The sequence below is a fragment of the Drosophila gunungcola genome (genome assembly GCF_025200985.1).
Source record: "Drosophila gunungcola strain Sukarami chromosome 3L unlocalized genomic scaffold, Dgunungcola_SK_2 000003F, whole genome shotgun sequence".
Taxonomy (NCBI): Eukaryota; Metazoa; Arthropoda; class Insecta; order Diptera; family Drosophilidae; genus Drosophila; species Drosophila gunungcola.
In genome coordinates this window covers 363,356-475,015 of record NW_026453179.1, presented here as the reverse complement: position 1 = coordinate 475,015, position 111,660 = coordinate 363,356, and the positions used below count along the sequence as shown (strand labels likewise).

At 40.8% G+C, this 111,660-nt stretch overlaps 26 protein-coding genes across 35 annotated transcripts; 12 read left to right on the top strand and 14 right to left on the bottom strand.

Annotated features, from left to right (window-relative positions):
* Nucleotides 1-12,906: 12,906 nt before the first annotated feature.
* On the top strand, nt 12,907-14,853 carry LOC128258430 (proton-coupled amino acid transporter-like protein CG1139). The gene is given in 9 exon segments (XM_052990031.1): nt 12,907-13,054; nt 13,111-13,164; nt 13,229-13,379; nt 13,437-13,558; nt 13,686-13,912; nt 13,970-14,100; nt 14,167-14,326; nt 14,329-14,344; nt 14,429-14,853. Coding segments are annotated over 9 exon segments (1,383 nt in total). The 5' UTR covers nt 12,907-12,956; the 3' UTR covers nt 14,853.
* Nucleotides 14,854-15,128: 275 nt separating this feature from the next.
* On the top strand, nt 15,129-17,412 carry LOC128258258 (glutamate transporter polyphemus). Its single transcript, XM_052989782.1, is given in 7 exon segments — nt 15,129-15,255; nt 15,311-15,355; nt 15,411-15,561; nt 15,614-16,096; nt 16,161-16,339; nt 16,669-17,009; nt 17,012-17,412. Coding segments are annotated over 7 exon segments (1,413 nt in total). The 5' UTR covers nt 15,129-15,241; the 3' UTR covers nt 17,212-17,412.
* An 8,490-nt stretch (nt 17,413-25,902) lies between these two features.
* On the bottom strand, nt 25,903-43,621 carry LOC128258335 (proton-coupled amino acid transporter-like protein CG1139). Of its 5 annotated transcripts, none has more exons than XM_052989917.1 (6): nt 43,492-43,621; nt 30,840-30,910; nt 30,463-30,609; nt 27,756-28,568; nt 27,531-27,690; nt 25,903-26,787 (listed from the first exon to the last, which is right to left on the bottom strand). In XM_052989917.1, exons 1-6 carry the CDS (start codon nt 43,507-43,509, stop codon nt 26,524-26,526), a joined length of 1,473 nt encoding a protein of 490 aa, XP_052845877.1. In that variant the 5' UTR covers nt 43,510-43,621; the 3' UTR covers nt 25,903-26,523. The 5 variants fall into 5 exon arrangements, with proteins under 5 accessions (XP_052845877.1, XP_052845876.1, XP_052845878.1 ...); XM_052989916.1 differs by lacking the exon at nt 43,492-43,621 and adding an exon at nt 42,201-42,334; XM_052989918.1 differs by lacking the exon at nt 43,492-43,621 and adding an exon at nt 40,708-40,829.
* Nucleotides 43,622-46,608: 2,987 nt separating this feature from the next.
* LOC128258497 (proton-coupled amino acid transporter-like protein CG1139) lies at nt 46,609-52,972 on the top strand. The gene is given in 9 exon segments (XM_052990129.1): nt 46,609-46,968; nt 50,859-51,012; nt 51,076-51,262; nt 51,327-51,416; nt 51,418-51,846; nt 51,848-51,954; nt 52,014-52,189; nt 52,260-52,415; nt 52,475-52,972. Coding segments are annotated over 8 exon segments (1,389 nt in total). The 5' UTR covers nt 46,609-46,968; nt 50,859-50,860; the 3' UTR covers nt 52,567-52,972.
* LOC128258498 (2-aminoadipate transaminase) lies at nt 52,844-54,562 on the bottom strand. The gene is given in 7 exon segments (XM_052990130.1): nt 52,844-53,240; nt 53,243-53,659; nt 53,727-53,801; nt 53,804-53,896; nt 53,899-54,026; nt 54,091-54,212; nt 54,283-54,562. Coding segments are annotated over 7 exon segments (1,269 nt in total). The 5' UTR covers nt 54,445-54,562; the 3' UTR covers nt 52,844-52,968.
* A 554-nt stretch (nt 54,563-55,116) lies between these two features.
* On the top strand, nt 55,117-55,801 carry LOC128258605 (biogenesis of lysosome-related organelles complex 1 subunit 2). Its single transcript, XM_052990310.1, has one exon. It carries the CDS (start codon nt 55,225-55,227, stop codon nt 55,702-55,704), a length of 480 nt encoding a protein of 159 aa, XP_052846270.1. The 5' UTR covers nt 55,117-55,224; the 3' UTR covers nt 55,705-55,801.
* Nucleotides 55,716-56,232, bottom strand: LOC128258606 (immediate early response 3-interacting protein 1). Its single transcript, XM_052990312.1, has 3 exons — nt 56,040-56,232; nt 55,876-55,974; nt 55,716-55,812 (listed from the first exon to the last, which is right to left on the bottom strand). Exons 1-3 carry the CDS (start codon nt 56,125-56,127, stop codon nt 55,757-55,759), a joined length of 243 nt encoding a protein of 80 aa, XP_052846272.1. The 5' UTR covers nt 56,128-56,232; the 3' UTR covers nt 55,716-55,756.
* Nucleotides 56,233-56,301: 69 nt separating this feature from the next.
* Nucleotides 56,302-58,338, bottom strand: LOC128258604 (uncharacterized). Its single transcript, XM_052990309.1, has 5 exons — nt 58,118-58,338; nt 57,062-58,061; nt 56,787-57,001; nt 56,490-56,729; nt 56,302-56,421 (listed from the first exon to the last, which is right to left on the bottom strand). The coding sequence occupies exons 1-5, from the start codon at nt 58,255-58,257 to the stop codon at nt 56,418-56,420; spliced, it is 1,599 nt and encodes a 532-aa protein (XP_052846269.1). The 5' UTR covers nt 58,258-58,338; the 3' UTR covers nt 56,302-56,417.
* A 242-nt stretch (nt 58,339-58,580) lies between these two features.
* LOC128258255 (uncharacterized) lies at nt 58,581-58,961 on the top strand. The gene has a single exon (XM_052989778.1). It carries the CDS (start codon nt 58,758-58,760, stop codon nt 58,959-58,961), a length of 204 nt encoding a protein of 67 aa, XP_052845738.1. The 5' UTR covers nt 58,581-58,757.
* A 20-nt stretch (nt 58,962-58,981) lies between these two features.
* LOC128258238 (protein suppressor of underreplication) lies at nt 58,982-62,914 on the top strand. Its single transcript, XM_052989750.1, has 4 exons — nt 58,982-59,309; nt 59,737-59,936; nt 60,002-60,180; nt 60,309-62,914. Exons 1-4 carry the CDS (start codon nt 58,982-58,984, stop codon nt 62,494-62,496), a joined length of 2,895 nt encoding a protein of 964 aa, XP_052845710.1. The 3' UTR covers nt 62,497-62,914.
* Nucleotides 62,915-63,066: 152 nt separating this feature from the next.
* On the bottom strand, nt 63,067-64,345 carry LOC128258250 (uncharacterized). Its single transcript, XM_052989772.1, has 3 exons — nt 64,099-64,345; nt 63,507-63,715; nt 63,067-63,446 (listed from the first exon to the last, which is right to left on the bottom strand). Exons 1-3 carry the CDS (start codon nt 64,287-64,289, stop codon nt 63,271-63,273), a joined length of 576 nt encoding a protein of 191 aa, XP_052845732.1. The 5' UTR covers nt 64,290-64,345; the 3' UTR covers nt 63,067-63,270.
* Nucleotides 64,346-65,291: 946 nt separating this feature from the next.
* Nucleotides 65,292-68,425, top strand: LOC128258241 (molybdenum cofactor biosynthesis protein 1). 4 transcript variants are annotated; one of them, XM_052989758.1, is made up of 5 exons: nt 65,292-65,485; nt 65,536-65,760; nt 65,823-65,901; nt 66,511-67,362; nt 67,518-68,425. In XM_052989758.1, exons 2-5 carry the CDS (start codon nt 65,569-65,571, stop codon nt 68,108-68,110), a joined length of 1,716 nt encoding a protein of 571 aa, XP_052845718.1. In that variant the 5' UTR covers nt 65,292-65,485; nt 65,536-65,568; the 3' UTR covers nt 68,111-68,425. The 4 variants fall into 4 exon arrangements, with proteins under 4 accessions (XP_052845718.1, XP_052845717.1, XP_052845716.1 ...); XM_052989757.1 differs by having other exon boundaries at nt 65,533-65,760; XM_052989756.1 differs by having other exon boundaries at nt 65,292-65,760.
* A 124-nt stretch (nt 68,426-68,549) lies between these two features.
* On the bottom strand, nt 68,550-69,478 carry LOC128258253 (probable prefoldin subunit 2). The gene is made up of 2 exons (XM_052989776.1): nt 69,200-69,478; nt 68,550-69,091 (listed from the first exon to the last, which is right to left on the bottom strand). Exons 1-2 carry the CDS (start codon nt 69,328-69,330, stop codon nt 68,791-68,793), a joined length of 432 nt encoding a protein of 143 aa, XP_052845736.1. The 5' UTR covers nt 69,331-69,478; the 3' UTR covers nt 68,550-68,790.
* An 81-nt stretch (nt 69,479-69,559) lies between these two features.
* On the top strand, nt 69,560-73,509 carry LOC128258236 (uncharacterized protein F23B12.7). The gene is made up of 5 exons (XM_052989748.1): nt 69,560-70,375; nt 70,440-70,554; nt 70,627-72,198; nt 72,258-73,109; nt 73,178-73,509. Exons 1-5 carry the CDS (start codon nt 69,668-69,670, stop codon nt 73,417-73,419), a joined length of 3,489 nt encoding a protein of 1,162 aa, XP_052845708.1. The 5' UTR covers nt 69,560-69,667; the 3' UTR covers nt 73,420-73,509.
* Nucleotides 73,510-74,153: 644 nt separating this feature from the next.
* On the bottom strand, nt 74,154-87,271 carry LOC128258235 (chromosomal serine/threonine-protein kinase JIL-1). Of its 2 annotated transcripts, none has more exons than XM_052989745.1 (8): nt 86,466-87,271; nt 84,791-85,676; nt 80,739-80,807; nt 80,535-80,668; nt 78,202-78,286; nt 77,335-78,146; nt 76,824-77,272; nt 74,154-76,758 (listed from the first exon to the last, which is right to left on the bottom strand). In XM_052989745.1, the coding sequence occupies exons 2-8, from the start codon at nt 85,524-85,526 to the stop codon at nt 75,417-75,419; spliced, it is 3,627 nt and encodes a 1,208-aa protein (XP_052845705.1). In that variant the 5' UTR covers nt 85,527-85,676; nt 86,466-87,271; the 3' UTR covers nt 74,154-75,416. The 2 variants fall into 2 exon arrangements, with proteins under 2 accessions (XP_052845705.1, XP_052845706.1); XM_052989746.1 differs by lacking the exon at nt 86,466-87,271 and adding an exon at nt 86,312-86,437.
* Nucleotides 87,272-88,111: 840 nt separating this feature from the next.
* Nucleotides 88,112-89,717, bottom strand: LOC128258246 (iodotyrosine deiodinase). The gene is made up of 3 exons (XM_052989765.1): nt 89,420-89,717; nt 89,174-89,251; nt 88,112-88,851 (listed from the first exon to the last, which is right to left on the bottom strand). Exons 1-3 carry the CDS (start codon nt 89,574-89,576, stop codon nt 88,148-88,150), a joined length of 939 nt encoding a protein of 312 aa, XP_052845725.1. The 5' UTR covers nt 89,577-89,717; the 3' UTR covers nt 88,112-88,147.
* LOC128258344 (uncharacterized) lies at nt 89,702-91,604 on the bottom strand. The gene is given in 4 exon segments (XM_052989929.1): nt 89,702-90,130; nt 90,175-90,771; nt 90,773-91,206; nt 91,209-91,604. Coding segments are annotated over 4 exon segments (1,617 nt in total). The 5' UTR covers nt 91,366-91,604.
* A 327-nt stretch (nt 91,605-91,931) lies between these two features.
* Nucleotides 91,932-93,986, top strand: LOC128258256 (uncharacterized). The gene is made up of 2 exons (XM_052989779.1): nt 91,932-92,505; nt 93,582-93,986. The coding sequence occupies exons 1-2, from the start codon at nt 92,457-92,459 to the stop codon at nt 93,629-93,631; spliced, it is 99 nt and encodes a 32-aa protein (XP_052845739.1). The 5' UTR covers nt 91,932-92,456; the 3' UTR covers nt 93,632-93,986.
* On the bottom strand, nt 92,861-93,667 carry LOC128258254 (CCAAT/enhancer-binding protein homolog 2). Its single transcript, XM_052989777.1, is given in 3 exon segments — nt 92,861-93,306; nt 93,308-93,355; nt 93,484-93,667. Coding segments are annotated over 3 exon segments (342 nt in total). The 5' UTR covers nt 93,601-93,667; the 3' UTR covers nt 92,861-93,129.
* A 110-nt stretch (nt 93,987-94,096) lies between the features above and the next one.
* LOC128258242 (nedd8-activating enzyme E1 regulatory subunit) lies at nt 94,097-96,049 on the top strand. Its single transcript, XM_052989760.1, is given in 7 exon segments — nt 94,097-94,230; nt 94,287-94,451; nt 94,507-95,152; nt 95,215-95,424; nt 95,426-95,549; nt 95,607-95,855; nt 95,917-96,049. Coding segments are annotated over 7 exon segments (1,575 nt in total). The 5' UTR covers nt 94,097-94,162; the 3' UTR covers nt 96,030-96,049.
* A 96-nt stretch (nt 96,050-96,145) lies between these two features.
* Nucleotides 96,146-97,374, bottom strand: LOC128258248 (elongation of very long chain fatty acids protein 4). Its single transcript, XM_052989767.1, has 4 exons — nt 97,042-97,374; nt 96,819-96,981; nt 96,581-96,752; nt 96,146-96,520 (listed from the first exon to the last, which is right to left on the bottom strand). Exons 1-4 carry the CDS (start codon nt 97,212-97,214, stop codon nt 96,219-96,221), a joined length of 810 nt encoding a protein of 269 aa, XP_052845727.1. The 5' UTR covers nt 97,215-97,374; the 3' UTR covers nt 96,146-96,218.
* A 525-nt stretch (nt 97,375-97,899) lies between these two features.
* LOC128258251 (uncharacterized) lies at nt 97,900-98,930 on the bottom strand. Its single transcript, XM_052989774.1, is given in 4 exon segments — nt 97,900-98,097; nt 98,099-98,236; nt 98,523-98,645; nt 98,704-98,930. Coding segments are annotated over 4 exon segments (477 nt in total). The 5' UTR covers nt 98,851-98,930; the 3' UTR covers nt 97,900-98,028.
* A 261-nt stretch (nt 98,931-99,191) lies between these two features.
* Nucleotides 99,192-101,778, top strand: LOC128258243 (transmembrane protein 161B). The gene is given in 9 exon segments (XM_052989761.1): nt 99,192-99,348; nt 99,538-99,765; nt 99,768-99,926; nt 100,166-100,315; nt 100,317-100,462; nt 100,525-100,782; nt 100,858-101,032; nt 101,097-101,366; nt 101,420-101,778. Coding segments are annotated over 9 exon segments (1,509 nt in total). The 5' UTR covers nt 99,192-99,345; the 3' UTR covers nt 101,540-101,778.
* Nucleotides 101,779-101,996: 218 nt separating this feature from the next.
* Nucleotides 101,997-103,642, bottom strand: LOC128258252 (superoxide dismutase [Cu-Zn]). Its single transcript, XM_052989775.1, has 2 exons — nt 103,482-103,642; nt 101,997-102,575 (listed from the first exon to the last, which is right to left on the bottom strand). Exons 1-2 carry the CDS (start codon nt 103,545-103,547, stop codon nt 102,180-102,182), a joined length of 462 nt encoding a protein of 153 aa, XP_052845735.1. The 5' UTR covers nt 103,548-103,642; the 3' UTR covers nt 101,997-102,179.
* Nucleotides 103,643-104,444: 802 nt separating this feature from the next.
* LOC128258244 (kelch-like protein 41b) lies at nt 104,445-105,997 on the top strand. The gene is made up of 3 exons (XM_052989762.1): nt 104,445-104,711; nt 104,772-104,862; nt 104,932-105,997. The coding sequence occupies exons 1-3, from the start codon at nt 104,701-104,703 to the stop codon at nt 105,805-105,807; spliced, it is 978 nt and encodes a 325-aa protein (XP_052845722.1). The 5' UTR covers nt 104,445-104,700; the 3' UTR covers nt 105,808-105,997.
* Nucleotides 105,998-106,069: 72 nt separating this feature from the next.
* On the bottom strand, nt 106,070-111,292 carry LOC128258239 (probable serine/threonine-protein kinase tsuA). 2 transcript variants are annotated; one of them, XM_052989752.1, is made up of 9 exons: nt 111,141-111,292; nt 109,871-110,656; nt 108,857-109,341; nt 108,507-108,604; nt 108,223-108,443; nt 107,931-108,115; nt 107,774-107,869; nt 107,381-107,474; nt 106,070-107,314 (listed from the first exon to the last, which is right to left on the bottom strand). In XM_052989752.1, the coding sequence occupies exons 1-9, from the start codon at nt 111,155-111,157 to the stop codon at nt 106,975-106,977; spliced, it is 2,322 nt and encodes a 773-aa protein (XP_052845712.1). In that variant the 5' UTR covers nt 111,158-111,292; the 3' UTR covers nt 106,070-106,974. The 2 variants fall into 2 exon arrangements, with proteins under 2 accessions (XP_052845712.1, XP_052845711.1); XM_052989751.1 differs by having other exon boundaries at nt 106,070-107,317; nt 111,141-111,291.
* Between the last annotated feature and the right edge of the window lie 368 nt (nt 111,293-111,660).

Genomic DNA, 111,660 nt, shown 5'->3' with positions numbered 1-111,660 from the left:
CCGGCGCAATAACCATAAAAGCGAATGACATCTCAGCACCTTGAGGTGACGCCAACGGCAGGAGATCAGAGGAGATCCCAAATCCAAAAGGAAAAAGCCCAGATCGGGCCAGATATTCTCGCTGGGCGTTATTCTGGGGGTCAGGCGGAGATGTCGCCGCTTATGCGCCAATTAAAAAATCTAATTTGCATGCGAATCCGCGGTTTCTCGCCTCTGAGATTCCCACGGATAAGCGCTTTCAGGAAAATCATGTTTTGGTGCACAACATGATTTAGACCGAACAGCTGTTTTGATTTTAATCAGGAAAATGTATAATAACTTACGGAAAAACGGAACAAAACGGTTAAGAGAAACGGAAAATGTAAGCTCGTCTTAAAAATAATTAATAAAATGTAACAAATATCCCAACACTATATATACAAATAATTATATGTTCGAACAAAAATTGAGGTAATTTTAATTCCATTTGCATACTACCTTTTGTATGATTTTTTATGGAATCTTATTAGTTCCAGTCCTCATAAAATTCACAGAACTTTGTAAACTAAAGAAATTTATTAACGACTCTTTACCCACTTTAAAGTGGAACAAATCTGCTTAAGACAAATATATGCATTTAATGTTATTGTTTTACTCGAAGGGAATCCCCTTCTATTTGTCCCAGAAATAATAAGCTTTCTGGGAAAGTTGGCTTTGCACCACATGGTTTGATTGATTATGCCACTGATGATGGCAAATTAAACACAATCAAACGATTATGGATTCAATGGATGATTTACTATTTACTGAGGCATCATTAACCCTCGAAAAAATCAATAAAAAAGCTTCTTTGCTTTTTATATATATTAAATATAAATATATGCTCCAAAGCATATAAATTTTACTCGAACTTCCTCAGAAGCTGCCCCTCTGTATAAGCATGTTTTGAGATCTATCATAACCTGTCCCGTCTGTTCGGCTTTTTTAAGCAATTAAGCCTTTCTGGCTGCTCATTTTTCTAAAGATTTTTTTTTGGCACAACTTGGAGATTTTATCACGACACTTTGCACTTCCTCCAACACACGAGTTGTTTTGGATGTTTTTCTGAAGTTTTTTTTTTGGTTTTTAGCTACCAACATGAGCTTAAATCACGCGCACGCCCCGAAATCTTGGCCAAGATCTCGCTGGAAGACAAATTTCGAATGATTTACCTACAGCTCTGAGATGAGCTAACCTTTACTTTTCTGATGAGGTGAGGGAAGTTGGCGGCTTGCGGGTGCGACTCCATTTCATTCACAAAAGTTTTGTCTTAATGAAAATCTCTTGAGTTGCTGTGGAAGTGGGAAGGTCGCCTGGGATTCCTCCTAAAACAAAAAAAGTTTAAACAAAGTTTAACGACTTGGCTGGAAGGCGTAGACAGAAGCCAATTTGGTGTTCTTTAAACATACGCAGCCCTCGAGCTCCGTTGTATGCGTTTGTTTAATTGATTTTGTTGTTAGTTAGGCTGGCACCGATAAATGTTAAGCGTAGTCATTAAATCAAAGTGTTTCTACCAGTGTTGCTTCATTTCTCTTCTAGAAGCCCACAGTTACACACAGGAAAAACTAATGTGTGATAAGAAAATTCCTTTTTTTTTCTTTGTTAGTTTTGCCAAGAACTCAGTTTTCTCACTAAAAATATAGGTATTTAATATTCAGCGCATTTACATATATTTAAAATCAATTTTGTTAAGGGTTAATATCTAGCAGGCCATCAACAATTTTTCAAATTTTTTTCTTGAAAATTAAAATGGGTTTGTAACCCCTTTTTTGAAAGAGCATGTTTTCATTTCATTATACATTTTTTAGAGTAGCCTGAGAACTTATTGTTCTACGGCAACAACAATACAAATGTTTTTTTAAGAAAATTAAATAAGTAGGGAATTTTTTATAATTCGTTTACCTACAATTTAGCAAATCATTTTAATTTAAAAATTGTGTTGTGCTTTTCCTTTATATATATATTTAGTTTATAATTTCCAAAGTATTTCTTAGTAATTTAAAAAATTTCTTCACTACCTATAAATGTACAAATTGAGATGTAACTGCGGTGAAAATTACAAATCCAAGTGTACATCGAATACGATTTTTCAATCGTTGTCAGCATTTTCTCACGTCGCTTAAATGGCTTAATAACCCAATCCGAATGCAACATTTTGTGGCCGAGCTTTAAGTTGTTGGTAATCGCTGGCCCCCTCCCCCTCAGCCCCCCCAGCCCCTTCTGGCCATCACCCCCTCCCCCTTGGGGTAGTAACTCGCTTCCGGTCTGCGGTCCTCTGGTCATCAATGGATGAGTGAGTGAGCGAGTGAATGAATGAGTGAATGGGGCTATCGTGTGGTTTTTGTGTTAGAAATGCCATAAAAAATGCAACAGCGGCATAAAATTGATTTGATTGCCAAGAAGATGATCAGACAGAAGAGCAGGAGCAGAAGAATCTTGTAGGGGGGAAGGGGGGTATCCTACACCCGCCTCGAAGTCTAACCGATTTTTGCCCATGGCCAGGCAGGTTGCAGATCGTTAAACCTCGGACCCCAAGAGTCCCAGATGTAGGCCGAACCACTTTGATGAGCTCGGATGGAGTGGCTTCCTCAGATCGAAACTGCCCATGAGATAGAGTCGAGAAAAGAGACAGAGCTCGGCACATTTAGAGATTAACTGGTTTTATTGCCCGATTGGCTATAATATCTTTTATTTACGAGGCTCGGGCTAATTTGAATTTTCAACGTTTTCTTTTTTTTTTTTTTCTTTGGCTTTTGGCGCGCTCTCTTATTTTCTATGGTTTCCCACACTTTTACAGGTGAATGGGGGTTCGGTCCCGAGTATTTTGTGAAAGATTTTTGATCGCATGATTGTTATATTTTATTGATCAGCTTTATACATGTATTGAAACGCTTCGGTTTTTTTTTTTCTGTTGGGGCCGTCGTGTGTGTTTTTTGTTGTTGTTGTGTGTGCCCCTTGTGTATGTTAATCGTTTATGCCCTCCAAAGCTCATTTCTCCGCTCTCCAATCGCATTTAATAGTTTAATTTTTTATTTGAATGAACAGTTAATTTTATGCCAAGTGGCAAATGGTAGCCAACAGTATTCTCCTGCTTGTGGGAGTCTTTAAAAGCGTGTGTAATCCTCCGTTTTTATTTTTTCGTTTTGGGTTCCCAAAATAAACATAATTTATGCTGAGAGCTGCCAATCGAAAGACTTAGGCAGCGAACTCGAATCGAAGTTTATGCCTTGATGATGATGTATCAGTGTTTATGCTGAGATTAAGATAGTTTTTTCAGATAGGCCAAATGGAAGGGAGTGCTGTGAGATATTTAGAAAAGAAGGGAATGGTGCGATCTATTTCCCTCGTCTTTCGATACAATGGAAATTAGTTCCGCTTACTCACAAAGCTCATCAAATGCGAAGGCCCAAGCCAGCTGCAAGCTTTTTATTTTGCTTTTTTTTTCAGATTCCCAAACTGCGCAGCAACAAAGACTGGAAAGTAACCAAAAGATTGTTAAATTGTTCATCAACAGGCGCAGCTGCGTTGTCTGTCTTCCCTCCTTCGAGTTTTTTTTCCTGTGTCCTTTGCGCAGCGAATATCAAAAGGGACTCTAACGTCTAAAGAGGGAGGAAGATGGCAGGGAGTTGGGTTTTCAGTTGGGTGGCATGGGTTGGCACGGGGTGGCAGGAAGGAGGAGGAGGACCTCTTTATTCGCTGGCAGTGAAAGAAGCAGCCGCTCCGTGGTCTTTTGGCTCTTGTCCCGCCTCACGGGGTGGCGTTGGCGATGGTCTTGTCCTGAGGATAGGTCCTTGAAACGGGATCTCTGGCAGCCCCTTAAGTGCGCAATAGGCAATTTCCCCGAAGGGTGGTGGTGGGTCGCCCTCGGCACACCTTTTCCCACTCGCAACTCGTTTTCCCTAAATGGACAGCTGCTTGCTTCGCAGATCCTCCGTTGCTGGGCTTTCAAGCCGTGACAGATTGATAAATATAGCCAAGATTTTCTCCAGATGAGCAGCATTTTCATCACGAGGAGAGGGAGGCAGAGGTATAGCCACCCGCCATACCTGATGAGCTCTGTACACAGAGAAAACTATGGAAGATTTTAAAATCAGATAATATAAAGTAGAAAAGTTCTAAGATTTCTTGACTTCTCGGTTTAAAATTTGTTTAATTTCGTATATATTTTGTAGTTGATGTTAAGAGAGTAATTAACAATTATTCTTTAAAAAAATATTAATATTATTAAATATTTTTGCAGTTTACATTTATGAACATTATCACAGATATTGTAAAACGTTAAGACCCATTTAATTAAATGTTTAGACCAGGCAAAGAACAGACATTAAAAAAAATCACAAAATGGACTTGTATTTCGATAGTAATTGAATTAAATCGAGGTTATCATAAGCCACTATTCTAAGCAAGTACAATAACGACTTTTTTCACTGTGCCAATCCGCTCGGCGTATATATATTTATGTCATTAAATTTAAGCATTTTCGTTTAGGCCATTCAGCTGGCCAACCTGTGATTAAGTTGGGCCCTGACTTGGCTCACTGTCTGAATTCTCCTACCCTTCCCTGAGCGCTCTTTTCGGCCAATTGCATGTCCCGGCTAATAGTTGCAAGCTCCGCCACAAGAAATTCATATGAAATTATAAACGTTTTAGTTTTATTGTGCGTTTTCAACTCGGACTGGCCATTTGAGTTGAGTTGAGTCGAGTCGAGTCGAGTTTTGTTTGTGGCGGTGGCGGTGGCGAAGGTGGAGATGGAGGCCCCATAGCAGTGATAAATGTTTCCTACGCCGAGGTATTTCACCCGCGGCATTCACAACGGCAGGAAAAAATCATACAAATGCAAATTTAATTGTAGTTCGCCGCATCCCAGTGGCACATAAACGCACAAATATCTCTCGGGGAGTCTGGCTGCAAATGAATGCTTTCAACGTGGCACGCAATTTAAGTGGGCGGGGTGCCCGAGGGCATGGTCCCTCGGACTCTGGAATATATAAATATGCCAAAACAGCAAACGAATTCATTTGAATTTCATTTCTCCAAATGCCTTTTATTTGCACCGGTGTCTCTGTTTCTGTTTCTGATTCTGTTTCTGATTCCGATTTGACTAACGGTTCTCCAAATCAACTCGCTCCACCTACTAATCTTTCTACCTTTCTCCCAACACTTTTTCAGCGTCTGGCCGGACTTCGATTATGCAGTTTAGTTTTTTCTATTAATATTGGCAGGACCAGCCTGCCATCTAAGTATTTAATTGCTACTCAATTTTTTTATGGGCTAGTTAACCAAGTTATTTTACCCATCAAAAAGCAATAAATATGTATTCATTTATAAGTTAGAAAGCCGCCTTTGATTTGATTGCACTCAGAAAAGTTGGTGTTAAATATATTTACAAATCGTTTTATCCTTTTTATAAATATCTTAAAATAATTTAAGTGTATTCCTTGCTGCATTTTGAAAGATTAAACTGTGCAACAACTTATTTTAAAAGAGTAAAGAAAAGACGTCGGAATAGCTAAACAAGAACACAAAACAATTCAAATTTTTTAGAAAGTTTAAGTACTTTTATAAACAATTTTTATAAAATATATAGAAAGGTGTAACGATGTGGTATATCTATTTAACAAGATATATACATTTTCTGCTCAATAATAGTGGGAAATGAATGTCTTTAAATACAAATTTTTGGTAATTTAAATTTAAGTATTTCATTATATTTTGGTTTTAATGCATAGAAGGGCGTAACAATGTGGAATTGCTGTTTTTGGAAAATAAATACATTTTCTGCTAATAATAATTTTAAATGAATGTCTTTAAATACAAATTTTAGGTGATAAAAGTTTAAGTACCTTTACAACATTATTTATAAAATGCATTAAAATGCGGAATGATGTGGTAATGCAATTTTAAGGAAACGTATACATAATAAAAGTTGAAAATAAATGTCGTTAAATACAAAGTTGAGGTGATTAGTAAAGGCCAACGCGATTCCTCATTTTTCTTCTGGCGTCTCCCACATGTTACTCTTTAGGGGAACACTTGTTCCTTTCATAACTCCCTGTAATTGCATTTGCAATTAAAACCAAAATTACCTTCACAGCTGTTTGCTACAATTCCGACACCTTTTCCGCTCTAACCGCAATAGGATCAGATGCTATTCATTCGTCAATTCAGCTTCCTTGTGGCTCGTGTGTTTTCCCTGTCAGCTGTTCTTTCTCAGATTTTCCTCGGCTCGACTTCTGTTCCGGCGGCTTCTTCAGCTTCTTCTGCATTATTCGCCCTCTGCGCGCCAACGACTTCTTAAGTCGGATCCTGATCCCACCAACAGCTGTCCTGGAATTCTGCTGCCGCTCCTGCTGCCCAAACAAAGGATACCCTGCGGGGTCGTCGTTAGTTTTGCTTCTCTGACGAAAGGTCAATAATCTCAGATGGGGTGGCTGCAGATTTCGGGGAGGAAGGCAGGAATTCGTGCAGAAATCTTAACTGAATTACATCTTGAGTGGAGAGACGGAGGCACTCAGGAAACAAAAGTAGGGATAATTGCAAGTCATAGAAGTTGTGGCCCAATGTTATGCTTTCATAACCAAAAAACTTGTAGTTTAACATGTTTCTATTAAAATTATGAAAGCAAAACTTATTTAAAAAGAAGAAATTTATGTTTAAAAAGTATTACCTTAATGGTCAATTTAAGAAATTCTTTCTAAAATGTTTGTTCCTAAATGTAAGATTTCTTTAAATGTATACATAAGGTATGTCAACCCAATCAAATTTCAAAATATTTTTAGATATGTACATTTTTTTTATTTTATTTATTCATTTATTATTTGTTATTATTATTTTTCTCTTGTCTTTATAAAAGGAGAAACTGTCATACAACTTTTATTGAATACGTTTCATGCTAGTGCGAAGATTTAATTTTAGGTCCTTTGTCGTCACGCGATTAAATCTAAAAATTCTTTACATTCGTAAAAGCCATGAATTCTTTGTTCCATATCCGAAAGTGTATCTTGCATTTCGCCGATTAAATCGCTCCCTTTTGTGGGTCTCGCCCCGATGTCATTAGCGCTGAATACAAATATGCAACATTCACCGATCAAGGATGTGATGCGGGTGATACCCCGCCTTCGTCCTTTCTCCCCTCTACTACTGAACCGCTGGCAAAGGATGTGTCCTGAAGAAAACTGAAAACTGAAATCACAGACAAAGTAGAATAGGTAGAGTTTTAGGTAGCCCTAAGAAAGGTAGGAAATTAGATGTTATTGTATAAGGACACACCGGGCCGTGGATAATAACAATAATGAGCAGAGGAGGAGTAGCGCGCGCCACGGAGAGAACTGAAAGAACAGCTGATGTTTCAGAGGGAAACCTTGGATGGATCGACTGACAGGAATCTCAGGTGCGGGGGTGTTCTGATTTCGTCTCAGTTCCTTTTACCTTCCTGTTGTTTTTTTTTTATGTTTTAGTTTTTTTTTTTTGCTTAACAGCACGTGACTGGCTTTGGCGCCCTTTTTTTTTGTGATATGCCTCTTGACAAATTGCTCATTTGAAAGAGTTGAGCTGAAAGCGGAGATTGATATTGGATCGGGTTTCGTAATCGGGGATATTTTGTTGCGCCCACACCGGAAGCACAGTGGAACCTCCTTTGCGGGGCTTCGAAGGAAAGGAAACCCGTTGATATCAGCATGCAAAGCCTTGCAACATCGGCAACATGATCGGTATAAATCGGCAGATTGGCAATATCAGCAAATCGGCAAATCGACGGAAGGGGGCTGTAAGATTGGCGGCTATCGGCTATCGGCTATATTCAGCCAGGCCCAAAGACGGTTATAATTGGCCCAAGGCAGCAACAATTTATCAACGCCGATTGCCATTTGTGTTGACAACTAACATACTGGACATTGGACAGTGGATCAGGAAAGGAATGAGTACGAGTACGAGTACGAGTACTCCCTGGTTTCAGCGATCTGTAGTTGGCATGAAGCGTGTTGATTTCGCACTTTACAGCTTGTAAAACCAGCAAAGGCAGTATCTACTAGCTACTAGCCACTGGCCACTATGCTCGTACTAGCGCTATGAAATTATTTATTTAATAATCGGACAGCGAGTCATGGAAAATGGTCAGCAATTGTCGTTAGTTGCCACCATGTTGAAGCCGCTAATTGTGCACGAAAAGCAGCAGCAGCAGCAGCAACATCACAGAATTTATTACGTTTCAATTATGTATATGGGCAAATGTTGGCACAGCCAATTGGCAGCGCATAAATCTCGACGGAGCCACAGTCACAGTCACTCTCTCCCTCGCTGCAACTTGGCCCGGCTGTCAAATTAGCACGCCAGCAACTAGCAACCTGGCCATTAGCAATCGCAACTGTTTGGTTTGGCAGCTCCGATCTGGCTAATCAGCTTCCTACTCCTAAAGCGGTTACACTCTCAAGTGCCTCTTCTTTTTCCGTTTTCTGGTTGCCGTTGGCATGCCAGCAACACGTCGCATTGCTGCTGCTGCAACTGCAACTGCAACATCGTGGGATATGACAGCACTGATATATTCGAAGGGGTCTAATCAGTTCTTATCAGTATCTTACATGGATTGGCTATTTTTCTGGTATTTTATCAGTGCCCCAACTATTGATTTATTAGAATATAAACATATTTGCACAGAAAGTCTTTAATCTTCTTATATTTAAATTGTTTTGTGAATTTAACTTAGATTGGTGTTTATTCAAAAATATTTCACAAGATAATATATGTAATTTCAAACAAATAGTATTTACCTATTGAAAATTGGTCTTAATTATTATATTTATATGAAATTTATTTTTAATATGTTTGAATTAAATATAGTAATGGAGTACATATTAACAGTATAAGTTTATTATGTACATATTCAGTTTTTTATTAGTGAGTTAATGTATTCATAATTCTTTTTAAATCTTTCTCTGGAAATGGAGAAGAATATTTAATTTGATTGAATCTAAATGGATAAAAACATTTTCTTTTATATTTTAAGTATTATCCAAACTGTTATTACCTTTTCTCTTATGAATTAACCGTTAAAGTGTCTCTACAAGACAACTATCAACATCGCATTGCCGTTGTGCAATATTGACACAACAGCAGCAACAATTGCTGTCAGCAACTCTCTAAACGATCTATATGAAGTTCTGGTGCTTGAGAATCACTCACTTTCCAATCGGTTTTCCTGGGAGTCCAAATTAAGTTGAACAAATGGAGGGTTGCTTTCGGACGCAGTTGCTGCGTATTTCATATTCCACCAGCAGCAGCAGCAGCAGCAGCAACTTAAGCTGCCCCACCGGCAACATGCAATGTGTGTGGTCTGCTGTTGCTCCTGCGGCTTTCGCTGTTGTTGTTGGTGCTGCTGTTGCTGCTGCTGTTGCTGCTGCTGTCCCTTGCAGTTGCAACATTTGTCGTTGTCCGTGCATAAATCGTGTGAAATATCGCATTTCGCGCATTTTCGCTTCGTGTTAACGAGTGTCACATACGCACACATGAAAAACAATCGCCTGCAACAAGCATTTATTTGTCTTTTTGCTGGCGAATGTAGTTGTTGTTGCTGTTAGTGTTGCTGTTGCTACTTGGCCTGGCAAGTACTTGTTGCTGTTGTCGCTGGGTTTGCTCTAGGCATTTGCATATTGACAGCGCAGTGTGATAATGCTGTTGACATTGATATAGCTTCAAAAGTCTGGCTGCAGACTGTGGGACATTTTGTGTGTTGCTGCTGTTGCTGTTGTTGCCCCGACTATTGTTGCTAGTTGCTGGTTGCTGGCTTGCTGCTGCTGCTGCTGCTGCTGCTGCAACGCCCACAAAACAATTGACAGTCAACAAGATGCCGGCGAGGCAGGCGAAAAAAATTACAGAAATAATGCTAAAAAGAGCGCTGAATCTGATAAAGTTGCGGCTGTTGCGCATGCGCATGTTGCACGCCTACAAAATCATGTTGCACGTCAGTTGAGCGGGCTTTTTGCCCTCAAAATATTTGTGTGTGTGAGTGTGCTTGGCTCATTTAAATTCAGCAATGATTTTTGCCAAGTACTTTACTTGTGCCTTGGCCGTTCAAGGCCGCCTTTTCGAACCGCTTGTGTGGCATCCGGCGGTTCTATCTACTATATATATGTGTAAATGCAATATGGTATATCCTATATGCTGACAGACGGCAGCCGAGAAGGCGGTACATACGATATCGGATTTCCAGCACTACTACTGCTGGGCGGCAATTGATTCTTAAAAAACCGTTGACAACTTACATGTTGCAGCAACATGCTGCCGCCGCGTTGACAAATTGGCCGCATGTAGATGCAACATCGAGCGGAAATTGGAAATTACTGAAAAATTCTCGAAAAGCAGAGCACAACGCCCACCAAAAATAGGGGCTTGCGGGTAATCCCCGCCAAAAGGGAATGAAGATGAAGTAAGAGCCGAACACCCAACTAATAATCGCATAATACACGTACCAGGCTAATGATTAACCTGCATCATTATCGCTCGAAGATCTCAGATGCTCCTCTCCCGCTTGTTGTTTCTTTTTTTTTTTTGTTTTTTGTTTTTTGCCCATCGAAAATTAGCTGCCGTATCTGCAGAAGCTCTTCCGAGTGGCGGAGTTTGGGCTCTGGATGGGCTGGGTCCAGGGGCAGGACAACAAAGCATCCTGCACTTTTACTCGCCCCATTCAAGCAGCAAACAGGAGGATGATGGCCCCGAGGCAAGACCTGCAATCTGGCTTTATTTTATGCGCGGAGCGCGCTTAAAAATGCAGTCAACGTCGCTTTGGATGGGGCAGACAGGAACCTGCCGCTTAGGCGAATGCCTCACGGGCCCCAAAAAGGCAAACGGCCCGACAACAACAGCAGCAGGAGAAGCAGCAGCAGCAGCAACAGCAACAGCAACAGCAACAGCAACATCTACAGCGGCAGCAACAAATGGCATTAAAAAAAACCATCACTGCGGGGCGAGGGAAAATTCACTGCATCCTCCCACTTTTTGCTGGTACGCGAATGTTGCCTCTAGATGGGCCTATTATGTTGCTGTTGCTCTCGATGTTGCTGCTTGTCGAGCACTGTTGCTGTTGCCGTTGCTGCTGCCGTTGCCGTTGCTGCTGTTCGCCAATCATTAAATGCGTTTTTCATACTGTTGATTTGGGTTTTATTTTTTTATATTTTTTTTGTTTGTGCGGGAGTTGCTGCTGCGATTTTTGATTTATGAACCAGCAAATGAGTTCGCAAAAGGAGAACAGAGAACAGAGAATAGCGATCGGACGGCGAATGTATATCAAATAAGTATACACCCACACTTCCGGCTGTAAATTGAATTGGGGGCGTGGCCGGAGGAATGTTGCACCCCATGTTGCCGGCGGGCAGGCAGATAATTATGCGCATGTTGCTGCTGCTGGTTGTCTGCTCGATAGTTTTGTTTTGGCCAACATCAAAGTGGCAGTGGAAGAACGACAGCGAAAACGGCAACGACCACGACAACGACGACAAATCGCTGAAAGTTACAGTTTAAGTTTGCTGCCGCAGCAGCAACAGTGGCTGCCAATCACCGCAACAGCAGCAACAACAGCAGCAACAACAGCAGCAACAACAGCAACTGCAGCAGCAGTGGATAATCAGAATTCCAGCATTTTCACCTGTTGCTAAAGCTTGTGCAGACTGACATGTGCGGCACATGCCGCGCTGCCATTTGTCTGCACTTTAATGATGCGCCACATCTAACTGCAACTGCAACATCAACAGCAGCAGTAGCAGCAACATCAACCATTCACTCCCTGCACGCAGAAAAATATCAGGTTTCTACTATCTGCTTAGCTTCATGTTAATCAAGCGGAAAAGTGTACAATAAATAATAATATACTGTAATATATTTAGAATTTAAAAAAAAATTGCGAAAAACCTGCAAGTTAATTTTCTTGTATACAAAAAACTATAATATATAAAACAATAAAACCTAAAACCATTTTCAAAAGCGCATCATCATTGTACAAATCGTTTGTGTATCTTAAAATCATTTACATAATATAAATAATTCAATACTTTCAAGTGTTGCAAGAATTTATTTGAGGAAAGTCGTAGATTACGCCAGAAATTATCATAATGTTGTGTCTGAAGGAATTGTGTCACTTGATTTCACAGCAAATCTTTTTAATTACAGGATATAATCACAAGTTTACCACACCACGATTAGAGGTATAAAGCATCTTTAAATTCGTAGCTACAAGATACAAGTACAAGGTCAAGGCCTGGCTATCAGCAAAACCTTAAAAAATACGAAAATTATCAAGAAGAAAGAGTAAAATAAACAAATCAGCTTAGTTGACTTCTGGCCCCTTTTGAGTACTTACTTTTCGCGGGCGACTGGACATTTGCATTTTCGATTCGGCACTGCAAAATAAAAGGATGAGGAGGAGGAGGTGGCTCACAGCGGGCAGTCGGCAGTCGGCAGTCGGCCCCACACAATGACAAAGGGAGTGGGAAGTGGGTAATCCTTAACTAGAAACTGTAGTTTGTCCGTCCCAAGGCCGGTGAATTTATGGCCAGGTGCCGATTGAGGGTGGGGGGGGTTTTAGAGTTCGGCATTTGAAAAACTGCCCATACCAGCCACACTAATTAGTTTGCCCAAGAGCCCGAGGGCCATTGCATAATTTAGGTAGCGAATTCCTTGGCCAGGCCAACAACGCCCACACATCTGGGGATAAGAGTTGGATCTTTCCGGGAAAAAGTCGCCGCTTAGGGCCATGCTAATGCCTCCATCTCCACCCTTCCTGGAAGATGGCCCTGCCCCAGCCACTTCAGCTCCAGATCTTAGCCAGAGATCATAGCCCGAGGGATCTACATGTGATCCAAATTTGCATAATTGCAGACCAAAGTCGGCGCTGACTTGCCCTCTGAAAAATAATAATAATTCCCTTTCGAGTGATTCAATTTTCCTGAAAAATGGAGCGTAGGAAGAGGAGTCTGGCTAGTCAGCGACGCCTAAACCAGGAGCTGCCCTTCCACCAGAGGCTCCTAGGCGGTGTCCAAAAGAGTTTCGGGTGAGTCAAGTTCAGATGGAGTAACTGAGGCCTTTTTACTAATGAATCTTCCACAGATCCCCGCTGGCCCATCAAACTCGATTGCATTTGGCAGGTGATAATACAATGTCGTAAGCATGTAACTCAGCTTCTTGGTACTTTATAATAAATATAGCCAACTTGTTTTAATCTTAGAGATCTCGAGACCTTTATCAATGTACTGAAGTGTGGATTCGGCACCGGCTGTTTGGCCATGCCAAAGGCTTTCCTGTACTCTGGATGGCTGATGGGACTTATAAGCACTGTTGTTCTCAGCTCCTTTGTTCTCTATGCAATGCACATTCTGGTAGCTATATTTTATCAATTCCCGATAACTTTTCATTGGACACTTTCCCTTTTGCAGCTGGGACATATCAATTTCTTGGGAGCTCGCTTTGAAATCCCATTACTCAGTTATCGGAAATCCGTGGAGTTGGCTGTCAGCAATGGACCACCAAAGTTTCAGTTTTTAAGCAAACCCTTTGGGTATGGAAACATATATAGCCAAGTGCCAACCAAATCTTGTGAGGACTTTGGTTGGAATTCGGACTTAAAATATAATTTTCTTCCCATAGTTATAACTATATGATAATAATTAAACTTTCATATTTAGGTACCTAGTGGATGTCCTGCTCTGTGGATATCACTTTGGCGTGGACTGTGTCTATGTGGTCTTTGTGGCCAAAAGTCTCAAGCATTTAGGGGATATCTATTTGTGGCCCTTAGATGAGAGACTCTATATGGCCTTGCTCGTCTTACCATTGATCTTAACGTTTATAATACGGGATCTCAAGAGTCTTGTGCCATTCGCCTTGATAGCCAACATTTTGATATTTGTTGGTGTGTTTTTGATACCTCTTATATCTTACATTCCTAACTTACTACCTTAAACCATAGGATCTTTTATAATTTTAGGCTACTTGTTTCGGGATCTTTCTCGATTTGACGAACTTAAAGCATTTCAGCCATTGCGGAACTTTCCCTTGTTTTTTGGCACTGTGCTGTTCGCCATCGAATCAGTTGGAGTGGTGGGTTAATGTTAGTTCTTTTAAGAACTCTATAGACTACTATAATATTTGTCATATCTTTTAAAGATTTTAGCCCTTGGACGCAGTATGCGAACACCGGAGAATTTTCTTGGCCCTTGTGGAGTTTTAAATCGAGGTATGTTCGTGGTAATTTGTTTTTATGCGGTCTTTGGTTTTTTTGGCTACTGGCGGTATGGACAAGATACCGAAAACTCGATTCTGCAAAACCTCCTCAAAACAAAATGTGAGTTTATTTAATCCACGGGAATATCGGTGTCAATGCACCGTTTTAACATGCACCAAATAACTTCCTTATTTTATTTCATAGACTTCCCCAGTTGGTGACTGCAATGTTTGCCCTGGCAATTTTCTTTAGCTATGCCCTACAGGGCTATGTAACGGTGGACATAATCTTCAGGAGTTATCTGGAGCCGGAACTGGAGGACGGAGCTTCCAAGGCAGTGGAGTTCTTGGTGCGAATCGCCTTGGTCATCGCATCGGTGCTGATGGCAATCCAGTACCCGGACTTTGGGCTGCTGCTCTCCTTCGTGGGATCCTTTTGTCTGGCCCAACTGGGTCTGATCCTGCCGGGAATCGTGGACATCTGCGTCCAATATGATTTGGGATACGGTCCTGGGAGGATCCTTCTTCTCCGATCGATGCTCTTCATTTTTGTGGGCTTGGCTGGCGGAGTTGCTGGTACAGTAGTGACCCTACGAACTCTCCAAGCGCGCTTTCCCATCATAGTTTAAAATTTTTTACATTTTAAGACGGATTTTTGATATAGATAATATAATAAACAAAGCAAAAATAACAAAAAATTATTGTTTATTTATTAAAAGTATGGTACAATAAATAACTTAATAGGAAAAAATCTTCAATTATATTTTTTAAAAACCTTTATTCCAATGTTTCTTGTTATTAAAATTTATATATTTAAGGTGGAGGTCATAGATAAAACAAAAGACATCAGAAAAGTTTTGTATTTTATTGACTTGCCCCGAAAACTATGCTAGTCATGAACTATTATTAGTATTTACCCTAAAATAAAACTCCCCGCTGTGAATAACGTCACGTCTAAATAATTTGTATAATTCAAACAATTTACTCATGTTTTAAAATAGAAACATCATTTTTCAACATGGCCGATAAAGGGTAAAGAGAATTGCAGAGATTTCTCACCTTTTACTACTGAGCTTCTAATCCACAGCGGCTATAATCCATATGAAAATCGAAATGTGGCTAAGCCGATATCGTAAGTTTTTGGGTTTCATAACAGTTTTTTTCTTAGTCAGTATGGTTTTCTGCAGTGATTTTGGAGCATTTATATTGCTACTGAAGTGCGTGGTGGGAACTGGAATTTTGGCCTTGCCCTTGGCTTTTTACTACGCTGGCATAGTCAATGGCGTGGTGTTGCTCAGCCTGGTTTGCTTCATGCTGATCCATGGTATTCAGTTGCTGGTGGGTTAACCTGGAAGTGTGTTTCCCATTTTACACATTTTGTTTTGTGAAGGTTTATAGCATGGTGGAGTGCTCCAGGCGAATGGAGGTTGGCTATGCCACCTTCCCGGAAGCGATGGTCTACTCTTTTGGCCAGGGACCCAAGTGCTTCCGGTATTGCGCAAGAGCAGGAGGCTGTATAGTCGACATTGTGCTGTGTTGTTCGCACTACGGCGTCTGTGTGGTCTACATGGTCTTTGTGGCAGTCAACTACAAGCAGCTTTTCGACTACTATGTGGGAGTGTTGGATCTGCGAGCGTTTGTTGCCGTCATCGGACTTCTCCTGATGGCCCCCTTTATGATACGCCAGCTGAAGTATCTGATACCCTTTAACGTAGTGGCCAATATCCTTATCTATGTCGGATTTCTAATGATGATGTACTATCTGTTCGTGGATCTTCCGCCCATATCGGAACGAGCAATCTTCTTTGGCGCAGTGGAGAAATTGCCTTTATTTTTTGGCATCGCACTGTTCTCCATCACTTCGGTTGGAGTGGTTAGTCCTTGGAATAATACCCAAATCTTTGCAATGCCTGTAACAAGTTTAAATAATTCCTCAGATGTTGGCCATCGAAGCCCAAATGGCCAAGCCACAACATTACATCGGTTGGTTCGGCGTTCTCAATTCGGCCATACTTCTGGTTTTAGTCTCGTATATTTTCTTCGGAATCATGGGCTATTGGCGATACGGGGACCAAACTGCTGGCAGTGTGTCACTCAACATTCCCACAAATGAAGTGTAAGTTAAACAATACAGAAAAAATTAATACGATTATGGGGATTAGATGGGTTGTCAGAAAACTTAATTTTAAATTTAAATTTTTTAGAAAGTTTTATATTATATTTATAATCAGGGACCTTAATAATTGATTTAAAATATTATAGTAGGACTTTTAAAATAAAAGGTTTAAAGACCACTTTATTACGGTTCCTGGCATTAATATAAGAAGTTCGAATTTGTATTTTTAATGTGTATCTAAGATCGTATTAAAATATGTATAATAGCAAAAGTAAACAAAATGTTTAGATAATTTTAAAATGATGACTAACAACAAACCAAATACCCAGCGTTGCGCAAGTGTCAAAGGCCTTTATAGCCACCTCCATATTCCTGACTTATCCGCTGTCGGGTTATGTGGTCATCAACATTATAATGACCCATTATTGGAACAAGAAGGGCGAGCTGAAGCATGCGGTGCTGAAGGAGCTGATCCTGCGGGTTATTTTCGTCTTGGTTACCACAGCCAATGGGATAGTTGTCCCCAATTTGGGTCCTCTGTTGTCGTTGGTCGGTGCCTTTACCATATCACTACTGAATCTGGTCTTTCCCGCCTTGATCGAGATTTGTTTGTACTATCCGCCGGACTATAGCTATGGCAAGCTGAAGTGGAAGCTGGTGAAGGACATACTATCGTAGTCATTGGCCTACTGATCCTAATCCAGGGCACAGTCTTCTCCATAATGGACATGATTAAGGAGTATGGCGGTGGCAGCGAGGATACAACTACCGAGGAATTCGTCTCCACCGAAGGCAACCCCACCGTGCTTACTACCGCCATTATTGTAGCTACAGCTGCACCTGCAGAGGAACCTGCTTTTAGATATTTCTAAGTCACATCGATTGGAATACTTATTTTTAATATATTTGCTAAGGTAACAAATGTGGTTACAGGAATTTTAGTTTACCAAATTTTTAAAACTACTTTGGCCATTTATGTATTAAAATTTAAAGTTTTATTTTGGTAACTATTTTCACAAAAATTCATTTGTAACAACTTTGTTTCGAAGAAATATATCTATAACTATACAATATTTCTTAAGCTATTCTGTCTCCAGTTTGATGAGCGAGTAAGTAAAATTCAAAACGCTTTTTAAATATAGTTCTTCAAACCGCTAGATCCTTATATCAACAAGCAAATTTACACGCTTATCTCAGTTTTATTACTATTTATATTTTTTATTTTCAGAATTGAAATAACTAACATGGGCAAATCGTAGTATTTTAATAAATTAAATTTAAATAAATTATATTAACTACGGAGGAACATACGTTTACGTAATGACTAAGAATAGAAATAACAGATGTCGTATATCAATATATTTTTTTACAAAGGGTCTTGCACTTTTGAATATATTTGCTTTGTGGGCTGATTGTTCAACACTCTTATTTTGTTAATATATTCCACATACAAATTGTTCATGTTCTAACACTTTAAGGGGGTTTTTTCGTTATGGAAGCTTGATTACTGGGCTTTAACAAATATTTTTACTCAATCCGAGTACAGGACTTGGGACTTTGAACTGCAGATGACCGAGTCATTAAGGCAATGAGTTGATTTCATGTTTGAGTTCCTTTTAAAGTCCATCATCCGGGCGCCATCCCCAAAGGTCAGGTTCGCCACCCACTGATTTAACCCCCACCCGATGCCGGGCACAAGCCATTATCGATGGCGATGGCGATGACGATGTGGCATTGGCATTGCGGGTAATTCCCTCATTAGCTGTGGGAGTTTGGTGGAGGCAGACGCCTGGCAGCTTGGCAGCTTGGCATGTGGCAAGTGTGCAACCAGTAACCAGCAACCAGCTATGAGCAACCTGCAACCTGCAACATGCAACATGAGGCAGACAGCAAGAAGCAAGGCAGAGAGCAACCTGTAAGCCTGTTCTTCTCCAATGCCGGCCACTCGTCAGCCCACTTAACGATGTGCTCCGGAATTTATGCCGATATGGTAATGCATCTACGCTGCGACTGCGACGGCGACTGGGACTGGGACTGGGACTGGGACTCTGAATCTCGGGACTGCCTCATTATGCCATTGATGGACTGCAGTTGAGCATTTGGATTGCGTAATTTATTGTTTTGGGTCGTTTCGGCCCGATAAACTGGTGTTTGTCTGGCCGTCTATCCCGTTTCCCACCTGGACTTCGTTGGCCAAAAACGGCGGGCAACGGGTCCGCTGTCATTTGTGTGGCATTTTTTGCCAACGCCTGGCGGCAATCTCACTTTCCGCCGGGGGATTGCCTCGGTTTTGCCATTTAAGGCTCTAATTAGCTACGCAGCCGGCATGCAAAGCGATCATATCACTAATGTTTTCCAGCGAAAAGCGAGCCACACGTGTTTGGTTCTTCAACTTATATTGTATACTGTATACTGTATATCGTATCGTATATTTTTCAGCCCATTCGATCCCTCCCAGCGAGAAGGTCAAAAGGTTAAGCAGCGGGCCCAAAGAGTTCTGCGTATACGCAACTGCGGCTGTGATTGCAGCCAAAGTGCAACAAATCATTTCCCATAGCCGTTCGGTTTCGTGAAATAAAAAATATAAAAAAAAAAATACAAAATAGAGGAAAAGAAAAGAAACGAAAAAAGAAAAGAAAGATCTTCGAGGCAGCCAATTTGTGTTCCGTTGCTTTGCCGTTTGTATAAATCAATTGGCAATGAGGCAAGTACTGGGATGCAGCTCCTCGGGACTTTGGCGACTACCCGCTGTGCGTTGTCTATCCTATAAATTGCACCCCCATCCACAAGAGTCCATGCAGTCCACGCAGTCCACAGAGTCCAAGTTGCTCCACCGGCCAAGATCGCCTCTAATGCGTTATGTGTGTTTGGACTATGATTTTTTCACTTGTTCGCGGTGCGTGCACTGGGCCCGTGATTGGTCTATAAATTACTGGGCTTATTGCGCAGCGAGGTCCACGCCCCCACCACCGCATGACACTGATCGATTACCCCGAAAAAATAAGGAGACCCTTAAGAACCCTTATCGGTATGGCGCAAATATTTGCCCATCGAAACGCCCGTTTCCTTTTCGGATATCTCCTCGGGGCCAGCGAGTGATGTGCCTATATTTGCCTGACGACTTTACTTTCGATTTCAATTTCATTTTCGGATCCCAGATCGACGGCCACTTCGAATTGTGGTAAAATATTTGCACAACTCGAGGGTCACTGCTGGGGATCATCGCAGGCCAGCGGCGATAAAGTTCTGGTTCAGAGTATCCAAGTGGTATGACGCATGTCTAAGCAATTTATCAAAAATATTTCCTGAAACTAAAAGTTACCAAATTCTGCAGAATAAATCCCAAAATCTCATCCTGTCCTGAAAAATCTGTGATTCTCCGCGTTAGCTTTTTACAAATACTTTTTTTTCAACCCAAAACAAAAATGGTTCGTTAAAATAGTGTCATATTTTGGTTCAACTTATACATTAAATAATTAATTAACCCTTGCTGTGGATTTTCTTACTCATTATTTGTTGAAACAGTATTAATTTAAACAAAGAAAATAAAAAAATTATATCACAATGAAACAATCCTGTATGTTTTAAATTTTATTAATAATTAAAACATACAAAAAGCAGATATAGCTTCCTTTCTAAAATCAAAAACATGACTAGATTACAAAGTTAACTAACCGTTTATTGGCAATCTTTAACAGGACAGCTCCGGCGAAGTCTGACCCAAAAATCTATGCCAAAATGCAAGCAGCAACTGCTGCAGAACGACAGCGACATCTACTGCAGCAGCAGCAGCAGCAGCAAACCGCAAGAACAGCGGCCGCATTAATATTAATTAAATAAACGTTAATTCAGCGCATTAATGCGTAATAAATAATGCTCTTTTGAGCAGAAATTAATGCATAAAACGCTACTTATCGCCGCCGCCACGCACTTATCTGTGTCAACACAGAGCGCCAGCAAGATGGCAAGGGGCAGGGGGCCATAAGCGGGTGGGGGAGATGGGAGGAGCGGGGGAGTGGAGCAGGGTGTGGAGAAGGGGAGGGCAGGGAGGGGAGGGGAGGTAGCAGCGGCCATCGCGCCTGACAAAAGTATGGTCAATACCTATAGATCCGTCTGCACAAGAAAAAAAACTGTATCAACATTCGGTCTACTTAAAATGTAATTTTACCTTTGTCTGGTTTTAAAAATGTAGTTAAATTTGATGTAATATAAATTTGATTTTATACGGACTTGATTTATTGGCTTTTCAGAAGTATCTTCATAATTTTTCTCAGTGCTCCCGAGTTGCCCACAGCGATGGAGTCGAATCGAAGTTGGACTTGGAATCGACGATGTGGTTGGCGCGTTGCAATTACATGTCTGTGACAAGAATTTTAAATGAAAATCGCTGCGTAGTGCGCTGGACAAATGATTCAAACTTTCGCGTTACGTGTGGAAAATGTTTAAAACTGAGCCTCAGCCGGAGCCGGAGTAGAAGCAGGGGCCATGGATATGGATGTGGATGGAAACACGGACCGACTGCCGATCTCAATGGAGGCGCCATGCCAGGATTGGAGCTTTTTTTGTGCGCTTTGCATGCCCGATGGCCAGGAGCCAACTCGATGCCAACTCGATGGCAACTCGATGGCGACGCATGAAATTAGAAAGGCATTATTGCAAATCTCTCGCTTTATTTATCAGCAATTTGTCAGCAAGTGTGCCGCGGCTCAGATTAAAGTGCCAGCCGCCGGTCCGTCCGACGATCCCGTCCCGACTTTCTAATGCAATTCATCTGACGCACGCACAAATCGCCGTAGGATTGGGCAGGTGGAGAAGTAGAAGGTCTGATCCGATCCCAATGGGGTCAAGTGCGTCCGCAAATGAATTCCATTATTGGTCAAATCGATGTCAATCTACGACTGTTGCCTTTTACAGGCTAAAAAATGTATTATTTTTAAGTTCGAATATTTGTAATTACATTACTTTTAAAAATGAATCCAGGCAATAAGTTTTTTATTCATAAATTACATTTTTTGGGAGGGCTTTAGAAAGGTTTTTTTAATAATGGACAGCATAAAAATGTTGAGTTTTGACAGTCTCTTTGCATAAAAGGTTACACAAAAATTATTGTAATTATTTGCAATTTTATTACAAGGTAAAACTTTCCATATACTGGCAATACTAGAAGAATAATAAATCTTTAAAAATTTAATACCAACTTTACTATTTTTCTAGATATTTATACTTAACTGTTAAGCCTTGTAGCTACACAATCTTGATTTCAGTTCGATTTTGGCTTTGCTCCTCTCTAAAATACCATTTGTATTAATTTATGAAGGTTGAACAAGAGCAGGGCTATAAAAAATTGGCTTATGATCGCCGTTCTACCTTTCACAGGTCCTGTTTTTCTGGGTGTACACCGGCCAGCGTTAGACGAAGCCCCTGTCCCTGTCCACATCCCCTGTTCCAGCCACATAACTCAGTTGAGCTCCTTGAAGCGCCCTTCGCGCAGCGCAGTTAACAAATAACATCAACTTATTAAATAAAGTTTCAATTCGGTTTCGGCGAGAGGAGCCGCAGCTACCGTGCTGGGTTCGCCAAAGGAACATAGGACTCGAGCAACTAGGGGATCCAGGGATCCACAATAAATCATCACATCGGAGGGGGACGAGGTACTCCTCCGTGGGCCATGGATAACAGACGGTAACTGCGGCCAAGTTATGTGGCTTCATTGTGGACAGAATGAGCGCTTTTAAGCAGACAATTGCAGCCTGGGGCGCAGCCACAACAGGTAGGAGAACCTGCAGAGTGGGATGTTCGAGGGGGCGGGGAAAGGGGCTGTGTAGGATGAGGGGCAAAACACTCTCGCTGAGGCGCACTGAGCCTCCCACTACCCCTTGCTATTGTGGCAACTCCTGGCCTCCTCTCCGCCTTCCCCACTACACCTCTTCGTAGGCCGCACTGCGGGCATAAATCATTCGGGCCTCTCGAGCTGAGTCTGCTCCTGCTGCCCTACACTCAGAAAAAGTTGGGGTACAAATAAAAATATTTATATCTTTATAAATCTAAAATAAATAAATAAATTCATATTTAATAGACAAATAACTTAAGGATATAGATCATTGGCATTCAGGATAAAGATACTAATAGTTCAATAGTGTTAAAGTCGTCGTTAAAGTTATTGTTATTTATGCTACTAAACAATATGGTAAAAACGGTAGATAGGTAATTATTATTTACTGCCAACACGCTTTTATTGAAACAATATTTTAGCTCTTTATAAATTTTAGTTAGGAAAAAACCCAAATTTAAATATTTGTTTAATTTAGTGCATCTATATTATTTTTCTAATTTAAACATTAATTGTCTGTTAACATTAATAGCTCTGAAATATAAAGAAAAAATTGTCATTTTAAATTAAGGAATTGTATATAAAGAAATATACAAAGAAACATTTCGAATTTTCAAGAAGGAGTAAGAAGATTGTAAAAATTTAAAAAAGAGCTCCTTCCACAATATTATTTATTTGTTTATTTTACAATTGTTTAACATTTTAAGGCATAAACTCGTTTTTGAGTGTGCAAGTACCCGTTTACCGCCTCTACCTCAATCTCTACAGAGCCACCAACCTGCAATATGAGTTAATTTTTGCTGCCCGTACTCGGTAAGGATTTTTGCGTATTTGTCAACTGCAAATTACAGAGTTTTTATGCCTATTTCCCACTCAAAAGGCTCCTTGGCTGCCATGTAGATATATAGTTGCATGTGGGTGGATGTTTTGCAAATTTATGGCGCGTTGGCATTATAAATTTTCTATTAAACCCAAACTGATACCGAACCCGATTCCAGATTTGCATTGAATGCCTGCGGGCAGCGTCGGAAAGTGCGTTGATGGGGCATTATCTGTTTAAGGCTTTAATTTTATTTCTGTTGCCAAAATTGTACGCAAAATAAGTGCTCGAGGAGCGCCTTCTATGGATATGGATGATTATGGATCCTCCAGCACTTCCACATCCAGTGGCTGGGTCCCTCTTTTGCATCCAATTGACTTGAAAGGCAGCGGAGGAGCTGCATCCCATTGAACCCGACAAATTGGTCATAATTTCAGGCAACTAATCCCAATAAACATGGCCCAAACATTGTGCCACTGACATTAAGCTGCCAGTGCCAGCCGGCCATTGGCGACTTACGTTCCGAGTAAGCCGGGTAAGTAGCCAACTAATAAAATGCCATTTATCTGGCCATCGATCGGGCAGGTGGATTGGATTGGCTAGGAAGCCTCCATACAGATAGAGTTGAGTACCGAGTACCGAGTACCGCCTGTAAACTTGTCCAGTGTCCAGGGAAATGGAAGTGCGGCGAAACGATTTGGCCAGCGGCCGGGCATAAATTCCAAATCAACAGAAGTTCAAATCGAAAACGGGCCTGCGATTTATGCGACGAGTAAATGACGAGACAAAAGGTTAATCAGTTGCTCATCAAGCCGTCTTACTCCCCTATAGAACAACGCTGGCTAATGGAAAAAAACCATATACCATCATTTAAATTCAAAAATTGGCAGGGGTGTTATGAAAGTAAAAAAGCGAATTCTGTTAATCTTAAAGCGATATGAACCACAGCCTATTTTATGAGTAATTTTGTTTGAAATGTTAAGGAAGCAGGTGTGTTAATTTATTAAAGTTTTACTTATTTTTGTTGATTGTGATAAAATGAAGAAAGAAAAAACAGTCATATTTGAGCAACTAGTTAAGAGTATTTATAACAAGCCTGTGAGTAAAGGCCATAATTACATAAATGTTTTTGTGTTTTTAGGTGTCTTAAAAATGTAATTAAAGGTAATATGTAAATAAACATATTTTCACATAGAACCAAATTGTAAGTATAGGCCTGGGGCAAAAGTGTTCACTCCTATTAAATTGAACACATTTGTAAAATGCACTTTGCTGGCCTGCTCCTGATTTGCATAGTGGGAAAGTGAGTGGGAAATCCAAGAGCCGAGAGTGTAGAGTCTCGAGAAATGAGATGAGTCGATGGCCATGTCGGCACACACGCAGAGTCGTGGGTCATTCTTGGCCCAATCAACGGGTTTCTGATTGGTTTCACACGCTGCCCCTTATCGAGGAGTCCGCTGGTGCGTATTTATCCGCCAGATACGAGATACTCCGGCCTGGGCACGAACTTTAAACTCTCGCTGGGTAAATAGTCATTTTTCAATTGTGCACACATTTGTGTGCTGCCATGCCCTCAAACTCCTCATACTCCTTCGCACTTCCCAGCCGATTGCGTCACAATGCAAAACGCTTATCGCTGCAGTAAAGTATACGAGTACGAGTATCTTGTGGATACCCATACCGTCCGGTTATCTGTGGGTGTAATTTTCTCACGGTTCAGTTTCTGTTTCAGTTGCTCGGACCTCGACTTGAATTGAATTGCGTTTGCACATTTGCCTTTTCGTGTTTTTATGGCTGAGCTGTGCTGCTCTGCCTTTTCGCCAACACTTTTTGTGGGTGATTACGATGACGATTTCGATTTCGAGAGGAGGAAGAGTTCTCGGAGGCCCAGCACCTGGATAAATATCTTATCTGCTCGCGCTTTAAGTTTCCCTCACCGCGTCGCGGATCGTTTCAGCTTTCAGCGCCTCATATCATATATTAATTTGATTTCAACTCTCGCCGCTCAAGTAGCGTGGGAAAGCTCATCGCTCGGGGCGTTTCAAAGGCGATTTGTTGTTCAGGCCCGATCGCCAAAACATCGCTATCAAGTGCTAAATTGTTTGTCCCCCGCAAAAATATAAAAAAAACCAACCAACCACCAACGCCGCAAATCTATTCGCTGGGAAAAGTCAACAGGGACCAAGGTTACGACGAGTATGAGTCTTAATTTAGGTCGAAGTATTCGGAAGTTCTTAAAAATATCAACAGGGCTTTTCAATGCAAACACAAGCGCTTAAGGGTTGAAATTTTGGTGCTGGCTTGACCTTTTTTTGCCATGGTTTTAAAAGCTCTCTTTAGAGTTACTAAAACTGATTACTTTAACCAGTAGACTTTTTTGTGGGTCAATAATTATTTAAAATTAATCAATCGGTAGGTACACAATTTTGTTTATAAGTTCAACACATTGACTACTGCATACATTTTAATAACTTACAAAAAAAAACAAAAAAAATTATAGATAATTGTAATATTGCAGGCTTATGGATTAAGCGGGGCACCTTTAAGCACCTTAATCAAAAGAACAAAAAGTATCCTACCCAAAAAGACTGCTACTTATATAAATAAACTGGAGTGTAAATTAAGAATTTCCAATATCCAATAAAGACTTTATCTTACTGAAAGGTATATTATTTTAGAGACTATCTTGGTAATATTTAATGTCAAGAATTTATGGTAAAAAAGAAACATTACTGCTGTTTGAGCTCTATATCAGCACTTCCGCAAAAAGTAAGTTTACAAAACTGCCTAAAAGTATACCCAATTTTTCAATCAACTCTTGTCATGAACAAAAATAACATTAGCTTGGCATAATATTATGCTTAACCACCACCCATATTTTAATTATTTGCATTCCAAAAGAGAACTCAGTAATTTAGTAGTATTCAAAACAAATCCACTTTGGTTGTTTCAATAGGTTTTATTATTTTTTTAATGCGATTTTTTTTGCTGCCCCTTTTAGTTGGGGGCAGCGGGTCTTTGTGTATTGGTAATTGGTAGTTGGTAATATGTCATGATTATTTGAATTAGGGCGTCGATAATTTACAGAGTAAGTCAATGATAAAACAAAATAATTGAAGAACGAAAACATACTTCGGCTGCGTCCGTCTGTCTTGGCTTAGTTCGAGTAGGAACTAATTATGACTAAGTTGTTGTCAAAATCACTACGATACAAAATCACTTCTACAAGAATTCTCTAAGTAACCTTAATGCCACGCCCCCAGCCGAGGGCATGGCACCGACTAAATCGAAATACTTTTGTTGTTTGGTTTCTGTTATCCCGCTAAAGGGTTGATGGATATATATATCTGGGATCGGATCGGTGGAAGGGGCGGGACGGGTAGGAAAAAAGGATAACCAGGGGGACGAGGCGGGAGGTTTCGGAGTCCTAGAAAACTTTGGTTAGCCCTAAAATTAGTTAAAAACTTAACTTAGACATCCCTGTGCTTAGAAGAGTTTCATTAAAGACTACTTTAAATTAATGTTAGCAGTAGCTCAGTGGCCGCCGCTGAACTCGGCGTGGAATTCGATGATGCTGACATAAGTTCCGGCCACGAAGCCCACCACGCCGAACAGTATCAGTCCGGAGTTCTTCCACAGCCGCCAGTTGAAGCGTCCGTACCCGGGATCCTCGTGATACACGGCCAACTCAATTATCGCCGGCACGATCATGCCCAGCGTACTGAGGCACACTGCTCCGATCAGCGAGATGAAGGGCCCCAGATTCGGCAGGGCCACGGCAATGCCTCCACAAAGAAGCTGGAACGGAAGGGAAGTAGGGTTAGTCAAGCAAATTATACAGGATTTTAAGAGTGAGTTAAATTTCTAAGGTCATAGAATTGAAAGTGGTCAGCTTAGTTTAAGATTTTTCAAGGAATTTGTTACGTTAATCGATTCAAAAAGGTATTTATTGATCTTAAGTGATTTAAAAACTTTTTTAGTTAAACCTTAATAATTTAGGAAGCAGGAGCTCTGAAAATGTATAATTAAATAAGTTTTAGGGCCATTTTCCAATATCGAAAATTATATTAAATGACATACTTTCTTAAGTTTTATGTTACATCATAAATATATTTAATAGTTGTTTTGTTATTTGCTATATAAACTACATATTCCGAAAGTCTAACCATTAAATTGATACAATGCATTTCAAATATGTAAAGATTAAAGGATTATTCCTTCGTTAAATATAAATAATTTTTTTTTTAATATTTTACAAAAAAAAAATAAAAACATACTTGATTCCGGATTTAATAAAATATGGAAATATAAATACATTCTATAGAAATAAAAAAATGGCTTTTTTTTAACTGTATTTCGGAAACGGTTTAATCAATTAAATAATATTAACTTATCTGTTGATTTGGAATCTAAACAGAATTATATTAAACATAGAGTTTTAAAGTTTAATTTCCAAAAATTAGATTAAAAGTATAAGTTCCTTTAACTTATCATTAGAAATCGATCGTTCTTGCTAACAAGAAACGGACTTTTGAACTTACCACTAAAAATACACGCAGTCCGTACTCGCTGATATTCTGTTTCTCCGGCCGGATCTTGTGCTCCAGTCCCTTCCACAAGATCGTGACTGGCACGTAGAATTGCAGGGTGAAGGTGAAGAAGATGGCGATGGCAATCATCAGCTTGACGGATTGGGCCAACCTGGATAAAATAAAATATAAGTGTTAAGTAAAGAGAGCTTTGGATTAAGAGAGAGGCAAACCCACTTGTCCTCCAGTGGCAAGTTCAGCGTTATGCTGGCCTGGGTGTCCGGGCCGTACTTCAAGAAGCCGAAGAAGCCAACCAGAGTGTACAGCGCGATCACCAGACCCATGCCCAGATTCAGAACCGAGGGGCAGCCAATGAAGTGGGTGGGGTTCTTCATGTCGTTCTCCAGGGACATGACTACACCGATGCCCTCCAAGGCGAAGATCACGGTGCCGAAGAAGAGCGGCCACTCGGGCACGGCCACGATGCCAGGACGTTCGACGGGAGCAGGAAGATCGGTGAACATATAGATGAAGGTTATCACGATGCCCACGAACATCAGTATGTTGGCGATCATCGAGAAGGGCGTGAGGAACTTGAGGTTTCGCACCAGACACATGAGGATCAGCGGCGCCGTCACGATCATGATCCAAACCCTAATGCTCAGCTCCGTTTCCATGTACACCCGCACCACCTGCTCCACATTGGTGGCCACGAACACCAGATAGATACAGCAGCAGCCCAGCAGATCGATCACCAGAAACGTGTTCACCATGAACCGGATGAAGCGCGACCAGCGGTTCAGGGCAGGCGGTCCGTCAAGGAAGGCCTGCTCGGCCACATCGGCGAATCCCATCATCGGGATCTTGCGTCGTCGGCACAGGATGTGGGCGCACTTGACCAGGATGTGGACGCAGTAGGTGCACAGGGTGCCCACCGCGAACGTGGCCACCAATCCGAACCACAAGCCAGCGTGGGAGAAGGCCATCGGCATGGCCAAAATGCCAGAGCCCAGCGATCCCTTCAGCAGGTGCACAAATGTCTCGAGGTCCCTGCGAAAAGTCAAGGCAAATTGTTAAAGAACTATTAAGTTTTCATTACTGCAATAGTAATATATAAATAAAATATATAAAAAAAACCTACTGTGGTGTTAAAAAGACGTGGTAATTCCAAATATTTTTTAATAAATTTAAATGATTTTTTTTAATTTTTCATTAGACTATTTTTGGAATTGATTTATTGTAATACCTGAAAATTGATTTAAACCTTATTTTATCTAGGAACTATTTATTAATATTTTAAATTATAATTAAACCATTCAGTTAAAAATGCATTTAATTCAATATTATGATATAATATTTAATTAAAATATCAAATATAAAATATAAAATTTTGACTACAGTATTCCATTTTTTGAACAGTCAATCATTTTTAATCTTGCAGCTATTTTATTTTAGCTATTTTAAAATAAAACTTCATTATAGAAAAATCAAACCTAGTTTTTAAATTTTGCAACGCAAAATAGGCATGAGTTAAAAATAGTTTAAAATTCTATTTTTATAAAGGTTTTCATTTTTTTCCATTTTAAAAGTCCTAAGATGCTTAACGAATTTTTAGAAAGGTAATAATAATTTTTAAAATGCATACATTAAGTGAAATTAAAAACAATATATACCAAATTTGTTGTAAACATAATTTTTAAATAATTAAATATAACATTAAATATAATCAATTAAATTTATAGTAAGCGGTATCGTATGTACCCAAATAATAAAATATAAACTTTTATTATCTAAAGGCATCTATCTGACCGATATATAGGTAAATGAATACATGCAAATTTAGCGCTGCCAAAAAAGTGTTGAAGAACTAGAGTGAGTGGCGATATGCAATGAAATAGTTCGTGAACTTTGTGGATGTAAGGGATTTTCCCGTCAGTTTTTTCCAAATAATGAGGGATTAATCACCAAATAATCACAATTAAGTATTTTAAAATGATTTTGGGGGCTGGTTAATAATTATTTTGGTGAGCTGTTGAATCGCAATTCTCAGCATTTTTCTCTCACGCAATTGCATTGCAAATTGCAAGGTCTGGCGGATGCGTTTTTCTCTCTCAGATGTAAATTTAGGGGGTGGAAGGGAAGGCGGGTGGGTTCCTCATTCCCATTCCACTTGCTAAACGAATCGAGCAAAACATTTGTCGGTGCTTTCATTTTATTAGCTCGTTCGCAAGATTTTCCTTTACGGTTTTACTTATTTTTAGTTTGGAAAAAGTAGTTGCCAAAACGTCCAAGGCCAATGTCAATACAATTGCATTTCCGTTCTTTTCGTTTTAGCCCGATGCAAAGTCAAAGTCTTTTGGTCGGTTAAAGGTCAATGACGCGGGTGGGGGAATACAATTAAGGGGATTAGTCATTGAGCGTTTAATGACTTGGATCAGCTGCTTATCCGGGTTGAATAAAACACTTTGGGGAAAGGGGTAGGGTTAGGGGTTGTAAAACTTTGTAATGCAACGCATTTTGCTTATTAATTATAAACAAAGGTCTTAGGAAACTAAAAAAAAAAAAAACTTTCAAAAAGTTTCATTATGTTTCTTTAATTTCACTGGTCTCTATAATTTAGAGTTTCAAAATTTTTGTAAACTTATTTATTTATATTATATTATACCAAACTACAATTCTATAACAACGGTTGTAAAAAGTTCTAGCAACAAAAACCCTTGAAAATGTAACTTATTTTCTCGTATTTGTATACTTTTAAGTAATTTATGTGGCAACTGACAGTTGTTAAACAATTTATTTATATTTCGGCTCGACATACCAACAATTAAAGAGATTTTCCTGTGGATCAATATTTTTGAGCGACAGCTAGTCATTTTAGAGTCTTTAAATCTCTATATAAAATAGTTGCTAATCACTAATGGGAGACTTTATACTAAGTACTTACGATGTGGGATGCTCCACCTTGCGGTGCTCAAACGGATTATAGTTGCCATCCTCGGAGTCGTCTCCTTTTTTCCGAGTGATTACCAGGGGAAGCGTGGACCCTGCCGCCTGTTGGACGGGTACGTCGGCCATGTCCGAGCGGATGAACCTGTCCGAGGAGGAGTACATTTCAAACATTGTCGTGGAGGACTCGTTGTCGATGTTCTTGTACATCGCGATCGAGTTTCTATGGCCGTAGTGCAATCGAGAATCGGAATCGGAATCGAAGCAAACGTGGCCGCTGCCTGAGGCATCGACCAAGACGAATGAATCGATTCCGGGCCGTAGAACATCGAGGCATGGGTGTTACGCTCATCCATCCTCTAGAGAAATACTCACTTGGGTTGACCGCCTTTGCCGCCTTTGGGTTTCTCGTTTTCTCCGTAGCCCGCAGCGACCGTCGGGATTTTCTGTAAAGAGAGAAAAAGCGGCCAGAAGGAAAAGCCAAAATGAGTGCGGATCGGAAAATCGGAAAAACTTATAGAGACAGAGGGAGAGCTGAAAATTTCGAGCAGCAGCAATAGCTATGGTTATGTAAAAGCTCTTCGCAGATGCTGCAGTGCGCAAAAAGGAGCAACCAATAAATTGTGGCCAAAAAGCGGAATGCAAAAAAAATACGCAAAAACAAGATCAATGAACAAGTTCAATGCAGTTTTATGACACAAACTAAATAGACAATTCGTTTTGACTATTGTTACTAAAGCGGTCCAGGTAACAAGCGGCGTATGCGTGATATTTTAGGTTTTGGCTGTTTTCGAGCGTGGCGCCGGGGCCCTGCTTGGCACCTGCTGGTCCAAAGAGGTGGTCATCACGCCGGATCCGCTGGTGGCCACCGGCGGCGGTCCGCCCCTCTTCAAGGACATCTTCAGCTTGTGCCTGGCCAAGGCGGCGCCCGAAAGATGCTGTTTCCGGCCGGAACCCGAACCGGAACCGGAAATGGAACCCTTGGAGCCACCGAAGCTGGAAAGGCTCAACGCCTGGCCCGTTTCCGACTGCTGCTCGCGGCGCGGCGGCAGCGGCGGCTTTCCAGTGGGGGCGTTCAGCTTGAGGTCTTCCAAGGTCACGCTGGGCGGTTGGCGACGGGCGATGAGCGATGGGCGGTTTCCAGTTGGGCAATGGGCGTGTGCGAGAAGCGGGACGAATCTCAGCGCGTGACTCTTGCAAACGGCGACAAGCAACTGAATCAAGGCGGCCAGCCGCCAGCCAGCGCTGTAATGACGGCGACAAACAAAACACCGCCCCATCGCCACCGCCACCGCCAAAAAAACATGCCAACCCACCAACTATCCACTAACCATTCCACCCACCTCTCAGTTGATTCTCTCTACGATGCTCTTGAGTGGGATCAGATCATACTCGTGTACTCGACACCCAGCAAGTTCACAATTTGCATTATTTTCTATCATTATTCTAATTTCTTTTTTTTTTGGGTGCAGCTCCGCATGACGTCACAGCGAAAAAAAAACCCTCTCTTCCACACGTGATCGTCGTGGGAAAAATCAGGGAAAATCAGGGAGGCGGGGGTTGAGTTGAGATTTTTATATAAATTGTTTTTCAACAAGGCAAGCGGCAAAACTAATGAGGAAACTGCGAATTTGTGCAACAAATACGTGCGAAAAGGCACAAAAAATAGAAAACGCTTGTGGGCAAATTGTCCGTTTAATAGAACAGTAAGTTGATAGCTTATTCTTAACGCTGATTAGTTTACTTGTTCAGGTTTTTTTATTTTTTAACTCACTAATTGTAAGTGTAAACAGATGACTTTTTATACGCTAAGTGACTGCTCTTTGGATAGGATTGCTTTTGTAGACGATCTTAACGTCCTTCTCGACCCAAAACTAAAGTTTTCCGATTCTAACTGATAGCCACGATTTGGTGGATGGTCTTAACTTTACTGTGGCAAGTAGATAAACTAGAAATTATACTCCAATAATAATAATAATGAGGAGCCTTTCAGATTCAAATTCTGAATATAAAAATTAAAAGTGGCGCCATCTAAAGGAAGCTAAGAAAATCACTACTAATGTTAACTAACATAGGTACTGTAGAATGTCATGTCAAATGTAAGAACACCATGTAAAATGTAAAGTGATCGCTAACATTACATTTTGGGCGGGAAAAAGGCGGTTTAAATTTCAAGGCGACGTTATTTATGTTTTGAATTGTTTTTATTCTTGTTCTGAGCACAAGGAATTGTTGAAACTTTGAAAACTTTAAAAGAAATCTGTGAGGAAGGTGGCATGTATCCAAAATGTTTATAAGCCTAACCTGACTTCGTGCAAAAGAAAATCGCATACACAGCTATGCCGATCTTAGTTGCTCATAAGGGCAAAAAAAATTATAAATAAAATATTGGAATATTCCCTTTTACAATTGAATATTTTGTGAAAATTCCATTCAAAGCTAAACAACAAAACAGCAAAAAAGCCAGACAAATAAAACCCAAACCACAAGTTCAAACATTCAAAGCATTTTAAGTTTAGGTACGCTCTTTCACGCTTCATTGCCCCCCGCCGAGATTTAAATATGCCCAAACCAAATTTTGAGAACGATTTGCCCACATTTGCGAAGAGTTTTGCATCCAGCCTCTTTCCGCTTCGGATAACATCAACCCATTTTGCGCGCAAAAACATTTCTTCCGAGTGCGCAAATGCAAAGATAAACAAAAGCGCGGTGTTTAAACGTAAAACTGAATGTTGGAACTAAAATATAGATAGCAAAATAATTAGACAGCTGCAGTGCTCACTAATTGCGACAAAGCGCCATTCAGTCAATCAGTCAGATAGTCAGTCGCACAATCGCTCTCGAACTCTGCTAGTTACTCAATTCAGTTATGCCATTTGTTTAACGTTACTGTTCGATTTAATTGAGTACTTTCAAAGAAAATCCCAGTTTTGTCATTAAATGTATTAATAAACTGCAAAGGCAACCCTATTATTTTTTAGAAAACTAAACCACCTCAAACTACTTTTAACAATTTAAGTTACAATTTCCTCTTTCATAATTCTGTTTTCAAACTCACGTAAGCTCTATGAGCTTGTAACAATTTAAATTATTCAATCTTCGAATGACATGCCATAAATTTCGTGATTTTGTGCAATTTATAAGGTACACAATTAAAAAAAAAAAAACATTTTTAAAACGATAAGTGTAGGTTACATTTAAAAGTCAATAAACCAAAATCGGGAGTTAAAAATGCCCTAAATAATTTATTTTTGACCAAGTTTTTTGTTCATTGTTTCATATTTCACTTAAAATTATTTCTCCTTGACAAAATTTTTGTTTATTTGTTAAATATTTCTTTGACTGTATGGCTAGCTATCCCAAAATCACTTATTGCGTTGCACTTTTTTATTGCATTTTAATGTCGTGAGTTTTTGAACTGATGAAAAAATAAACAGAAACGTGTCGATGGCAAAGAACGTAAACAGAGTTCAGAGGGGTGGCTAAAAAGGGGGCGGTTGAAGCAAGCCCTTTGCGTCGACACGTGTCGATGCATTGGCTCAAGTTCAACAAAATGGAGTCAAGTGCAGTTAACATTGCAAAGTGTGACGAATGTGGACAGAAAGAAAAGAGGGAGCTGCATTGATAATGAGCGATTGATAAGAGCACAGGGAAAAACATACCCTAATTAGTGACACTTCTAAAATAATATTCTCGTATTGTAGCATTTTATTAAAATAATATTTGGCGCTTGAAAACAAGATAAATGTGTCAAACATTAAAAAAAAAGCAAAAACCAAAAATCTAATTATAAAATTCGATCTAATAGGATGTTATAAAACCAAGCAAATAGATAATAATGCAAAATAAATATACACATATCCTCAATTAGATAATAATGCAAAATAAATATACACATATCCTCAATTAGCTGCTTTGCATTGCCGCCCAATGCGAAATACCTATCTCTCTTAGTTAGCCAAAGATAAATAATGCAATCGTGAATGTTTTGCGAATTCTTCGGTTATTTAATAATAGATAATAGTGTTTTCTGTAACTGCGCAAAACACTTGGAGTTGAAATGCTGAAAAAAATCTCAATAGCCAAAATACATCAGTCACTGTCATTCAGCAAAAACCATATAATTTACGGCAGGTATTTCCCGATTTCCACACTTCTCCCAGGCGATAACAATAGGGAAACCTATTAATTAGGGGGTCTCTTATCTAGACAAAAAACTCAGAAGCTTACAGCAGTTGTAAGTGCAAGACCGCCTAGATTGTGTGACTAATCTGGACGCGGGTGACGCCTTCTTCCGGACATGATGTATTTAGGTTTTCAACTGCCAACCCCTTTTTCCCCGGCAAAATGAGTAAGCTGAGCCAAGAAAAATGCGGCATTCTAAAGTGCACGGCTATTTCGTGTGCTTTTCTAATTAAAACTGTCAATAGTGGGGTATAGAAGCGAATATAGCCTAAACGAACTCCAAAGCTGCCCCCACCTGGCGTGCCATTGAACTTATGTAAGCGAAAAGTGGAAATGGAAATGGAAACAACACAGAACAGAAACTGAAACAGAAATAGCAAAAAAACGAAAATGAAAACGGCAAACGACAACAAATTGCAGTGGAAAATTTTTATATTTGTTTGCAAAATGCGAGCCACAAAAAAAAATGCAGTATGCAAACCGAGAACTAAGCTCTGAATTTGACATCAGGGGGAAATCACGTGGCCTAGGGTTCAGTTCCCCTGAAAATCGTCGGCAATCTGTCAATTGTTTAAATATTTATTCCCCCACATTTTTTTTCTGGGCTAACACTGGGTAACACCCCCTGATTTTGCACCCATGGCGCCTGCAATTTCCGACAATTGTAGATTAGATATGGGGCATGTTGCACTGATCACTGCGAATCACGAGTATCATAGTAAGTAGATCAGTCTCGTGATCGTGATAGGGACTCAATTTTAACTGCTAAATTAAAAGACTTTCGTTTCATGACATTTCTAATTTGCAATACATTCAGAAGATTGATTGGAAGTTTTTTATTGTCCGATAAATGTGAACAAATATTTAAGACACTTTAAAAAATGTCTATGGAGTCCATAAATTAAACCATAATATATGAAATGAAATATTTTAAGTTTTTGTTAAAATTTTAGCATTGCTTTTCTTGTAATGTCTACAAAAGTATAAAGTATAAAGTTTCAAAGGCTTAGAGTTAGTTTAACTGGTTCTTAAATGCAAAACGCGTTACAAAACAAAATTAAATAACGAAATATTGTTTTTTGACATTCATACATAAATTTTAGTATTGCTCGTAAATAATGATTCGTAAAAATATACAACGCATTTTTTAGTAACTCTTAATTTAGAATTACAAATCATTTGAAAAGTCATTAAAGTTCGGAACCTACAACGTTTACTATTATTTTTAAATGAAACAAGTTTTTTTAAATTATTGTTTAAAGATGCCATTAGTCTGTTTGTTAAATAGGCGTATTGTAGTATACTTCTAGACTTTTATAGACGTAATGTCAACCTCCCTTTTGGTGTTTGCGTAAGATATTGCCATATAGAATTGCATTAAACGTAATTAATGGTCATTAATTTGTAGTTAAAAACAATTTTCTTTTCCTTCTCGAAGGTTACACTTCTAAAGCATAAATATTTACAAGTCTGCTGCGCCGCTGTGCATGATCTTTTGTATTCATACCAACAACATAAATCCGTGAGTATCGAAACCGATCCAGTTGGATCGGACATAGTACCGACTGATCCAAATAGCTTTGCTAGCCGTCATGGTGAAATCGGATCAGATCGGTTCAATCGATTCCCGATTTCCAGAACAATGCTCGTCTATTGTTATTACCTGTAATGTAATAACTAAAAAAAAAAAGGGGGCTAATGTATGGGGAGAGTACTGTGCAGGTTGGGGTTTCAAGTGCAGGCTGACGCAATATGCAAGAGGAGCTTCTCCCATTGGACACACTCAGTGGAAAGTTACCGAGTGCAAAACCAAAAACCGAGAGCTCGAATTGGTGCCAGAACTTTACTCAAATGCCAATTCAGCGAATTCCGCACCGCACTGTTTTTTCCACTTTGGCGCTTGCGCAGCAGCCAAAAACTGAAAAAAATAAAAAAAACATTCCGTGAACTCGAAACCCCGAAAAACGCTGACACATTAGGTAGACCAAAATGAGTACCAGCTATAACCGGTCGACCGAATGCCCTACACTCCATAGACATATCCATTATGCCCAGGTCCCGGCAGACCTAAAAGTGCAGCTCGGCGAGTGGAAAATTCCACTGGGTGCCCTGAAAATAGGCAGCAACAAAGGGAGCATCGCAACAATGGGAAAGCGGGTGGAAAACTGTTTGGCCTGTTACTCATAACAACAAAAACAACAATAAAGCGATAAATGAAATGAGCAGGCGGCCAAAAAGGAAAAGAAGAAAGAAAGAAAGAACCACCGAAATCATCCCCGAAATTAGGCTTTAGTTTGTTATCAATCCAAACAAACATTAGCCCACAGATTTGCATAAACAGTCATTCTAAGGAAAGTAAATATAAACCATGGCAAGCGGCCATCGATCAATAAATAAACAAGGCATTAAATGGTTAAGTCTGGGACTTTTGAGCCAAGTACTGCAGAGGTGTCACATCACATGTCCGCGGCAGAAGCCTTTATGCCAAATTAATCAACGCAAAATGTTGATATGCATAAATCTAAATTTGCAGGAAATCAAGGTGATATCATATAGGGTATTTTACCATTAGGCTTATAGGTTCAAAGGGTGGAAATGGAAAATTTTCAGAAAGGATGTCTACATCGCTACAATAAGCATTATGTCAAATTTCTATAGAGGTCATTAAAATTTTCTTATGTTAAATGGTTAATTAAGAAATGGAATTTTTGAAGAAACATAAGTATGCGGGCAAAAACCTCTTGTGAAGTCGGAATAAAAAATAAAAGATAACAAAGTACCTTTTCTATAATTTATGTTCAGGAACAAGGAAGTTTCCAGAACTTTCTGGTGGGTTACGTTCAAAAGTTGACTGTGAAAAATGTTTGGAAAAGATAACTTGTTACAACTTTCTTGGGGTTTTTATCAAGATTTCCAAACAAGCTAACTAAAAAGCCTTTTGTAGAAATGAAATAAGAGACTTTTTTATTTCTGAATGTTTGGAAAGTGGTAACAATAAAGGAAGGATAAAGGAACACTCAGGACTTGAAAGAACTAATTATTATCTCTTAGCTAGAGGGAAACATATAGAAAATAACCACCAGCAACTAAGGATCGACCTATTTCCGAAGTTTTGACAGGTAACCCAGGAAATGATGATATTACTTACAGTGTACTCTGTGGGCGCCAGCGGCGTCCGCGAGTCGCTCTTATGGAAACTCATGGCGACGGTAACGGTAATGGTAATCCTTGGTCAGCCGATATCTTTGCGGATGCAGGATCGGGCCGTTTGGGGTACGGATCCTGGTGCGCGAAACGACACTCGAAAATCGAGACTGGCCTCCAAGCACTTGTTACAGATACAAAACAGAATTGAATGGCAGATTTAATAGCAATGGTCGGGACAGAGAGACGCTCGTCTTAAAGTGGGATTGGAGTTGAGTTGGATTTGGATTTGTATTTGAGAATAAGAAATGCAATATTACTAATGCAAGCTTGCGAGAGAGACCGTGACCGGGAACTGGGAATCGAATCGGAGATTTCAGTGATTTCGAATTCGAATTCGGGTAGTTTTCGTTTTCGGAGTTGCGATGGCCAACAACCGCACGGTTTGACAAACAGAACAAGAATGCCAAACCCTAGCACTAAAACGGCGAGTAAAACCCCCGATTTCCAGACCGATTTCCCTGGAGAGAATAGTTATACCAAGTGCGAAAGAGAGAGAGCGACAGGGAGAGAGAGAGAGCAAGCGAGAAAGACCCAAAGAGAGTGAGAGCACTCGCTCGCTAACAATTTCCGTTATTTCGCTAGCAGTTTCAACCGAATTTTTCCCCGATTTCCCTGCTTTATCTCCGAACTCCGGTTTTCCTTGATTTCCGTCTCCGCCGGGACCAAAACAAAAATAAAAGGAACCTGGCTGCAACTTTTATGGCATACAGGTCGGCTGCTGAATCAGTTCCGCTTCAAATAGTTGGGTGCCTACTTATAAGGCACATGCGTCACATGTTACAAAATATATCACTTATAACATAAGCTCTAGAGAGAACCGCATACGTAAATAGAGTTTACTGACTCATTTTACAATTTTATCAAGCCTACATATATAGATATTTTATTTATAAAAATATAAGTTATATTGCTCATGTTAAAGCAGATACGATATATTATATTGCGTATAAATCTGCAGATAGAACAAACAAATGTAAATAGTATTTACTGACCCACTTCATAAAGAATTTTATATAGCAACTCGTTTAATACAAATTATTATTATTTTTTGCACTACTGCAATTTTTTAAGAAAATTATTTATAATAATGTAAATATAAAACCTAAATGACATTCCGTTTTGCTTCGTAATGTTTTTTTTAATTCTGTTAAATTAGTCTTAAAAATAAATATAACAACCATTTAAATTTTAAGCTTTGGAAATGCGACTTAAGTTTGTGACTTAAAAAAATCTTTTTCGATAGACAATTTTTTTTTAAAGACAAGTTAGATTTTGTAAATATTAGCAAAAATGTAAATATGCAACTTTGACTTTGTTTTCATTTCCGTGCCTATCTATGTATCTAATGAATCAGTTTTCCAAAAGCTGAAAGTAGGCAGATAAGACCAGATAACGGATGGGGCTGGGAAAACTGGTATAGTCTGCTAACTAATAACCGATATCGGGCCGATAAAAGCACATATGACGATGCATGACGTCGTCCATTTGGACTGCCTCAATTGGCCGCCAATTGAAACGTGCGACCCCCACGAGAGTCGCAAAATTAATTGAGTTCGAAATTGGTGGCCAAAAAAATGACGCGCCAAGGGCTCAAGTGCTCAGAAAAAGAACAGACCAAGAAGTGTGGATCAGTCATTTGCTGAAATTAAAATCAATTTGATTTTTGCGTCGCATTTATTTATGGGTAACTCGAAACGTGCGCCAACTGCACAACTGATACTTTGTATACGGTTGCTCCAGCTTGAGGGAAACCAGTTCAAAGCGGTTGAATTCCTTGCGAAAAATGGTTGTGGAAAATTTCACGTTTTTTCTGCAATTGCCAGCTTGTCAAATTCACTCAAAATTGACCGAGTTCTGGGCTAAATTGCATCTGGCGAGGGATTAGATTGAAGGCACATTGAATTTGAGATCAAGGTGAGATCTGAATCAAAATTTAATTGAAAATTAATTTATTCATGCGGCAGTTAAGAAATTTCAATAGCTAAGTCATTGAAAAAATTTACAGGGGGTTCGTTGAATTTTCAAATTGTAACTGCCAGGAAATTTGGTTTCAAAAAAGTACTGCATACTTTTGGGGCTTCTGAAATCAGCGCCACCTCTGGGCTAGCTACACAAAGTAAGTTTCTCAAACTACCAGCAGATGGCGCCTTTGTGTTCTCCTGTTGGTGACATTGCTCATACGACCCCTTAAACAAGCAAAAAAAAAAAAACTGCGAGAAAACTGCTCCTTAATTTATGTGACCTCTGCTGCCGATCAGCACGGATTTAGCTACTTAACTTATAGATAAACATAAAAATAACAAGTGCCGGTTTCTCAGCGAAATCCGAATCAAGTCGTACTTGAGCGCTAATTTAAGGCAATCTTAATTCCAGCCGTTGACGGGCGTGTTATTTAAGCAATTTGCATATGCAAAAGCCAGAACGCACCCTGAAATTTGATTGCCAAACAGGTTTCAGGCAAGACAAAGAGATATTGACCGTAATTGTTTGCAATGAAAACACTCAAAAAACACTCGCAAACTGCAAGCTCATCCGAAAGCGGAACGCAGAGAAAAGTTTGGGTATTACCTTAGTCACACGCTCCTTCAATCGCCATGCAAAGCACACATATAACTCATTAATATACTATAAGAAACACACTGTTTATCACTCACAAAGCGTAAATCCTTGGGCCATTCATAAAAAACACTTGACGCAAAAAATCCCCAAACAAGTCAGTTTATAATGCGATCACGCTCAGGTTGTTGACTTTGAAATTCACGTTGATTCATTAATTTCAGCCATAGTTAATGAAGATGCATTGCTGGCACAATTCACACATCACTTTAGATTTCACACATTAAATGCTCACCTTTTAAGGATATTTATTTCTTTGCTTTACGGAAAGACTTTAATTAGGACAACCAACGCACTAAGTTCCAGAACTCAAACTAATTGTCTTGACAAACCTTAGCTGCCAAGTAACCACTTGGCCGCATGGAACGGATAAGACTGTCCTATCTGGATAGGTGTATTCGCAAAAAAGATTGAAAAACCTTAGGGCCAGGGTACAAATTTTCCAACCACCTGTCCGCTCAATGACGCTATTATTTATTAATTTTAGTCTTCAGATAGGTGACGAAGAACAAAGATCTGAGGACCCGCTTCCGACTAAAAATGCTAGCATGTTAATTTAATTACTGACTGATTGGGCCATGCAAAAATAGCCACTGGACTGATAAATCCGATAAGCAGAGCTCGAACAATTTTAGATATTTCTATAAATACAGGGCGGGGTAGAATCACCCTCTTTAGTGATTCACATATACCGCCTTTACCGCCGTTTTATCACGAAACCAGGAAGGTTTTTTTTTAAAGCGAATCAAGCTGGGATCTATAACAATCTAACCACCAATTCAGCTATCTCCACGCGCTTAACTAATGAGCACTTATGGCTAATTATACTTGCTGGCAATGTCGATTCTATCATTCTCCGCTGATCCGCTCCATAGAACAGTCACTCTTAGGTAACAGGCACTTAACGACTGCCCATCCTAAACTACCACCAGAGGCTTACCAAAATCCGAAAGCAAACAGGGGACAGCCCGATAAGGCTTGTTTACACCTGCCTAATTGCAGTCTCAAGTGATATACAGTGGCAGCACATAAAAACCAATTACCTTGTTGTTTCCCACCGACAACCCACTGAATGGTGTGAACTTTGACGTGTTATTCTGATTTCCTATGATTTATTTGTGATTTATCTTCGATTTATCTGTGATTTACAATCACATTTCGAAGGCCACGACCGAATTCCGCCTTAATCGATTATTGACACTAATCGGAAAACTATATCAGTGAAAATATATACATTTCCTTGGCTTATTTCAACAGTTTTGACAAGTGCCATACACCTCTTGTGATTTTTTAAGACTCATTAAATTTGGAGTGTTGATAGGAGTATAAACACTTATATAAATAGAACAACATTAGAAACGCTTTATATAACACAGTTAACTATGGATTATACTACAAATGAATTTTAAGATACTTTAGTTCACTTTTTAAAAGTTCTGCTTTCAGACTTTGTTTTACCAAAGTGGTCGTTATTTTGGATTAAATCATTTTTAAACCAAGGGTATTTACAAATTGACTAACTGAAATTAATTTGTATTTTTTAGATTACTTATCCACTTAATTTGCCATAGCTTATGTATGATTATCCGCGTATTACACTTTATTTTGCGCTAATTTTTTGATGACCATAACCGAATTCCGCGTTAGTCTCGATAGATTGCTGCAATCGGGTAATCAGTCGGGCAAACACTCTCGGATATACAAATATTACGTTTACGAGGCACTTACAGTATCGCAGGTTGTGCCCGATCCGCTAATCACGGCTAGCGTCATTATTCCAATAAAAATTAAACCGAAAACAATTAAATCAAGTATACGCCGCGTTCGGCGACGGAGTTGTTTGTAGAGCGATTGGCGGACACAGAATAAAAGCGCGAATCTGGCCAGACGCTCAATTTAAAACAAAAGTTGGCAGTTGGAAGTTGGCAGTAAGTGAGCCTCTATCTCGATCCCAAAGCTCTCGGAACCCGCTCGAGTACCGCATAAGCCCCCGTGATCTTCGATCTCGCCGTGAAACATTCGCACTTGGCAATGGCACTGGTTAAGCATGAGCATTAACATTGAGTGAGATATTTGCCTGGGCCCGGGGTGAATCCGGTGCTCATGGGTTGAAGAATTGGTTGGCTTAATACCCAGTGTTTAGACTATTTTATTGCAATTCCACAGTCGCGGCCCAGACAGCAGAACGTGAGAAATAACTCAAAACCGAAGACAGACGACATTTGTCGGCCGATAAAGATGTCAGCGATCTGGTAGGCCAGTACACACAGTACTTAGAGCGCTTATCGCCAAGATAAACCCAACATAAGGGGAGACTTCTCTGTCGGTTCCACAAACGCTTCTACGAGAGATTACCAAAAACAAGAAATAAAGCTAACTTTAGCGGGCCGAAGATCACATACTCTTGCAGTTATAACTAAAATATATTAATGTTATAAATTGACTATCGAACAATTTAGCTGTTTAAGAAAATGCTGGTGTTCTTGATCAGGAATGTATATTTTACTTAACAGCCGGAAATGACTCCTTCAATTTTCTGACCAAAATTATAGCACTCGTACTTATCCCTTGAAAGCTTTTAGCTGTCTATTAATGCAGCGAAACCGAAACTATAAATGTATTTAAACCGCCTTTAAAAAGTATTGCAAACTTACATTAATTTTTATATTTTTAATAATAAAAACAAAGCCTAAATGACAGCAGTTATGACTTTGAACCACTTTGAGAATTTTATTATATCCTAAAAAGAATTTATTGTATATGCTGTATACAATATAATTATGGTAATTTGCTATTTGATTTTTGCTATAAACTATGGAAATTTTAAGCAACAACAAGCAACCTTTAAAATTTTGTATATTGTTTTGTGCAACAATTTGAGAACGGAAACTAATGTCTTGAAGAAGAAAAACTTTGAGTTTTGGTAACCAAAACGAAATAAATAATTTTCGAAATATTTTTTAAATGCAATCGAAGACATTTAATGGCCTAAAGCTATATGGATCTTATAGCCACTTACGTTCTCTGGCGTCGACATGGCTGAAACCGAGAAGTCGAGCAGAACCGCAGACCTTGCAGCACGAACCTTTCACCCTGACCAAGCCGGGACCAACTGAACCGATCGGACCCACGGGTTATCCGATGGTAAGCTCTTTTCGCGCAGCACTTGAAACTGGAAACTGTGTCACCCTCAATTCGAACTTCCTTCAACGGGGCAAACGAGCCGAGCCAACCCCAATATAATAATAATAAATCAGCGCTCATCAGCGGCGCAGAGGTGTCCCAAATGGGATTCGCTCTTTGGTGCGCAGTTCTTCGTGATTAAACCAACGCATAGTGCCTAAAACAGTTTAGAGCCTCAAATTGAGAATAACAAAGCAATTTTTCAATTGAGCTGCCACAAATTTACACGCTGCCATGATATATGGGTGGGCAGAACCCGCTCGACAACTATATGCCATATGCCATATGCCATATGCCGAATGCCGTATTTCAATCTGAAAGTAAAAGTTGGGGAAATTGGCGAGGCCAAAGGGCAGTCGACCACCTGACCCATTCGAGGGTGACATCGGATCAACTGGGAAATGGCATTGTGAGTGCGAGCGGAGAGCGAGTGTAAACGGAGAAGAGATTTCTGGTCCAGCGGCACGTGTTCTTTGTTGGGTGACAGCAAACAGGGCATCGCAAGTTCAGGGCGAAACCAATTTTCCCTTGCCCATATTATTATGCTCGCTCAACAGCTATTAACGATCGGAGATACACTGGGAAAAATATTCAAGAATAGCTGAAACAATAATTGAATTTAAACATAGTTTTTCCTGAATTTAAATAAAGATTAATATAAATAAATTAACAAATATTAACAAGCTTGTCCAAAATGTATATTTTTCAATCCGTTCTTTATTTCTGGAATTGAAAATTTATATTAAGAATATTTCAGATTTCTTTGAAAAATGCAAACATAAACAAGAACTATTTTACTAAGTAAATTTATAATTTATTCTCCTGTGATAATTTTGTTCAAATAATAACAACAAATTAATTTGTTAAAAATAATTATTTTTTATATTTCCAATAAAGTGTGTGCATACGTCGTATCTCACTGTACTCGTCAATACACATATTCAAAATACAATTTAAGTCAAACAGAGTGCTTTTGTTTATTTTTACACCTAATCAGATGAATTTGCATGCAATTATCACACGGCAATCACTAAATTTAGCACAAATGCGTTTGCCTTGTTGATCAGATTGGAAATGTGTCATTTCCATAATGATATCTAAATACAAATGCTACAAGCTGAAAGCTTTTTTAGGGTACTTAGTTAAATTATTGGTTTTAGCTCTAACTAAAGCATAACGTTATGAGAGTTTTTCTTGATCGACTAGTCATATATGACTAGCACTAAAGTGCTAATTCTTATATAACTTTCGCCACTCATAGCCAATGAGCTGTTCACCAGTTAGAGTGAATTCTACAAATGTCACCAAACTGAAGATATGCGCAAATAAAGCTGACAATTTGGAACCAGATTATATCCAGCTTGCCCAGCATCATAGCCAAAGTCAAGAGTGGCCAGGCAAAAGACTACGTCAGAGTCTGGCCAAATGCAACCGGTTTTGTTGATACCCCATATGTCGGGTAACCAATCTACGCTTTACTGAGGGATAACTGGGTAATTCCCCAGGCACATGCGGCGTATGCGCAATGCAGGCGAATTAATAAAACGCAGGAAGGCACGCGGCCACCGATCGAAATTTCATTTGGCCAAGTAATCAGCCTGTCGCAGAACGATCCCCTCTTCGCTTCGCCCTCCCCCTGCAATCTGGAAACCAGTTAACTGTCGGTGAGAAAGTGCATTAAGCCATCGATTCGCACAAGAAAAAAAAACATGTTAATTGCAAGTCGATCGAAGTGTCTTGCACTGCCTGCAATGGACACAGTAGTCGTTACTGGTTACTGGTTCTTTGGCCGTCTTGCCATAAGCCAGACAATGCCCCGGCCAAATATTTGGCAACGTCTCTGTGCCAAGACAGAAAAAGTGGCCCACTGATTGTGGAGTTGGGCGGAAACAAAAGGAGGGAGGCTGCAGCAGAAGCGCAGGCCTTGATGATGGTTACATGAAAACACGTTGAGTGACAGTCATTAAACGATCAGTTACGGTTAACCGATGATGATGTTTGGGAAGCAGGGAAAGCTGGTTAAGGAACAAATTCCGATTTCCATCAAAGGAATCTGGTTTGTTTTTAGGGCTTAAAGTTGTTAAACAAGCAGAAAGATATATACAAATTATTAAAACTTAAACTACTATATTTATAAGCATTATAAAATTAATAAAATAAAATCACTAAATTCCTTTTAAAGTCTAGAAACTACTGGATCCTAGAATTAACGACACAGGAAATAAACAAGGCAACTCGCCACTGAGTCAAATTATTAGCACAAATATTATTGAACCATGTTGGCCAACTAATTAGTGGGGACTTTGAGAAAGACAAACAGTCTAGAATTCCAGGAAAAATTGACTATAGAATATTTATTAAATATTTACTTCTAATGATTATACAAAATAGGTATGTCAAGGATAAACCATTTAATATATTTGTCAAGTAACTTTAGAAAGTAAAAAGCATTTGGAATTTGAAAAATCTTTTCTGTGTTCTGTACTTCTATTTTTTGGATGACAGAAAAAAATGTTTTAACGATTTTACAAAACAGGTATGTCTATAGTTAGAGAATCGAGGATAACAAAGATGCCAGATTAAGGATCTAAGCCTCATAAAAACACTATTAAATGATCAGAAAACTTGTAAAAGTAATGGTAATAATAACAATAATGATTAAGTACCCCAACAAGTTATTACTGACAGAAAACTTGGCCCAAGGATCTAAAGAGCTAAGGATTGCTTACGATGAGTCCCAAGTGAGTTACACAATTAGTTCAAAACGCTGAGATTGGCATACAAAGGTAAGGTCCACGTCCACTGCCCCCCAGCCACTTCAAGCCCCCCTTTCCACGGATCACGGTGGGATTCTGCGACACTCGACAAATGTGCGAGATGTTTCCCTGTGTGCCGGTAGTGTCTGTGTGAAATCCGCTGTGTGGGTATCGCGCAACCATTGGCGCGATGCTTAAAACTGGTGACCCACGGTGGGTCTGATTTAGTCGTTAACGCGCGGCCAACACGATCACATCGCAGATCCGACCAACTATACAACATCGCACAGTATTGTATAGGTATAGTATAGTATAGTACGGTCTATCAAGTGCGCGGCGGTACGGATTCTGTTTAGCGTTGATCTGCGTTGATTTAGATTTATGTTTTGATTTTTCGTCGTTTCTGTCAACGAGTGTTTCGGTTAATTGCCAGTTGTTTAAAGATTTTATTGCACCACATAATTACGATTATTTACCGACGTTTCTGGGAGTTTGGATATTACATAAAAATAGTTAATTCCAGTTAAAAAAAGTGTATCATAAACCTAAAACAATAGGTAAGTGAATGATCCATATTTCTGTTTTGTGTTTTTATTTTTGGGCTAGTGAGCCAGCGGAAGTCGCGACGCGCAAATTTTGCGAATTAGTAAGTCGGGCATGAGTGCACAGATCGTTGAGTTCATTTTAGCTAAGTTAAGTGGACTAACCCCCAATTAATTGCAGTTAAATTTAGCCAGCGACGCGCATCAAACCTCTGACGCAAATTATCGATCAAAAAACCAAACCAAAAATAGCTCGTGAATAGTTCAAAGAGCACTGGGTATTGCAAGATATGAACCTCAGCTAACTTTAAGTATTTGCAAAGGAGTCAAAGACATGATTTACTAACATATCTCTATATGATCACCAGTAAATAAAGATATAAGCCGATTTTTTTTAGAATTTCAAGCCTTTACACAATATTTATTTAGCTGTAAACCGATTGAGCTCTGAGCGTTGAAGAAGTTATTTTTTATCTCAAGATATGAAACACAGTGACGAAGAAACCACTGATAACAACTGTTTAATCTAAAAGATATAAATCACCAGTGAAATAATCACAATGTTATAAACAATGCAGTATTATAAATTCATTGACTATTATTTGAATTGCAAAAGTCTTGGATGATAAGCAGCATAGAAAAGTGATAAAGAACATGGCTTAACCCACATCACTCATACGTCAAGTTGGTCATGCTGATGTGTTGCCAAACAAAGATCACTGACTTCTCTGACATTTGCACACCACAGAGTGATGGTTGAACAAAAAAAGTTATTCAGCGGAGTATTCTTAAAGATGATTACACTCCTGAGATTGCCAATTTAATAGCATTAAAGGTGTGATTAGTTGGTGTGTTAAAGTTTGTGAATTATTTAATGGGTCTATAAATGCCGAAGGTTACTGATATTGCTTTATAAGAACATGTGAATTTATTTTTTGATATTTATCTAGTAATTTTTAGTGGAATATTAAGAATTATTTTAAAATATATCTAAAAATTCACATGAAATCATTAAGATATTTGTCTAATATGTCTCTTTATCGTTGTCTAAATGAACAATTATTTTCTTAAAATATCTTGAAATACTTGGGTTTGGCAAAATCACTTTCAACCGTTTAAGCTTAGAGCAATTTCTGATTCTGTTGTTACCTCAAAATATTTAAGTACATTTCAGATTAAAAATTCGTATTTAGCCAACAATCTATAAGACTAATTGTTCATTTTATTTTCCTAACGCACTTTAAAAAGAAAAATTTGCCTTGCTAATACAACCACATAAGATGCTGTTGTTTATTTTTCTTTATTTTCTCTGTAAAAATCACATTATTTCAACCTCACTTGTTTTCCCCTCGCCCAAAACATATAATTGATTATCGCTTTGCGTGGAAAATGTCATTAAAAACTGGCAGCTGAAGTGGCCGTTGCACTATCACATTGTGAGTCTGAAAACAGTTGGACAACTTAGCTTTTCCACCAGCTCGGAATGTGGCGAGTGCCAAGAACTTTTCCACTCCAAAATTCACTGCCAGAGCGTCTAAGCCAGACGGTGTCGAAAGCTCCAGTTTCGAAAACGAAATGATTAAGCGGAGCAAGGCCGACGGCTTTTTTGTTTAAGCCAGCCAGTTAGAAGTCGTTTGGGCCAGGCCAAGATTCCACTGCCAACCGCTGCTGACAATTGAAATTCGTATTCCACGGCGGCGAGTCAAGTGCTGCAAACAGCTAAGGCCAAGCGGTTTTGGCCTGGCTCATTGAACTTGGCTAACTCTCGAGAGTCTAGACGTCCGAAACCCACAACACCGAGTGAGTAAATAGTAACATGTGTTAAAAAGCGAAGAAACCAAAACAAAAAACCGGGAGAGTCGCGTGCTGCTTTCAATTGATATTCCGCTGGCGTTCACGTGAACAAAATACAAGCGATTCTTGGCTCAGCTTAATTTTCAAAAATATTTATAGACAGCTGCATGAGAAAACAAGCAAAAAAAAAGCAAAAAAAATGATGAAGGCAAATAGAAAGGAAAAGGCCCTCTAAATCATCAGCATCCGAGTCAAAACAAATTGGCAAATTGCAAATCGGCAGAGTCAAATAAAATTAATTTATTTGTGTGATGCGAACGGGGTATGCCAATCCAGTTAAAACCGCCTGCACTTCATTAGTAAAACAAACCAAAGGGGTTTGTTTTGTTTGGGCATAGTTGAAATAAATTATGGAAATTATTTCTGCGAATTCTGTTTTGCGTAGAATTCGGCCTTTGTCTATTTAAGGTGATGATCCGATGAGTAAGCCGGAATTAGACTATTAGAAAGTTAGCATTATGGTAGGTTAATTATCAAAGAAAATTCTCCACCAGAATCATATAACTCATACGCCCTGTTTAAATGACTATCTGTCTTATTGAACCCAAAGGTTTCCATAAAGTCTCATAATATTTCTTTAAGTCTCAGATTTTCCCATAAAATGAGAAATGAAAGCAAGAGAGCAATTATTCCACTCATAAATAAATTATTTTGCATAGGTTTTCCCATGTAAAGACATTACTCACTTGTTCCCAAAAGTCAATTTAGTATAATCACTGTCAAGAGCTCCCCGGAGATCGGCTAATGACTTCCGCATATCTCAGACTTTGTAAGTGGTACAGAAAAGCCGCCGTACTTGAGATTATGCAGAGAGTTATTCAGGTTGTAGATCAGGTCTGGGAGATTTGTGAGAAAGAATAACCAAAGCCCGACTTGCATATCATATCGTAAAATATCTGATCTGCAGATATCATCACGAAGACAATTGCCAAAAGGCACGCTCGTAACACGTAAGCCGAGAACCGGAAAAATTGCCGTAATTTGCCAAAATTTCCATATCTCTCCGGCAGATGAGATTATCTTAACTGGAAGCCGTAAAGTCTCGAATTGCCCCCTGTCACACACAGATACATATTTTCTAATTAAGCATCATGGGCTGAGAGATATATCGCGACAAAAAAAGGAGGCGGAGCGATTAGGGCGGATAACAAAGTCCGATTGTACAGACAAGTGAGACTAAAATTGGCCTTTGTTGTTCGGGTTTTTCTATTCTAGCACGTCTCAAAACACTGCACGAATTGTCAGGTACTGCTCGTAATACCCTTAAATTTGGGAGGGGGAATAGAGAGGTGAGACGGGACGGAACGCAACCGCATTTGAATCGGGGCAACGCTTCGCTGGCACTGAACTTGACATTGCCGAGGTTTGCTTTCAATTTAGAAATATGTCAGCGGCACAGACTATTTCTATTTTCAGAGTAGCGCACACTATGCACATCACGCACTTGTTGCGCCACAAACGCAGATGCGGATGCAGATGCAGATGCAGCTGCGGCAATTGGCGAGTATCTGATAAAGATAAATCTTTAAAGGGAATGACTTTAAAGTTATCTACTCAGTGGCTATTTTATTTTGGTTCAAATTAATGTTTTTGAGTGCCAGTAGTTTAAGAACAAATAGATCCATTTTTTCAAACGATTAAGCACTTTTAAAATACACATTCATAAAATACAAATACAAAAGTATTTATTCTTAATTTATTTTGTTATCATCGTTTGCTTTTTTGTTATAAACGATTAACATTATATCTACTACAAATTCATTTTTTTAATTTAATTTATTTTTCAATCTAGAAAGAATTAATAATTTGTAGCAAAAGTTGCAAACGATCCAAAGACAAATATAGATAGAACTTTTGAACGTAACATACATTATTTTAAAATCTTTTGTTTTTAAATATTCTGGAATAGTATTTTTAAATATTTACATTTTCAACTATTTTGTGAAACTTAGGTTTCCACACTTCAAAAAGAAAATTTCATATTTAATAGTTCTAGTTTCTGCGTTCTTATAGCCCATCAATTAAATTCATATACCAATCTTCTCTTATAGCCATGACTAAGAATGGCCACAGCAATGCGGCTTACGTCGGCGATCATGCAGACAAATTGGAGCTGGCCGAGAAGGGTCAGAAGAACAAGGCCATAGTGGCCAAGGATCCGGACTACAATCCCTATCATCATCGCGATGTGGAGCATCCCACCACGTAAGTGGAGCTATGATTTCCCTCGAGAATATTATATATCAATTAAAATCTATTTATTTTTAGAAACTCTGAGACTCTGTTTCATTTGTTAAAGGGTTCGCTGGGAACTGGTATTCTGGCCATGCCGAATGCCTTTCGTAATTCCGGCTACGTTACAGGTGCCATTGGAACCATTGTCATTGGCTTTATTTGCACTTTCTGCATCCATCAGTTGATCAAAGCGCAGTACGAACTGTGTCGCAGGAAAAAGGTTAGTCAAGAGATGACCCTTGGCATATATATATTTCAGATTCATAGAGCTTTCTTTTGCGCAGATGCCCAGCATGAACTATCCAATGGTGGCGGAGACAGCCATGGGCGAAGGTCCAAAATTCTTCCGCTTCTTCGCTCCATATATTGGCACAGGTGGTTAACACTTTCCTGCTGATCTACCAACTGGGCACATGCTGCGTATACGTGGTGTTTGTGGCCTCCAACATCAAGGCCATTGTGGACGCAGTGGCTGACACCAATATCGATGTGCGACTCTGCATGATCATCATCCTGCTGCCGCTGATCCTGATCAACTGGGTGCGCAATCTCAAATACCTGGCTCCGTTCTCCACTTTGGCCAATGCCATCACCATGGTCTCGTTCGGCATCATCTGCTACTATATCTTCAGGGAGCCCGTCACCACAGAGGGCAAAGATGCCTTCGGAAAGCCCTCGAATTTCCCGCTCTTCTTCGGCACAGTTTTGTTTGCCCTAGAGGCAATTGGCGTGATCCTGCCACTGGAGAACGAGATGAAGACCCCGCAGAAATTCGGCGGCAGCTGTGGAGTCCTCAACGTATCCTATGGTGCTCATTGTGTTCCTCTATGTGGGCATGGGTCTGTTTGGTTACCTCAACTACGGATCTGCAGTTTTGGGTTCCATTACTCTAAATATGCCGGAGCACGAAGTGTAGGTTTAACTTATAGTTATTTGCGTTTTATTTAATAATGAAAAGAATTATATTTTAGCCTTTCCATGTGCGTCAAGGGAATGCTGGCCTTCGCCATCTACATTACCCATGGTTTGGCTTGTTATGTGGCTATAGATATCACTTGGAACGATTATGTGGCCAAGCGTTTGGGAGCCCAACGTAATGTCCTGTTTTGGGAGTACGCCGTGCGAACTATTCTGGTTCTAATGACCTGTAAGTGGCCCTTTGGTTTTATAAATAAGCCTTTCATTTGACACCCCATAATTATTATTTCTATTCACAGTCCTCCTGGCCGTGGCCATTCCCAACCTGGAGCTGTTCATCTCCCTGTTTGGAGCCCTTTGCCTTTCTGCTTTGGGTCTGGCTTTCCCGGCACTCATCCAGATCTGCACGCATTGGTACCAGACGAAGGGCATCGGAAAGGCATGGCTAGTGTTGAGTGAGTAATCATATTAAATGCTCATCAAAATCCAAAAGACTAACCCCTTATTCTTACAGGCAACTTTGTGCTCATCATTGTGGGCATCCTGGGTCTGGTAATCGGCACGTACACCTCCCTCAAAGAGATCGTGCTGACCTTTTCCGAGTAGTCATCATAGTCGTGAACCTAAATACGCCAGCGGGCATTCCAATTCAAGCGAAAGTATTATGAGCAATCGAAAGATGTTGAAATCTGTAGACATTCGCAGCGCAGCACAAATGACAAGATACAGGATACAACTCAAGATAGAGACACAGTTGAGCTGAGAACTGCTGTACGTGTGTGTAAACTTCTTACTCAGACCTATTTGTTGTGTATTTGTATAGAATTTATCAGATTTGTGATATTTTTAAGCATCGTGCCCAAGAATCTGTACAACAAGTGTGTGTATATCATATATCTCTTTATGTAGTAGATAACGTCTTGATAAGTAGTTTAGTGCCAAGTCACATTTTTATAAGTCATATTTAAAGAACGATAGCAACCATTTTAATAAAAATATTTTGCCATATTAAGATACGCTCTGGGGGATCTTCTGGGTGGCTATATAATCCCTTAGAGCTTCGCAGAGCCTCTTGGCTCCGTCCACCAGCTTTTCCTTGGGATAGAAGGCGATGGACAATCGGAAAAACTGCTTACCAGACTGTCCGTCCACAGAGAAACGCGGTCCAGCTATAAAGTAAATCTTCTGATGCTCCAGGCAGTACTTGAGGAACTCTCGGGAATCCAGGCAATCGGGGATTCGCACCCAGATGAAGTATCCTCCAGTGGGACTTACTAGTTACAGCACTCTGGCAGTTCATTCCGCAGAACTTGCGTGGTAGCCAGCATTCGCTCCTTGTAGGCCTCATAGAATACAGCTATCTGGCTTTGGGCTAGCTTCAGTTCGAAGAGACTTCCCACAATCTCAGACGTATAATTGTTGAAACATCCACCGCTGTTTGCAAATCCACTGCCATCCAGGATGGGTTTAAGACGTGGCGGCATGTCCAGCCAACCCACGCGAACTCCAGGACCCAGAATCTTCGAAAAACTGCCATTGGAAATGACATGACCTGCAAAGTCGGCGTCCTTTCGATCATCATAGGAAATCAGGCGGGAGTGGGTCGGTTTTTCGCCATAGTGAAGGATGTTATAGACATCATCGCAGACCACCAGAAAGTCAAACTTGCGGGCCAGTTGCACAATTCCACGACAAACCTCTGAAATAAATATAAATAAATACATAATTGTACTAATCAGATAGCTTATAATAAAAAAACAACCCACCTGGCGAAAACACAATCCCCGTTGGGTTATGATAAGTAGGGATGGTATAGTACATTCCCCAAAACTCTTCTTTTCAGAATGGAAACGTCTGTTGGAAACCTGTTCCTCAAGATCTTTTAGATCCACTCCATCATCGTTTAGCTTTACAGGCACTATGGTCAAGCTAGTAAGTGCTTTATACTGTCCAAAGCAATCATGTAGGAGTACTCGTCGACGAATACAAAACCCTGCAAGTCTATCATCGTGGAGAGAAGTAGGTGGAGGCCCTGTGTAGCACCCGTCGTAATCATTAGATCCTCACTAAAACCAAAACCACAAAGTAAATTTGATAAATGTAAAAACCACAAGAACCACATACGATTACCAGTTCATGGGGCTTTCAAACATTTCGGTGAAGTAGGTGGCTATTTCACGGCGCACCTCAAAAGTACCACTTGTAGGACCATATTGAAAAATTAGTGACTGATTTTCCCGCTTTTCACGTTCCTAAAAGAGCGTCCCAAGAAAGGTCATTGATAACGTGAGAAATCGCGGATTGCGTAAGAGATTTACTAACCAGACAATGATCTGTGGCCTTTCTGAAGTTGTCACAGTTGGAACTCAGGAGATCAGTTCCCGGAGCACCCACGCCGAGATTGAGGATGTCGGGTTGGTAAACATTCCAGTCGCCTCCATCGAAGAGGTGCTTAAGTTTTCGATCTTGATTGGTCTTCGACATGTTTAGCGTTGAGTTCCAGGCAAACTAATGCCTTATCTGTGCGCAGGGTACTTGCATTTATAAAAAACAATGGGAAAACTTCTAACATTTTCGTGTTATACCTATTACTAGTAAAAAGCTAGGGGTATGAGCTTTTCAAGACAAAAGAAACGCCGTTCAGACTAGTAACGAAAGCTCAATGTATTATATTTAAAATATGTCTATTCGTAAACAATAAATTATTACACAACTTAAACTTCTAAACTAAACTAAACTATTGAAATTTTATAAAGATATCCCAAAAAAAGAAAAAGTGATTACCACTGGAGGGTCCCGGCTCAAATCATTTTGTTAGCTCTTAGTTCTAACTAAATTGTATAAATAAATAATTTCATACATAAACAAGATTAATTAATTATTTTTTTACAAGTAAACTGACATAAATGATTTAATTTATTTAAAACTAACTTGTTGATTAAATAACTGGCAGGAATAGAATTAGTTATAGTTACTTTAAACTATAAAAACGCCTTCGTCTTATTCAAACCAAAAAAAAATGGTATATAATAACGGAGTATATTAAAATTTGGCCTTAAACCATAAAAATCTGTCAATTCGAAGCTAAATAGAGGGTATATGAGAATCGAGTGTTTTCTATTTAATTTATTTAAACGCGTTTCGCTGCGAATGCCAAAAAGCCCAGTTGGAATTGTCGTTCCCAGGGAAACGCCAACAACAGCTGATTACAGCAATTACTTTGTTTTGGAAAACTCGGAAAATTGCAACTCTCTTTGAGTTAACATGGAAAAACCGACCACCAGCGCTGCTGCTGCCGCGGCACAGGATCACAATCTCCTCCTGGACTCCCCACAACATGGACCAACTTTGTCGAGCGCATCCAGTTTCGAGGCTCTGACCGGACACGACCCCAATCTCAGTCGCCTGGCCACCAAAATGTTCAACAAAACGGAGGAGTACATCACCCACGAGCTAAACGCTCCACTAGAGGATTACAAGCTGCTGGAGGAGATGAACAAGGCCACGATTGCCAAATACAAGGATATGCGGCAGATTGCAGAGAATCTGAACACTTCAACAAGTGAACTGAGCCTTAAGTTCCAGCAGTTGGCTCCAATGATGCAGCAGATCGATGAGATCTCCGATACGGTGGACAAACTGGAGGCGGCGGCCTATAAACTAGATGCCTACAGCATAGCCCTGGAAAATCGGGTCAAGGTGGTGCTCCAAAGGAAATCCGGTGGCAGCCAAGTGGCACAATAAGACTACTCATCTACAAAGGCTTTATGGTACATTTATTACAATAGATTTTATGTCAACCAAGTAATAGTTTAAATATAATCGCAATTACGTTAAGAAATATCAAGGGAACTGCGAATGGGAAGAGGGTAAAGATGTAAAAGGTTTATGGGGACTACAATACACAATACTCACTTTTTGCCACTGTGCGTATAGAACGGATGAGATTCAGTACCTGATCCTTGGCCGTGGGTGCTCCAAAATCCTGCTGACCCGCCTGTCGTCCCCAGCCAACTGAAAAGTGTGCCAAAATTGTAACATCGTGGCATTGGGAGCCAAATATCTAAGTAAAAACTCACACTTGGCCAGGAAACGCTCCTCGTGCAGAATGCACACTGCATTCAGGCAGAGGAGCGTGGATTCGATCAGGGTCCAAAGAGTAAACATTTCTGTGCTGAATAAAGCTTATTTACATTTAATAAACCAAAATCGGCGAATAATTGTTGACGTCAGTGATGCCGACTTGCCGTTCACTGCAAACGCGGACACAGCTGATTGGATGTCTCTATTGTGAATGGTTAAATGGCGATGAGTTGCGCGCCAAAAGCAAATTTGAACTCGGTTTTGTACTGTCTTTATTAACTAAAAAAAACGAACGAATATCATGACTAATTTACATATATCTTCATATTTATTGAGCCCAAGGTAATACACCCAATGCACATTTGGACCAATCGTTATCTGTTAATACGAAAAAAAATAATTCATTTATTAATTAGTTATATGAATGTCAGGCAAATGAAACCCACCTTTTTCTAGTTTCCAAATTACCCAAGTCTGAGGATTCAGCATTGCTGAATTTATTGCCTTTACTTTGAGCTGCTTTCGCCACAAGCTTTTCCAGGTAATCCAGATTATAGTTCTCTTCCGAGGAACTATTATCCTCCATAGGTTCATCATCTTTGCACTCGTGCAATCTAATGTCGCAGAGTTTGGTCAAATCCGTTATTTGCGACTTGCTGAAAGGAGGCTCAGCTAGGGGTAACAACCTAAGAAAACTCCGTATATATTATTACTGCATTAAGGCTACAAACAATCAAGCATACCCTTTGAGTATAGGTGCTGAGTATTTGTCGAAAGGACCAACACGCTGCATAATAAATTCTCGCTCGAAAACCCACGTTCTAGTCTTTTTGGGACTATCTCCAAAAATAAGGGTAAGGGAGGGATCCACATTTGAATGTACTAGTAAACTGCGCATGGTTTTCGATATCTTATCCGTGTTGAGAGAGGAGAAATCCACTGGTTTTAGTTTATTGTTCTAAAAAAGAAAGTGAAACATTAAGCATTCTTATTTTGTTAATCTCTCAATTGTACAAACCAAATCTAGCTCCTCTTTGTACATCCGTTTCATGCGAGACAGCATTCCAAAGGTTGCAATCATCTTTGAGGCCCAGTAATTGGCTCCCAGTCGTCTATCCTCCGTCTCGTTTTTGTTTTCAGTTAACTGCACCAGAGCCACAAATAGGTTTTCAATGTATCCTTGCACAGCCAATAGCCTAAAGAGTCCTTGCGTGGCTGCAACGAGAGCATCCTCATCGTCTTCGATTTGCAAACCTACTCCAAGGAAGTATTCCATTTTAAGCAGGCAGCTGGTATAAATATCCAAAAGAGCCTTCATGGAAGTGGACTCCTTTTTGACGAGTGCACTCAGATCATTGACTACCGCATCGAGTATCTCCTTGGATGACTTTGCCTTCTTGCTAGAGGAGTAAACCCGAATCTTGTTGAAATCGCCGCTGGATTTAAGTTTGCTGATGGCCTTCAGTTTTTCAGCACCCTTGAGATGACACTCCAGAGTCAGGTCGTAGATTTCCAGAAGACTACTAACAGTTTTTTCGAACTTGATCTTGTCCTTGCGCTGCAGCTTCCCGGAATCCAAGTTGGACATGTTCTCCTTGTGGGGCAGCCAGTAGTAGGTGCGCAGCCATTCCAGGCAATGCTCCGAGGTGTTCCTTAAAACTTCCAAAGGCGGCAGCTCCTGTCCGTGGGCGCACAAGTGCCGCAGATCAACGATGAACGACTGGAGCCCCAGTTCCCTGGCCGTTTCGTACATGCTGCTCATATTGTGTCCCTGGATAATGGAGGACATGAAGTTGTAGAAGCGAGTGAAGGCACTGGCATAGGTGGTCTGTGTCTTGGAGTTGCCTTGCTTGTCCTCCAGTTGAGCCTGGACGAGCACTGAAGTGGCCAGAACAGCCGCCGGGCAGAGGTTTCCCCTTCGCAGGTTCCAAATGCGGATTTTACTGAGTGCCTGGCGCCGTTTGGCGGGTGTTGATGCTTTGCCAAATAACCAGTCATAAGTCTCTTTGAATTCCAGCCTAAAAATTTATTTTAATTAATAAATGCAAGTTTTTATTGGTTTGTGTCTGCGCACGTGTCTCGCCAAGGGGTGACCACAGTTCGTTGTTTTGCTGTTGCAGGCGGTATGGCAGGGGCAGTTTTTGCTTTCTGTGGTTTGCCCTTTTCTGGACTTTTCTTTTTAGCCGCTTGCTTTTCTTTTTTTGCAACAGCCATATCAGTCTATATTTTTTAAAACAAATTCCAAGCAAAACAAACCGCAACAATTGTGATAGTGTTGGATAACGCCACAAACTAGTTGCTCTTAGTGCTGCTGGTGTTGTCTTCACCCCTAAGAAATCTGGCTACCAAAGCTTTAATTTATTAAACAGAGCCTTAAATATATTTCAAATTATTTTAAAACATAAGATTTGATTGGCCCAAGTCAAAAAACAATTTAGTTTAAATTCTCATAATTTTTTCTTTCAATAATGCTTATAAGATTTTAGCTTTTTTAAAAATTTGGTTACTTAAAATAATTTGGCAACACTGCCGACGTCCAACAGCTGATCGCGCCAACAAGACGCAGCCGGTTCTGTGTGAATGGTGAAATAAAAATTGGAGCCAAAAATAATTATTTCTTCTTACTCAATTGTTTAATCATTTCCCGCTCCCCGCCAATAGCATAATTTCCACCAGAAACCCAGATCTTTTCCCCATCACAAAGGAAACAACACATGCATTTCGTCCAACATCCTGTCATAAACAACAACAACAACGTGGTGGACATACTGCATCCGGAAAATATCGAATTCGATGGGCCGCCAGCGGCGCGGAAGATGATAATTGGGTCGTTTTCGATGTTTGTGATCTTCTCGTACCTGCAGTTGCTCTACATTCTGGTGGCCATCTACTTGGCATTGCATCACGCGCACCATTAGTTCGAAATCTCTAAAGGATCATGTATCACTTTGTTTCCGAACAAACTCCGGAGCTGAGGCTCTCGGCGGATGCACTGGTCACTAGCCACGTGACGCAGTACCTCAAGGGTTTCCAGTTGGAGGCAGTGCGTTTCCTTTACGATCGCCTGGCCAAGGGAGAATTCTGCATCCTCAACGATGAGAGTGGTCTTGGAAAACTGGCCACGGTGGCGGCACTTCTCAGTGCCCTCGATCCCGCCAAGAAAACACTCATAGTGCTGCAGAACGATGAGCAACTGCTCGCCGGTTGGCGGTTCCATCTAGACACACTTACTGACCTGCAGGTTTGCACTATTCAGGGATTGCAAGGTAAGGATTTCTGTTCAAAATATTTTATTAATGATTCATGTTCTATTTTTAATGATATGTTTCCACGGAAAGTTAAGATTGGCTTGCTTATAAATTAATCATATGTTCTAAAAAAGTTATGTCTTGAAAAAAATTATAGTATTAATAGTTTGCTCGTTAATTTTGTATCTTTTTATTAAAAACGTATTTTAAAAGAATGTTAAGATTCGTCAACCTATAAAAAAATCACAAAACATTCATATTTATGAATATTGATTATATCTTGAAAAAAAACTTTTTTTGTTATGTATATCAATTCCTTTTTTTTATATTTCGTAGTGAAATGAAATGTGTTTTCTTTGCTAATATAATGTTATAGAATTGAAGAAGTAAAGTAATCGTGTTTTTCTTAAAGTACCCTTTACTAAATGAAGTTAATTTGTTACAGACACCACTGACTCCCCACACAATGTTTACCTGGCGAAATGGAGCCAACTACGCAGCATTGGAGATCTAAGCCGCCTCAAGTTCGACTACGTTTTGGTGGACAATCGGGGGCACTCGTTGAACAACAGCTTCTGCACCTCTATGCTGCTCAAGCATTTCGAGGGACGGGTAAACATGGTTATCTCCAGTGTTGACATTACGGTGAGGCAATGCATTCATAACTGGCTCTCATGGAGCTTTAAATCTTTTGGTTCTCCCATCCACAGTCCGATGTGAAGTTGCTATACAATGTGTTGCGGTTAGGTGGTCGTCTGGAGCACCAGTACCGAAGCTTCCAGAGCTTTGACCGCAAGTTCCACCTGCCAGACCCCAAGGAGGTGTTCAGCAAGCGCATAGATCTCGAGGAGTACTACAAACAGCGGGGATTCCTCAGCGAGTATATTAAGTAGGTGGCCCAGTTGCCCGCTACAATCTTATCTGTAGATTATTCTGTAGAATTCTTTATTAGAATTCTCCAAAGAACTAATTTTCAGTGCAGTTCAGTGATTAACACATTTATATAATATATTTTAGGGACTTTCGTCTGCGTCGTTTCCGTCATCAGTTCGACAAGAGCCTGCCGCTCGTTGCACCGGAGCAATACAAGCACAATCTGAGCCTCTGGTTGGCCTCAAAAAATAGCCAGAGCACGCTTAGCGGCTCCTCGGAAGTTTGCTCGACAATCGCTTCCATAGAAAACAATCCGGCTCAGCAAAATGAAACGTTGCCGTCTGAAGACGATCACAGTTTAGACGATGTGGTGGCCATGTCACCGCTGGTCTTTGAATCCTCCGATTCTGACGTTGAACCTATTACTGTGGATCCGGCAGACGATCAAAATCAAGTCCTGATAGTTTCCAGCGATGATTGCGAGATTGTAACGCCTCCAAACACACCACCAAATCGATTGCCCACGTCAAACGAATCACCAAGGATGAAATCCAAGAGGAAATTCAGCAAGCGGCAGACGCCACAGAAAAAAGCAGACTTCACCGATTCGGAGGATGATGATGAAGAGGTCGAGGTGGCTCCCAAAAAGATAACTCGCGCCGCAACACTTACCTTTACCCCAAAGACGAGAAAGCTCAATGTGCGACTGCTAAGGGTTTCCATGGATACCTTGAGTACACCACCCCCGGCACAAACTGCTCCTGCGTTTGCCACGCCCAAGACAGAGCCCTCAGTTAGAAGGAAAAAAAAGAAACTGCAACAGGTCAGTCCAATTGATACAGGTCGTCCGGTCACTCGCGGAATGCAACGCTTAACACGATCCGCTGAGTCCAAAATAAACAGCAAATACTTAAAGCACCACACACTGGACGATGTCAAGCGGAGCACTCCAAAAAGAAACAAGGCTGAGGGAAATCAAACGCCCAAGACAAGCAAACCCAGGGTGAAGCAGGAGGCCAAGGAAAAGATTGTAGAGCAGCAAGAGAAGGAGAAGGTAACCGCGGCCAAGCCTCCTGCGCAAGAAACTCCCAAAAGAGGGGTAGGTCGTCCAAGGAAATGCAAATCGGAACCTGAAGCTTTAAAGAAATCCAAGCCAAAGCCAAAGCCCTTGCCCAAACCCTTGCCTCCCACTCCGCAAGTGCTCAGCGGTAGTTCCTTGTCGTCAGAGTACATGCAATGTGCTCAGCGAATCCCAGACAATTTGGATGCCATAGAGTCTCCTGCCTTTCGGGTGCCCTTCACCCCCCAGCAAACACCTTTGCTGCTAACCTTGCCGTCTGCTTTTAATTTGCTCAACGACTCGGAGATAGTGGCCATTCCGATGTCCAGGGAACAAGCGGAAACTGTGGTGATCAATAGCTCCCACGATGAGAGTTCGCCGCAGGATCCATCGCAGAGTCGTCGCACCAAGGCTTTGAAAAGGAAGCGCAAACCGGAGGCGCCTGTAAGTTCTAGTTTTGGCGGCGGCTTGGGCTTGCCACCGCCCAAGAGAAGTGCCAACAAATCACCGGATCTGTTCAGCATATCCTCGGATCTCTCGCAGATTCCTCTGGCACAGCCGCAACCCTCCTCTCCGTTCGAAGGTTTCAAAATCTTTGGCTCCGAAGTAAAGCAGTTCCAGCAGCAGCATGCCAAGACAAATGTTTCGGTGCCAAAAAAGAAGCGCGATCGCTCTTGTTTGGATATTCTGGAGCAAATGTTTGAGCCGCGAGAGAAGCGGTCGGAGAAAAGCAGTCCTAAAGTGTTGCCCACGTTGCCGCTGCCGCAGAGAGATGATATGGCACAAGCCATAACCCAGAGGAGAAGAACCCTGCTGGAAGATGACTTCTTTGAAATCACGAACAATGGCCAGTTTGGCAGTCGAATGAGGTTGAATTCCGCTGGAGATGTGTCACCCGTGCAACAAGATCAACAGTCCGCCAGGCCCACGCAGGCCAATAAAATCACCAACTACTTGATAGGTTCCGGAATCACCCAGGAAAAGACGCAGCAGCCCACAAGTGGAAGTCGCAGCGCCATCGTTGCAGCGCTGAGGAAGTCCCCCAAGTCACCGAAACAGGCGGGCAAACCCACTCAGGCCACCAAGCTCACCCGCTGGTTTGGTTCCGTTTTCGGGGGAGGAACTTCACAGACCAGCTCCGTGGAATCGGTTAGTGCACCAAGTACACCGGTGAATCCCTCCACGAGTGCAGCAGCCTGTCAAACGCGATCAGCGAGGAGTGGTGGAGCTGCAGGACCCACAAAAAGAAAGCGATTGGAACTGTTCAAGTGAAGAGCAGGATAAATACAACATTGAAAGGAAACGTTTAAAATAAGTTAACTAAATCCAGGTAAAGTCCTGGATTATGTATCAAAGCCATGTTTTCACAAAACGATTTCCTAGCTGAGTTTTAAATTTATTCTTTTTGGTAATGATGTACCTTATACAAAATTAAAATAAGAAGAAAGCTAACTAACCGAATCGTGAAAATATAGCTAAAATTATTTAATCAAAAGCCAAGAAACAGTTAACAGCACCCAAACTTGGGCAAAAGACTTTTTTGTAGGTTGTAATAGCAAGGTGGTACAATGTTAACAGTAGAACATTACGCCCATCTAAGCAATTAACTAGCCAATTTAGTTACATTTCTATTATATGTACACATTTCGAAGGTCACTTTACCATTAAATTAAAAAGACATTGAACATTACTAACTATTGTTTTTTTTTTAAAGCTTTTTTATCAATATGAAAGTGTAAAAGTAGATTTTTAAATGAAAATAGACAAAAAAGCGCCTGAATAAATTGCTAAATTCAAGTTGAACTGGGCAAATTTTAAAAATGGATATTATTTTAGTTACTCGTTTATTATTGTTTAGTATGTGCCCGCCATTATTTTTTTATATTTTTTTTGGATAAATACATTATTTTGTTATCTTCAAGACATTTTTATAAGAAATAAACTATTGTATATTTAAGGGTTTAAATTCAATCAAATATTTGTGTTTCATTAAGAAATTATTTTGGTATAAAATGAATTTAGTTTGGCAGATAATTGGCCAACATTTTATACTCGTTGCTTGCCAAATATGATAGTTAAGTTATGCATCACCGCCTGGCGCTGGAACTCTATTTCACGCCTGCACATGCTGCCCAAAAGTGGTGGACACTGGTACTGAATATTCTCTTGGGCGAGGGTTTCACCATTTGAGTTTCTGAAAATAAACTCGCTAAGGGATTGTACTGAAAAAAAGAGTGGCCTAAGATTAGAGAGGCTTTAATGAAATATGTTATGTGTCTTACAGCAGTAGAATCCCTTAAAGAAGCAGGTCTCATGGGTGGATCTAATGGCATAGGCCACCGGAGTCACTCCGGGCATTGTCTTGGTAACCACGTACTTGGCCGTAGCCGTATTTTGCCAATACGGCCAGTGGGAGAGTTTTTCAGTGTACTGCACCGTATAGCGCCAGTCGTGGGCATGTCCGTGATCGGCTAGGATCTTGAAATTTAAGCTATAAAAAGAGCAACAAATTATTTAGTTGTAATTACTTTGCTCTTCGTTAACTAAAATAAAAAAAGAAAATCAAACAAAACTCTTTAGGTACAATATATTTTCTACAAAGCTGACAAGCAAAAAACGTCATCACTTTTTATTTTGGGTTCCAAAATAATCTCATTTATGGTTCCATAAACATGTATGTTTCTTAAACATCCATATGGTTAGACATAGTTCAAAATCTTGAAACGATGTTTTCTCAATTAAAATTACATATTTGTTATACCTATTTTGACTTTTAGCTATGCAAGAATGATTTTAACTTCATATAAGAAGATAAATTCTTCAGAAAATATATTTGACCCATTAATAATCGGGTCATATCAGATTGTTACTCACATCGTGGGGTTTAGCAGCCGCATCTTGTTGAAATCCGCCACATATTCCCAGACCTTTTCCGGTTGGCTCCGGATAATGCCCTCGATCTGGTATTTCTGATAGCCGCTGGAGAAAACGAACACATAGAGCAGTAGGGCGACGCTGAGGAGGACGGAAGCCCGCTTTATATTCCATAGACGGGGACTTTGCATTCTGTGTTCTGTTCTTCACGGACTTACAACTTCGACTGACTGTGTGTATATGTATGTCGGATCTTTCGAATTTTAAACAAACATGTGCCGGAGAATTCACCACAAAGATTCGGGATACAGCATCAAAGGGGAAAGAGCATGAGTTCCATAGAGAAAAGAGAAAGATAAACAAAAGGGATCTTTAAGAAACTAATGCGTACGGAAAGCAGTAGTTTCTTATGGAGAGTCATAAAAAAGAGAGTTTGCCTAGTACATGGTCTCTGATGCATGTATTTGTTGATAAAGGAGGTTTTACTGACCGAAAGAGCGGTTCCTAATAGCTCACTAAATTACTCTTTTTATTTAATTACCTATACATCTTTTTTTCCTGAAATGTTTAGGTTTAGAATTAAGATTTTAGGAAGAAATCAATTCATTGGCAGAATCAATAAATGAATTGGCAGCACTCAAAATATATAAAATAAAATATTATATAACATTAAATATTAAAAAATGTTTAAATATTTTGAACAGTTTAAAGAACATTTGTCTCACCTTAAGGCATTTTATACAGAAGTTTTTAAAAGGAGGAACTATTTTCCAATCTGATCAAGAAAATTGGTAAAGTTATCTTTACATGGGGTGAAAATTAAATAATAAACTTTCTTAAAAAGGAAACTATTTTTGTAACAAAATATTTACAAGGTATTCCTAAAAGAGGTTATATGTATTTTAAATAAAACCAATAAAAAAATCCAAAAATTAAAAGAAAACAGCATTATTTAAATACATTCAATAAGGTACAACAAGGCATGAAGTAAAATGCTGTTAAAGCACTGCTTCATTTTTGCCAAGCGAAGCAGTTTGAAAAGCTTTCGGAGGTCAAAGCTCCGGAGCGTGAGCCCCCCCACCCCCTATCAGCTCCCCATTCAACCCCCAAAGTGAGTATTAATGCTGCCTAACACTGGCATTAGAAAGCTTTGGCGAATGGCGAAAAGCTGCATTAGAAGCTTGCTCCATATGATCGCCACTTAGTTTATAAACAACGCTCGCCGGGTGCAGTCGGAACCCTCGGAATCGGCGATATATATGTAGAGAGCCACAAGAGCATGAAGCAGCGTGCCCGTAAGCATATGTAATTGCTTATCAAACCGGACCGTGTTCCAGCGACAACGGATCCCTTACTATCTCGTACCCCCCGCAAATTGCCGGCTTACGTAAGCGCCAATTCAATTGTGTTTCTAATAAAACACAAGCGTTTTAGCAGAGAACAGCACAGTCACATCAATCAAAACTTAAAATGCGGCTACTGGCCAGACACGCGATTCGACTGTTGAGTCAGGAGAATCGAGGAGGAGGCGGAGGTGGTGGTGAGGTGGCTTCACTTTGGAAAGGAGGAATCCGGCTGAAGGCCACAACCGGTTACCTGAAGCTGGCCACGGCAAGTGTTCAGGTTCAGCCATTGGAGCCGGCGAAACAGGTGCAGAGAAAGGTGAGTACTCACACCCATTGTAACTCCAAATGATTCAATTTCGCTTATCTGATCTTACCCAGAATTCTCCACTGACGGATTCATTTGGCCGACACCACACCTATTTGAGGATTTCTCTTACCGAACGGTGCAATCTGCGATGTAAGTCTACCCCCAATCACCCATGCTTTCATCCTTATCAGTTGTTGTTCCCACCCATTTGATAATACTCGCCATGAAGTGGATCCCAACCTTGATTGAATAATGTGGCGAAATTCGGGTCTTACACATGCCCAGCTAGCGGTCGACATAGTACTTATGTAGCCCCATATTTGACCTTTTTTTATACCAAATTAGTACCGATGATCTAATTTGATTTTGGGGTTCTATTGAACTTGATTATTTGGGCAACAGCTTTTGATTTCAATCACTGACACTTCAAAAATGATATCTTAATGATCATCAATCGGTTTCCAGAAAGTTCCACACTTTCATTTATTAAAACTACATTATAGAGAAACCTTAACCTAAACTTAAAATCACAAAAACCCATTTCATGAGTATTCGTTAATAGTAATTAAAAAATCTTAATTACCTCTTTTGAAAACTGTATCCAACATACAAGTTTTATATGGAAATTTACAATAGATAGAATGGTTTGTAACAATGGTTTTATTTCTATGTTTTATTTTTTTTTATTTCAACAAGTTCCACTGTGTACGTGTATTATGATTATATGTTAATTTTAACTAACGAAATCAATTTGTTCAGGTGACTACTGCATGCCCGCTGAGGGAGTTCCTCTGCAACCCAAGACGAATCTGCTGACCACCGAGGAAATCCTTCGTCTAGCGCGTATTTTCGTGGACCAGGGAGTGCGAAAGATCCGATTGACAGGAGGAGAACCCACCGTCCGAAGGGATATAGTTGAAATAGTGGCACAAATGAAGGCCCTGCCGGAACTGGAGCAAGTGGGAATAACAACCAATGGCCTGGTGCTCACCCGCCTGCTTCTGCCGCTCCAGAGAGCAGGATTAGATTCACTAAACATCAGTTTGGATACGCTGCAAAAGGATCGCTTTGAGAAGATCACCCGGAGAAAAGGCTGGGAGCGGGTGATAGCTGGCATCGATCTAGCCATTCAGTTGGGCTATCGTCCCAAGGTTAACTGTGTCCTTATGCGCGATTTCAACGAAGATGAGATCTGTGATTTTGTAGAATTCACCAAGGATCGCCCAGTGGATGTGCGTTTTATAGAGTACATGCCATTTTCCGGTAACAAGTGGCATACAGAGAGGCTTATTTCGTACAAGGACACCCTGCAAATCATCCGTCAAAGGTGGCCGGATTTCGAGGCTCTACCCAATGGTCCCAATGACACATCCAAAGCTTATGCTGTGCCCGGATTCAAGGGCCAAGTGGGCTTCATCACCTCCATGACGGAACATTTTTGTGGGACCTGCAATAGATTGCGGCTCACTGCGGATGGAAACATCAAGGTGTGTTTGTTTGGCAACAAGGAGTTCTCCCTGAGAGATGCCATGCGAAACGAGGATGTATCGGAAGAGCAGCTGGTGGATCTCATTGGAGCGGCGGTGCAGCGCAAAAAGAAACAGCATGCAGGTGAGCTACGATACCAAATCAAAACGTAGATAGTCTTCAGACCTTGGTCCTCCTTTTGCAGGCATGCTCAACCTGTCGCAGATGGAGAACCGGCCCATGATACTCATTGGCGGCTAGTAGACACTCCACACACTCTCCCCTCTCTCCCGTTGCAGATGCTGCGCCACGAGTCCATCATCATTATCATTTCTTGCATCACCAGGCATATCACCCCTCGAAGCTGCAGCTCCAGGTGCGCAATTGCAGCCACCTCACCCATGTCAATGCCCAGGGCAAGGCCCAAATGGTGGATGTGGGCGCCAAGCCGTCGACCACAAGATTAGCTCGTGCCGAGGCCACTGTCCAGGTGGGTGAGCAGCTCACCCAACTTATAGCGGCCAATGAGCTGGCCAAGGGAGATGTCTTAACGGTGGCCCAACTGGCTGGCATCATGGGAGCCAAGCGCACATCCGAATTGATACCCCTGTGTCACAATATCAGCTTGTCCTCCGTGAAAGTGCAGGCCACTCTTCTCAAAACTGAGCACTCAGTGCGGCTGGAGGCATCGGTTCGCTGCTCCGGGCAAACTGGCGTCGAAATGGAAGCCCTAACCGCTGTTTCGGTGGCCGCCTTAACTGTCTACGACATGTGCAAGGCCGTGTCCCACGACATCTGCATCACCAACGTCCGCCTGTTAAGCAAATCCGGCGGAAAAAGGGACTTCCAGCGGGAGGAGCCGAAAGGAGGTGCAGTGGCAGAGGTCGAGTGAGGGGATGTACTGACTGACTGGATTAGATTTAATGTTATGGCTAAGCCATATATAGGGGAATGGAAAATCAAATACTGCTTGTTAATTTCACATAATAATTTCAAAGTCTGAAGGACAAATATTAACTACAACCATTAACCATTGTTTAATGCATTTCTGATATCCTAGACTTCTTTTCTAACTTGTATGATGTATAAATTTGTATAAAAATAGAAAGATTATGCAAGTCAATTATGATTTTAAGTTTTAGTTAATGTTTGAAATGAGTTGACTAATGTAATAATAAAAAGACAAAAATCTTTAAAATAGCTGGATCTACCATTACTTTACTATTGTGTTTTAAAAGTTCAGAAGTTTTCTGATAAATTCCTCCATTCAGTCAGTAAGTTGAGCTGATCTCCAATGAATCACAAGTCGAAGGATTAAATTCTTACTGAAGTTTTAGGTTTCGGTTCTCTTTAATTCGTGGCCAGAGTGGGTTAAGTTTAAATGAGGGAATTGATGGATAGTGTTGGTGTGAAGGTGCGATTAAGGGCGTGTCGCGAACTGCGCCTTACAGCTAAAAGTACATACAACATTAGAACTGTTCAGTAAACGCGGATTATTGCTCGCAAATCCTGGCAGAGTTCCCTCTCAACATAGACACAATAAATACGGTGTGGTGAGGTAATCAATCGCTCCTAGTTGGACACCAGGACGTTGCGGTTTTCCACCGTGTTCTCGGCGTCCGCGCCCTTGGCACCATTGGCACCTAGGTGCTCGCCCCGGATCTTGATGTTGTGCTCCTCCTTGAACTTGTTCAGCTCGCTGCCCTTTTTGCTCAGGTCGTCGGTGACCATGATGATGGTTTTGGCGATGAAGTCCTTGTTCTCCACCAGCTGCGGCAGCACCTCCTTCACGGTTCGTTCGCACAAGACACCGCCAATTTGGCGGAAGCACTTGCGCTCCGGATCCGCCGCCTGCAGAGTTTCTATCACAGTCCTGGGGGTGGGGGAGATTATGGCGTTATAGTTGGGTTTGTACAGACGTAAACTCTTATCTCCAAAGTCTGAGCAGATGGCCAACCATCTTCGGGCCCCGGTGACTCACTTGTGTTCCCTCAAATCCATCTCCAAAGTATTTAAACTGTTGGCCAGGTTGCGCTGATCATTGCGCAGCTGTTGGAACTGGGCCACAATGGCCTCCTGGCTGGGCGCCGCCTTCGCCGATTCGGTACTCATCGCGTCGCTCGCTTCCCAAAAGGACTCCTTCGAAAACTAGATCTGGATACTCGCTCCAAAATTGCGAAAATCTGCGATTTTCTTTCAAAATAAGTCGGCGAACACGAGGGCGATAGAGCTGGAACAAAAAGTCTAATTCTATTCGATACAATCGATTTTCCTGAACCGTTGCCGATGACGTTTCGCGGTGATTGTCAAATTTTAATCGATAGGCGATAGGAAACCATATGTTGCCGACGCTTAACGGTGAATGACAAATTTGAATACACGTGCAGTTGTTTCTAGCCGATTTTAATTTACTTAATGCTCTTAATTTGATAAATTGATAAATAAAACCATGCCGGCAGCAGTGGCCACGGGTGTGCAATTCGGAGGACCGCCCAGGAACAAGAAAATCGTGTTCGATGATTCTGGCGAGGTTGTAGTTAAACAAAACAAAAAGGAGCACCCCCAGAGGACAAAAAATGATGGCAGGGAACAGGTGAAAAAGCCGCAGGGTGGTAAGCCCTTTAATAAAAATCAGCAAAAACATAATGGTCACAAGCAAAATTATGCCAATAAACCTCAAAAGGCAGAGTTTGCTGAAGATGGGCAACAGGTTGCTTCCAAACACTTTAACAAACATCATCAAAACGGTCAAAAACCACAGAAAATCAAGTTTGGCGAAGATGGAGAAGCTGTATCCCAAAAACCATTTAACAAAAACTACCAGAAACATAATGGTCAAAAGTCGGATTTTGCCAATAAACCACAAAGAGTTAAGTTTGCTGATGACGACGAAGAAGTATCTCAGAAGTCCTTTAACAAAAAACCTGATGAGGTAAAGAAACCACAGAAAATTAAGTTTGGTGATGATGGAGAGTCATCGGAAAACTCTAAAAAACCCCAACGCATCAAGTTTGATGAGGATGGAGCTGGAAAGAATGTTTCCGATAGCGATGGAGATAGTGATGAGGAACTGGGACAATCTTTTTCCAAAAAACACAACAAATATCAGTCAAAACTCGATGAAGATGAGGAGTCCCAAAAGAAATGGTACAATGTGGTATGTTTCTACTAAAACATTAGTAAAGGAATGGTTACTTATGGCTTTAACTCTTGCATTTCAGCATACCGATTATCCATCTACCGATGAGGTGCTGGACATGAAGGAAAACGATCAGCTGGAGCTCTACAATCTCTGCAAGAATTCCTTCGAGACGGAGAAAACAACATTCAACAAACGTAGGTTACGCTGAATTTAGGGATCTCCCTAAATGGTTTGAACTTATATTAATGCCTTTATCTGATCGTTAGGCAACCCCACGGATGCCCGCTGGTTGCAAACCGCTCTGCACAAGGGTACGGCCAAGGATCGGGCCAATGCTGGCGCCCTGCTGGTCACCAGTAATCCTTTGGGCAACCTAGAAGCCCTAACCACACTGATTGGGTTCTGCAAGATCTCCAACAAGGCCAGCAACGATGTGGTTGCAGTGCTCACGGATCTGTGGCAGGAAGTGCTCCTGCCGCCCAACAGAAAACTCCTTGCGGTGCACACTCGTGGAGCCGATTGGAAGAAGCTGAAGAAGGATGAGAAACTTCGCAACGAGCAGAAGCGTCGCATTTACGCGTACTGGCATTTTGAGAGCGAATTGAAGGACCAGTACCACGAGTTTCTCAAGAACGTGATGCAGGGCTTGCAGACCGGGCAGGAGCACAATAAGAACTCATCTATTGTGGCCGCTGCCAGGTTGCTAGCCTACGCTCCCGAAAAAGAACAGCTACTGCTGACCATGCTGGTAAACAAGCTGGGCGATCCCATCGCCAAGATTGCCTCCAAGGCGCTGCATCATCTCAGTGAGGTGGCCCAAAAGCATCCCAACATGTGCGGCGTCATCGTTTCGGAGGCGGAGAAGCTGCTTTTCCGTAACAACATTTCCGAGCGGGCGCAGCACTTTGCCCTGTGTTTCCTCTCCAGCATCGCACCCTCCGGCCGGCCCGAAGTCTGCACGAAGTTGGTAAACATCTGCTTTGCCCTCTTCAAGGTTCTCGTTCAAAAGGGAGCCGTCAACAACAGGACTATGCAGGCAATCCTGAGGTGCCTGCAAAAGGCCATCGTGGAAGCGCAACCGGCAAAGGACAGCAACGGGGAGCTGCTGACCAAGGAAATGCAGGACACCATCTACCGGTTGGTCCACTTGGCCGACATTCGGGTCGCTGTTCAAACTCTGGGATTGCTGCTCCAACTTGTTACGGTTAAAACGGAGAAGTCGGATCGGTTTTACAATGCTCTTTATGTGAAACTGATGGACTTAAACCTCATCAATGTGGGCAGTAAAACGGCGGCCCACCTACTGCATATAGTCCACCGCGCCATCCACATCGACAACCATGTGGCCAGGGCTCAGGCGTTCGTCAAACGCCTCCTGCAGCTCACTCTCTACGCCCCTCCGCATATTGCAGCTGGCTGTTTGATTGTCATTCACAAGCTGCTGCGCATGCGGCGTGAGCTCATCGGCGGCACTGGAGCTTCGGAGGAAGTGGAGGCCAGTTCCAAAGTCATTAGAGCAGTCGATACCGATCTGGACAAGTTTGGAAGCGATGAGGAGGAGGTTTACAAGGATGTCAAGGAGACAGCGGACGTGACTGACTCAAATCCATCGGAGGTAAAAGCGGAAGATGGTGTCAAATCAAGTGCCTCCTCCTGGCATCATGCCAGTGTACCAGCCACTGAGTCCAAGGTGCGGGAGATTGATTCCTGCAAGTACGATCCGTACCATCGCGTGCCCGCCTTTGCAGGAGCCGGCTATGCGCTCCGCAAAGAATTGCTGCTGCTGCGCCAGCACTACCATCCCACCGTGCAGGTTTTCGCCGAGCAGATCCTACAGCGTGAGTACACCATTTGGCTCTCACCCAGGACAACATTATTTAGCTTTCGCTTTCCACAGAATCACGCATCGATTACTATGGTGATCCGCTAAGAGATTTCGGTCTACCGCACTTCCTTGAGCGCTTCGCCTTCAAGAATCCCAAGAAGTTGGAAGCTCCTCAGGCGGCGGAAAGTGCCAGTGTGGCCCACAAACGCTACATGGCTCACGGGGCACGTGGCAGGCCAGTGAAGTCTCTGACCAAGGCCAACTGCACCGAGGACGAGATGTTCATCTTCAACTTCCTGGAGCACAAGCGCCGGCAGGCGGAGATTGTGGCCCAAAACAAGAAGCAAAAGGAGGTGAAGAAGGATGAGGCGGATGGTGATGGTGAGGATGGCGAGGCTGGAGAGGAATATCTCAAGGAAGGCGAGGTGGATGACGATGAGTTTGAGGCCTATCTGGATGGGTATTTCGGCAAGAAGTTCAAGGAAGGCGTCGACGAAAAGCAGGACGAAGAGGAACTAAACTTCCTGCAGGAGCTGGGCGGTGAGATGCAGAAGGAAAAGTCTAAGGATAAGAAAAAGAAGAAGCAGACAGACAAGGCGGAAGAGGACATGGATGACATAGATGATGATTGGGGCGATGATGATTTAGGAGACGAAGACGATGAAATGGAAGGTGCTGGCGAAGATCAGTCTGATGATGAGACGGGCTCCATTGATTTGGAGCCACTGGATGACGACGATGATGACGATGAGGGTTCGATATCCGAGGGCGGCCAGGACGACAGTGATTCCAGCGATGCTCCGGAGAGTCCAGATGAGGACGACGATGACGAAGATGCGCCGCCCAGGTCAAAGAAATCACGCAAGGAACCCACCGACATGGTGGGAGGACGTACCTTTGCCAAGACACTCAAACAGAGTCATGGTAAGATAGACATTACCAATTCTGTAGTTGAACAACTTATTCTAATGCTTTCCTTCAATCCCTCGTAGATATGTCCTCATTGTTTGCTGCCGCCGATGACTTCTCTTCGCTGTTGGAGGAAACGGCCAAGGTTAAGGGTCAGGGCACCAGCAATGCCGTCTTCAACAAGGACAAATCCTCCGACAAACAACTGAAGTGGGAGGAGAACCGGCGATCGAATACGAAAACCTACAAGGGCAAGAAGTTTGCCGGCAAACCAGCGGCCAAAGGTGGCAAGCCACAGAAAGCGGGCAAAAAGCGGAAACACTAAACTTGTTACGATCGTAAAACCCTAATTGTTTAGATGTGTAAATACACAGAACGCAAGATTAAATATTTACATTTTTCAATAAGTTTAAAAGACCTCTTTGATTATCATTTGAAATGCTTTATTTTAACTGCATTTTGATATTGGTTTTATGTACAAACTTTGGTGACTTAATCGCTAGCAACTTTTCATCAAATTCATTTGTATACCTCAATTGATCTTCGAAGCTAAACAAACGCATTTCGCTTGGTTAACATAACTATTCGTAATCCGTATAACGCTTTGGCCGAACTATAAAAATCGAGTTCAATACGATTTGATTGCTTTATTCTTACATTTAACTAGTTGTCCCCGTTGGTTGTTGCTTATTGGTTGTTGCCTCCTCTGTAGGTAGATTGGGTAGAGCCTATGATCTAGAATAGCTCTAGTGATCTTAAACTACGACGAATTGCCAATTAGCGCGCCTATAAAAATGCATGCCAAACTGTTCCTTAATCGGGTTACGATTTGCTTATAAAATGTAGGGTTTGTTTAACTTTTCGTATTGCGACTTCTTGGAGTTTTCTTTTTTTTTTGGGTTTTACATTTGTGTGTTCTAAGGCAACTTGTTAAAAGGCAACTTTAATATAAATGTTATTTGTTTTATACTAAAATTTACACCATGATTTTTAACATCCTTTTCAATCGACGCTATGGCAAGTTTACACAGTTCGATATGTGAATTGGTTTTGGTTTAAGTTTTTGTCAGCGGAGGGGTTTATGTGGCTGCATTAAAAGCATTAAAATAATACACAAAAAAATATACAAATCAAGAGAGTTTACAATAATGTAATTTTTTTAAGTTTATTTAGATTTCATCGGTTTCCATTGCTTTAACTAACTTAGTTACAGGTTATGCGGCAAATTTAAACAATCAAAAATACTTAACAAAACAAATATATTGGTTTTCCCCTAACAACTCTACGACTATTTTTGTTTCTTGATAATTTTCGTGTGCAAAAAACACATTTTTTTTGGCTCAGCCTCGAAGAATAACTTCGCAGTTTCATGTGAAAATGGCTCTTCGGGCGTTGCTTCTTTTTCCCTTTAGGTTTTACTGAAATGATTTTAACGTAGTTAGGAAACATTGCCAAGTGCAATCGGGATCAAATGGGTTAGCCTATCCCGATTGCAGACGGCAATATATACTGGGCGGGATTTTGAGTTAGTTGTTGGGTAGTGCTGAGAATGCAGCGTTAGGAATAAAAAATATAACTTAGTGTAGAGCACAACTTAAAGCAAATGTTTGTGTATATTGGGGCTTGTATTTCTTCTTCACTGTCTGGCTTAAACATAATTTTGCACTAAACTAATTGCAAATCGTAATAATGATATTAGTGATTGTGTTCTGTTGTCGGTATCTGTAATCGTTTCGTTTCAATGTCTTTACCGCTCTAAGATCCATGCAAAATGTTGCCTTTGTATAGTTTCCGTTTTTTGTGTCTGACTTTTTACATTTAGGCTATTGAAATAATTAACTAGCACAACAAATCGCATATATAAAACACTTATAAGGACGTTGCGGTCTCCCCTCCTTTTATACTTATGTGTTAAGTTGGTTTCCGTTTTTCATGTGGTTGAAAAAGGGGTAAGCAAAATGAGTTATCTCAACTTAGACTAGTGCATAACAAACTTGAAAATAATTATTGACAGGATCTTTGGTGCATCTTGCGGATCCTTCCACTCATGCTCTCGATTGTTAAAGAGGGTTGTTGTTAGTGGGTTTGTTGTTGGGTGCAGAACCCCCAAGGGTCTTTGCCCACAGTTTTGCCCGGGGTGTGGTCGTCGTTGTCCTGGTAGGGCCATTGGGTCAATGTCTGTCGTCAGCTGTACATCCGTGGCCGCCTGAAGTCGCCCTCCCACTGCAGCACCGCTTGCAGTTGCTCCTCCTTCTCGTCCAGCGGCTCGTTCTTGATTTCCACCACCTCCAGCACGTCGTCGTCGTCGTCGTCATCCTCATGTCATTGGAACACATACCGCTGCCGCAGCGCCCGCGCCCTCTCCGGTTGCACTCGCGTCGGCGGTCGCGGCACCTTGGGCTCCCGCTTGGCGCGCTTCAGTTGCGACTGCTTGGGCCGCGGGAAAGTCAGCGGCTTCTCGTAAGCAAAGTCGAGCTTTTCCAACTTAATGTTGGGCAGGCAGTAGACGCGGCGTTTCTTCTTGAACCTATTTTTGAGCACCTGCTGCACTCCGTTGATGAGCAGACAGAAGTGTCGCCAGCTGGCCCTCGACTTACGCCACGAATTCGCAGTCTTGCTAAAACCATTGAAATTCTCCTCTCTCTGCTTAGTGCTTCCAAAGGACGGGGGCAATGTGCGTACGACGCGTTGGGTTCTCTTCGGGATGCGAGTCACCTCGACGTCCGCGGGAGGCGGCAGCTGCTGCATCAGCAGCCGCAAGGACGCCTTGCTGTCCTCCGGAGGGGCGGTGGTGATGGGATGTAGCAGCTGGCTCTCGGTGCGACGCTGCTGGCGCGTTCTGGGCCGTCGAATGGCCTGTATCGGTTCAACTGGAGCCGGAGCTGGAGGCGGTGGCATTTGTTCCTGATCCTCGTGGGGCAGAGGCAATTCGGCGTAGTACTCCGCGGGAAGAGGCAGAGGCGGCGCATCCTCGTCGAAGCCGTAGAAGTCTGTCGGGCACTCAAAGACCGGGTCAAATCGTTCGTGGACTACCAAGTCTTCGTCGTCGAACGGAGGAGCAACTGCCGCAGTTAAAGTGGCTGCATTGGTCCTAGATTCGCTGGCCGGCACAGTCTCTTCCATTAGCAGAGTGATGCCCTCATCCTCCGCCGACTTGTCGAGCGTGGATTCGGGCTGCTCCTGCTCAGCTAACATACCTGACGACGGCTGCTCCATTGTGTCCTCGCTTAGGTCTACCACCACCTGCTGCTCTGGCGGCACAATGATGTCCACATCCGGATCGTTGCCGCCGTACTGCAGCCACTCGCTCTCTAGAATGTCTGCCAATGTAGGTCGATCGGCCGGATTTCGCTGCAGGCACCAGCCCACCAAATGCCGGAACGATGGACTTGCATTCTCCCAGCGCTTGGAGCGCTGATTGAATGTCTCCCGGCGCATTCGCTTACGCAGCTCGTGGTGGGCACTGGCGGAGTGGTCCACATCGTCCAAGTTCTGCCTGTACGGCTGATGACCCACCAGCATGGTGTACAGAGTGGCCCCAAGACCGTAGATATCCACCGCTGGCGAATAAGTAACGAGATTCGCGTCCGCGAGCATTTCGGGAGCAGCATAGTCCAGCGTGTAGCGTGGCTTGTCCTTCCAGCTCTGGAAACGATTATTGTAACTGTCGGTGGAGAAAACAGATAAGATCAGTATGAGAAAATAACCCCTAATAGTCTATTGTCTTACCAGGCATTGCCAAAGTCGACCAGTTTGACGTTCTTATCCTCCCGGCTTTCGAACATGACGTTCTCCGGCTTCAGGTCACCGTGTATAAAGTGCTTGGAGTGGATGTGGCGGACGGCCATAACCAGTTGCAGAAAGATCTCCCGACACGACTGCTCATCCATACGGACGGATGCGGTCAACTCCTCGCCACACAGGTACTCCATGATGATCCAAGTCTCGCATTTGTCCCTGAACGTTCCGTGGTAACTAACGATATTCTTGTGACTGTTTGTGTCAAGAGCACACGAAATTAGTGCGTCCACCTCGGAGGGACGAAACTTGGACAGCGGTACGACCTTGGCCATAAAGACCATCTCCGATGAGCTGTCCACCACAAAGTGGCAAGTACCATAGGCGCCGCTGACGGTGCGGGTGCCCAATTCAAGGTCATCCGGTCGTGAGGGTATGTTCTGCAATGACAGGGTCAAGTTATTAGTCATGGTTATCAATTGGTATTGCAATCTTATCCCACCAAAAGTCCTGGATTGCAGTATTGGATCTGACAGTGGTTATCCCTTCGCATCTGCTCTAAATGCTCCGGAGCTACGTAGGTGTAGCCCCGAAAGAGACGAATCCGGCTTGGCGGGGCATCGCACTCGGGATCCTCGGGAACTTGGTCGGTGAACTCGTTGCTAAAGTTCTGTACGTCGTCTTCGCCGGTGAGGGGGGGCTTGTAGGGAGCCTTGCGGCGCTTGTTGCGCAACTCCTGCCAGTTGATGCCGTGGAAGAAGGGATGCTCCTTGATCTCACTGGCGTCCCGATGGTTGCCACCAAGCCGCCGTTTAGGGTTCTTCTCCAGCATCTTCAGCACAAAGTCTCGGGCATTGGCGCTGAATGAGGATGGAATCACCGGCTGCTCCTTCTGGATCCGTCGAGAGATTTCCGACTGCTGGCTTTGCCCATCGGACGTGGCGAATGGCGAGGCGCCGGTAAGCAGCTCAAAGGTGAGCACACCCACCGACCACCAATCCACAGCACTATCGTGCCCCGGCGGTCCCGTCCGGATGATCTCCGGTGCCATGTACTCCAGAGTGCCGCAGAAACTGTGCGCTCTATACTCATTCTCCGCCGAAAGTATTTTTGACAGTCCAAAATCGGAGAGTACAATGTGCCCTTCGCCATCGAGCAGAATGTTCTCCAGCTTAATGTCCCGATAGATGATCCCCAGCTGATGCAGCTGCTCCAGGGCCAGCACCACCTCTGCTATGTACACCCGAACTCGAGACTCCTCAAAGTGCTCCGCATGGTAAAGATGCGTAAACAGCTCTCCGCCATTAGCAAAGTCTAAAAGTAGAAGGGTTTTAATTAGATTTGTTTTAAATGGTAGGCAGCACCTTACCTAGCACCAGATATAGCTTCGACGAGGATTGAAACGCGTAGTGGAGACTCACGAGGAAGGGACTGCGCTGAACGGCCTCCAGTACCTGAAATTAAATTAAATAACTATATTTAATATTTGTTTAATTAAGTTGTAGAAGTTGCATTGATTCCGTATTTATAACGATATCTTTTGGTGTCTTAAACATATTATTGATAGTTCGTGCTACCCAATATAATCGGCTCTTATCAAAAATAGGAACCTATATCACTTGCCGGGGCTTTCGCTTCATCGCTTATCACAAAAGTTCGCTTTTTTTTATTTTAATTTTTTGTTTTTTACGCAATTACGGCTTGAATGCACAAATATGAGTTGTCTTGTTTTACCTTTGAATTTAGTGCGCTTATATTAGTTGTTATTGTTGTAAGGAAACAATACATAGAAAAAGCGAAATCAAGTACTTTGAAAATAAATGAATAAAATGAATTTGTCTTTCGCTCTTTTCTTTCAGATAAAAACTTTCACATATTTCGTTGGTTTGCTTTAACAGCTGCGGGCAGAGGAACAGTACTTAAAATGTTTGAAAAGCCTGAAAGTTTTTATACTGACTTCTAACATACAATCATTAATTTTGTATGGAAATTTTTTTGTTATTTTTTTACGTTAATCAAACGTAAGTTTAAGGCTTAAGTTTCTTTCTTTAAATTATTTATTTGAAGACCAATAAAAAATGTATTTACATATATAAGAATGGAAAAACTTGAAACAAACATTCAAAATTTTCTTCAAATTTATATATATAAATTAATTGTTTGAATATGTTTTATTCACCAAGCGAGTGAGTCCTTTCTCTCGAGATTTAACTATGTATATTTCACTCTGCGAAGTTCCATTTGTTTAACCGCCACTGTTTATTCCTTTCTATTTTAGCCACCGCGAAGCGAATTATAGACTTGTCGAATCGCAGATAGCCGGCGATGTTTGATAACTGGGTTAGTGGCACAGATATTGTACCTTCAAAAGTCAAGTGGAAGGGGGAGGGGGAGGAAATGGTAACAGAGTGACACGAAAATAGCGCATGAAAACAACTTAAAAGCAGGGCGCCCAATTGTAAATTTGTTTAAGTTATCTGCCGCTATTGCGCCTACACCTGTTTGCAGTTATTTAACGCATTTTGTTTGTTTCTCCCATTTTCTTTTCTGTTTTCATTGATTTACTACAACTCTCGTTGACGGAGAGAGAAAAAAAAGACGAAAAACCGGTTGCAATAGGCAGCTCCAACAACATCCACTATTGATCTGAGCAGGAAGCTCTCGTCAGTTCTAGCGACTCTCTACACAGAAAAAAAAATTGTATGATTTCAGACATATTATTTGAAAGTTCAAATTGAAAGGTACAAAATTTTGAATCTTTATCGATCATTTAAACATTAAGTTTAATATCAAAATATTATTTATTAAAGTGAAAAAATAAATCTGGGCGTTTGTTGCCAGTATCTTATGCTTACATGTATACTTTCTCCTGATTTTCCATTAACCACATATCAAAATGAAATGGAGTGGACCCTAACTCGATTTGTTTTTTTTTTCGGTGTAGACATGTAAATATCCTCTCTTTTGACTTCGCTTTTTGCCGGTGCACCAAGAACAAGTCCCTATGTGGGTCACAAGAACATTTCTCTTCCTCTCTTCTCCCACTCTGCCCTTTATGCTTTCCCATTTACTGTCTTCTGCTTTTTTCCGATTCGCTACTGGAAACTGTACGTGCGACTTTGAAGGTTGTCAAATCGCTCGACGGGTTTAATTTCAATAAGCTGCACTTTATTGTCGTCATTAAAGTGAAGAGGAATCCAAAGTAAAAGAGGTTTGAAAGCGGTGTGATTGCAAAAACATCACGCAGCGGTAAAAGGTAACGGGGAAAAAAAAAACAAAAGAGCTACCCAAAAAAAAAGGTCTTTTAAACACGTTTACTTTGCAGTCGTTCTGGCTGAAAAATGATTGAAAGGGCTTTATCGTTTTACAGTACAGGTCGGTATTGTATAAGTGAATATATGTACATATGTATGTACATACGTTTTCCTTTTTTTTCATAAGCCAATTTTTTTGACTTATTTTAAACTTTTAAACTTTTTTTCTAGTGAATTTTTACTTTATTTTTTGACTGTATTCTAATCTGCACAATAGAAAGGTTAAGTTATAAAGATAATGGCTTTGTATAATGTATAGTTCACGATAAGGATATTTGAGCTAGAGAATCTTAATTGTAAATACCGTCTATTCCAATACATTGTGATGAATTACCTTTACTTTTCATAGTAAAATTGTTAGTACCCTATTTATTATTCCACCACTTACCACGCGCTCCGTTTTAGTGTGTTCGGCGGTTTTACGCTTCTGGACTACCGTTATCTTATTGAGAACTTTCATTGCATACAATTTTCCGGCATCGTGTCTTGTCAGCTTGCGAACGAGAAAAACCCTTCCGTAGGCTGTTGGAAAAAATGAAAAAAAAAAGTCAATATTTGTTGATTACAAACACCACATACAACTTTTACTTACCCCCTGTTCCAAGAACCCGTATTATTTTGAAATCGTTCAGACTGACGGCCTCGTCACTGTACAATTTGACTGCGAGGGAGGAAAAGAAAACACATACATATTAGCACTGTAATCAATACATTCATAAAATATATTTACAAATTTGCAACTGAAACAAATCAATTTACCACTGCAAACCAAGTTATTTCTCTCTGGGAGAAAAGACGATAAAAAAAAGAGAATGCGAGAATAAGTGATACACATATGTATGTATGTGTAAAATATTGTTGGGGGCGATAAAAATAGTTGTTTGCATTGTTTTACTTAACACATGTGAGACGAATTATCACATTTTATTTTTATCGCCAGCGCAGCACGTGTCAGACACTTGATTTCGCTTTTAGAGACATAAGCAAGCAAGTGGAAATAGCAATCGGTGATTATATGGGCATTTTAATGGGAAATTCCATCGGGTGGCTGGATTAACAGAAACTTTGTTGACCACAGTCCGCTCATATAGAAACACGCTCAAGGACACGGCAAAGAACTTTTCTCACTTAAGGGAAAATAGAGATTTTCTCTATACAGACAAATATTTCAGGCTTCTTAGAAGCCATATGCCAAAGGGCATAACGGTTCATTGGCCCGAATGTCTCGCCACGAGATTGCACAGTTTACGATTATTACAGGGCTCAGACAAAATAAAAGGGATTTACAGGAGCTACAGAAAAACTAAGTTATAAGTTACTAGAAAGTATTTAATTATATAAATTAATATTTTTTTGAAAAAAAAAAATAGTTACAAACTCTCAGTCAGGTACTTGAACTTTGTATTTGCCTGCTATACATTATTTTAACACAAACAAAAAAGTAACTTACTTTAAAATATATCCTTTTATGTTGATAAGTAAAAGTAAATTAATCATTTTAATGGATAGAAAGCTATTATGTAAACTTAAGTTCAGCCAGTCAGGAGACGTGATTGAAAGCTTTACCTTTCTAATCCGCAAAAATGGGAATAGTTTTATTTTCTAGCCTTGAGCCTTTACCTGATAGGCACTTTAATTTAATTATATCAAAAACTTAACCAAATTGAAATATTGATATATAGGCCATATCCGCAGTGACCACTGTAATTCAATTTGGGTTGCCATAATATAAAACGTCCCCAAGTGACTAATTTGGGTGGTCAAACTCATCCAACGCTTTGTGTAGTGAGTCAGACGGCCCCATTTTAACCCAACTTCATCCCATTCCAAAAGTCTGAAAGTGTGACGTTTATAAATGTGAAATTTGGCTGTTACTTTGACAAATTAATCCTAGCCACAGCAGCAGCTTGTGAAATTGTCCTTGAACTCCAAAGGACATTCTTCTAAATTCAGTGCAGCAAATAAAAATGTCTGTAACATTTAGTTCAACATTATTTCAACATTACAATCTATCTTCTCGTGCAGTCAACCCCCCGTGCAACGGAGCCATCAAAATATCAAGTTGTTGTGAAATCAAGAAACATTGACACAAACTTCGTTAGGGGTTAATGGAATCGAGTTGCTCGGTCGAACCTGTTGTTTTATTTGAAAATACAACTTGGTAACAGCAAGTAAATGTAATTTGCGCGAAACACCAGCAACGCACAATATGACGCGTGTCGAAATTCTTGAAGGGGTGCAACGAACCCAAAACCTTTGAGTGGGTGGCAAATTAGGGAAGGCAACTTTTCGCCGAAATTATTGATTCAACAAGAAAAAGCTGGAGATGGTGTACAAATTTGTTACCTGTCGAGGGGAAACACTTACTTGAACGGGCGTTGGGAATCTTTTAACTTGGCCCAAAAGTGGCCAAAAGAAAAAATATCGAATGTATCACTTCCTTATAAGATGGTTTTTAAAATTTATACATATATGCTTTTTAAAATATAATTAAAATGAAATGAAAAATTAACCGAAAATTTAAAAAAATGACATACAAATTTTGCTTTTCATTGGTCAAAGGCTGCAGTAAAGTCTACTTCTAATTTAAAATAAAACATATTATGGATATAACTCGCTTTAAGTTATCGTTTTGCATATAGTTTTTAAGGCTATACAAACATTTTTTAAATTTCACATTTCTTATAAGTTAATTAATGAAACATTTACTTAAAACAAGTGTTACTTTTTCTTATGTATTTAAACACCGACCTGTTTGGAATCATGTGACGTTGAGCAAATTGGCCTTGATATGCATTATATACTCTTGCCAGGTTCTTAAACCGAATAACCGCACGAAAAATATATATATGCTGTGACTAGGCAAAGTTTAATGAACGCAAAGAATATGAATATCACAAACCGCAACAAGTGGAGAATGGATACCAATATTTTCGTTTTTTTTTCTGCCTATCAGTCACAAATGAAAATTGTCCCACAAGAAATTGTTAACTAACTTCATGTATTTCTGCTACTTTAATGTTATAATACCGACAATTGGCTTAAGGCTTAAAGGGATACAAAATTATAATGTATATATATTAGTTTTGAACGTATTTGTATTACTATATCTGTAGCAATACATGAAATATCATTTAATGTTATTTTCAAATTTATTATCATTATTTAAATATCTCTAGTATTTTTATTATTACACGGCTGGACCCGCCCGTTGCCGTGACAGTGTTCTTGTGATAATTAAACACAACATACCTATCAATTTGCAGGCAATTATCCCTGAGGCTAACTCGTTCCGCCACCTTAACACATATCTATGCTAGATGTTCGGCGAGTTGCATTGTCAAGTTCAAGTAAATAAATTGCCTACAAACAACAACCAACCGTTTATGCAAACAAGCATATTTGTGAACACAGCAAACGCGCACATAAAGCGATGCATTCATACATACATACATATGTAAGTACGGACATGGTCACGACTGCCTGGCGATGTATAAAGTCGTACAGTGGTTTGAAACAAAGCCATACTTTGAAAAACCCCCAATTTAAAATAACCATCTCTTTTTAGCCTAAATGTTTACAATATTTGTTAAGAGTTGTATTATTCATTATTATTACTACTTATCAAAGTTTGACTGCTTTCTGTTACTTTGTGTTACTTTTTACAAGAACTACTGCGATATGATTGTGTTAAAATTCCCATTTCATTACAAACATATTTGAATGCTGCTAAACTTAACACGTAGCGAACAGATAAATACAGCCACAACATTTAGTTTTTATTCCACTGTTATCAATTGAGCCGTTTGGGTGGTGGGTATTGTGTCTACTTGATGTATATAGTGTGGTGAGAAGTGAGTACGCAGGCGGGTGTGTTGGGCGATTTTAGGGGAGGTCAGTAGTTTTGGATTTGGCCCGAAGAACGAACAAAGCCGGGTTGAGTTTTCTGGGTAATTGTGTCAAGGTTGAATGCATGTGCTCCACTTTTCAAAGGACGCCAGAGACGGCACTCCATTCGGCATTGACCAACTGCCAACCTCTCCGCCTCCTTTTCTATCAAACCTTGAGACTTCCCTGGTTAAAGTCATCAATTACTTGTCTGATAACCATAGTTTCTTGTACCATACGAAATCATACAATATTCACAGAAATTTATTTGAAAAATTTATCTGTTGGGCTGATAGTTGGTTTTGTAAATAACCAAGTAAAACGCATGTGCTGAGCTCAGAAAATAAAATACATTAAATGACCATATTATCGAAAATTTTAACCAAATCAATTGCAAAAGTTTAAAACAACATTATCAAAAGATAAGAAACTTCCACTATTTGTTACTATATGATCTTTAAACTAGAGATACAACTTTTGTAAGATTTTTAGTTTTTTTTTTGTCGGTTTAAAAAAAAAATTATGGTTACAAAACAAATATAAAGACTAAAGTTAGGGTAAACTGAAGACATTTTATGAAAAAACACACTATTATTTTGAAACAATTTGATAATTAGGGAGTACAAAAATGAGATATATATGAGTACCGAAATGGACGTGTCTCTTGGCATTTCATTTGTTATCTAACTGGTGTTTGCAGCGCATTTTCTATTATCTTGCTGTCATCAAGGGAAACCCCCTGGTTGAGTGACTCACCATAGGATCGCAGATCGGTGACCGCCTCCAAGTCCCGTTGATGCGCCTCGTTGTCCAGATCCAGGGGCGTACTGTTGCTGGTGGGCATGGCGTAGGAGGGCGTGGCCGCTGATGAGGCCATGGATGCTGCTGCTGCCGCAGCTGCAGCCGCCGCCGCCGCAGCAGCATTATTGGACTTGATCTTCGACTTGCTAGGGTGCGAGTTTTCGATTTCTGTCCCGTTTGGTTCCTCTTCTTCCGTATCCTGGTCATAGTAGTCTCGATCCGGATCCCTTTCTTCGTCGCTCTCCGCATCCGAAATGCAAACTATCTCAGCCACATTTGTGGATGGGGGTGAAGGAGGTGTGGGCGGTGATATGGTATCACGATAATTGTAATCCCTGGCAGAAGATGATGTCGTCTTACTGCTGCTATTGTTGTACTGCCCATTTGTGGCACTTATGCTGTTGTTGTTATTGTTATTATTGTTATAGGCCAAGGACTTTCCAGACCCAGAACCAGAACCCTCTGGATTCGGTTTGGACTTTTTGCCATTGGTCAACATATCAGATTTACTATTCTTCCGCTTTTTGCCATTGCCATTGACCACGAGATGGCCATTTAGATGATTTCGCACCACCTGATCATGATCCCCGTCTGATGGTGACCCCAATTCGTGGGCGTTCTGCTGATTTTTGCGACGCGACTTACTTGGGCCGCTCAAGCTCCCGTACTGTTGCTTTTGCAGGCGACTCATGGTTAATTCCTTTGCGTTTTCCACTTTTCTCTTCTAGATCCCAAGTGGTTTATTACTACTCTACGTACAATTTACGTAGTCAAAATATAATCCAACAACTAACAAAAACAACTTAAAAGGTTAAGTGACTGATCGTGTCGCATCGTTAATCTGGAAAGTAAAAAGACATTTGGTTTAGTTAAACATAAAGCGTTTATCTGCGTAAAATAAACATTTAATAGTTTTAGAATATTATTGACATTAAAGTAAAGGACACCTTGCTATTTAGGTACATAAAAAAGGTACTACATTAGTTTGCTTATGTAGTTGTTAGTTGTTCTAATGACTATAAACTTTTTTTCGTATAAATACCTATAACTAGTTTTTTTTTAGCATTTGGCATCCAAAATCCAAAATAAATGAACTAATGACTCAGGAATGTATGTGTTATCTGTTTGATTATTCTAGTTTAGCTTTTAAAAAACAAAAAAAAAACTTAAATTTAACTGAGCTGCTTTCAGGCAATGTTTTCTGACCAAATTATACTTAAAAGGCAAAATTAAAAAAAAATGTTTATTTTCATATTCTAATAAACAAAATAACAAATAAAATTTCAATAGTTTTCACAACCCTTTAACCAGAACAAATCTTTTACAGATTTATTATGAACCATGATTAAGGTTTTAAAGTATAAAACATATAAACATATAGATGTTTTGCTGTTATTGTTTTGAACCCTGTTGTTTATCTTATTGCATTCCTCTTAGGCGATGTTCACAGTACCCTCCGCATGCCATTGCCCATACCTATTCCCATCCCATGTTCATTTCCATTCCCATTTCTTCTTCCACAATATGGTACAGTTTCAGCGCAGGCGGGAGCACTTTTCCCGCTGCCAGCGGGCAATTGGATCGGGAAATTTGTTTTGGAACAAAATAAATACATATGACTTCGGCTCACCTAGCGACTGAAAATAAGCGCAATATAATAATGCAGACGTAGGAATCCAAATCCGTGTATGTGTGGGTGGAGGGGAAAGTGTTGGATTATGCGTGGGGCGGCAGCGATGTGCAACACTGATGATAATGCGGACCGATTTTTGCAGCACTGGCGTTGGCTTAAATATTATTCAACCAATTTGGTTGTTTTTTTTCTTTTATATTCTGTGTGAATAGCACAATCTTTATCAGCCGCGCGTTTTGCACCTCCACAGTTTTTATTTTTTCCACCGTTCTCTTTGCCCACTACTACGTACACATATGCACACGCACACGCTGGCACTTTCTGTATCGGCGACTGCGTTTTAAAGCGTTTTTGTTTTCGTCCGCCGATTCTGCTCCTTGGCGACTGTTGCTCTTGTTGTTCAGGGATTTTTCAATTTCCCTGCGTAACTCTATTATTACGCATTTTTCAATAAGACATATCTTTTTAGATTAAAATCCGCCGTTTTTTATGGGTTACACGCGAAGGTTTTTACCGCCGCTTTCTACTCGTTCACACACACACACACTGAAGCGCGGGACGCTCTCCGCCATCTGCTTTGCGCTCTCATTCGTGAACACTTATTAGCAACGGCCACCTTGATTGTAATTTCCTTTCGATCAGGGCTATAAGTTCCTAAACCGAATCCGGCCAATTCAACGGTAGCTTTTTAATTAGTTGTTTAAGACCGGATGGCTGGCTTTTTGGGATTTCTCGATTCGAACACAAAACACGACCGCACGCAGAAATTTTTCCTTTGCTTTTGTATAGTGGTGGGGAAACTTCGATGCCAGCATCAATGACATCGATTTTTAAAAATATCGATGTTTGGCTGGGACTATCGGTGTTTATCCATCCATCTCTCTCTTTCTGTTAGTTCGACGTTTCGGTAACATTTCACAACAAAACACAAACCCACCACAGGCACGTAAATTCACCGCTAATTTCATTCTAATTTTTCTGTTTATTCTTATCGATATTTACACCATCGATATAGGCTAACATGTATCATGTGTCAAGAAAAGGTAGCAAACTATTTTTACGCTTCTTTTTTGCTGATCATGATGTTTACATAATATCATGTTTATTTACATTAATTGTATTTGATTTTTTTTTTAATTCACTTTGATCAATTTTTGGTATTGTTAAAATATACAACAAATTAATAAATTTATTGAACGCTTGCAATAAAGTAGACGTCGATGATAACATTTCGTTAATATTTTAAACATCGATGAAACAAGGATGTTTTTCCCTAAAATGACTAGGCAGTAGTGTTGGTAGTCGGCCATTAGTATTCAGGGTTGGTAAAAACAACCGTTGAAAGGATTTTGTATTTTCAGATTTTAAACTAGTATTCAGAAGAAAATAAGGCAATAAATAAAACACTGTTTTTAGATGCTAGTCAACAATTTTAAATTCTTAAAAGTCTTTGTAAGCGACGAGAAAAAACAACCATCATCTTTAGTAAGAAACTTTCTTGTAAAATTTGATTTTACTATTTTTCATGACTCACAACAAATTCAAAAACCCTTTTTATTTTTTTCCGGAAAATCTGCGACTTGGAATTTTAGAACTTGAAAAGGACAACTTTTCAGAATAAAAATACCAATTTATTTGTTTTTATTGTTAATTTAAGGTTTTCAAAAACTTAATAATACCTAAAATGTAACCATAATGTCCGACAAATTCTTTCTTTTCAAATCTGGCACTTTGCAGCCGTCTTTTGGATAACCCACCGGCAGAAGGATAAGAAGTTTTTCATTTATGGGACGCTTGAGCAGGGATCTCAATGCAGGGCCGCAGTTTAAAGGTGTTGTGACCAGGGACGAAAGTCCTGCAGCTTGAAGAGCTCCCAAAAGGATACCAGCCGAAATCGAAGTAGATATCTCGTTGTAATAGTGTCGCTTCCGCGTTCCGTCCTCCGATAACCCATAGATCTGCTTGAAGATCAGAATGAGGTATGGGGCATCTGTGAGGTAATCCTTAACATGATTGGTTTGCAGGGGTCGCAGATCTGTGACCCACTGTGGATGCATTCGCTGACTATAGTTGATAAGCTCCTCCTGCTCCACAATTTCTTTGATGGATTGTTTTATTCTTGGGTTTTCCACGACGCAGAATGTCCAAGGTTCTGTATGAGCACCACTTGGAGCAGTTCCCGCTGCCCGAATGCAGTCCTCTATAATGCTGATATCTGGTTTTGGATGGCTTTTAAAGGAGCGAATGCTACGTCGCCCTCTCATAAGTTCATAGAAGATATCCGCACCATTTGAATTGAGATTCTTGCCAGGCACGTACGGCACATGGGGCTTTTCCTCCAATGCAGGCTGCAGCTCATCCTCCAAATCTTCCAAATCTTCATCTGCAAAATATAGTAATTTTTAATAAAATTTAAAAAACAGAAGTGTATAATTAATCATTTTTCCAAAAAAAAATTCCTTGTTATTTTAAGCAGAAGAAACTATATAATCAATTAAGGCGTTATAATAAGAATATTATAAAAGTCAATATATGTTTTCGAAATCTCCGGAATTTAAGTGTAGATAATAACATTAGCTTTACCCAATAAGATTGTAATTTTTTTTGGGTTTCGACCAGTTTTTCAACAAAAAACATCTTTAAAACTCGAAAGTTTTTTACGGTATGACTAAATTAATTTTGAAAATGTATAAAAACAATCTTACCCTCGTCTTCCTCTCGGTTCTCTAGGGTATATCTCTGGGGTTTCTGCAGCTCATCTTCCAGATCTTCCAAATCTTCATCTGCAAAATGTAGTTATTTTTAATCAAATTGTATAATTAATCATTTTTCCGAAAAACTGCTTGTTATTTAAAGCAAAAGAAACTATAAAAGCAATTAAGGCGTTATATTAAGAATATATTTTACGGTATAATAAAACTACTTTTATAAATGTATAAAAAGAAGCTTACCCTTGTCTTCCTCTCGGTTCTCCAGGGTATATTTTTGGGGTCCTCGACTCCATTTGTAGAACGCATCTTTGAGGATCCAAATCAGACCCAGGGCAATCAGAAAACTTGGCCAGTGTTTGAGCAGCTTAGAGTTGCTGATCAGTTCGTCCACCTCCATGGCGCTCCAATGTGTTACTGTGTTTGCGTCTGAGAGAAAGTGGTATTGTAGCTCGAGCTGACTTATCTCTAGATTAAGTGGGTCAGGGTTATTGCTGATAACAATGTGTTGGTTTGGGTTCCAGTTCAGCTGTTGTGCCGGCAGCAGTAGGGACAGTGACTGCACTTGAGATGGTCGCAGATCCTCGAGATGCCTTTGTCCTGGGACTTTTTATCCGATCTCTCCGAATCCCGAGAGGGGCGTTTCTGGGGCGGCATTGGTCGACGTGGTCTTTTCTGAAGCTTGGTTTTCTGGGTAGCCAACTGTTTTTTGTGAACCTCCCTCAAAATCTCTACTATCCGCCACTTGACGTCTTGGTATATGAATTCTGGAGCAGTGGCTAGTTCGGTACGTATCATATCACAAAGCATCTGCAATTGTTGGTCCTTTCCAGATTGATCAAATTGTTTATTTTCAACGGAGATAGGGGGTTGAGGAGTGGATTTTGGGGGACACACAACCCGAGTTTTCCGATTGCCAAGGGCAGGAAACGGGTTTTTGATTAGATTCAGGTCCTATTTCCCGACATTTGGCTATATGGGGTAATCCTGTTTCCTTACAATTTTGGCACACAAGGCGCAGTTTCCGATTGCCAGGGACAGGCTACGTGCTTTTGGAAGGACTCTGGTCTAGGTTCCTGACCCTCGGTCGATCTTTCTGTTTGGCAAAAGCAATTGAACTCTGTGGTTTTCAGATCCCGCTCATTGGCATAGAAAGAAGATTGGGTGGACACCTTGGAGAGGGATCTGTTATGGCTTGAATATATGGACTCCTGTTCCAACGAAGGTGAAAAGGTCACCTGCTGCTGCTGCTGATCCTCTAGTTCGTTGATTTTGTCCTTTTCCTCTTGCTCACTGGTTCTTTGTTCGTCTCTATGCTCCTGATCACTAGATTTTTCATTCTTCTGATCCTCTTGCCCACTTTCTATTTCTTTCTCCAGTTCATCTTTTTCCCATTTAAGTTTGACCTCCTGACCTTTCTGCTCAGTAGCCTCCGCTTTCTTCTGTTTGACGCTCTTGTGGAAGATGGACAGGTGGCCGGGAAACGCAGCTAAAGGAAAACCTGTAAAATTGTTCAGTTTATGAGACAATATCTCGGTGGCGACCGTTTGGCTTTTCAGATCCGTAGAAGAAAGTTTTCCGGCCGACAGCAAGCTGGGTTCCACTGCCAAGAAAATCGGTGTCGGTGCGGAGATGAGGGACCAAGAAAAGGAACTCCTTGTAGTAGCGAATCGAAGGCGTCACAACTTCTCCGGATTGCCGACGTCTCCTTTCGATAATGGTATACTCCTTCTCGAAGAGATTTCTCAGCACCTCAAGACAGGATCTCAGTTCCGAGCTGGTCTTTCCTGGAAACGACCCCACCATATAGCAATAGCAATCCTCATCGATCTCTTTGTTGCCGTAGTGTTGGTTTTTTGGGTTGTACAAGTTCTCACACTTGCAGTACAAGCGGATTAGCTTCCTGATATCCTGTTTCCCTAAATATAAGTGGTTGCTTTTTACCTGATCCTGATTCTTGGCCTTTCGGAATCGTTTTCCAAACAAAAATGAAAGGAACCCTTTTGTTGTTTGTGTTTCATGGGGGGATCAGGTTTTCCAGGGGACATGACTGATCCTGGGCTTGCTTCAGTGACTCCTGCCTCCTGGCTGTCGATGGAGCTGATCCTGGAGGAGTGGGTACGCATTGGTGTCATCGAACAACTCGAAACGGAACGCTTGGAGCAGCAGTGCCTGTGTTTTAGTTCCATCTTCAGCGATCTGGCGTTTTAGAATCGTAACATTCGGATTGGCGTCGTCTTCAGCAGACTGAAAGTTCATTAAGGGCAACAGCATTATTATCTAACTAAATTTTATAACATGATATGGTAATAAAACTTCTGTGATTCAAAATGTTTTTTTTTTTTTTGGTTTTTTTGGATTTAAAAGTATGTTGTGTTGTCAAAGTAACGGGTTATCCATTTGAATGTTACATTTTGGGAAATTTTGATTTGAAATGAAATAAAGTCGAGTTTTAAAATAGAGAAACAAGTCAATAATTTAAAACTTGAATCAGGGTTAAGTGCTGGAAAATAATTTTTTTTCAAACTTAATTTTAAAACATTAAGCCTTAAATTAAATAACAGTGCTTCAAAATATTTAAATTTAAATTTTTAAATGGTTCTCTGAATAACAAAATGTGAAAAATCGGTGTGAATAGATTTCAAAAGATTTTTCCTAATAAAAAGCTTACAAAAATTGTAGCTTTTAACGGTTTTTAATGGGCAACGTCAACAGCTGTTTTTCTCTGCAACCACTTTACAACACCGACGCGGAGAGTGAATTTGAGCGAGCCTTGGCCTTACACCGAAAGAGCAAGCGAGAGACCAAAACAACCAAAATAAGTTACGTGAAATTATAAATAAAAAATAAGGAAATAAACGTTCAGTGGTGGATCAGCCAAATACAACAAAGTCAGCGCTCCAAAAACTAGCAGCACATTTCAGTTTTCGCCTCGTGCCATGTGAGCAACTTCAAATTTAAATCGGATCGGAAATCAGTTTGTGCGGTGTGGGTGTGCTAATTAGCGGAAGAAGGCAATTTATTAAACGCGAAAAAAGCCCCACAATAAAAACTCATATTTCGACACGAAACCCAAGTTAAATCGCCGTTCTGTCGAGTTGTGTACTGCACCAAATGAATGTGCTATAAATCAATGAAGTGGGAGAGGCGCCAGAGGCAGAGAGACGGAAGCAGCGCCAACAACAGAAGCAAGGAGAGCAAGACTTAACGGGACACCTAAAACTTATTGGCACTACGAGATTTTCACGCTAGTTCTAGTTCTAGTTTAATAGCCCAAAAAATGGACGAGGTTTTCAGCCTACACATGGATAGGCTGGACGTTTACGACGGTAAGTGGCTTCCGGGAAATTCTACTTAAAAGGTAGTTAGAAGTTGAAGAAAATTTTACTTGTACTAGAATACCAATTTAATCATTTGTAACATTGGGGACTAAAATAAAAAATTTAGCCTACAGCAAAAGTATTTTAGATTTTGTTTTTGAGAATTACTTCCGCCCTGCATAAGTGAAACCACATGATTCATTTCAAAAATAAGAAAATGTTTACTAAATTTAGTGATTCAATAAGACACTGACAAAATCATAGGAAAATTAATACATGAAGAAAAGTAAAGTAAAATATTTTTTGTTCTGGTGCATACTGCTCAATTAAAAATTAATATAGATATTAAATTACATTTATAAAAATAGGTAAGTTCTTTATTTAATGTAATTAGATTAGATTTTAACATGTTTTTGTTCTTGTTCGAATTAATTTTAATCTTGCATTTGTCATTTTGATAACTTACACTTTGTGACAAAGTGGAAAAGAATGGAAATTCTGATCATAAGTAGGTGATAGAATTCGAGCGATTGCACCGATTTGTTTGAATAGTTAAAACTAACATGGTTAGATTTAGTTAATCCAGCTTAAAAGTAGGTAAATATTATAAAATAAATCAAGAGCAGCTCCTCGTTAGTCATTGTCATCTGGATCCGGGCCAGCGAGAATCTCTTGGATAATGCGGTGTCCGTCCTCAGTTTTCTCGCCCGAGATTATCAGATCCCTCAGAGTGGATATATGTTTTTCGCCCTGCTCTATCTTCACTTTTAAAGCGGCGTTCTCCTTTCGTAAATCGTCGATGCGTTTTTTTCCGTTCCTCAGCCGATTTCTTGGTCTTCTCACGAGTGCGCTGTACAGCCTATTCCGAGAATAATAATAAATCAATATAGTTGCAGCTATTTTTGGGTATCTTCTGGGGGCCCAGAGCAACATGTTTCCCAATATCTATAAGTGTATATGCTCTCTGTTTACAAGCGAAACACTTACCTCATTGTTTTTCTTTCTTTTTTCTTGGTACGCTGGATCGTCTGCCCGCGGACTTAATGGGGAATCGCCGTTTTTGCTGGTTGACGCCGCATTTGCAGTTCTTCTTTTGGCTGGCATTCTCTCCGTGATAATATTGATCTGTATTTAGTTCAAATTCGATTTAAAACTAGCAAAAATGCAGCAAGAAACGCAGCGACGAAAATGTTGTTGTGAAATTACACGAAAAACAGCTGCTCATTATCGGACAAGTGTTGGAAAGGGCGCGCAGCTCACACTGCCCAGCAAACAAATAGTTTGCGGTATTATTAAGTTAATTCAAAATCTAAATTTAAATTCACCGAACAATAGCCCTGGAATGTTATTCAAAAATGTCATAAGCCCGACACTTTCATTTGCTCAGACGTTAATTTTATTATTTATCAACTGTTTATACAATTTATTTGTAAAGACTGATTTCCTGTATGTAGATGTAGTCTAATGCAATAAAATTAAATGAAATGTAATACGTAATAGTCAATAAATGTTTTGAATAAGCAAGAGTTCAAATTTCCTTAAGTGTTCTCAACATTACACCCAACAAACAATCTGGGCATCATAAAAGTTCACTGCCAGCGCTTTACAACACTGTCATTGTGATTTATTTGCAACCGGCTCATTTTTGCATGCAAATCTCGGGAAAATGTCCTCGCCAGCGCCCAAATCCCCGGAACTTTCGGATAAAAGCAAGAAATATGACAGACAAATCAGGTATGATCTGTATAATAGACTAAGAAAGTTATTTTACATATATTTATACTGCCTAGGCTGTGGGGCGAACATGGACAGACGCTTTTGGAGGCAGCCACTATTTGTTTGGTAAATGTTACGGCTGTGGGCTGTGAAACAGCCAAAGGATTGGTTCTGCCCGGTATTGGAGGCTTCACTGTGGCCGATGGGAGCACCGTCAAGGAGGAGGACCTGGGCAACAAGTCGGTAAAAGCCCCACTACTCTCGAACCCAATTTAATACAATCTTCTTCAATAGTTTCTTCCTGGATCAAAGCTATCTGGGAAAATCCAAAGCTTTGGCTTGTATGCAACTACTCCAAGAGCTCAATCCTGATGTTAATGGCGATTATGTGGAGGAAAGTGCCGACTATATATTGGCCAATAGGCCAAACTTCTTCGATAGCTTCGATTTGGTCATTGCCTCCAACCTGAACGAGCAAACTCTGCTTCTTTTGGCCGAACGACTGTGGGAGGTCAATGTGCCACTGATCTACTGCCGATCGCTGGGCATGCTAGGCACCATACGCCTGCAAATTCGAGAGCACTGCATTGTGGAGGCGCATCCAGATAACAGACAGTTTGATCTGCGCCTGGAGCACCCATTTGATGCTCTGCGGGAGCATCTCGAAGGCACGGAGGTGACCAGCAAGGTGCCCTGGCTGCTGGTGCTCCACAAATACCTCAATGTCTGGCAGAAACAGCAGACGGATGGTGCTCGAACTCCCCGAAATTATAAGGAGAAGAATCAGTTGAGAGAGGCCATCAGGGAGGAGATGAAGCCGGATGAGGAGAACCACGAGGAGGCCATCAAGGCGGTCAATACAGCATTTGGAGCGGGACAGGTTCCTAAGGGTCTTAAAGACATATTCGAGGACGATGCCTGTGACCAGCTTAACAAGAAGGTGGTTGTCAGTTTCGCTCTGCGTGCCTATAAATACCATAAAGTTCTCTTTTGTATTCACAGAGCAATGTCTTCTGGATCATGGCCAAGGCCCTAAAGCACTTTGTAATACACGAAAACGATGGTCATTTGCCGCTGCCGGGCGTTCTGCCGGATATGACTGCCAACACGGACTCCTACATCGCCCTGCAGCACATCTACCGCCAACAGGCGCTGCAGGACGCCGACCAGGTGTACCACAAGTGCCAGGAGTACCTCAAGCAATTGACCCTGCCCTGCCGATAGCATCGATGAGAGGAGTGTGCGTCTGATTTGCCGGGAAGCAGCCGGATTGGCGGTCCTAAGGGGCACTCGCATTGCTGAGGAATACGAGAAGAGCAGTCGCCTGCTGCCACTAGGTGGGAATCCTTTGCAATTCGTATAATATCATTATGAAAACTTAATTTCACTCCCAGTTGAGGACAACGAGCTGCAGGGCAACCTCACGGCCTACAACTTTGCGCTGCGCGCCTACGAGCGTTTCCTTAGCGAATGTGGCCACATTCCCGGCGAGTGCACCGTGGAGCAGGACATCGGACGCCTGAAGAGCATTGCCGCCAAGATGCTCAGCGATCTGGGTATGCATGCCAGCATCAGCGACGATGTGCTGCACGAGATCTGTCGCTACGGCGGAGCCGAGCTGCATGCAGTGTCCGCTTTCATAGGTCAGTAAATTTCCCGTCTTCAGGATACCGAGATATATATTCTTTTGTCATCGCTTTCCAGGTGGTTGTGCTGCCCAAGAGGTGATCAAGATTGTAACCAAACAATACAAGCCAATCGATAATACTTTTATATACAATGCTATAACCACTGAAAGTGTCACGTTGAAGCTATAAACAAATCGTATTTTATAAAATCTTAAACATTTGTTAATTTTTTCACACTAAAGTCTTTCTTCGTCTTTTAATGTTATGAACTGAAATACTTTAAATACAGTGTTATCTTTGTAATAACATAAAAATGTAACAATTCACACATGACAATCGACGAAGAAAGACATCTGGTGCTAGGAATAATTATTTCGTTTACGTGGCTTTTTTGGCCACTGTTGACACTTTGTATTTTTGGACATAGAATTTTCCGAACATAAAGAGGAATGGCACCATGTAGGCGGCACCAATTAAGCTTATCCAGGTTCCGAATTCGCAGCTCTGTATAACCATCTGTGAGGCCCAGAGCAGAAGGATGGTGAACTGCAGCAACTGTAGGCCAGTTAGGTAGCGCTTCCACCACAGGAACTTCTGGACGCGAGGACCCAGGACACTCAACGCATAATAGCTATACATTATGACGTGCACAAAGGAGTTTATGATGGTTGGCACATAAACTGCACGGAAAACAAAAGATTTTTTCTAGAAAATACGCGTATTGAAAAACAGGGACTCACTTGAACCCGTTGGTATCCACTTGATCAATATCCAGCAGAATACGAACATGGTACTATGATGGTACACATGCAGGAAGCTCAGCTGCGTCCACTTATGGCGCAGGATAAAGAAGGCAGTGTCTGCGAATTCCAGTATTTTTGAAATATAGAACCACCAAAAGGCCGCAGCTATCTGATTAATAAAGACGTCGTGTTTATTGCAATCTTTATGATATGATGATTTAGTGCTCAAACTTACCCGGATTTCATTTGGATTATAGCTCACCCGACACGGCTGACACTTAAAGCTATAGTTGAGGGCCCTTGAAGCCGTTAAGAGCTCTATGCAGATGTGGGCATTCAGGAAGACCATGGCTAAACTGTGTAAGAACATTGGCACTCGAAGCTGCAACGGCTTGTACCTGTAACCCGTGGGTCTTTATAATCTCTGTCTGGATGGATGGATAACCCCTTGACCTCACCTGGTTGACCACTTTGGTCCGTACCGCACCATCAGCAAATAGAGAGCGAGCAGTAGGGGCACATTCCATGGGGACTCCACCAGCGGCCAATCCCGCGTCCGCTCATCCGCCAGATCAGCAAATGGGTACGAATAGCTTGCAGGCTTTGTATCATTTGTACCAAGAGCCGTCATCGGAATGTGTGATCTTAGAATTCCTAGGTTAGACTGACCCACCAAGCCTCACCACATTCAGTTTTTATATACGATTTTGGCCATGATCGCTCCGCTCATGCGTTGATATTTTTCCACCCAAATTAAATTAGATGTCGCTGGAGCATAAACGTTGGGGAAGGTCTGGGTTTTACCTATAAGATTTTCACTTAGCCGTTAATGGCTGCATTTTAACTGAAGTTTAAAGTCTAGATTTTGTTGTCTGGTTCAAATTTAAAAAGCATTTATTATAGACATTTTTCAGAACACTCTTACAAAATTAGTTCATACCAAAACAGCGAAATTAAAAATGTGTGTGTTTGTCAACTAAATAATTTTTATAATTTATGACTGATTCTCAGCTAGTGTCCAAGTTCAAGATATGGTTTTCTAGGTCTGTTTTGAACGGCATTTAATGGAACATGAGTTTATCATTATTTTTACTCTCTAATAAAAAGCCCGGAATTAGGCAAAAAATAAAGTTACAAAACAAACAATACACTTGAAATTAATACCAAACATTTTAAAATTAATTATTTTATTGGAAGAACTTTATATGTCAATTTTTATGATGAAGAGTTCTTAAACTGTTTCTCAAAATGCTCAAATTTTCTTATAAAATATGCTTTATTGAATTCAGCTAATGACATGCTGGTCCTAGCTTTTTTTTTTTGAAAATATTCCCCACAAATCTTTCTCAATTTAATTTTATACCTTCTCTTTTTTAAAACGAAATCACTTCAAAAATAATTTTCTGAGTTAGAAATATGTTCACTTTCACTAGCTTGTTTCGGTTCTAGAATGGCGGCTTGTCGATGCCACACTCGTCGGGTTTTTTGAAGACAAGGGCATAGGTGAGCACGGGAATGCACATTGATGTCCTCGGAGGTTGTTGAAAGGAGCGAGTGCGTCGAAGGACTATCCATGAACAGCATCTCAGCATCGAACTGGCTCCATCGACCTCGACTCAGCTGATCCTTAACGTACTTGAGCTGGGTGTTTATCTGGGGATATTGGTGGTATTGATTGAATGCTTAATAAAACATATACAGTGGGCAAAAGATGTTTAAGTACTATTAGCACTAAAATTTCATGCAAAATGTTTGTAAACTTGTTTTGCCCACTTATTTCCAAAAAAAACGATATATATATAAAATATATAAAACATTACAAGAAGCTTGTTTTTTCATAAAGCAGATATCTACATAAACTATTTGATTTTCTTTTATCAAATAAAGTTAAATAATATATAATATAGGATAGGGATAATAATAATAGCGAAAACCTTACCATAGGCACTAGCAAAGGGTTTCGATTGCAGTTGAATAGTTCCGCCACAAACTTTCGCAGATTTTCTGGTTTTGGTTTCGCATTGAGTGCCTGGTGCAGAATAACCCGAATTATGGCACGTATCTGAAAGATATAGATCCGAATGTAAATAACATTAAACTATTTTATTAAATAAAATTACCTCAGGATGTTGACAGAGATATTCCCAGTTTCCAATTCGAAGCTGTTTTTGGATGCGCTTTATTGAGCCATAGTGCTTTATGTCCCGCGAATCCCACTTGCCAAGATCCCAGACTTTGGTAAAGTACGGTTTATTAACTTTTGACATGTTTCCGATTTTTGTATTGACCTTGTTTTTACAGGAATTTAGAACTGACTTTACAATTTATAATAAGAAATTAGAAACAAAGGGAGGTTGGTAAGGCTTTAAGCTTTATATGTTTTTATTTACTAATTTCAATTTAAAATCATAAAATTCACACTTATATGGCAATTTTACCAAGATATTAAGACAAACATTTAGCTTTTAGCGTTGTGGTATTTAATATTTGTTAATAAATAAATTAGATTTATTAAAAAAAAAAAGTTCAAACTATTTTGAAATTCCAATTGGCGCCAATTCTTTATGCAAAAGTACTCGATACTTTTCTTTGCCGTCTTTTGGGAACAAAGCAAACGGTCACACTGCCCGCACAAAAGAAAATTTTTGACGAACATTGTTAGAGATTTCCGCTTTTAATTAACAATGATGAATTAATTAGCGCTGGAATTAGCACAAGCTACAACTTCAGAAACTTTCAAGGGTCCAAAGCAATAGGAAGCGATGGTAAGATGAGTGGAGATGACTGTGAAGTGGTTTTTGACGGGGTAATACTGGTCAATCGAACCGGCTTGCCCGGAAAAATGAGGAGTCCGTCGTAATAATGGACCAAAAATAGATTGGAGCGCAGTGACCCAAAAATAGCCACAACGACATGTGCTGCCCAACTAACAGTTCTACCTTAACCAATTGCAGGCTGTGCTGGGCGCCCAATTGGTCATCACCCTGGTGATGGTCAGTGTCATCCAGAAGCTGAGTCCGCACTACTCCTTCGCCAAGTGGATCTTGTGCCGCACTGGCCTGCATCGATACCTGCATCCCACGGACGACGAGCTGCGCTCCCGCGGCGGAGTGCCCAAGGAGAAGCCGCCCAAAGGTGGCCGGAATAAGCATGCAAATGGATCGGGATCGGGAGCCGGAGCAAGTGCGCGGGCGCACAGTTTCACATACCGCGCAGCATCGAGGTGGAGCTACTCACGTCACCGGTCCTGGAGCGGGATGTGGTGCACCTGCGCTACTTTACGGAGTACCAATGGTTGCTGGACTTTAGCGTCTACACGGGCATCGTCTACGTGGTCTCAGAGGTGGGCAAAATAGGGATTCCGCAAAACTATTAACCTTCCTCTTCAAATTACTGGTGTTCCTTGACATTGTTTGACTGAAATTTCTTCAAATGGTTTACCTATTTGTTGATCAATTAGAATATAGAATGTGCACATGATTTTCTCCTCAGTTTTCATTAGCTCTAAACTTAACATGGTTGATATTTCCAGAAACGAAACTATTTAATAATGCTTCTAATTTTGTTTTTTATCCCTCACAGCTTTTCCATTTCTTCTATCCGCTGCGCCAGGAGATCAACCTGAGCATGGTGTGGTGCCTGCTGGTCATCTTCTTTGCCCTGAAGCTACTCTCCTCGCTGACGGTGCTCTACTTCCAGAGTGAGGAGTCCATCGGCGAGCGATCGATGGTGAATTGTGGCCTGCCTAGTCTACCTGCTGGTGGCCATGGTCGTGCTGATCGTGGACGAGCGCATCCTGGAGACCGGTCTGGAGGATGCCTATGCCAGCTTCAATGCCAGTGCGTCAAAGTTCCTCACCGAGCAGGGCCTGCCATCGTCGTGAGTTTTGAAACTAGTTAGCAATCACTGATTATCACTACATTTTTCCTCTGTTTTTGTAGCGGTCCCGCCTCTAAGATAGTGGTCAAGTTCTTTCTGGCCATGGGCTGTGGCCTGCTCGGCTCGCTGTTCACCTTTCCCGGGTTACGAATGGCCAAGATGCACTGGGACTCACTGAAGTATTGCCGTGGCAATCGGCTCCTGCAAGTGCTGCTCAACCTGAGCTTTGTTCTGCCCTTCATCCTAGTCATTCTGTGGATACGACCCATTAGCCGGGACTACCTGACGGTGCGCGTCTTCCAGGGAATGCAACAGCCACTGTAAGCAATAGTCTCCCTCTCTTGATCTCTTATTTAAATGCTTATATCTCCGAGTTTTCTTTTCATTTGCTGCAGACTGAAGCCACACGTCTTCGAAACCCTTCGCCTGCTGCTGGTGATCCTTGTGGTGGTGGTGCGCTTTGCCCTGATGCCCATATATCTGCAATCGTACCTGAATCTGGCCCACGACAAGATCCTAGATCTGCGCAAGGAGGCCGGCCGCATCACCAATGTGGAGTTTAAACAGAAGGTAAAACAGCACTCATGTATGAAACTCAAAATGGAGTAAACTCATTGTATTTTCTTATGGACAGATCTCGTCGATTTTCTATTATCTGTGTGTTGTGACCCTGCAGTTTGCTGCCCCGCTGATTCTATGCCTTTATCTCACGCTAATGTACAAGAGCTTGGGCGGCTTCAGTTGGTCGGGCATTTTCCAGGACAGCGTCGTCCTGCAGCACGAGTGCGCGGCCAGCGAAGTGGAGCCTATTGGTGGCAGCAGTGCCGTTTCCCAAGGAGATGGCGAATTCAACATCCTGGAGTCGGCGCAATCGCTGCAGGCTTCATTCAGCAGCCTTAAGAATGTAAGAACTTATCTTCTGCATTTCGAAATCGCCATTAACCTAGATGTTTTCAGGTCTTCTCCACGGAGGTGTACAAGGGCTTTCTGGGTTTTGCCACCTGGTGGAGTTACTTCACGCTTTTCGCCACTTCTTCGTTGGGCATTGTCTACCAGTCATATTTCAACAAGACCTAAGGCCATTTAATTGCACACCTGGAATCCATATAGTAGTACGAATCTGTTCCTTGTAGTCCATTTGTATTGTAGCTTATTCAATTAATATTGTTTTCTACTCATCTGGCGAGTTGATTGGCCTTCATCATGTTTTGTAAATAATACAACTTTTCTCATTGTTTATAAAGTGTGTAATAACGATTTTTAACTAGGCTGCCCCTGGAAGTAACCAAAATAAACTAAAGATAATCTAAAATAGATATGTATGTCATCCAAGACATTTAAAAAATGAGTACCTCATCGTGATTTTTTTGTTTTTTCACGACAAAGCTTAAGCTTTGGATTTTGCCGATTTAAATGGTTTATAAATTTTCCTATAAATCGAGAAATTTGTTTTCCAATTCAATTACGCTTGCCCACAAGGTCAAACTTTGGGTTTAAGAAAACGAATAACCTGAAATTCGTAATACAAAACACGTTTCTTTTCGGGTATAGGTCAATTTAAAAACACCAATTTATTGAACCTTAAAGGTTGCGTATTAAACTAACAGACCACAGGCTATGTATATGTAGAAGTATATCGTATCGTTTGCATATCTCCAGTAGGTAGTGCTAAATAGAGTAGTTCAGCACAAGGGCCGACTTCGGAATAGATTATCAGTTAGATCTTGGCAATGCCAATGACGCCGCATCCAATGCGAGCACCGGCGTTGCCCGTGGACTTGCTCAGCTCGTGGCCACCCTTGCCGAGATCATCGGCATCGGCGTGGACCACCACGGTGCGTCCGATGATGCTGTCGGCGCCGAACAGCGTGATCCTCGAGTCGGAGATGTTGACCTTCGTGGGGCAGTCGCCAGTGGCCTCAATGTTGCCCAGATCGCCCAGGTGGCGGTCCTCGTCGGCGGGGGCGCCGTGCTCCTTGCCGTAGGGATTGAAATGCGGCCCCGATGACATGCAGCCGTTGGTGTTGTCCCCGAACTCGTGCACATGGAATCCGTGCAGACCCTTGGCCAGGCCGCACACCTCGCCGGTGACCTTCACGGGCGTGTCGCTGCTCTGTGGGAGGGAAAAAAAAGGAATAGTAAGATAAAGTAAGCGTTTTGATAACGCAGAAGTTGTTTTTAATCATGACATTTGATTTTAATTTACTGCTAATTATGCTTAATAACCATTTCAGCAGTTATTTTAATACTAATGTTTTTTTTTCTGGAATGTTCTTTTAGATCATTATAAAACTAGTTTTACATGCCATCGAAAAAGGCACTTTTAATAGTAATTTACGTTGCTAGTATCTATAAATGTCCTTTTCAGTTCACAAAGAATATACAAATTTTAGGAATTTAAAAAATTGTTATAGTAAGAGGCATTACAATATATGTTGGTAGGTTAAGGTAGCTCAAAAAATATTGTACAGCAAAATACTTATTGTGTTATCTTTTCTATACAAAGTTTTTGCGCCTGGAACTCTAGCACATAACCTGTAATCAGCTTTTATTTTAATTGTGTTCATTATCTTAAAGCCCTTGAATATGCACTGTTATTATTTTGATCTCATTTTTGATAAAACAAATGTAGATATTTGTAACTTTGGTATCTTTGGTATTTTAAGAAAGAAATCAATAAACATGTGAAATTATTATAATGGTAATAGTATTGGTAATGTTTAAAGTTTTGTGTGGAAAACTATGTTCTTCAGTGCTATAATCTTGACCCAAGCTGTAAGTACTTAAGCGCACACATGTGCGCATCGTTGTTGAGCTTATATAATTGTGCATTTGTTAGGTGACTAGGCAATATTTCGCAGGCGGACCCAATTGAAATGCTCGAAAGTGTTTCAAGCAGCAAATCGAAAATAGAAGAGTGCGCGGGGTAAGCCGGCAATTTGACCTTTAGAACTACTTTTGTTCGCTGATGTTTCTGTCATTTGCTAGCGAAGAACATTATAAAATCGTAAACTCTCACCTGTTGTTCAAAGAAAACAGTGCCCTTGGCATCGCCATTAATTACGCAGACAGCTTTGACCACCATTTTAACAATTGATAGTTTATCAAAACGAAAAAACTTGCGAACTTTCCAGGTATCTCGAATAGAGTGACCGTGGCAGGGCAGGTTGAAAATACCAGCTGGTCTGTTCCGGTTTGAGTCATTGCTAAGTCAAATTTCAGTTCTCAACCAGCTCAATAGAATTCTAATCATTCGCTGTTACCTGTGTTTATACGAGGTTAAAATCTGGAATTAGTGGAGAAGGTGTAAGCATAACACACAACTCCATTATATAGATCAGGCATGACTGTTTACTATCCAATACAAATGACAACATGATAGTTAACTTTACGTTTTTTATCCAGGAATTCATAAATAACGACTACAATAATAGAGGTCAGTTATAATCAATATGTATTGACTCATACAACAGTTTTCTAACTAGGACCAGTTTTTTTAAAGTAACGAACATTATTTTAAATTTTCCAGCAGATGACGCCACATACATATAGCCCGATTACTGTCAGGGTGCATATTTACTACATTACATTATTTAATTAACCAATTTTAAAATTGGTTAGCGCAATAACGGTTATCTATTCGTTTTATATTTATCAGCTTTACCAAATAAAAAAAAAAATGTACTTCTTCAGGTACAAAAAACTTTTAGTCCAATTCTATAAGGGTAATATAATTAATTAATTTTGTATAATATAGTCATAAATTATGGTGCCTAAACTTATTTACTTCACTATAGCTTTATCCTTGTTTTAATAAGTTACAAATTTGCTGATTAATAAATTGTAGTTGTTTTCGTTATACCACTTAGCACTTAATTAAAACACAAAACATATAAATATTAGGGCTACATCAAAATAGGACCAACAAATTGTCTGGGGTAGATACCCCTTATAAGATTCAACTCTGTCAGCTGTTTGGCGAACCACTGGATCATTTTTAAAGCTTCTAACAAATTCAAGTAAATGCCGACTCTTCTTGCTGGCTTTGTTTAAATAAAGGGAAAGGCCCCACAAAAAATTTATGTTTCATTTGTGTAAAGCTTACATTCAGTCAGTTGGCTTGACTTAGAAAAAGAAAAACTGCAATCAAACACCAATTCAATCCTGCTGGAGATCTAAGCCACAAAAAGCTGCGCATATTCCTTAATCAGAGACGATAAGAGACTAAAACTACAACTATGGAGAATTGGTAAGCATACATTTATTAGCCAAAAACAATACTTACTCATAGATTCATTTATCTACAAAGGCTGGCCTGTTCTTATAAGAAACTTACGGAGGAGGATGATTTCGCCGACTGCTGGATAATTGTTGGTGCGCGGAAATTCGGATGCCATAGGGTAGGTTATTCATACTGGTTGATATGTACATATGTATATTATATGTGTTTAAATATTAACATTATTAAGGTGATATTGGGCGTGGCTTCGGAGTTCTTTAAGCGCGCATTCCAGCCTGGTTTTGCAGAGGCGAAAAAAAGGGAGTTAAACCTAACTGATGTCACGCCGGATATTTTCGAAAAGTTTCGGCTCTATGTATACGCCTACGACAAGAAAACGCTCAATAGTTACAGCAACTCGGATATCATCAAGCTGAAGGAGTGCGCCAACATGTGGATGGTAGAACCACTTAAAATGGCCTGTGACGAGATCTTCAGGATAAGGTTTCCCCAGATGTCGTACCCGGATTTGCTTCTATACTTTGAGCATGCGCATCACGTACATGACCAGAATCTCATCGATGTGATTGTGCTGTTTTTGAAAAAAAAAATCTCAATGTTATCGATTCCCGAAGAAATTTATGAACTTGGCTCAGATGTGTTCAGAGAGTTTTTGATGGTCATCAAGGGATCTGTGACTGAGAGAGTGCGTTATGACATGGTGCAGAAGTATGTCGGGGTTTATGGGTTTGTGCTCAACCTGAGCGATCTCAACAAGTGGGAGTTCCACGGACTCTCCAATCAAAGCGAGACAAAACCCGCCGTCAAAATCGCGCCAGTATTTAAGTTTGGACCTTCTAATCCTAGTGAGAAAACAGCGGATGACTATGCCAACCCAAATCCCTTCAAGGTCGAGAAATTGAACTCCACCGAACGTAACTCTATACCCTTTGATCCCAGGGCAAAGAAAATCAACAGCGAATATGTGAAGAACATTTTGGGTCTTATCGAGTACACAAAAATGACAGCCAACGAGTTCTTCGAGGGGCCTGGAAAATCCAAAATGATGACATTTGAGGACAAGTTCAACTTTATGTATAAGATAGCAACTAGGAGTAGTATTTAACTGCTCTAAATATGACAAAAACAGGCAAAACTGAGCTTTAAATGTGTTGCCATTGATTCGAAAGCTGTGCAAGCTAATCCATTTTTGTTTAAAACTTCTATACTAGACTGTAATCGTTTGTAAATAAACTTGCTTAAACTATGTATGTATTTTCACAAAATAAAACTCAACTTTAATCAACAAATCGATTTCTATTTAGGCCTTTATAAAGTTCCCCCAAGAATATATAGTTCAAACATAGATAAATAGAAACAGCAATATATACATTTGATTTTTGTTTTTTAATACACAATTTGTCCAAACACTTAAATGGGATTTTCTTCATTAATAAGAAATAATGTGCTATCATTTCAATCTTTATATATTGTTATTGTATCCGTAAATTTGTAGATATTACTTATTAATTTTCATCATTTTTGTTTTTGTTTGTATTTTAATGTTTTGTATATATATTTATATATATAGATATATATATATATATATTTTATATTTAAATCGATATAGGTAAAGGTATGTAGATAGGTAATATTATTCATTCGCCTGTTTGTTTGTTTGTTTGTTACTTGTGTGGTTGGTTGCTTGTTACTTGATTTTCCCCCAATTTTCTCACGCTTCTCGCACACTTCGGTCACATAGCTATAACATCTTAAACATCATAATCATCAATCATTACAATAATCAATCGCATATATCTATATAATTTTGCTTTGTTTGCTGCTTTACCTTGCTTTAAACTTAAAATTTATTATATTACTTAGAGAGTAGCGTCATCGAGCATATTGAATTCGTCAGATCTAAGGGATTAAGTCGTAACTTCGAATCGGTTTGGTTTTCGAATTTCGAAAAGTGTGTATGTAGTTGCCGCCGTTGAACGGTTGTATGGCCAACATGGCAAACACAATCTCACAGTTGCTATTTGTAAAATGTTCCATATCAATTTATACACTTTGCGTTCGTTTGCTTTGCTTTGCTTCGCGTGCGCTGTTTATCCATATGTTGTGTTTGAGTTCGTGTTTTGTTTTGATTTGTTTTTGGGGTATAGATAGGTTTATGATTGGCAAATTCAATATACAAGATGGAGATACTTTATGTTTTGCTTTCTAATCGTTTCCACCCGTGGGCCCACTATTTGCCCTTGTTCTGCCGGTGCTTCTGGATCCGCACGCATCAGAGCACCTCGGACACGTACTTGGGTCGCTTGGCTACGGTGGCATCGGTGGCAGTGGTTACGCACTCCTCCTCGCTGGCCTCGATGTGGCCACTGTAGTCGGTCGGCATTTCCTCATAGATAATCTCTGAATGCTGCTGCTGCTGTTGCTGTGGTTGTTGTTGTGCCACTGCCTGCTGCTGATGCAGCGAATGCGATGCTCCACCGCCCATCACATGATTCCTTTTTAGCGCAATCAGAGCTCCGACCCCGCCGCCTCCGCTCGCTCCGCTTCCCTCAACGAGCGCCTGTGGTACGGCCACCCCGGAGTTTTGATTGGTTACGTAGTACGGACTGCCGCTGCTGAAGGACCAAATGAATGATTAGGAGTGTGCCACAGTATAGAAAAGTATATTTTTTGCTCACCTGTACTGATTGGAATTGCTTGACAGCGTCTGCTGCTGCTGTTGCTGTTGGTGCTGCTGTTGCTGGTGTGCATTTTGAGAGTTGTAGATGATTTCTGCAAATAAAAGGCAACAAGAAAGATTACAAATTGTGCTGGGACTTTACTATATGTTACACTTTACTAAGTTTCTTTAATCTACACAAAATTGGAATCAAAAACATATTACTAATTCAACTTATTTAAATTTGAAATAAAACTATAATTGTAATTCCATAAATGCAATTTATGGCCTAAATATGTGTTCTAAAATTCTTATCGAAGTGATTGTTTTGTAAAATTTTAATCCTAATAGTGTAAGCCTTGGCTACTCCAAGATTGGTATTGATTTAAATAAACCATATAATGCTTCTTACCGGCATCAGCGGCGCGTTGTTCCAGCGACATTCCCGGCGATCCGGGAGCAGATTGCAGCACAATGTCCTGCAGCGGTGAGCTCTCGCGCGAGTTATCTAAAGCGAATCAAAACGTATTAAATATAAAACCAAGAGAAGATTTTAGAATCCCACTTACCCATGTGACTGGGCGAGACGGGCGCCGAGCGGGGCATCCCGTATGGCGGACGGAAGCCCTGGCTGCTCCGCTGGCGACGCTTCTTGTAGCTGTGGTCGATCAGCTTGGCGCCGCTGTCCGGATCAATGCGCCAGAATGAGCCCTTGCCGGGCTCGTCCTGAGAGCGGGCCACCTTGATGAAATACCTTCAAAAACAAGCGGAAAAATTAGCAACGATTCTGGCAGACATTGGGATCAAAGTGCAAGCACTGACTAAACACTTTTTTTTTGTGAGCTTTAGGCGATATGCTACCTATTTAAACTGAGATTATGACGTATGGAATTCTGCCAGCCCTTGTTTGTCTCCTTGCGGTAGTACGGGTAGTGCTTGACTATAAACGAATAAATGCCCGAAAGGGTTAGCTGCTTGTCCGGTGCGGCAGATATGGCCTGGACGATAAGCTGGGCGTAGCTGTACGGCGGCTTCTCGTTGTGATTGTAGCTGGCTGTGGAGGGCGTCTGGAACAGATCCTGCTGCAAGAGGTAATGGCTCATTGGTATGCCTTCGTATAGCAAGGTCTAATGTTATTAACTTACTGTATTGTTGTTACTGTAGTTGTTGTAATTGTTGGGCTGGTTCTGAATGAAACCCTGACGTGGACTAGCCGGACAACTGTTGGCAGCGCTTATTGTACCTGCGATTGCAATCAAATAAACTTTATTAAAATTGGAGAGCTAACAAATTAATAAACATATGCTCACTATCCTCAATTGAATTAAACGGTGCAACTTTTGACAATAATGGCTTTTGGTTTTAGGAAAAAAATGTGTCTTGGATTGATCAACCAAATTAGCCATCACAATTATGTCACAAGCTGCTCAAGTTTAATTTGACATAATGTGCCCTATACTCTTTAAATTTTTAAATATGATAAAATTCCACTTGCCAGTTGGTGACAGGTAGGGGCTCTTCTGCTCCTTCTTGGGTATGGATATCTTGAGCGGAGAGTAGATGCCGGTTCCGTCTCCGGCGGCGATCAGGTGGGCAGCTGTCCCGGCTGGAGGCGCCACAACGATGTTGCCACTGCGCTGTTGCTGCTGGTGCAGAGTTGTGTGGTGGAGCGGGTGGTGTGGTGTGTGCGGGTGTGGGTGGTGCGCCGCTGGCTGCTGCTGTTGCAGCGGCTGGTGGTGCGGTGGCTGGTGGTGCGGGTGCTGCTGCAGCTGCTGCTGCTGCTGGTGATGATGCATCTGCTGCTGGTGAAGCTCGTCCCTCGGCGGCGGAGTAATAATAACGTGGGCTCCACTACCACCCACTCCACCAGCGCTTACGACCAACGATGGTGAGTGGCCGGCGGCGGCATCCGATTGAGTGTCGGGCACATAACTCTCGAACTCGATGCGAATCTCCGTACTGGGAAAGCGGAAGTAGCAGCTGCAAATGAAAAGGGGAAAATTGATTAGAGATAATCTTGTTAGTACCCAGTACAATTTAGTTAAATTGTTCATAGACGTCAAAATAACAATATTAAAATACTTTTTTGACTTGTAAAGATTAATATTTTAAGTGACTAAAAACATATATCATTGTCACATATTTAAATGTACCATCCCATGTACTTGACTATAGCTATACGACGATTTATATTTGCTTTTCACGCCTCTTTTTAACTCCTCAAATATAATTTTATGGTTTAAGGCCCGGAAAACGTGTTGGCCACGCTGCTCTTTTTTTTTTTTTTTACTCAACTGCACTTTTAAGTATAAGATTGCAAATTTATTTTTAAGCATTCAGCATTTTTAGGTTTAAAACTTATTAAACAGAGATCAGTTTACTTAACCATACCCATTTAAGCGATGATAAACTAAATTTAGTGTTTTATAATTACTCTTTTAGAGTCTACGGAAAACCTACCAAAGAATTTGCACATTTGGTCCCTCTACGATTTACAAGCTCCACTTACCGTTGCGGCAGACGAAGTGGATCCACATTGCGGCGCTGCAGGAAATCATCCACAAAGATGCCATTCTTGCTGAGGCACTGGACAAAGAAGGCGCGCAGCTCCACGTCGTAGAGCACCTGGAAATGTTTGCGCGACACCAGGTTGTTCTCGGCCACATTGAAGTGGACCAGCGATGTGGAGGAGTTGCGTCCGATGACCGTCACGGCGTCCGTGATGTGCAGTACCTCCTGGTTGAAGCGTAGCTCTCCATATGGCGGCGAAGACGATGCTGAGGCATTGGCGGAGGGGGTGGTGGTGCTGCCGCTGCTGGCGGAGGAGGAGGAGGAGGTGGTGGTGCTGTTAGTGGCAGGTGGGTGGTTTGCTGAATTGTTGCTGCTGTTGGTCAGCTGATCGGCGCCGCTGTTGTTATTGTTGCTTCCCGCGCTGTTGCCGCCGCTGCTGCTGTTGTTGTTGTTGCTGTTACTATTATTGTTGTTATTCAGCGCCGCTGTTGCTGCTGCTGCCGCTGCTGCGCCATGATGCAGCTGCAACATGTCCTTGGCAATCGCAACGGTGGCGGCGTCGGCTGCACCACCTGCAATGTTGGTGGGTGGGTTGTTCAGTACGGCGTGTACGGTTACAATGTTGTTGCTATTGTTGTGGCCGTTGTTGTTGCTGCTGTTATTGTTGTTGGTGGTGGTGCTATTGCCGGTGGTTGTTGCTAGTGTTGTGGTTGTTGTTGTTGTAGTGGCGGCCATTGAAAGGTAAATCCCACTTGTCCTATGCTCGCTTACTGTTGTTGTTGGCCTGCGAAATGGATAAAGTAGTGCCTTTATTTATAGTCATTGAAAAGGTTTTACAAAAGTCTTTGCTTTTGCACATTTGTATGTTGAATTATGTAAACGAAGTAAATCAGTACTTCGTATTAATTAAGAAAAACTATTCACAATTTTTGTAGTTTTCGGAAAATATGTACTTACATTAATACATAAAATGCACTTACATATATGTATATACATATATGTTTAACTTGTTTAAACAGCAAAAATTTATGAATTTAAATTGTATTCAATAATATGTCTACTCGAACCTTCATTCTTTCTTTTTTGGTTACATCGATTAAATTAATCAAGTCTTTTATAGATAAGCTTTTTGTTTTAATAAACGATGCACTTTTTATTGACACTTCAATAGTTAAACAGTAACCATTACGCTTGATTAATTAAGTTGCCTGAATAACCACCTTTTTTTTTGGGTATCTACATTAGTTTTTCAGAATTATATATGTTACCTATTGACTTTGCACATTAAGAACTTATTAATTTTATTCGCACACTGTTTTTACATTGGGTACATTAATTTTTCCCTTTTTTTCATAGCTTTTCACGCGCTTTTTGCTCTCTTTTCGTTTTGGCCCCAAGGTTTCTTCTTTTCGTCAGCCACAAATTATTTTCCAAATATACACACTCACTCACTCGCATCGTTGCTGTTTCGGTTTTTGCTTTACTCTGTTTTGCTACCGCAGCCGCACATACACAATCGTACCTATGTACATACCTTGGTCGACAACAAAAACAAGCGCCGATTGAAGCAACAACAATAATAATAATAATAACACAACTACTACTTCTACGCGGCGAACACTACGTGAGTAAACACACATATATGTATAGGGGAACAAGCGAGAGAGCGGCAACTGCAAAGGCTCACGCTTGCGCTCTCTTTTCGCTTTCCCGGGCAGAGTGGAATGGAAAAATATTCTCTCTCCAACTCCATCACACACACATCGGTATCGGTATCCCCATCTCTCC

Excerpts from the sequence above, each read along its gene's own strand:
- LOC128258606 (XM_052990312.1), bottom strand. The coding sequence starts at position 56,127 with ATGTTTACTCTTTGGACCCTGATCGAATCCACGCTCCTCTGCCTGAAT. Across the intron at positions 55,975-56,039 it reads GGAGCGTTTCCTGGCCAAGT|TTGGCTGGGGACGACAGGCG; the intron begins GTGAGTTTTTAC and ends CACACTTTTCAG. Across the intron at positions 55,813-55,875 it reads TATACGCACAGTGGCAAAAA|TTCCCTTGATATTTCTTAAC; the intron begins GTGAGTATTGTG and ends TCCCATTCGCAG.
- LOC128258246 (XM_052989765.1), bottom strand. The coding sequence starts at position 89,576 with ATGGAGGTGGACGAACTGATCAGCAACTCTAAGCTGCTCAAACACTGG. Across the intron at positions 89,252-89,419 it reads GAACCGAGAGGAAGACAAGG|ATGAAGATTTGGAAGATCTG; the intron begins GTAAGCTTCTTT and ends TACATTTTGCAG. Across the intron at positions 88,852-89,173 it reads GAACCGAGAGGAAGACGAGG|ATGAAGATTTGGAAGATTTG; the intron begins GTAAGATTGTTT and ends TATATTTTGCAG.
- LOC128258605 (XM_052990310.1), top strand. The coding sequence starts at position 55,225 with ATGGAAAAACCGACCACCAGCGCTGCTGCTGCCGCGGCACAGGATCAC.
- LOC128258239 (XM_052989751.1), bottom strand. Across the intron at positions 109,342-109,870 it reads CCACTTCGTCTGCCGCAACG|CTGCTACTTCCGCTTTCCCA; the intron begins GTAAGTGGAGCT and ends TTTCATTTGCAG. Across the intron at positions 108,444-108,506 it reads ACTACAGTAACAACAATACA|CAGGATCTGTTCCAGACGCC; the intron begins GTAAGTTAATAA and ends TACCTCTTGCAG.
- LOC128258255 (XM_052989778.1), top strand. The coding sequence starts at position 58,758 with ATGCATTTCGTCCAACATCCTGTCATAAACAACAACAACAACGTGGTG.
- LOC128258250 (XM_052989772.1), bottom strand. The coding sequence starts at position 64,289 with ATGCAAAGTCCCCGTCTATGGAATATAAAGCGGGCTTCCGTCCTCCTC. Across the intron at positions 63,716-64,098 it reads CGGCTGCTAAACCCCACGAT|CTTAAATTTCAAGATCCTAG; the intron begins GTGAGTAACAAT and ends CTCTTTTTATAG. Across the intron at positions 63,447-63,506 it reads CTTTAAGGGATTCTACTGCT|TACAATCCCTTAGCGAGTTT; the intron begins GTAAGACACATA and ends TCTTTTTTTCAG.
- LOC128258238 (XM_052989750.1), top strand. The coding sequence starts at position 58,982 with ATGTATCACTTTGTTTCCGAACAAACTCCGGAGCTGAGGCTCTCGGCG. Across the intron at positions 59,310-59,736 it reads CACTATTCAGGGATTGCAAG|ACACCACTGACTCCCCACAC; the intron begins GTAAGGATTTCT and ends AATTTGTTACAG. Across the intron at positions 59,937-60,001 it reads TCTCCAGTGTTGACATTACG|TCCGATGTGAAGTTGCTATA; the intron begins GTGAGGCAATGC and ends TCCCATCCACAG.
- LOC128258244 (XM_052989762.1), top strand. Across the intron at positions 104,863-104,931 it reads GGAAATTCGGATGCCATAGG|GTGATATTGGGCGTGGCTTC; the intron begins GTAGGTTATTCA and ends AACATTATTAAG.
- LOC128258252 (XM_052989775.1), bottom strand. The coding sequence starts at position 103,547 with ATGGTGGTCAAAGCTGTCTGCGTAATTAATGGCGATGCCAAGGGCACT. Across the intron at positions 102,576-103,481 it reads CTGTTTTCTTTGAACAACAG|AGCAGCGACACGCCCGTGAA; the intron begins GTGAGAGTTTAC and ends TCCCTCCCACAG.
- LOC128258335 (XM_052989914.1), bottom strand. The coding sequence starts at position 31,363 with ATGTCCTTGAAGAGGGGCGGACCGCCGCCGGTGGCCACCAGCGGATCC. Across the intron at positions 30,911-31,285 it reads CCACCTCTTTGGACCAGCAG|AAAATCCCGACGGTCGCTGC; the intron begins GTGCCAAGCAGG and ends CTCTCTTTACAG. Across the intron at positions 27,691-27,755 it reads AACTTGCCACTGGAGGACAA|GTTGGCCCAATCCGTCAAGC; the intron begins GTGGGTTTGCCT and ends TATTTTATCCAG.
- LOC128258253 (XM_052989776.1), bottom strand. The coding sequence starts at position 69,330 with ATGAGTACCGAATCGGCGAAGGCGGCGCCCAGCCAGGAGGCCATTGTG. Across the intron at positions 69,092-69,199 it reads ATGGATTTGAGGGAACACAA|GACTGTGATAGAAACTCTGC; the intron begins GTGAGTCACCGG and ends CCCCACCCCCAG.
- LOC128258248 (XM_052989767.1), bottom strand. The coding sequence starts at position 97,214 with ATGACGGCTCTTGGTACAAATGATACAAAGCCTGCAAGCTATTCGTAC. Across the intron at positions 96,982-97,041 it reads GGACCAAAGTGGTCAACCAG|GTACAAGCCGTTGCAGCTTC; the intron begins GTGAGGTCAAGG and ends CACGGGTTACAG. Across the intron at positions 96,753-96,818 it reads ATAATCCAAATGAAATCCGG|ATAGCTGCGGCCTTTTGGTG; the intron begins GTAAGTTTGAGC and ends TTTATTAATCAG.
- LOC128258236 (XM_052989748.1), top strand. The coding sequence starts at position 69,668 with ATGCCGGCAGCAGTGGCCACGGGTGTGCAATTCGGAGGACCGCCCAGG. Across the intron at positions 70,376-70,439 it reads AAAAGAAATGGTACAATGTG|CATACCGATTATCCATCTAC; the intron begins GTATGTTTCTAC and ends CTTGCATTTCAG. Across the intron at positions 72,199-72,257 it reads CGCCGAGCAGATCCTACAGC|AATCACGCATCGATTACTAT; the intron begins GTGAGTACACCA and ends CGCTTTCCACAG.
- LOC128258235 (XM_052989745.1), bottom strand. The coding sequence starts at position 85,526 with ATGAGTCGCCTGCAAAAGCAACAGTACGGGAGCTTGAGCGGCCCAAGT. Across the intron at positions 77,273-77,334 it reads ACTGCAATCCAGGACTTTTG|AACATACCCTCACGACCGGA; the intron begins GTGGGATAAGAT and ends CTGTCATTGCAG. Across the intron at positions 76,759-76,823 it reads GTCGACTTTGGCAATGCCTG|TTACAATAATCGTTTCCAGA; the intron begins GTAAGACAATAG and ends CTCCACCGACAG.
- LOC128258256 (XM_052989779.1), top strand. The coding sequence starts at position 92,457 with ATGGACGAGGTTTTCAGCCTACACATGGATAGGCTGGACGTTTACGAC. Across the intron at positions 92,506-93,581 it reads TAGGCTGGACGTTTACGACG|TTCTTCTTTTGGCTGGCATT; the intron begins GTAAGTGGCTTC and ends CCGCATTTGCAG.
- LOC128258604 (XM_052990309.1), bottom strand. The coding sequence starts at position 58,257 with ATGGCTGTTGCAAAAAAAGAAAAGCAAGCGGCTAAAAAGAAAAGTCCA. Across the intron at positions 58,062-58,117 it reads GTCACCCCTTGGCGAGACAC|GCTGGAATTCAAAGAGACTT; the intron begins GTGCGCAGACAC and ends ATAAATTTTTAG. Across the intron at positions 56,730-56,786 it reads TCAGCACCTATACTCAAAGG|GTTGTTACCCCTAGCTGAGC; the intron begins GTATGCTTGATT and ends GAGTTTTCTTAG.
- LOC128258241 (XM_052989758.1), top strand. The coding sequence starts at position 65,569 with ATGCGGCTACTGGCCAGACACGCGATTCGACTGTTGAGTCAGGAGAAT. Across the intron at positions 65,902-66,510 it reads CGAACGGTGCAATCTGCGAT|GTGACTACTGCATGCCCGCT; the intron begins GTAAGTCTACCC and ends CAATTTGTTCAG. Across the intron at positions 67,363-67,517 it reads CAAAAAGAAACAGCATGCAG|ATGCTGCGCCACGAGTCCAT; the intron begins GTGAGCTACGAT and ends CTCCCGTTGCAG.